Source organism: Ixodes scapularis, unplaced genomic scaffold (assembly GCF_016920785.2).
Source record: "Ixodes scapularis isolate PalLabHiFi unplaced genomic scaffold, ASM1692078v2 ptg000890l_1___fragment_3__unscaffolded, whole genome shotgun sequence".
Lineage (NCBI taxonomy): Eukaryota > Metazoa > Arthropoda > Arachnida > Ixodida > Ixodidae > Ixodes > Ixodes scapularis.
Window position 1 is genome coordinate 501,471 of NW_024610065.1, and position 142,274 is coordinate 643,744.

The 142,274-nt window shown below is 46.2% G+C and overlaps 1 protein-coding gene and 3 pseudogenes across 1 annotated transcript; 3 read left to right on the forward strand and 1 right to left on the reverse strand.

Moving 5' to 3' along the window:
* Positions 1-11,101: 11,101 nt before the first annotated feature.
* On the forward strand, positions 11,102-48,316 carry LOC115309200 (annotated as a pseudogene).
* A 24,748-nt stretch (positions 48,317-73,064) lies between these two features.
* LOC121834266 lies at positions 73,065-92,009 on the forward strand (annotated as a pseudogene).
* A 17,190-nt stretch (positions 92,010-109,199) lies between these two features.
* Positions 109,200-110,178, forward strand: LOC121834267 (annotated as a pseudogene).
* Positions 110,179-123,838: 13,660 nt separating this feature from the next.
* LOC121834265 lies at positions 123,839-125,173 on the reverse strand (the record flags this gene model as incomplete). The annotated part of the gene is made up of 1 exon (XM_042288016.1): positions 123,839-125,173. A coding segment is annotated over one exon (1,212 nt), but the record flags the coding sequence as incomplete, so codon positions are not given.
* Between the last annotated feature and the right edge of the window lie 17,101 nt (positions 125,174-142,274).

The window sequence follows — 142,274 nt, forward strand, 5'->3', positions numbered from 1 at the left end:
CCTCGCAGACTAATAATGTATCGTGTAAAAATGCAGATAAGTGATATAAACAAGTAGTATCGTATCGGCCACTTTTTTTTTTTTTTATTTCAGTACTCGAACATGCTTTAACAGGACGAGTAGGAAATTTCTTAAATTATCAACCCTGCTAAAGTACTCATAAGCAGCATTTAGCGATATCGGCCCTAGGAAATAAATCATTTTTATATAACTGTTTGCTTACTCAGAAAATAATTAAAGTGAAAGACGTGTCAAACTAAGTCTGGCATTTGTCTTCCGTAAAATTGGACAAATAAAATTGAAAGGCGCGGGTGGAAAAATACCTCAGAACGTTTGGCTGAATTCTAGTGCTAGGCACTATTTCACGGACTTTTGACACACAATATTTAGTTGTTTGAAGAAATTCACTTTGCGAATTTCGGCGTCGCCAGCCACCAAACGTCATCGGGGCTTATCCCCGATCTGTTGCTTGCCTTAACCTTTCGATTTTCTCGTTGGAACTGTGACCGTAGATGGGAAAACTTGGATTTGACATCCGCCGCTGCATGAAACAAAGACCATTGTATGTTACGTAGGGGCATGATCGTGAAAAAAGTCATTCAAGGGTGCCATATATGGCTCAAAATGACTATGTGCCCCTCCCTTTACATCAGATTTGAGTGTGGAATATAAATGCTGGCTCATTTCAGGTGTGAGAGTAATTGGAGAAGCAAAGCAAGGTAGGTATGCCGTATAGTCCACGAAGTTACTTCGAAAAAAGGTAACAATAGTCCTTTTCCGAAATTACCCAACCATCAAGGAGCATAAGAGAACGCAGTTATGCACACTCCGTGCGCTCGCCTTTTCTAAAATAGTCGAGGTAAATTGCGACAAAAGGCTTCGACGAATGCAGTGCGAAATGCCGTTCGATTTATATGGTTGCTTCCAAAAAATCACTGCTGCGGACATCGGCACTTGCAGCGCGTGTCGCTCTTTGTGGCATTCGCTCGCTCTTTGTGGCATTGATAATAGACCGATCTCACTAAGCGTTGGGCGCATGCGTAAAGCCGCCTTAACTTTATTTCACAGGAGGCAGACGGTCGTGCACGCGAGGGCTCGTGCCTTCTCGTGCTCTACACGCGAAGAGCTCCAGCGAGGTTGTCGCACGTGCCCAAAGGCTAGAGTTCCCTCGCTGCATTGTGACAGCGGTGGCGTAGTCAAACTGGCCGGTGAGATCGGTCTATTATGTGAAAGCTCTATTAAGCACACATACTTTTGTGTCACCTTAACTTGAACTGAGTGCAAAGGCCTCAAGCGCGAGCTCTTGTTGCTTGATCGTGCTTCCCTTGCACGAGCGCATGGCCGATGGTAGTGTCAATGTTACTCGCTTGCGCAATGCGTCGCAACGAAATATAAAACCCTCGCTCACGAGGGGATCTCGAGGCTTGATACCAAATGCAATCAACAAGGCAGGGCGCAGACATATTTTGCTCAAGTGAAGGCGAAAATATTAGCGAAGTGGTTTGTTTTTTTCACTTCAAGAGCGGACTAAAGCAAATCACGGGCTAGGATCATTCATACATACCTGTAAACTGGGGCCCCAACGCTTCCGCGATGTCGCTGTATCCTTTGTCTTTAAGATCACGTCGGTGATATCGCTCATCTCGCACGTACCACAAAAATCGACGTTCCTCGACCATCGTGATCATTTTCGACTCCTCAGTCGAAGTGAACGGCACAGTTGGAGGGTTCGACGGCATCTCGAGCGAAACACTGAACTGATCGAATAAACTCGACCGCTCCGACAAGCCACACAGTGCAAGAAGGGATGTGGTAATTGCAATAGTGATGGGGCTGCTTAGAAATGGGGATTTGTCAATTATTGAAGTATTCTCGTGCGACTATCTGTACTGGAAAAAAAAAATGTTGCCGTGTTGCTGGGAAAAAATTCGCTCAGCCACGGAAATGGGACACACGTATCGTCCGACACAAGTTGCCGAGGTTTCCGTTGCCAAAAGTTGTCACACCGAGACGACATGGTCGCTGTCGTCACGTTGTGTTGCTGTTTCCTCAATGTGACAGGGTTGTCGGGCAACAGGGCCGACAGCCGACATGTTTTCAGACTGTTGACTAACATGTTTTGTTGATGTTTCCGTCGTGTTTCCTCAATGTGACAGGGCCTTTAGCGCTCTCCCGTTCGTTGCGCCCTGCTTGCTGCTGCGGATTAGCGCGTGCACGGCGATTCCGTTGTTGTTGCTTATCGTTTGGCATTGAAAGAAGAGGAAGTAAAAGAGCCACCCTCTAAGCAAGCGGTCGCGCAGATGATCCAGAGTTATGGACATTGAGCGACTAATTGATTGGGTACGACCTCATCGATTTCCATTCGACATGCGTGACCCTGGTTTCAAAGACACGCAGTTAAAAAATAATCATCTTTGAAAAAAACTTTCGTCCCTCAGCCAGGGAACAAGGCTCGCCAGGTACCCGTGGGGATCTCGGTGGCAAACGATTTCGCGCACCCAAAAGGCTTTTTTGTGCGTTAAGCCGTCTACAAACATATGCACTAATTGCATATGTAACGGCATTTGTCGCGTTGCTATTTCAGCGTCCCACATGTTCGCCATAGTGCTGCTGATGCACCCAACCACAGGAACCGGAACCGCAGTGGAAGTGCGAATCTGCAGCAGTAACCGCGGTACAAGAAGCGATAACAAGGCGCTACCGATGCGCTAAAGAGGCGCTACTGAAGCGCTAACAAAGCACTACAAAAGCACTACAAAAGCACTGATCGCGTGCTATATTAGAACTAAGTCACATGCCAGAAAGCGCCACATGAGCGTTCCTTGGAGCGCTCACGTAGCACTAACTTAGCGCTCAGCTGTATGTGTGAACAGGCCTTAGGATCATGCATTGGCTAGTGTCAAGAGTGTCAACTTCAAGTAGGGTGCCTTCATGTGCGCTTCGCATAGAGTGATGCACCTGCCTGTTTCTCTTTCCCACACCCTCTTCCACCGCCATTTTGTTCCTCTCATTTTTCCGCATGTGCCGGAAAGTGGCGTTTGTGTCCATCAGTCCTCCCATCCGAGGGGGAAAATGCTAATCCTCCCTCCCTGGGTTCCACAACGCTGCTCTGAACTTGTGAGATAAGGTGCTTGTTTCCGGGAGGGTTATAAGCCACACGAATTATCGCCGAGAACAAAAATGGCTGCTAGTTTGTCGGCGAGTGGTATTACAAAGGGTGGCATCACCCTAGCAAAGCGCACATGAAGGCTCCCAGTGTCAAGGGATGACTGCCGGTGTTTGCACTCAACCCCACAGAGACCGCCTCGATCCGCGATCCAGCCCTCTACAATAGAGATCAGTGCTACGGAGAAACGGTTCGACCGCGCCCATGGTATGGGTGTGGCGGGCGCTCTGAGAACTTGCAAAACTGCGAACCCGGAACAATGGCAACGGCGGTGCAAGCCCTTCCTCCTCCAAACCCCACTTAAGACCAGACAAGGATCCCATTCAAGCGCGCCTTCTAAAGTGTTAGGCAATGTGTTATTGCAATCTTGTTTTTCACTAGATTGTTTCCTCTGAAAAAAAAAAACGACACGTGATAAACAATATGAATTCAAAAAACAAGTTACTTCCGGAAGCAATATTGTAGCGGTTAAAGAAGAACTCCGCCGTTTTTTTTCGCTACCTTATCCAAAGGAATCATCGATTCATCGGAATGCTCGTGGCTTTCCGATTCGGAAATGCCATATCGTTCCTCGAAATTCACTCTAGCTAAATAAAAAAAAGGCGATATTTTGTTCTCTGTTCCTCAGATTTCCCCGCCACCCTAACGCGACGTCACCGGCGGGCAGCGAGGCGCGCGGCCGGCAATCTGGAACAACGCTCGCCCCCGCCTTTCTCGCGTCCAACAACGAGAAAATTGGGGCGTTCATGCTATCTCAAGTTTATAATGTTCTCTTCTTGCACAAATTATCACCTCAGCCTACCTGCTGAACTATGAGAAAGTAGAAAGAAACAGATGCAATTTTGAGTGAGACAAATAAAACAAATAAACTCTTCAAACTTTTTCACTTGAATGTTAGATCAGCTGAATCCAAGATATACGAAAACTTGTTTGTTTTTTAGCAAATGTTCGTTTGATGTTATAATGTTCAGGGAAACTTGGTCCAGAGATGAAACAGATTTTTTCATTCTCCCCCAGTGTACACATTTTTATCAAAATCGTGATTGCGTGCGGTGGGGGGGGGGGGGGGGGGGGGTGTTGGGGTTTGGTATGTTTTTTTCTCGCAAATGATGAATTCAAAAATTTTCCTCAATTAATATACATCTGTTGCGGATGACTATAAAATAGTATCTTAAAAAGGAACTCTCATATTTTCGCTTTTATATACCGCCCGCTCAGGCACGATTTTTGACATTTCCAGATAAATAGCTGTGTCACGCAAACGGAAGCAAATATGTTATTTTTGTGTCTGGTGATTTAAATATTAATTTGTTGGAAGATACCCCCGTCAGTGCCGACTTGTTATTGTTGTTAACAACGAACAACTTCGTTAATATAATTACTCATCCCACGCGCACTACACTGTCCACGTGAATGTTAACTGATCTTTTTATTACAAACTATGAGAAGGAAAAGGACAAGGCTGGTGTAATAAGTTCAGGTATTAACGACGACCTGCCCATATTTATGCTATTGGAGAGGAGATCGAACGGTGGCGCTGGCGAGCGGCCGCCGTCGGAACTATCTTAAGGGAATAGCAATCCCGCCGCTAGTATTCATTCAGCCATGGCGGACGAGGACTTGAGGCTCCTGAAAGGTATGTGGAAACAGCATCGTCGCGCAAATCATTATTTTGTTTATCCTTCTTGACACATCGTCTCCTATGACGTTCGTTCTTGGCGTCTTTGTGTTCGCCACGCCACCTGGCATCGATAGTACAAACCTGTATGCAGACGAAGAGCATGCCGGTGTAGGATGGCAAACACACGGCCGCCTCTCATGCTTTATTTTTTTTAAGTTTTACTCTACTCCGCGACAACTTTTCTCGGCAATGCAGTGGAAGGTACGTCCCGCGTCCCCTCTCCTATTTTGAGTGTACGCAGGCTCACCTCCTCTCCCCGGAAATGGGAGAGGAGGGGAGCCTGCGTACACTCAAAATGGGAGAGGCCTCCTCTCCCCGGAAATGGGAGAGGAGGGGAGCCTGCGTACACTCAAAATGGGAGAGGCCTCCTCTCCCCGGAAATGGGGGAGGAGGAGAGCCTGCGTACACTCAAAATGGGAGAGGGGACGCGGGACGTACCTTCCAGTGCATTGCCAAGAAAAGTTGTCGCGGAGTATAGCTCTGAGTTGAACTTGAAAACAGGTAGACATAAACCTTCTTGAGAAACGACGTTAGCCTACATAGTTTTACGTATGTGCGTTTTGAGCTCGAATTTTGCAGGGCGTGCGAAATGTGCTCATCCTTTCAGTCCCACACTCGAATTTATTTAAGTACTTCTTAAGGTCATAAGGGGGCATTGCATAAAAGATGGGATTGTAAAAAAACATTTTAATATTTATATAACATATATCAACGCGAAAAAATTTAACTACTCAGAAGCGATTATCAAAAGATAAATTTACAAGAAATAGCGAGAAGACTCATCGCACACACATTAAAAACTTTCACGTGAAAAAAATCGCAAATGCTGCTGGAAAACAAGCGCTAAACAGGCTTACAAGCGTTGATTCATAGTGGAGAGTCACGCAGCAGTGACATGAAATAATCGTGACTGTTGTCGTCAGAGTTATTTCACTTTTTGTTGTTGCAGCTGTTTTACTTGCTAACTCATTCTAGTCAGTCGTGGTCAGAAAAAAAAATGGGAAAACTTTTAACACGCTAATTCTGGCAAAAGAAGTCTAAACTTTGTTAGGGGAACCATCATAACAAAAAATGTGAGCGGGTGGTAGGATGGTCACCTTGACAAAACTCGGGTGACCCATCGAAGATTTTATGCGAATGGGACAACCTTTAGAGATATCATCTCTGATGAACTCTATAAAAAAGGCCGTCATAGAACACAACCTTTGGAGTAATCAAACTTCATATCATATATTTAAACCCCCCGGGTCAAAATGACGGGCCCACATGTAGTCAAAAAGCCGGTTGACAGAAGTAACTACCTGACAAGATATAACATGCGGGCCGGCAAGCGACAGCCCAGCCCCTTCGAGAAAGGCCTAGCGAACAACTCGATATTTTGGCGGAGTGGGAGAATAGGGCGCATATTCCTATTTGTCGTCTTCCACGTGCCATCGGACAATGTAAACCTCCATTTCCAAACCCTGGTACCTTACCTATATGTACATAGGCGTAGACTAGGTGGGGGGGGAGGGGCATCGGGGCTCGTGCCTGCCTATATCCGGGGGGAGGGGGGGGGGGGGGGGGAGGGCGGAGCCGATTCAGGGTCAAGATGTCCAACGCGTCAAGAGGTCCAACGAGTCAAGAGGTCCAATATTGCACCTCTTGACGCGTCGTCAAGAGGTCCAACGAGTCAAGAGGTCCAATATTGCACCTCTTGACGCGTTGGACTTCCTGACCCGTTGGACCTCATGACTCGCCGTGGATCTCTTGACTCGTTGGATCTCTTGACGCGTTGGAGCTCTTGACCCATATTGGATCTCTTGACTCGTGCCTCGATGTGTTAAGAGGTCCAACGCGTCAAGAGGTCCAATATTGGATAGCTTGACTCGTTGCATCTCTTGTTGTGAAATATGTACAGGCAAGGGGTGTGAAATAAGTACAGGCAAAAAAGAGAAAAAAAACATTATGAGGGCACCTAAGCTTTCTCTTACGATGTGAGAATGCGTGAGCACTATACCCTTTCCCGAGTTGTGTTGCCGCAACGGATAGCGCGCTAGTTGCGCGATCAAGAGGGCCTAGATTCGAAACCAGGGTAGGGTTGGTTTTGTGCTCACGTAACCAGGGAGGTCACGTGACTAGAGTTTTTTTTATTTTTTGTGTGGTCACTTGACCACAGATTCTTTGGGGTTTGGTCACATGACCAGATAGGTCACGTGACCAAAGAGATCATGTGACCAAAGATATAACGTAACCGGAGTTATATATTTTATTATGTTGGATTGTGTTGGACGAGTCACTGATTTTGACGACGGAATTTGCCAACGGCTTTTTCGCTGACTGAGCCAGGTAATGCTCACGCATTAAAAAAGCAGACAACAGAGATGCTAACAATAAAGGCGGAGAAGGAAAATGTCAAAAAAAGGAAAAAGTAGAGCTGTGAAGACTTCCACACGGCAGGGGGGATCTCACGAACACGGCTTTGATACATCGTTTCTGGCCGGTGATGTAATCAGGGTTCGTGCGTATCATCCGTGATTTGCTTGGTTTCTGAAGCGACAGATACGCGCTCGCTGGGATGTGGGGATCGCATGCTGAGCACTGGATTTTTAAACACCGATACTCATTGTTGTTATAAACTGTCAAGCTTAGAGCAACATCCGTTTGTTGGGGACCTGTGTGCCTTCTCTCTTCTACCCCTGACCACGAAGTCGTAAATATGCATCTCCCGTGTTGATCTCCCCCGCGAATATCAAATACGTAGCCGGAAAGGTATTAACATTTCAAGATTTGAGATGCCTTTTTTTTTTTTTTTTTTAGGAAATGACTACTTCGACATCCGGGTTCGAAATAATTGTAAAACTATTTTGAACACATCTTTCGACACATATGAAAGATATGTCCATAGTTACTTGCTATTTCGACGTCTACCAACAAAGTAAAGCACTGCCACGGCGTTTGACATCAGGGTAACTGAACATACTTCTTTTTTTTTTAAATTTCTGTGACATCATTTTCAAAAGTTATAATAACTGTTTAAATTTGTTCACGTCTTGTCAAAATAGCGTCCTTGATATTTTTAAGTGCTTGGTCTTCAAAGAACTTGAAGAGACAGTTTGCCCTGGCGCAGCATGGCATGTAAAGATAGTCATTTTTCCATTCGCCATGGCCTAGCACTGGACACACTAGAGATCTATGGCTTTCAGAGATCGACGTGCTTTCTGGCACGAACAGTTCTTCAATGGACTTCAAACTCTATGACGCAATTTTTTAAAAATGATTCAGCAAGTAACCCAGCATCTTGCAATTCCAACGAATTTAAACATCGCGTAATTTCAACTAAAAATAAATGATATCGACAGACAAGTGTTACGTAATTCATGTCAAGAATGCTTAATCATAAAACGTTCAGTTTCATGGTTTATTTCACAGCATTCTCAAAAATAAAGAGCAGTAAAGGAGTTACATATCGCTAGTATAATTATTTATGGCTGCTCCCTGCTTTTGAGTAAGCCAATGGCCCAAAAAACCCGCTATAGCTTGCACCGGTCATAACGTTTCAAGGAGACAATACCCGCATTCATTTGCAACACTCTATTGAACGCCAAGTGGCATAATTTGGGCTCGTTAGAGACGCCCTCCAATGATATTTGAGCTTCTTCCCATGTTGTGTTATTTACCCCTTTAGTGATTCGGTGAACTAAGAGAATAAAAACTAAAGCATAAAATAGTAGTGCATCATATTTTTAACACAAGGAAGTATTTGCGATTACAAATACTGAGATACATGAAAGGGAAGGATAAACGCGAGATGCTCAGGTGCATTTCTATTTTATATCTTGGGAATTTGAGAGACACTTCCGTGGAAATGGCATAAATCAGTCCTAGAACAGAGAGCGTGGAACGCAGATATTAAGTTCTACAAGTCCAAGATATGTCACCAGGCACTCTCCGATATTTAACAATCAAGTACATATACATTGTGGCAAATAGTATATGTGTACTTGTCTCCAATGGTCATGTAGTACTTGTATTCTCCAAAATAATTCAAATAGGTCAAACAGTCAGCAACCGTCACAAGCAGTCCCCATTAATAGCAATATCATTATAAACAGAGAAGATAAAAATAAGGCTCGATGAACCTCTCAACGCGTTGGACGTCTTGACGCGTTGGACCTCTTGACACAAATCGGACCTTTTGACTCGTTGGACCTCTTGACTCGAATTGGACCTTTTGACTCGTTGGACCTCTTGACTCGGCTGTCACGTGGCTATTGGACCTCCTGACTCGTTGGACCCTTTGACTCGTTGGACCTCTTTACCATAAGCGGGCGGAGCCACGCCGGGCCTGGGCCATGATCCTTACCGAGACGCTGCTTACGCGCCATGTAACCAGCTTCTAGTAGTGGCATGTAGACAAAGTAACGCCCACGTTGCATTTATTGACCAAATACATGGGAAATGGAATTTCAGCGTGCTTTCGTCAGCTTCAATCTCCAGTTCTGGAGAGAAGGTAACGTGCATCACCCGGCCCCCCTACCGCCCGGCGAACTTCTCAGCCTGCCCCCCCCCCTCCCCCCCCCCCCCCCCGGGAAAATGGAATGCCTACGCCGCTGTACACAGTAAGTGGGTACGCCCGAATCACCGTGACTGCCCTCAACGGCGTTTCGCTAGATTCACTGCATTTTGACAGCAGGCGGAGAACGTTCACACAAAAAATCGTCACACACGAGGAATGGGCAGGGTGACTTCGATGAACACAACGTATGCATGTCGTAAATGACAACGAATCGCTGTGTAGACTTCTGGTCAACCTGAGGATTCAAAGCGTTTGGCCCAGGTTGCCCCTCCGACAATCGTCAGTGGTCATCTGCACCGCAAGAAGGCCAAGGACAACTGGCCACGCTAGCGGCGCTCCGTCGCTGATAACGGGCCGTAGCAGCGGATGCGCGGGGGCATTTTGGGATCACGGCGCCGGCGATAACGGTGATTGAAGGTCCTCGTGGTTGTTGAACCGGTGTGCCTTGTCACTCCCCGAGGCCGGTTGCAGCAAGGGAATTCCCACACTCTCTAGGCTCGTTGCTTGCACCGGTGAAGAAAAGTGCAGGGAAGACTACTTCCGGTATGTGTGTTGAGATGCTACCGGAAGTGCATTTCCCTACACTTTTCTGCACTGGTAACGGAGATGCAGGTAAATCTAACGAAGCTTCTGTGTACACCGCCCAAAGGCGTTGCACCTGCACCGACGCTACCACTATTTTATTATTTTCCGAACGCTCCCTGCTTCTGCTTTCCTCCGCCGACGTCAGTTTTCGATTCGCGCGCGTGTATACCTGCACTTCGCTGGCCTTGAACACAAAACGCGGATCCAAGTAGCTGGGTTGCACGATTATTACGATTGTTATCGAACCGATGACGCCAGCTATTTCAGTTGTTTCTATAACACATTAGATACACTTCAGCTTAATTCTCAGCTTCTTCAATTATCCGGCATCATCCAGCGCCTGGTATTTATGCACCATCATCTTAGAGTGAAATTCCTGCAGTTATCGCCCCATGGCTCTAAAGCAAACAAAACAAAATATATAATTTGTGATACGGCAATTGTTCATGAACGTTCATTATAAATGTCATCGATATTTTTTTTTTCTTTTTTTTTGTAACCAATGGTGTTCTGTGCATTGAAGCATATTCAACTCAGTTCCGAAATTTCCATACAAAAATTAACATTTGCGGGGATTTAAGTGACGGCTTTCATATCGGTTAGAAACCAAAGCATTCATTTTATGAACATTACATATATAAGTTGACAAACGGTCAAAATAATTAGGTTCGCATTCAGAGAACACGTCAAAGCGGCATTGCATTTTTTTTTTTTTTATTTCGTTACTGAGACATACCAGTTTTATGGTTAATTAGCAAGAGGCAGTTGAGTTGGCTTCTTGCGTTGCTAAAATTTCGCAACTTGGTAGATGGTGTACGCCGGAAGCTTCTTCACGTGGGAGGATGCGTAGTCTGTCAGCTGACACTCCTTGTTTATTTCTTTCTAATCTTCAGTGTGGCCCTTCCTAAATTTCAATTGTTCATCTCAGCCTTTTATTTTTTTATTTCTTTCCACTCGCCTTGAGTAAACAAACGTCATTTGAAAGGAAAGTGCCTCACGTCACGACATTTAACAATGACAAAACAGACAAACAGTTTTATTTAGAGCTGTTTGCCTAAATAAAAAGGGAAAGCGTGCTTGAAGCCCTGCGCCTTTCGAGAGAAGCCGTAAAATGAAAGCCGACGTATTGATCCTGATTATTTTCTACTTAACACACAACTCCGCATCTTCTCCTCGTTTAACCGGTATGTATATAGCATGCCTTTATGAAATGTAATTGAGATGTAACGCGTTTTCACCGCTAGAATGATGCAAACCATTGTAAAGTTCAAGATTATACAGCTACATTGTGCTTACTATGCTATACTCAATGTATTTCAGCTGGATTTTGTTGTGATCTAGAATGTAGACCCCCAATAGGCCAAGTCGATGTAGTAATTCCCTATAAGTATCTCGCAAGCAAGTTCAACTCAAAATTATTTTTCTTAATTAGGAAAGTGTTCTTGACATACGGGATACGAAGCCGGCACCATCAAACATCAACACTGGAATTTTGTACAGTTTCTAGTTTCACATATAAGTACAATTGTAAGATACTGTCACGGTGTAAGGCGAATAAATGATAAATAATTATCTGAAACGAAATGATTTACCGGCGAACTCTTGCTAAACAAAATAAAAAGTCAGCGCGGAGACAGAAGAAAAGCGGGCGGTGATTTGTCCGTGTAACAGGAAGCGAGAGAAAGCGAATCTTCTAGAAGTCCGTGACCAAGCGTTGCTTTTCGGCTTTGCGCGTTTAATTGTCTCTCCTTTTAAAAGCACATCGTCCCAATTCAACGCGAAAGGAAAACGAAAATGACTAATAAAAAAAATACGGTGAGGCAGAGAGAGAGAGAGAAACGAGTTTACTGAAACACCAGTCAATGAACGTCAGGAGAGAAGTCCATCTCCCCCGTCGTCCCTAGCCGTCGGCCGGAATGCCTCAGGACACAGCAACAGCAAGGGCATGACCGATGATCTCCTGCTGGACTTTGAGGTCTGGCCTGCGGAGCAAAGTCTCTCAGGATTCTAGTGTGCGCGAGCTACTGTACTTAGTCGGACATCTCTATACCATGCGGACCAAATTTGCTGCCTCATCGCGAAAGTAGCACTTTGACACGGATACTTCTGGATGCCACTTGCTGTAGATACTCCGTCTGTCTGTCTGTAATTTCCTCCACGTAACCTCCTCTTTCTCCCTGAGCGTTCTGTCTGCTCTTAGATACATTTTTTCGATTTATTCTGCAGTGCAGTGATTTCTCGATATGCGCGCCTATCCTCTCTGCTGTTGATAGTAGGGAGTTTTCGTAGATCGTTTTCGCCGTCCCGCAATGCTCTCCGCAACACGCTATGGTACCCGGAACTGTACAGTCAAGGCTATCGGCGCGCAGGCGCAGTAGCGGCCTCTTCGTTGCGGAGGGCTTAGCGGAGGGGGAAGCGCGGTCTACGAAAACTCCCTAGTTTTGGGGACTTGGGTGGTTCCGGGGATCAACCGGTAAGTGAAACCTCGGCCGACCGAATGAGCCTCCTCGTTCTGTCAAAGTCCCTGGTGAGCTGGTGGCCGAACGAGCAGAACCAGCTCCCTGGGTCTTCCTTTCCTGTTTAATATACGCATGGCAGACTCCGTCACCCTCCCCGATTCTTAATTTCTCACAGCGTTTTGGAGTCGCCGGTGACCACCTAAACCCCCCTTTGGCTGACAGCCAAGGCTATGGCCACTTCTTCAGCTTCTACCTTCTCAACGCTACTGACTGTGCAGCACGTCACCGGAGTGCCGTATTCTCTAACCGCCACGGCTGCCGTGTGCCGCTTTGTTCTCATAATCTGCAGCGTCCGTATATAGGACGTCCTCTCGACCTGTATACCTGGCTTGCAATGCCTTTGCCCTGTCTTTACGTCTGCCTTCGTGACAGGCAGGGCTTCTGGGTGGCGGAGGGATTTTTATCTTGTCCCTAATCTGTCTCCGTATGTCTCTTCAGCGCACTTGCTCATGTTTGGGCTGGTAGCCATATATCCCTAAAGGTTTCCTCCCCGCTTTAAATCCGAGTATCCTTTGATGCTGCGTGGTAACGGCAGCCTCAATCAGCTCTTTGAGAGTGTTCGATACCCCTAGCCTCAGAAGTCTGTCGGTCGAAGTGTTCGGGGGGAGTCCGCGCGCCACCTTGACACTTTTCCTGATATTGATTTCAAACTAGTTCCGTTCCACTCCGTTCAGTTGGACGTAAGCCGCCACGTACACTATCCTACAGATTACGAAAGGTTGCGTGAGTTTCAAGAGACTCGCCCCCTTCATCCCAGCGTGCCTGTTCGCTATTTGTCTGATGAGACGACCCGTCTGATTTGCACTGGCTTCTAATCAAGCAGGCGTTTTATGATTCTTCCGGTTCGTCTGAATCCTTAGCCCGAGGACGCGCATACAGAAGACAGCGGAGATCTCTCCGCCTCTGACGTACTGGTGGATGTCCGCCTCGCGCTTTTGGTGAAGCCGCCGTTTTCCGGGGGGCATGAGGAACAGCGCTTCTTACTTTTCTGCCGAACATTTGAGTCCTTTGGGTTTCAGGTACGTCCCGATTATATCAATGGCACTTTGCAGGGAGCTTTGAATTTGCCCATTACGGCCCTTGTTTATTCTTAATGTTAAGTCATCCGCGTATAGGTTCTCACTTTCCCCGAACTGTTCGGCGAATCTCCACGTCGCAATCTTGAAGAGGGTCGGTGATAACCACGAGCCCCGCGGCGTCACCCTGTTATTCAGTTTAATGTCCTCAATAGACTCTTCGCCTATTTTGAACGTGGCTTTCCTGTTCGTAAGAAAGTCTGTGATGTAATTTTACACTCTTTTCCCAAAATTGAGTGAGTTCAGATTCTTCAACATCGAGAGGTGTTTCACGTTGTCAAATGCCTTTGCCACATCTAACCCCACGATCGCTTTCGTGTCTCGCGTTTGCTTCTCTGTAATTTGGTATTTCAGCTACAGCCTCACATCGCATACCGACACCTTTGCTCGAAAACAGGTCATAGTGTCCGGATAAAGCCGATTTTCCTCCATGTACCTACTCAGCCACGTCTGAACGACATGCTCCATAAGCTCACCCACGCAGGAGGTGAGTGATATTATCCTGAGGTTGTTGAAGCCCAGTTTCTTCTCCGGCTTGGGAATGAAAATAAGGTTTGCAAGTTTCCACTCTTACGGTATCGTCCTTTTCTACCAGGACTCCTGCATGTAGGTTGCGAGGTTGGCGATGTACCTGTCGTCTAAATTACAGAGCATTTTGTTGCTCCCTCTGTCCGGCCCAGCCGCTGACTTAGACTTCAGCCGATTAATCTCCGCTCTGCCCTCAGCCAGGGTGATTGGAGCGTCTAGTTCCGAATTCTCTCCCCCTCCGTAGTCCGGGTTGGGTTCAGGTCCGGCGGGATTGATGTACCTGTTCCGAACTTTCACGTGTTCATTCTTAGTTCCGTCAGATTGATACGCCAGTGTTTCCACCTGTTGGTTAGACGATGACTTTGTGCTATCCGGATCTAAGAGATTGCAAAGAAGTTGCCAGGTCCCCGCGGTATTTAAAGTCCTCTCCGTCTGATCGTAAACGCTCCCCAAATTTACTTCCTGAGCGCGATTGAGCGCTATTCAATTTCTTGTTTAAAGCCGCTATCTCTTTTCTGATATTCCGACTTCATTTCCTCTGTCGAAGCCGGTCCTCCAACCTTTTCTTTGTGATCCACAGATTTATTAATCTCTTGTCTACCGCATCGTCGACCCTTTCGGTCTCCCCCGCACGCTTACGCGTGAAGTCTCTAAAGTTCCAGTGCCATGCGGCGTTTTTACTGGATCTGTAAGACATGTTTGGCCAATTAGCACATCCGGCCGACTTCCTAATACTTGTCGGGTGAGCTGTCCATATGCCGATCTCTCTGCTCAGCTGCCCAGTTCCTTTTCTGCAAATTCTTCCTAAAGTTTTTCACTGAGTTTATTATCCCCTTAATGCAGTCGCTCTGCGAGATTCTTATCTCGCTGATGCAACTGCTCTGGGAGAGTTTGAAACATTCCCAACATGCGTTCCTCAAAAGCCTTGCGCCATTCATCATCCTGGCTAGATATGGCCTCAAAGTTTGCCTCCGATTTCACTACCGTATTTACTCGAATAATAGCCGCACTGCTTATAAAGAAAACCTGAGGGTTCGCTTTTCTGTGGAGCACGCGGATTGCCAATCACCGCGATCGGCAGCATGATTACAGCGGTTTACATGACAGAGGTAGCGTCTTGGCGCGGTGATACTATCTGTCGAGATTGCATTTGATTGAAGAATCGTCTTCTAGATTTGGTTAGTCGGTTTGTTATTTATGCGAAACACGATGATTGGCTGTATGTGTTCTCTGAGAGGGAGGCTTATTGCGGAGAATGTGCCTTGTAACCGAGCTTTCGGTTGCACGTCAAAAGATCCCCAGGTGGTTGAAATTAATTCTCAGTCCTCCGCTGGGGAGTGCCAGATGCCCGTCGTTGGTTTGGCACGTAAAACCCCCAAATTTGACTTTGGTGTTCTGTGGGAAAGTAGACGCAAGGGCCTTGTTCATTAACAGTGCCGCTATTACTCGAGTACATGAGGTATTTTTAGGACTATCACTGTTTCTGTGTCCTTATCTATTTTGGGTTTGTCCACGTCCTTCGCTCTCTTTGCCGGCGGTGGAGCCGCACTCTGCTCCTTTGGTTTTCCTACATTTGGCTTTTCCGGCACTTGCGATTGTTTCGCAGGTGCTGTATGAGGCTTAAGAGCTATTGGAAGCTCCGCAATCTGCCTACTTATCGGCGCTAGCTGTTCTTTAGGCAAGCGATTTTCTGCCTTAATCTTAAACATTTCTTCATTGCGTTTATTCAATAAGGCCATGTCTACCCAACCCACTTTTCAGCTCGACGATTTGGGCTACGCTGGGTTGTTGAGTACAGCGCCTCCGGAGGTCCCCGCAGACCCGGGTCCGGCCTTCTGTTGCTTCTCTTCTTGCCGTTGCGGCAACCGCGGGAAGGAATCCAATCTCCCTCTCCGCACGCTCCGGTTTGTTGACTCGCTCCTGGATCTCCCTTGATGCTTTTCCCATCGGCTCCTCCCCACTTCGGCCTCCTTTGCCTTCCACTCTTCTCTTCCATGCGCAGCTTGGCTTCCCATTGCCTGTTCTCTATCGCATAACGGGTACTAAAAGCTTCTTTGCATTTTCGGTCTGCTGTCAAATTACCTTTACCGCACAACTTACACTTGGGCTCGCATACGTGAGCGCAAGTGTAAGTTGTCAAACCCTTTCTCCGGGCTGGAACTCCACGTCGCGGCGACGAAGGTTGTACCAGCCAGCGTCTACACGTTGTTGGTCCCTTATCCGATAGCAGGCTAGCTGGCGTACCCCTTCTGCCCGTTGGGTGACCAGCTGGGCATCGTCCGTATACCGCTGTCCGTCGGGCTGTAGGCCAGCATGGCGTTGAGCATTGTCGTCACCTTCCTCCCGTGCACCAGCTGAAAAGTTGGCAACACCTTATCCCATGTCTTGTGTTCCACGTACACGTATATATCAAGATCATGTCGGAGATGGTATTGATTAGTCGCTCCGTCAGCCCGTTGGTCTGCGGCTGGTATGCCGTGATTCGGCGGTGGTCGATGTGGCTCAGGCGGCGTATTCCTTGTGTCAGTTGCGCCTTGAACGACGACCCTCGGTCTGTAATCTTGAATTGGGGAGCGCCGTGTCGGAGGACAATAGACTCAACGAAGAACTCGGCTTCTTTCAAAGAGGATTCCCGACAGGAGTGCATTCGCCTCGTCGTGCAGGATGAGATAATCAGTTGCCACGATTATACAACAATTTCGCTGCCACGACGATGGAAAAGGTCCAAGTATATCCCTTCCAATCTGCTAGAACGGTGTAGTCGGGGGCGCGATCGGCTGCAGGAGGCTTGCCGGCGTCGACGGCGGTTTCTTCCGTCGCTTGTACTCGTGGCACGACCGTGTGTAGAGGCGGGCAGTCATTGGGTGCTTTGGCCAAGAAGCACTTCTCTCGGACACTTGCCAGAGTCCTGCTGTAGCCAAGGTGACCAGATGTCGGGTCATTGCGGCAGGTTTCGAAGATTTCTGCTCGAAGACTTGTAGGGGTTACGTCGAGTAACTCTCCTCGAAGTTCTCTTTGTAGACAATACATTTCCAGACGACAACCTTTGGTAGGGCCCGTGAAAAGGCTCGGACAATCGTTGGCGTGGTATCTTCAAGTGATCAATCAGCGCGCGAGGTACAGGATTGTCTCGTTGGAGCGCTGCCATGCTGTTCACGCTCACTACGTCAAGAAAGCGATCCTCGTCATCGTGGTCTTCGGCGAAGACTGCACCTGACTTGAGGGGGCTGTGGAAGGCACTCGGCGTCGCTGTGTTTTCGCCCTTACTCGTAGACCACGGTCACATCGTACTCTTGCAGTCGTGGACTCCATCGAGCGAAGTGTCCCGATAGGTTCTTGAGGCTCACTAACCAGCATAGCGAGGGGTGGGTAGTGACCACTCCAAAAGGGCCCCCGTATAAGTAAAGGCGGAATTTAATGACGGCCCAGAAACCAGCCAGGCATTTCTTCTCGGTCGTCAAGCATTTTCGTTCCGCGTTCGACAACGTCCGTCCAGTGATGACGGTCACGCTCTCAGTACCGTCTTGTTGTTGCACCAGTACTACGACGAGTCCTGCATTGCTCGCGTCCGTGTGGACTTTTGTTATGACCGATTGGACGAAGTGGACAAGAATCGGTGGCGACTGCAGTCGTTTCTTTAGCTCGTCAGATCCCCGGATGTTGCTCTACTCCCCATTCCAAGTTCACGCCGTCTTTTCTGAGATGCGTGATTGGTGAAATCCAGAACGTACCCCCGGTAAAACGCGCAAAGTCCCAGGAATCATTGGACGGCCTTTTCGTTAGTGGGAAGGGGAGATGCTACTGCAGCGCGAGTCTTCTCAGGGTAAGGAAAAACACCTTCGTTGCTCATAACCTGGCCTGCAAACTTCAGTCCGCCGTAGGCAAACCGGCACTTCGTCGGGTTGAGGGTGAGTCCGGCGGTCCTGATTTCTTGAAGAACGGCTCGAAAGCGCCGGAAGTGCTCGTGGAGATTAACCGAGAATACCACGACGTCGACGAAGCAAAAGAGAGAACTCTCGCTTTTGAGGTCTGCCAGTACGGTGTCCATGACACATTGAAAGGTTGCTGGCGCCGCGCACAGTCCGAAGGGCATCACCTTGAACTCGCAGAGTCCATCGGGCGTGATGAAGGCGGTCTTCTCTCAGTCCCGTTTGTCAACTTCCATCTGCCCGTAGCCACTCTTCAGGTCCGTCGACGAGAGGTATCAGGAGTGGCACAGCCGGTCAAGTGTGTCGTCGATGTGGCGGAGCGGATGCACGCCCTTCGTCACCGAGTTGAGCCGCCTGTTCTCTACGCAGAATCTAAGCGTTCCGTCCTTCTTTTTTCACGAGTACGACTGTTGACGCACACGGGCTGCTTGAAAGCTGCATGATGTCCTCGTTGAGCATCTCTTGTACTTGTTCATGAATGGCTTCTCTTTCCTTTGGGGAGACCCGGTACAGCGGCCAATGCACAAGGAGTGCATCGTCCTTTGTAACGATGCTATGTTTCACAACTGTTTGGCGCTCTTTCGACTGAATCGCAGAGCAGTCGCTAAATTTAGCAAGGAGGTCTCTGCGCTATCGTCGTTCCGTGGCACTGAGCTCGAGATTAACGTCGAGCTGCGGCGGCGGTGTACTGCACGGATGAAGTGGCCAGGGATCATTGGAAGTTGCGGCAATTCGGGCGAAGTTCCGGACGTTGTCGACGTGTCCTACAACGGCACATTTCGTGAGGTGCTGTGCCTCCTGCCGGAGGTACGTCACGGGGACTACAGTGCGTTCATCCTGCAGCTCTCTGACGCCCCTTGCAACGCCTATTCCTCTGCCGAGAAGCAATTGGACGTCTCCTTCTAGAAGAAGTTTTCCACAGTCGACAGCATCGGTCACGACGGTCAGAAGAACACTCGACCGCGGCACCCAGTTCACATGGTGTGCAATGACTCAGACGACCGCTGGCGTCTTCTTGGATCCCCCCGAACGTAGGACGGGCTTTCGCAGCTTCAACTATTTTGCTGCAAGGTCGATCACGGCGCCGTATTCACACAAGAAATCCACGCCAAGAAATACGTCTCTCGCACAGTCCTGAATGACGACGAACTGGACTGGATAGGTCTTCATAAACTTCAACGCGAGCAGTGCGCCTCCCAAGAGGAGTGACGAAGTGTCCTCCGGCGGTGCGTATTTGCCAGCCGACCCACGGTATCGGGACTTTCCGAATGCGACGAGACAGCTTCCCACTGAAAACTGTGTAATCTGCTCCGGTGTCCGCAAGTACCGACGCGTCGTTGCCGTCGATAGCAACGGTGAGGTCAGGGCCTAAAGTCTGGAGGGTCTCAGGGGGTCTCAGACCCCCCACTCATTTTAACCGATGGTCTGAGACCCTCCTCCAAAGCCCCAGCATTAGTGAAAGCAAAATCATATCTTGCTATAAAATAGCTTGTTTTCGGGGATGTCACATTTGGGGATTAGCAATTTGTGCGTTGCAGGTACAGTGTGGGCAGAGTCAGCAGTGGAGCTTGTTTTATGTGCATCTAGTACAACTCGTTGAACCCCCCCCCCCCCCCCCCTTACGGCAGACTTTAAGCGCTGGGTGAGGTTGTTAGGCACCGTTGCAAAATCGTCGTTTCGATGCTTGTCGTCCCTAGAGTAAGGACCCTCCGACGTTCAATGATGATCTTACCGCCGGACGTGTTTGGCAACTCCATCTCAAAGGGCTGCCGCGATTAGTTTCTCCGGCGAGGCATAGTTAAAAGGCTTTCCCGGCGGGACCTAAGAAAAGGAGATGCAGGACTACGCGGTTAACGTGAGCGATATATCCGGCGAGAAGACAGCTCAAGAGCTGTCAAGCGGCGTAGGTAGTTGTCCGATGTCCCGAGGTCTCTCCCCATAACGTGGTCGAAGGTCACTGTGCGCAAACCCTCACAGACCCAGCTGGCGATAGGGGCATGTTCCGTAACATCGTCGGTTCCCACGCTATGGTATTGCGTGGAAGCATTACCATGTGCCCTTCAATTCTGCGCAATCCAAACTCGTTAAAAGGGGAACAGCATCGTACCTAATGAGAGCTCGCTGGGAAAATTTTGCAACGATGTCACGAATGAAAACCCCCTCACGGAGGTGAATCGTCTAAAACGCTGAGGGTATCCCGATCGCTTCTTGGGAGAAGTAGCGAATAACCTTGTTTCCAAGATGAAGAAAAAGATGACGATCATGTTCCTTGCAAACAAGAAACAAAAAACCGGCGGTGATTCCTTGCATTCACAATCTATCTCACATTCTAAAAAACTGGAGGCTCATTTTGAAGTACCGGTGGTGTTTTCAGCGCCACACAAGCTGTCTCATCTATGTTCGAAGATAAACAACGAAAAGGGAGAGGGTAAAGTGTGTCAAAAGAAACACGCTAGACAATACTTGGAGCGTGCAACGTCAGTGGTATCTAACATACCAATGAGTTCCGGGAAATTGTATCTGGGCCAAACGGGTCGTTGCATAACTGAGACGGCCAGGGAACATGCCTGGTCAGTTAAACAGTCCCCATCGGGCAATCTTGGAGTGCACTGTAATAGGCGCCCATGCGGCCCGGAATTCGAAAAGACGACAGTTCTGGGCAGATACCCTAACAAAACAGCGCGAGGAATACATGAGGCATTCCGTATAAGAGAGCAAAGGGAGAGTCTGTGTATTAGTGCGCCGTCACTGCACTTAACATATAAAGAGTTTTGCTTTCTTTTTGAGCCAAAATCCAAATAGACGGTATTAACAGTCAATATTTGTTTCAATAAACTTTCAGTTGAGAGGGTGCTCTTCGTCTCTGTCTCCTTCTTCATCCTTGTTTATTCGGCACTTTCCATTCAGTCACTCATAGACTGGCTTTGAAACGCATAGTCTGAGGTAACTAGCCGCTACAACAAAAATTATTGATTACTACATCTTAGCAGAATCATCTCCTCCCGCGGCTTGCTGCATATGCTCACATTATTCTTGCTTCACTGAATTCCGTCGAAGCGGCCGTTGCAATCGGTGCGTGTTTACAAATATTCCCATTTACACAGGCAAGACATTAGGCAATGCCACGCGCGTAGTTGAGCGAGAACGTGGGTGGCCGAATGGTTACCGCGCTTAACTGTCGCGTGTAAGATCTGGGTTTCATTTCAGGTAGCGGAATGTTCTTTTATTTATTCTTTCTACTATGCGTTCTCGCATGTTCGAGAACTTTCTCGTCTCATCGTGTTTCGAATGTTGTACGCCCCGAACGTTCTAGGCCGAATTTTCCAGAAACCCACGCCGATACAAAAACTGCTCCCCGTGGCGAGCCGGGGTCAGTTTTGCCCCAGCGTTCAATCCTCCTGTTACACCGACTACGACGCCCGCGACGCTGTGCTGTTATCTTCTACTGTTTTTTTTTTTTTCTTTGGGCACAAGTTTTCTCCATTAAACGTTTATTTATTCCTGTTTATTTATTGTTTCTTTTTTTTTTTTTTGTCACCACCCGTGACATTTTGGTGGAGGTGCTGGGTAGCAAACTTCCCAGTTTCGGGGGTTGGCCTGGGGTGCGGCGACTTAATCAGGTCTTGGTAGTGTCTTTGTTGGGTCGTCATGGGCTTGCTGCCGGACTTGCCCTGCGGGCCCTCGGAGAGGTACGCTGCAGGGACATCCGGTACCCCGCCCCTCCACCAGAGTAATGCGGGTGGTGACCAAAAGAACAATAAATAAACAGGAATTAATAAACGTTAAATGGGGTGAACTTGGGGCGAACAATTGTGATCAAACGTTTTTCTCGTCATTCAAATTGTTTTGCAAACACATTATAGTTCTATACTTCACTTAATAAAGTTAAAGCGAGAGTGCAGGCGAGATGTTTAAGAACTGACATTTTAAAACAGGGGAGTGGGAAGAACCGTGTCCCGTCCTGTTTCTGCTCTGGTTAAAAATGTGAATACTTCACTTGCTTTCTATTCTGTTTATGTACTAAGGTTTTGGCTATTAATTGTAGTCACAGCGTACTGACAGCATCTCGTCTATGTTCTGACGCTACAATTCCAAGTAAGTAGTTTGTGCTACTAATTACAGTGAAGCCTGAAGAGTCAAACAGTTTCATCTCAAAAACCACTCTGCTAGCTCTCTGTTTTATATCCCGGATCACAAATAAATGTATCGCTCGGCTATTTTCTTTCTATAGACCATTACCTCCTACTAATTCCACGTAACCATTACCAATAAACCGTTTCGAATCCGTTTCGTTCAGAGAATTGTGGACTTGTTACAACAACGCAAGACTCTGTGATAAGTGAACGCATTTTAAACGGGACAAACGCAACTCCCGGAGCTTGGCCATGGATGGTTGAAATTGTCGATCCATTCGGACACCGCTGCGGTGGAGCCCTGATAAGCTCCCGACATGTGTTGACAAGTGCTCACTGTCTGACGTAAGCAATTTTAGTTATATTATTCTGTAAGGTTCTCATTGAATCAATCCCGAAGCAGTCCAAAATAGTTCCTTTAGATATAAAACTAACAAACAGTTATACGAAACTCAAGAAAAACTAACTGCCAGTGACCCTTCCCTTGAAAGTACCGCCGTATTTTCTGAACTGAGGTGTGCTTTCGAATCATAGTTCGCACCTCGTGCCTAGTAGACGACGTCACTTGCGAGTATAAAGTATAAACTACATGTAAGCGACTTGGCGAGCGACGAGACAAGTAACGGCCACTCCCTTCGCTGTCTATCGGTCAGTTGAACGACGAGGCAAACCACAAGGAAGCAACGGGAGCAAGTCACCAAGGATATGAGCGACTTTTTCTAGCAACCCAGAAACCGAGCGACTCGACGAAAGACAGTGAGAAATCTTCCTCGCTCGTCGCTGACTCCTGGCTATCGCCGTCGCTAGTATCGTCGATCGCTAAATGGCTTACATGCGATTCAGCCCTAAACGTCAGTTGTGAGTTAAAGTCAGTTGTGAGTTAAACCTAAGTTGTGAGTTAAACATCAGTTGTGGGTTAAACGTCAGTTTTGAGTTGAAGGTCAGTTGTGAGCTAAGCTTCAATAGTAAGTACAGCGCTTGGCCTCTTCATCTTTTGCTTGTCCTTGGCGCTTTAGTGTATATTGCCTAGTATACGTAAAAAAAACAGCTCTCCTAACAGCACGCCTCATAAAACGCCTGCTTTATTAGTTCAAAAAGAAGCTTGTATCATGCATAAATCATCACTAACCGACTCCGTCATTCACAAAATCCGTCATGTCTATTCATAATGAACGATCTATAAAAAAACAAAAATCAATCCTTGTATTGTACGGTACGCATCTTGAGATAGTCCGACCCCCATAAACCTTAAAGTCTTGAATGTATATATACCGCGGATTAGTTCGGAGAACACGGCATCGGACATCGGACCCGTTGTTTAATACGCGATCGTTTAAATTCGTTTAAAAATACATAACAAGTCGCTTTCGGGGTAAAGAAAAAAGTGGAAGCCGTTTACAAATCCCTGTAACGCCGAATTGGAGCGCAGCTCTTGAGGAGCTGCGCTCCCCCTTCTCCTCCTCCTCCCCTCATTCTTTAATATGCTCCGGGGGGGGGGGGGGGGTGTCACGTGACTTCGGGGAGGGGGTCACGTGACCTCGGGGAGGCGTGACCTGGGGGTGACCTCAAGGCCACGTGACCCCAAAGGTGACCCCCACGTGACCTTGGGGGTCACGTGACCTGGAGGGGTCACGTGACCTCGGGGGTCACGTGACCTCAGAGGGGTCACGTGACCTCAGAGGGGTCACGTGACCTGGGGGTCACGTGGGGTCACGTGACCTTGAGATGACCTTGGAAGGGGTCACGTGACCTTGGGGGTCACGTGACCTCGGGGGTCACGTGACCTTGGGGAGGCGACCACGTGACCTCGGGGGTCACGTGACCTCAGAGGGGTCACGTGACTTGGGGGTCACGTGACCTTCAAGGGGTCACGTGGGGTCATGTTGGGGTCACGTGACCTTGAGATGACCTTGGAAGGGGTCACGTGACCTTCAGGGGGTCACGTGACCTTGAGATGACCTTGGGAGGGGTCACGTGACCTTGGGATGACCTTGGTTACGCCGACGCCGACGGCGACGGCGACGGCGACGGCGACGCCGACGCCGACGGCGACGCCGCTCAAGCCGGGAACGGGCCCCTAAGAGCTGCGCTCTAAAACAGTGTTTATTAATTTCCCCGTGCTCCCCTACAACACCACCAAACACTACGTAGAACGCAAGCATATCATAAAAGACCCTTTTCCAAAGCCCGCGCCATCGCCTGTCCGCCACTCCTCGCTCACATACTCTGAGCGTGCATTGGACACGAAAACTGCGTCATCGTTCGGTGAGCACTCGGATCCAATCACGCGCTTCGGCTCCCAGCAATGGCGACCGCCAATGTTGTTGGCAGAACTTTTGAAAACAGGCTATTATGGTAGGAGACGTGGGCCAGGCTCCTCAGTCGATACACGTCGAAAGTCGACTCATTGATCCGTAGGTAGAGCATAGGGGGGCGGCCGAAGATGTGTGGGTGCGGTTTCTGGTTGCGATGAGTATATATTTGATTCAATCTCTCCGTTTCTGTACATCCTTTTGCTTCTGGAGTCATGGTAACCAAACCGGTTTTTCTGATAATTCCTGTCACGGGTATGCGTGGTCCGCGTGTAACATATCTATAAAGCCTAGATACCGCGCGCGCCGCAGCTGCAAGATAAAACCCTCTCCTCGTCTGGGTTGTATCCGGCACCGCCAGATGGCTGTTCGATATGCGGCTATATTAAGCTAATGGTAGCTTTAATTACCGGCCGAGTGGGCTAACGCTTTAAGTTGCCGCGTGGGCTAACGCGTCTCAGCTCGGAGCGTGGAACGAAAGCTTGCGCTGGGAACCTCTTGGGTTCGATCCCCACCGCCCCCGCCCCTTTCGATCTGGATGAGTTTCGTACCGGAACGAGCTCGTGGAATCACTACTGCGTGATGCCCGTTAGAACCCCCGGGTTAGCGATTGCGCTGCACTGGCTAAATTTCTCATCGACAGCTAAGAGACAGATCACCCGTTGAGGAGTGTATCGTCAAGGTTGTTTAAACATACAAACGAAGCAAATTGTTTGTTTGTTTTTTCTTTTTTTTTTGCCCTATTTGTTACAGTAGAAGATAACACAAAAAGGGCACGCAGCACGCATAGAACAAAATTAAATAGAAACTCTCAAGAGGGGCAAGAAAACGTCGAATGCGATACCGTAAAACATAGGTAGAGAATCGCGCTGAGGGTGTTTTCAGTCCAAGAAGCGGTAGAAAATTTCTAGCTGATAGAGGGCGCGAGAGTCGCACCAGCCGCGTCAGCATCAGCAACATGGCGACGGCCTAGGAGCGTTTTTCGGAGGAGCGGGAAAAGCGCGCGCCCAGGTGCCATAGGAACGAGACAAATTGTCTCCTTTTCTTTCTTTCTTAGTTGCGCCGTATGGACGGCGGAACCGCTGTCGCCTGAGGTTACTCGGGCGCGCGCCAGCAGAACATTATGTGGTCGATAGCATTGCAGCGGTCGTCGTGATGCGTGCCGTTATATATATATATATATATATATATATGTGTGTGTGTGTGTGTTTGTGTGCGTGCGTGCGTGCGTGCGTGTGTGTGTGTGTGTGTGTGTGTGTGTGTGTGTGTGTGTGTGTGTGTGTGTGTGTGTGTGTGTTTTTAACCTAGTAGATTTGTTTAAAAAAGGCCTTCAATATTAGAGTAATGCGGTTGTTGCAGATCAGTTATACGGCCAGGCTGACAAAGTCTATTTGAGGCTAATCGTAATAATCAGCCAACTAATTAATTAAAAATTGCAAATTAACTTTTTAATCGTGTAAAAATAGGACATATTCTTCCAATCACAAACTTGTTCACCGACATCGAAAACTACTAAATCAACTCCATTTAGAAGCATATAACGCAGGGGCAATATATTACGGCCTTCCGTAAAAACGCTAAATTTGGACGCCATTCTAGGTTTCGATTTCCTATCGGAGCGCATCTCTGCGCCCGCAGTCCTGCTCCCCAGTGGCTGAGAAAAAGTCTAAGATACGTACTGTCGGAGATACTAGTACGAAGTTTATTACGACGTCTCAAGCGGGGACCGCTCTTCATCATATATAAAAAAACAACTAAATATAGGCTGTTCGAAGTTAAAAAAAAGAACTCTTCGAAGGAAAAAAACTGCCGGCCTTAGCGGACGTCAAGAGTTGCAAGAACGTACTAATTAGAAAGATAATAAGCTAAAATGTATTCATTAATGTTTTAGTTCGTGAAAACAAACGCATGGTTCAGCTGAGAAACTTGCCAAGCATCACCCAAAACCACTAAGACAACTATTATGAGAAATATATCAGGCAGGTGCAGGGAGAGCATTTTACGGAGGTCTGAAAAAACGCTCAGTTTGAACGCATTATCGGAGCGCATCTGTATGTATGTATGTATGTATATTTGAGGCACAATCTCTTTGTAACGAGAGTCTTGTAAGACATGCCAATAAAAGCAAAAAATAAAAACTAAATAAAAAAGGACAACAACGAAAGAGAACTGGTTAGCACGTGTGTCCAAAGTTCGCCAACCGTCACTTTCGCACAGTCAAAGTTAATCAGTTCACATGACACCGTCGTTTTAAGTGAACGCTTGCCCCTCCAGCCAAAAGTAAAGCAGCGGCTATTGGCCATCTTGGTCACCTTGGTCGTCTTGGTCACGACCCCGATTTTTCAGTCGAGTCTGCCACCATGCCTCGAGCCTCCGCTTGGAGCATACTACATGGGTCTGTTCGTTGGTGAAACCAAGTGCCTGCTCCAAGCGGGCACCCACGACAGGCCTTGGGTGTAGCGCCCTGCACGCAAGCAGCAAGTGGTCGATTGTCTCTTCGCCCGCTCCACACGCACTACATACCGTGTCAGTCACGCTGCTATCGTACTTGCTTCGGTATAGGCGGGTACGTAGGGCACCACCACGGGCCTCTATAAGTATCTTTGCACCCGCGGTCCTGCCCCCCAGTGGCTGAGACGAGCAACACATGTGCGCCCTAGACGCTGACGTCACACGAAACGCGTAAGTCTTCGGCGGAGTACAATGGAGTCTTTTCCAAACTTTTGTACCGATCAGCTTTCTTTAGCGAATAAATTCAACCAGGAGGACGCACAAGGTCTATGGTGGTGTCCATATGACGTTCATTTAAAGTAGAGAGTAAGCACAGAAATAGTAATGCTATGTATAATCAAATTGCAGCCAAACACCCAAGAAATCATTTACAGTTTCGCTCGGGAGCTATTCCAGGCAGCAAGCGGAAAAAGAAGGACTGGAGGAAGAAATTGATTCCATCTGCATGTACTCTCAATTTGTAGAGAACATATTCCAGGCAAGTGACCGCATGAACGCTCTCATAAAAAGTGTTACTTTACCAAGATGTTGTGAACAAAATGTAATAGTAATCTAACTTCATTAAATTAACTGAATTTCTCACTTACTAATTCTCACTAACAAAACAACATTTAAAAAAAAAACTATCGATGTGACCTGCTGTTGCAGCATATACTATATATTTGTCTAAATCTTACTTTATTTCTCATCGACGCTACATACATAATGTACTTTCGGGAAATTCAACGCGCTGATAGTATATATTACCGTATTTACTGGAGTAATAGCCGCACTGTTTATGAAGAAAACATGAGGGTTCGTTTTTCGGCAGAGCACGCAGATCGCCAACTAGCGCGATCGACAACGCGACTCCAGCTGTTTACAGGACAGAGATAACGTCTTCGTGCGAAGATGCGATCCGTGAAGATTGTATTTGTATGGAGAATCGTTTTATCGATCTGGTTATTCGCTGTGTTATTTATGCGCAACGCAGTGATTGGCTGTATATGTTTTCTGAGGGACAGTAGACGCAAGGTCTTTGTTCATAAATAGTGCGCCTATTACTCGAGTAAATACGGTATTATGAAATGCTTTAGCGATGTTACCGCTAAAGGGAAGACTAAATATTCCAGTTATCTAACAGCTCAAAAAAGGCTAGAACAGAAAAATTGAAGCGTCGATGAACATTCGAATGCTTCATTCCGAGAACCAATGTTTAAGCGAGTTCGGCGGGTCAGATAATTGAGGAGTTTCAGCGACGGTGTCACCGCCCTGGCGGCCGGTCGCCGAAAGAGAACGAGGGGGATAGGTTCGCTGGGCGGTGGCTTTGTGTATATGCGTTGGCCGCGAACGTAGGCTTATAAACTTCGGCAGCAAGAATATTACGCGGCTCTAGTGTTTCGGTACGAGCAGCAGAGGTGACACGATCTGCTACGACCAGCTACGACCACCCGCCGCAGCGATGCAGGCGTCCAAGGAGCGCAACATGTGTACTACGCAGTCAGCCGCCGTCGCCCGACGCAGATCGTTCGGCATTCAGGGCTTTCCGCCCCGGGTTCTTCGCTTGTACTTGGAACCGAGTATTATTTCCTGTGCTTGTGTATGTGCTCAGTGGCTGGATATGGACCTCATAGAGTAGTTTTTCAGACACAACAGCGATTCAAAGTTGACGGCGGAAGGGCTTGCGGCAACGCTTTCGGTTGGTGCACGGCTGCGACGACTACACGGGTAAATTTTAAGATTGGTGCTAGCAAGGTGGGCCATAGTCGCTTTATGTTGACACGATTTTGAGTGCAAGTACTCCGTGCAAAGGCGAATCTATCGCGTTTCTAATCCACCTCTGTTTTTGTTGTTTTTAGCACGCACGACCGACTGCTAAGCAAATGCTTCTGTACCGATCAGGGAGTGAATGTCTTCGGCCTTACATTGCGGAACGCCCAATAAAAAGTCATATTCGTTCAGCAAGAAAACTTCCCTTTCGAGTGACCTTCTGATTGATAATTTCTCCCGTACTTAAGTGCTTTAATCAACAGGATCGATTAAGTTTGCTTCCCTAGTTAGGACATTTTTGTGCTACATGCGGCACTAATGCTTGGCACGATGTTTGCCACTGGTGGTATTGTGAATTGGTTTACTTCCCAAGCTAACAGTGTGACAGGTGGGACCATTCAATTTGCTAAAAATGTGATGATATGGGAATTTCGTTGCATAACTAGCGTTTTACGTTTAAGATTGATAAGAAACATGCTCATGTGATGATGCATGTCTACAGCATAAGCTTTGCAGATCCAGAATAGATGTGCTATAGGCTACAGCCTCAAGGTTTTTAATGGACCAAATTGGTGATTACACGGCAATAAATGTTGTGGTGAAAAACTGCCCATTGACTCGGTGAGTTTTGATTGTGACCATTGGTGTGCTGTTGGCAAATTAGATAATGGCACACCTTTTCCCTGACCATCTGGCTTCAAGGGGTATTGCATCTAGATGTGCTCAAATATCTTTATTTCAAGGTTCAGTGGACCCCTCTGCATCATTACAGGAAGGCAGTCTCAAGCCACAACAAACAGCAGTGAATATACAATGCATAATAACAGGCACCAGTGTCCAGGCGTATAGTCCGCAGTAATCAGTTTGAGCCTAAAAATGTTTCTGTTTTGTTTAGATAGTTTGCATTTGTTGTATAATCCGCAGGGCCCGATTTCCGCGCCCAGTGCATAGTCCGCCAAGCTGGTGCGTTGTGTCTTCGTGTTTTTCCTGGGTGGCATTTTCTTCAGAAGTTCTTCGGTGAACGCTATTGAGCCTGAAGAACTGCTTTTGAGGCCCATATGTAGCCACGGAGCACACACAAGCACAGAAAATAACACTCGGTGCCAAGTACAAACGAAGCACCTGGGCGGAAAGCTGTGAATGCCGAACGAGCTGCGTCGGGTGACGGTAACTGACTGCGTTGCGCCCCTTCGACGCCTGCATCGCTACGGTGGGTGGTCGTAGCTAGTCGTAGCGAGATGATCTTCACTTCAAGCAAGAAATCTTGTTATACCATAGTCAAGATATGTGTGCAAGTGTTCGACGACCTGGGCTGTCTCACGTCGGTGCAGTTGTCATCAAGAAAGGTGCATATCAACAATGTTGCGTGTTTGAGGCTGAAACTATGACGCATACTTATCTAAACCTAAATTTATTGGTCTGCGGCTACAAACATTTTCGTTGACATTGCTTAGATGATGTAACCATTCAGGCCTCGCATTAAATGGTGTTGCGACTCTTCGGTTGTGTATGAAAACCTATTTTTGCCCTAATAAAAGACATTTCCAAAAGGACATGTGTCTTCTGCTTATACATATCTTCCAATTTACAATGCAGAGGCAAACAGAAAATCAACTGCATACATCTACCACTTAGCATAAGCACCTTTGGCATTCATTCTTGAGCACACTCATATATCAGCTTAGTTTGGTCTTGTTTTAGAAGCTTTGCCCTGTTCTGTAAAAATAAAACAGTTAAAAAAGCTTTACCTTCGTTCTTCTTGCATTTAATACAGACTTGTTTGTCAGCAGATATCACCGTGGCACATACAACTCGAATGACCGATGAGACTATTGCTATTACAATAAAGCTTTCCACAAGAGCCAAAACGAGGCTTGTAGGGGTGCAAAAGCACATAGAAATGAGATTGGCACTTCCGGGGATTGTTTACATTACGCGTAAAAACAGGACGACCGGCGACCAGCTGATCGCAAGATAACACCAAGGATACCGATGTTTCGATACGCAGGATAAAGACCTCAATCGTCCCTTGTATGCTGCAGTTGTCATACTTTCTATCCAACCGCTTTTTTGCTCAATTAACTAGAACAACCGAAGAGTTCGCGACACCTTTTAATGCGAGGCCTGAATGGTTACATCATCTAAGCAACGTCAACGAAAATGTTTGTAGCCGCAGACCGATAAGTTTAGTCCTAGATAAAGTACGCGTCATAGTTTCAACGCGCGAACATTGTTGATGTGCACCTTTCTTTGGACCCGCGTACATTCGGTTCAACTTGATGACAGCTGCACCAGAAGTGAGAGCTCACGTCGAACACTTGCACACATATCTTGACTCTGGCAAGATTTCTTGCCTTCAACTGGCTTGAAGACTTCATCTGTAGCATCACGGTAGGTCTTGGTTGAAACGATGATCGTCTCGCACACGGCAACAAACAGAGAACTACACGCTTTGTTTTATTTATACGCTACCGGTCTACGGGCGTCGCAAATCTATCCCCCTCTTGTCCGCCATGTTGGATCGATCGGAGCGCCTCCTATATTCGCTGAAACTCCTCAATAAAACCTCTCATATCTAAGCTGCAACGGGCGACATTGCTAGTTTAATGAACGACCTGCATTAACCAGGTGGCGCTGTAAGCCTTTATTCGAAGTAGCACCTCCCGCCAATATTTTTACGCTCTTCGGTTGGTAGGGAAGTAACCGCCCCACGGCGACACCGCTATCATGAAGCTTTTCGCGTGCCTGGATTTGAGAGCGCTTGAAACTGGTGAATCGGTTTTACGTGCTTTGTATTATGAGTTAAGTTTAACTACACAATTAATGTGCAAGGAGTTAACGAAAGCGTTGGTCGACTACACGCAATTACGCCTTTCCGCCCGCTATCTTGCTCTTGACGCGAAAACGCCGACGTGCAGCCAACCCGCACAAGAATTGGCCGCCACTAAACTGCAAGTACTCTGCATGCTTCAAGTTCTTCCCTCTCTCAAATCTAGGTTTTTTGTAAGATCTTCTGGAAGCATAGACAGGAATTTCCGTTGGTTTTACGGCAGCTTTAGGGCTATGTTTTGAGATTCGTATGCCCTATTGAGGCAGTTACTAAATTCAGGTAACGCTGCGCAGATTCTATAGGCTGGTTTCCAAACTTGCGTTTGACTGCAACCACGTGTGTTAAACAACATTGTGCACCCAATTGTGCTCGCTTATGATAAAAGAACACACTGACCAGTGGCGTCATCAATCTGGTAACCCTGGATCGTTTAAAATGTTCGCACATTTCCTTTACTTGTACATCTTTTTTGAACCTGAGCTTAACATACGTTTAACAGTGTTGCGAAGGACTATTTCCTTATATAGAGCATACAATTAATATCGCAAATATTTCAAAACCTTCACACTAGTTAAATGCAGTTTCAGTGCTATCTCATAGATGGCGCCTGAGTACCAGACAGCGTGTTATCTTGTCACAAGAGAGCGCAAGTCTGCGCAACGCCCTTGGTTGCACAAAAACGCAAAAGTATAAACCGGTTTAAATGGTTAAAAAGCGCAACACAACAAGGACAATAAAGACACAAAGACGACAGGACGGCCGCTAACTCACTACTGATTTTATTAGAAACAACACTGTAACTTTTATACACAAGATCGTATGCCAAACCCACACTGCAACCAATAATCACCACTCTCACAAGCAGCTATCTAGAAACATTACTTCTTTCTGAAGCAAAAAGAGAGAAGGCATGCTAACGCATTTGTCATCTTTCTTTTTGATATAAAACACCTCTATAATCTCTCTCTCGGTCTTATCTTTTGATTTCTTTAAAAACTTTGTTTCAGCCAAAAGAGGCTTACAGTCAGCACATCGCCTGCAGTGGTCTGCCAGGTGTCCCCCCGCGTTGTTCTGCACAGAAAGATTATGCTCACGCGCCCTATAGTTAAGACAGCGCCCGGTTTGTCCAATATAAACTTTTCTACATCTTAATGGAATCTCGTAGACAACATTGGTCACACATTCAGTGTACTGTACAGCGTGCTTTTTAGAACAGAGTGCTTTTGTCTGCCGTGTAAGCATCGAACAGATGTTTGGGAGCTTGCAAAGGCTGAAAAAACACTATTTACATCGTATCTACTAGCTATCTTTTTAATATTGTGAGACACTTTATGCCAATAAGGAATCACATGTACACGTCTTTTAACTTTATTTGTCTGGCCGCCCCCTTGTAAGCTAGTTCTTTTTATTTTTTGAAGTAGGCTCTCACAGCAGCTCGAAATTAGGTTAGGTGCGTACCCTACGTTTTTAGCCTTTTTACTTGCTGAGCAAAACTAATGTCCATCTGATGATTGCAACTTTTTGCAAGAGTTGCCTGAAGATATGCTAACGCGATTCCTCTCTTGACCAGTTTGGAATGTGCACTTTTGTAAGAAACAAGGCTTTTCTTAGAACGCAGGCTATACCTCCAACAAATATGGTCGTTGGAAAACATGACCATAAGGTCCAAAAACCGAATGCAGTTTAGCACGGGCATTTCCCATGTAAACTTAAGTCCACCTGACGCTTCTTTAAAAGCTTTAACGATCCCCGCAACAACCTCATCCAAACCCAAATTTCTGCCTAAAATTACAAGATAATCGTCAACATATCAAAAGACTTTAACTACATGCAATTCAGGTAGGCATTCCAAAATGCGTCTGTCCAATGACGATAAAATATGTTACATAAAACAGGGGTAACCGACGAGCCAATACAAACACCAGATTTCTGTACACAGGAACGCTCATTGTAACTGACGGCAGTGGACTGGAGGTAAAAGAAAAACAACTCTAAAAATGTTCGCTACTAACGCCCGCAAAACTTTGAAAGTTTACCTCTCCCGACTCGTCTATCTTATCCCGAACAGCTCGGAGTAACCCGTCGTGAGGCACAGAATAATAGAGGTCGTCAAGATCTACAGAGAAAGCCGAGAGGGCATTTTTACACCCCTCTCTAAACACGTCCATCACTTCATCCGAGTTTCGTACAAGGAAAGGGTCCCTCAAAGCCAAGGTTGCCAGGCTGCGCTGTAGATAACGGCTAACCATTAACTGCCACGCGTTCCTCTCAGACACAATGGCTCGGAAGGGACAATCAGGCTTATGCGTTTTTCCTGTAAAGAACACTTCCAAAAAATTACTTTCCGCTTTTTCGGCTGCTTTCCTCACACTTTCCCAAATTCAAAACTTTTAGCATCCTAAGAGCCTGAGTTTTTTGCGACTTCGGATGGAGCTTAATTTTCCTGAAATTCTTAGCAATCGCTGTCAACGCCCTCTCTTGGAAAAAACCTTTCGGCAAAACAACGAAACCGCCCTCCTTATGAGCCTGGACTAGGGATAGATCATTTTGTTTTAAAAAACCCAGAACTTTTTCAAAAGGAGGCTTCGTCCTACGAAGGTGACTCACACTGTCTTTGAGGAAGTCCCAATCGCACGCTCTTTGTGCTGTTCACCGGCACGATCGGCGACTCATCGAACCATGGCAAGCAGTTCTGGTCGCGTCGTAGATGGCTCGAATATGAACTTTGGGCCTTTTTGTAGAACTTCCTTGACTTCCGCTGGAAGAGTAGCACCTCCCAAAAGGGTGACGTTGTCAGTTGAACCCTCGGCCTTTCTCTCGCTTCGTGGTAACCTTAGACGCGCCCTTTGCCACAAAAACTCTGCGAATTGTGCCGCCAATTTCTTGTATTCTGCGTACCGGCGTATGGCATTCCGCTCTTCCAATCCCTCCTGCACGGCAACACGGAGCCAGTCTAAGTACAGTCTGACCTGTCTCCAATATTCGGATTTCAAAATTTTGCACAGCCTTCTGCTGTGACCCCAAGAAGGTTCCACAACACCGAAGAGGCTCTGTACTTCCAAGGGCACTATCTTCACCTTCATGCAGTACGACAGGATCCGGGCCTGGCAGGTCTTTCACCTCCAGTCCACTGCCGTCAGTTACAATGAGCGTTTCTTTGTACAAAAATCTGGTGTTTGTATTGTCACGTCGGTTGCCCCTGTTTTATGGAACATATTTTTAACGTCATTGGACAGACGCATTTAGGAATGCCTACCTGAATTACATGTAGTTAAAGTCATTAGATATGTGTACGATTATCTCGTAATTTTAGACAGAAATTTGGGTTTGGATGAAATTGTTGCGGGGATCGTTAAAGCTTTTAAAGAAGCGTCAGGTGGACTTAAGTTTACATGGGAAATGCCCGTGCTGAACTGCATTCGGTTTTTGGGCCTTATGGTCATGTTTTCCAACGACCATGTTTGTTGGAGGTATAGCCCGCGTTCTAAGAAAAGCCTTGTTTCTTACAAAAGTGCACATTCCAAACTGGTCAAGAGAGGAATCGCGTTAACATGTCTTCAGGCAGCTCTTGCAAAAAGTTGCAAACATCAGATGGACATGAGTTTTGCTCAGCAAGTACAAAGGCTAAAAAACGTAAAGTAGCCACTTAACCTAATTTCGAGCTGCTGTGAGAGCATACTTCCAAAAATAAACAGAACTAACTTACAAGAAGGCGGCCAGAGAAATAAAGTTAAAAGACGGGTACATGTGATTCCTTATTGGCATAAAGTGTCTCACAACATTAAAAAGATAGCTAGTAGATACGATGTAAATGTTGTTTTTTCGGCCCCTTGCAAGCTTCCAAACATCTGTTCGATGCTTACACGGCAGAAAAAAGCACTCTGTTCTAAAAAGCACGCCGTACAGTACACTGAATATGTGACCAATGTTGTCTATGAGATTCCATTAAGATGTGGAAAAGTTTATATTGGACAAACCGGGCGCTGTTTTAACGATAGGGCGCTTGAGCATAATCTTTCTGTGCAGAACAACGCGGGGGGACACCTGGCAGACCACTGCAGGCGATGTGCTGACTGTAAGCCTCTTTTGGCTGAAACAAAGTTTTTAAAGAAATCAAAAGATAAGACCGAGAGAGAGATTATAGAGGCGTTTTATATCAAAAAGAAAGATGACAAATGCGTTAGCATGCCTTCTCTCTTTTTGCTTCAAAAATAAGTAATGTTTCAAGATAGCTGCTTGTGAGAGTGGTGATTGGTTGCAGTGTGGGTTTGGCATACGATCTTGTGTATAAAAGTGACAGTGTTGTTTCTAATAAAATCAGTTGTGAGTTAGCGCCCGTCCTGTCGTCTTTGTGTCTTTATTGTCCTTGTTGTGTTGCGCTTTTTAACCTTTTAAATCAGTATGAACCAACTCGCCCAAACACAAGTTTTAATTCAACATAAACGGGCCTTGCGTAGACCACCATGCCTTTACCACCAAAGTTTTACTGCGTCCGTTACCCTTTGAGAATATCGCGCCTTTCAATGAAAGCCAGCAGCCTTTCGGTGTAATGAAAAGCTGATATTACTATAAATTCGTTGTGTAAATATTATGAAATCACTTTCATTAGGACTGTAATATGATGAAATGCGTGACAAAAAAAAAGACAATTAAAACTTATTTAATTGTGTGAGTTCAGAACTTGTTACAATAACTTATCCATTAATTTATCCATCCACTAATTAACAATACCGATCAAACAATTATTCTGTCAAAAGGGGTTTGGAAAAGGGTTTGGCAACAATTCTCTAGGGTTGCCAAACTCAACATCGACAACTTATTTACTAGCGAGAATTCGTGTCCTCCGGAAAGAATGGTGCTTAGCGCACCACGGCTTGTTGCCTAACGTAAAAAAACTATTTTGTTTTCGCAGCTTGCAAAGTGAGAGGCAATCTGGAGTACAGATGAAATTAGTATCATGAGTGTACGTACAGAAATGCATTGGCCTCATGTGGAAAAATCTGCTAAGTACAATGTGTGATGATTGTTTTCATATTTTCTGTAAAACTTTGTTTCCTACTTCACACCTCTCAATTGCTCAAATTGTGTTTCAAATTGACGACACTAAAAAGTGCTTACGTGTTTTGTTTTTGTTTTATCGTCTACATCTGCCATCATAGCGTGGAATTTGAATCAATAGAGCAAAAAAATAATAAATACAGTTATACTTCTTTAGTAAACCGCATACGGTTCTTTCATCCCTGGGCTATAAATTAATTCTGGAAAACATTCAAAATATTAAAGTTTTATCTTTCTCCAGAACAGCCCAATTAAATCTTTTATTATTCTGAATGTCGCCGATTTGTTCATGCACAGGCCTAATGATTAAATTTAATTTTTATGTATCGCAATATACTCTGAAAGTATGCACTATTGTTCTCATTCAATTTGGAATTATATCAAACCACTTGTACCTTTCTTCTTTTAGACTGGCATTGCCATCATAACACTGAAAACACCTGTGGAATGTTCAGAAACCATTAAACCAGTTTGCCTGCCCGACATCAGTGACAATCCAGATTCTAACGTTCCCATGTATGTTGCCGGATGGGGATCCACAGAACGTAAGAGCAACTAATAAAGTTGTCATTCAAAACACCTAAGGCTAATAATATAAAAACAAACGAATATTTTGGAGTTTTTTGTCTGTCCACATCGTGTCAAGCTGCTTGCCTGTACCGCAACGTTCCGAAAGAACGCCCACTCAAAATGAAGAATTAAATGCTGAAAAACATGGAGCGGGCTATCTTTGGGGATGGCACAGAAAAACTTTATAAATAATTAATATTAAACACCCTGTCACCGCCTACAAACCACGTGACGCGGGAACTGGTACCGCAGACCGCGGACACGGCAAATTCGCGTTTAACGATGCGATAAACACGCGGGAATTCACTACGAACTCCTGTGCCAACGGAAAGGATACCGCAGGTTGCGGACGCAGCAGATTTGCCTTTCACGGTGCGAAAAACCCGCATCTCACGGAAACAGATACCGCAAAGTGCGGACGCAGTAGGTGCAATTTTTATGGTGTAACAAACACGCGGTAACCCTCTCCAAATTTGCCTGTCACATTTGTCAGACCTGCCGGTATAGCGAATTCCGCGGTTGGTGCGATTCCTCTCGGATATCGCGTGACGTCCGACAGGAATCGGTGAGTGGGCGATGTTTCGAAATTTTTATGTTACAAATCATTAGCCAGGAAAACCGGATGCCCACTCGGGGGCGTGCGTTCTCCAGGAACTTTACGGTAGTTTTAGTTAACGGAACGAAATCACAAAGAGTTCATGCCACCTCTGGTATTTCAAGGCGTTGCCGTTTTCCTCTTGAAAAAAAGAACCTCTCTAGGACCTCTCTAGTTTTTAATCCTTATTTTTGAACTTCCAAATGACGTATTTTCCATCTTCCGGCTGTATACTGATGACTGTATGGTTTACCGAAATATTGACATTTATTCAGAAAACACCATTACACAAGGTGACCTCCATCGCATACTCACCTGGAGTAATAACAGGAAAATGGCGGTTGGGGTTTCGACGTGCTAACATGTGCAGTGAGATAACACTTCCCATTCCTTTGCCCTTAATCTATAAATAATTAACTTGTAGCGTTAGGCGAACAAGTGCAGTCCTTCGGCGTACATTCCACTGAAAATATTTCTAGAGGAACATACCTAGGATTTACAAAGTGCTCAAAAAACCTCCACGACTTTTTTTAACATACTGCTACAACGAGAGCATGAGTACATTTCAATTAGGTCAGGGTATTTCTGTCAAAACTGCCTTTGGATAATACTGATGTATAATATATACTCAAACAAAACTAAAATAGAAAAGAGTAAGTTTTGTACTAAACTCCATCTCCCCCTGCGATGAATTGAGGCCCGAAGGCCAAGGGGGGGAGCACTACCCCGGGAAAGCGCGCATTCGAATTTCAAAAGAGTGCGCGAGTAAACTTTCGATACGCAGAGTACAAAGAGCACTAATTTTTCGCACATGGTTTTCTGTTTTGAAAGGGTGCTATTTTATATTGGGGAAGGAAAGGTACACGGTATTCAGTCTCATAAACCTTCATGCCATATTTCGTAAACATGTCAACTGTTTGGAGAAGCTGAAGGGCGCAAGTCATTTAGTCAATCCAATCCAATCTTTGTGAACGCACCTGGACCCGTATCCCCCGTCCACACGCAGTCCGTTCATACGCTCCCTTGCCAAACACTCGAACTGACTCATTTATTTTTTTATTTATTTATTTATTTATTCAGGTTAAATGCACATACATGAGCAAATGTACAAAATCACAGGGCACGATAACATGAGCGCGCAAAACAGATTTGTAGTATTTACATGGTATACTCAGTTGAACAGTGGCATGGGCATGAGAACGCACAAATCAGTTGAGGAAGTCAGCATTTACAATATTATCGAAGAACAAAGTTGTACATGTGATGTTGATTGTATCTTCCGGTAGAGAGTTCCAGTCGGTTGTTGTAGGGGGAAAAAAATAAGTTTTAAATACATCCGTCCTACAGTGGTACTCTCTCACTTTTTTTTAGTGATCTCTTCTTCCTGATGTGAAGTGGCGAGGCAGCATGTAGTTAGCTTTATTTATGCCGAGTTAATTATGAAATATGCTATGATACAACTTTAAGCGCATACACCTCCTTCTGTGGGTCAATGAGACTAAATGCAGTTCTCTTTTTAGCTGACTAATGCTCGATCTAAAGCTGTCATTACTTGCTGTAAACCTAACTGCTCTATTTTGTACTTTCTCCAGTTGGTTCACAAGGTAGGCCTGGCTGGGGTTCCAAGACTTGCGTATTCTAAGATAGGTCTAATATATGTAAGATATAATGTGCTTTTAATGTTCATAGGGCAGTCTCTGAAGTTTCTTTTAATAAAGTTAAGCATCCGAGTGGCTTTTGCGGTTATGTAGTCCACGTGTTTTATCCAGGTAAGGTTTGCTGAAAAATATACACCAAGGTATTTTACATCTGATACTGTCACCAAAGAGTTTCCGCTGATGTCATATGAAAATAAGATAGGCTTGCGCTTACGCCTAAAATGTACGTGATTACATTTATGTATGTTTAACTTCATGCCCGATGTGTCGCACCAGGCTGAGATACAGCGGATATCATCTTGTAGTGCCCAACAGTCGGCAGTTTCCCGAACTTCAGAATAGACTACACAGTCATCCGCATAGAGCCTTATCTTTGATTTCAGTGACTGGGTAATATCATTGATAAAAATCAAAAATAAAAGCGGTCCCAATACCGACCCTTGTGGGATTCCGGATGTGACTGGTACCTGGGCTGAGTGCTTGCCTTTGATTAAAACTGATTGTTTTCTCTGGTGTAGATAGTCGGTCAGCCATGTGATAATGTTAGTCGGTAAGTTAAATGTTAAAGGTTTATGGGTGATAAGGACATAAGGAACTGTATCAAACGCTTTTTGAAAATCAAGAAATATGCAATCTACTTGAAGCTTGTTGTCAAATGAATATGCAAGATCGTGATAAAACTCAATCAGCTGCGTTTCACAAGAAAATCCCTTTCTGAAGCCGTGTTGCGAAGGAGTGAGATAGCTACTTGTAGTTAGATGACTGAAAACATTGCTGTAGATTATTTGTTCCATTAGTTTACCGGTGTAAGAAATTTCAATTTCATCCATTCTGTTTAGGGAGATATCATAAGAGAGCGGATACTCATTTGAAACTGCGGGCGAAAATACCGATTGAAAGTAATTATTAAAGAGTGTCGCTTTCTCTCCTTCTTCTGTAACAGCTCGACCACTGTCACTAATCGGGGGAATTCCAAGTGCTACTTTGTTTTTTGACTTTACATATTTCCAAAACTCCTTTGGATTACTTTTCAGTTTATCATTTAAAGACGCATGAAATCTGAGTTTGCATTCAGCCGACTTAGATTTGAATTGTTTACTTACAATGTTTAACTGTGAAAGAGAACAATTATCGTTGTTTTTGCGGTATCTCAAATATGCTCGCCTTTTTCTTTTGTGCAAAGAGCGTAGTTCCGCGGTCATCCACGGTTTGTCTCTGCGTCGCCTGGAGCTTCGTACTTTGGAGGGGATGAATGCAGTAACTAAAGAATTTAATTTATTCCTAAAGAGATTCCACAGAGTTTCAACATCTAGTAGGTGGGGAAGCTTTATAAACTCGGGGAAGTAGTCACAAAGATTACTTGAGATGCCTGGTAGTTACCGCGATTATAGAAGAAAACTTTTCTAGGTGGATTTGGCCCACTGGTTTTGGACGCGCTGGTTATGTCCCAATTATTATTTCATGATCGCTAATACCAGGAATACTGGACAGAGATGTTATGAGGCCCCTTTTACTACTAAAAAGCAGATCCAACGTACTCGCCCTCGTTTTGCCTAGCCTCGTCGGGAATGAGACATGCTGATAAAGCTCAAAGCTAGAAATAAAATTAAGGAAAGTCCTGTAAGCGGAAGAAGTATTCGACGTTATGGGTTGACCGTCTGCCCACTCCACATCAGGAAAATTAAAATCACCAAGCACAAGGTCGCCATAGTTTATAGATGACAGTATATCAAAAAGGGGAAGCATTATAGTTTCGTTTGAACCAGGAGGCATATAAAAAGAGCCTACAGCAATACATTCCGCATTTTCTAATTCAATCTTACACCATACAGATTCGCAATTCAAACCAGCAAACGTGATCTCAGAAGTTTGTAAACTGTCGTCAACTAACACAAAGACACCACCGCCATGCTTGTTACTGTCTCGGCGGTACGCAACATAATCGGGAGGAAACACTTCAGTGTCGCTAATAGAATCGTCCAGCCAGGACTCAGTGCCAATGACGATACTTGGTTTAGTTAGAGCAATGACGTCAGCCAAGTCATCCACTTTATTTTTCATACTGCGACAGTTCATAATCGCGACAAGTTCACGCGCAGTTCTTATCTCGCGCCCAGCCGGCGACGGTGAATGCTAGGCATTCATTTCTTTTACACGCCTTTCAGTGTTATCAAAGTAGTAGCGCTTTTCATCAATAATAATTTTATCAAAACGTAACTTAAACGGCTTTTGCTGTGATTTAGCAAACTCTACCAACTGCTTGCGTTCGCACCTAACTTTTTTTGAAAAATCTTTGCCGACAGAGAAGTTACTATTTTTGAGTTTGAATCCACGGGACAGAACATGCTGTTTAACCTTAAAAGATTGGAAGTTCACAATTATCGGCCTTATTCGTTCTCGATTAGGGCGGCCAAGCCTGTGCGCACGTTCGATGTCACTTGCGGCCACAGTCACCTCAAGTTTGTCGTTACAGAACTGAAGTACTTTTGATTCTGATTGGGAACATGTTTCGTTAGGTTCATCTATAATGCCATAAAAAAGTAGATTATTTCTTCTCGACCTGTTTTTCAGGTTGTCTTGTTTAGAGCAGACCGAGGCAAGCTGAGTGGCTAGCCTGGTTGACTGTGCGCCGACATCCTGCATTTCATCCTTAAAGCTTTTTAGCAAGGCGATATCCGTTTCCATTGCTTGCAACTTCACGTTTAGTGCTCCTACCTTCTTATCCAGTAGAACTTGGTTTTTATTTATTTCTGCCACTTGACATAGAAGCGCTTCTTGTCCCTTATCTACTTTTGGTAATAAATCAACAGCTTTCAGCAATTTTTGAATTTGATCGTCGGTGAGGGGTCCAGGGTTAAGCTCAACGTCACCAGAGATTAGCAACATCAACTCCACAACCGTAGCCCAGGATTGGATAGCACTTTACGGCACCAAAAGCACAAGTTCTCAAGGAGACTGGGGAACGATGCCGGCTGTCGTTTCTGCGAGTAACGACCAACTTCGTAATAAACAGGACTAACCTGAAGTAGAAGAAGGCGTAAGCGTACTGCGCACGTCATGCCGGCACCGAACCCCTCTATTCTTAATGGCCACTGGTTCTTATCGCGGGTTCTCTTCGTCACATCGCATACAGATGATATTTAGTCCCTTCAGCAGTCTTCAGTAGTAGAAAGCGTACGCAGTCAGCAAACAAATCACGTGACTTTATTGGGTTCCTTATTGGACCCAGCGGCCTGTAGCACTGGGCTTTAGTCCATCGTACGATGAGACGGAGTATAGTCATACACTAAATCACAAATGTACGATAAAGATAGCGAAGTTAAAAATGTAAACGTTGTACGTAAATGACGTTTCATATAATCCTTCTGTCCAACAATAGTTCAAGAATGAGATCGGATACACATTAGCATAGCGTCAATGATTTGGAATAATTTGTTAGCTTTCCGGTGATAATCACTTTGGGCGCCGCAGTACACCCCTGTAAAAACAGATTAGGTTATACCTAGCTAACAATTATAGTTAGTTTATTACACAAAATTACGACACTGTTTTTTATTTGTAATACAACAGCGTATTAAACTTTTCAGGCATTACTAAACGCGCTTTTCCAGTACACTGTTACTTTGCCACCAAGAGCCTATCAAATTATAATTTCATAACATACATAAAATCTGCATTTTCACCATTTTATTGCTTGGAAGGGACTCTTTAAACCATTAGAAGTTCAATGTGCGCTTGATCAGCACCTATATTAAATTTTCTATAATTTTGAAATCAGCGGTTCGTCGTAAAACAATTCACAATTTAATACTCGCTCCTAAGAAAATGTTTGAAATGATACATAAACCATTAACACTTTCTTTCCCTTTTTTTTCTTCTTGTGATATGCTTTTTTTAAACGTGTTTTCTTGTCATCACGTAAGCTTAATTGCTGTTCTGTCTAAGAAAGACTGTTCGGAACGGCAAAGTTCGTAAGAAACTACCTCATGAATGCACTTTTTTTTAGGAATGATACCAGATAGCAGATATTTATATAGTAAATATGAACGCGTCCGCGTCAGCTACATTTATTATAGCGTGGAAAAACAAAATCAAGGGTTTTGGCAGTAAATCAAAGTGGAGGCTGCCAAATTCCAGACAAAGTGATTTATGGTTCACTTATTTATATAAGCAGATAAATAAAAAGACTATTTCTTCAGAAAGCCCAAGGCAGTTGTTTTGGGATCATAATTTCGGCATACGCGTAAAACGCGTAAAATTTATCCCCTTTTATAAAAAATAATAAAAGAAACGTAATGTAGGTGTTCTTTGCTAACTGGTAAAATCGGCATGCCATTATGAAGCGCAGTGGTGATGCGAACGCATTAAATTCGTAGCAAAACCCAGCTCTCGTTTGCTGGTCTCACTGACTTTTCTTTGTATATCTCAATATTGGAGAACGCCTCGATGCGAGACCCAAATATGCAAAAACGGTTCTAAAGACTGTCCGTATTGGTTTACAGAACGTATAAATACATTGTGGTTATAATGTGTATTCTAAAGTCCTCACCGCGTGTATCGACCCTTCAGATAGCAATTGGGATGCAAGATGCCAAACAACAACAAAATAGTCTTCGCGCCGCTTGTGTCCACGGCACACTGATTTACCAATCCTTTGATGACGTCTTTAACATTCTAATTAATAATTATAAATATATATTACTGAGCACAAGACTCGCAACAATTTGTTGTAATCATTTAACGATATTGATGCACTCCATAATGTTAGCACCTACAGAATACAACTACATTGATTAATCTCTCTTTTCTACTCCTTTTTCCAGCGGTCATGTGGAATAACCAGTTTTTGTCTGAAGATATGGACGGGTCCTATGCCAAAGACGATTTCATGAGAGCAAACTCCGGCTCCGAGAAAAAATCCCAAGAAGTAACCGAAGGTGGGGTATACCGATGCACTTAGGTGTGCGTAAAAGGCGATAACAGGTCCAAAAAAAAGATTTTCTTCATAATCCAAAACGATTGAAAACAATGCCTGGACATTATCCTCAAACTTCGATACTTGGGAACTTAGTATTTGTGAAGTAAAAAAACAATTACCCAAAGCCCAATTTCAAGTTCCCGCGCAAGCCGAGCCAGTGCCGCGACGTCAAAGATTGAGCCGTCCTGCACCTCGAGTTTCTCTCACGCCTCAAAACCATCCCGACCCAAACTTTCGTATTAGCCCGCGTCCCACGATCAAACGCTCTCCTCCGTGACCGCCGCCTGCTGCTGTGAGCAGCCGACGCTTCACTTTTGAGTTTGAAGTTATTTTAGGGCCCTTTCAGCAATCTCAAAATCTTTAAAATGGTGTGAGGTCGAAGAGGAAGCGCAGTGGACTTTTGTCAGCGACGTGAGGGGCCACGTCGCACCGGATTTGCGTGTAATGCCACCCCCGCGAAGTCACAACCGAAACTAGAGTAAACAGGTACCAAAACTAGTTGTTTTGACCGTTCGACGATTTCCTTTTCAAAGTCTGAGAGGTCATAGGGTACCTAAAAAAGGGAACTTCGTCAGATTCCCCGACTCACCGATCATCCTCAGTGCTATATGCGCCGTCCGCCGCCAGCGCCGCTATGTTTTCCCAAGGGAGGATAAAAAGCCACGAGTCGACGTCACTTTGGGCTCCGATTTTCGGTATTTCAAAAAGGAGGGCCGTATAGTGTGTTCGCGATTGCATTAAGAAAACATGTTTTACGGCTGTCGTTACTAAATATTATAGAAATGTCGCTTACAATGCTCCTTAATTTCAACTTTTTGGGCGTCAGAAAGAAAAGGATGCGAGGAGGCGAGAGGAGCGAGAGAAGGACGAAAAAACTGAGAAGGCGTGCGCGCATTGGGAGTCAGTTTCTTTTTATTTTTTTTTTCGCGTTATGGTTTTTTTTTTGTGTGTGTGTGTGTTTCTATAACTACAATTTGCATCGTTTTATACAACAATAAAAAATACGACCTATGGGGTGTCAGTGCCCGTAGAATGTTACTGCGGTTTAAGCTTCCTATACAAGCGCCTAACAGCTTAGGTTCCCGTATCCATTTGGTTCAATTCTTCTGGGGCACAAACACTTCAAATATCTAATACGAATATAATTTTATCCTTCACTAGCTATTCCCTTCTCACTATATTGGCATTTTTAGCGTCATTGCGAGCCTGACTCCCCGATACACTCGATGCTGAAAAATAACTATAGGCATAGAGATACACTGCCAGTAGCAATATAATACTTACAATAAAGCTCACTACTAGAAACTTAATTTGAAAAATCAAAGCCATAGTTTTAGTGGTGAAACCTAGCTTAAACACGTTGAGAAATAATTGCTACACTCATCACCTCCTCATTTCATTTCCAGAGTTCCTAACTAGGCACCCAGTTTTCAGCCAAGCCCAAGTATATTCTTAAACATAGCTAACAAGATTCCTTTTAATGATAATGTAATGGATGCAAAGGTGTAAGCGAGGTGGATAAGAATAACGATAATAATCGATCCCTGGGAAGTGGAACAAAGGAAAAACACAAGTCTCCAAACACAACTAGGTTGCTCGTTCGCTACCGAAAAAAATCCTCCTGGTCTTGGTACCGAACCAGGGACGTCTCCATTTCCAGTGGAGCGTTCTACCAACCATGACCAGGCCGATTTTTCAGTCGCTTACAAGTCACTGATCTGTGTTTGGAGATTTCTGTTTTTCCTTTGCATTACTTGCCTTCCCTTCTCCAGGGTATTCATACCGTTAAGATTCCTTCAAACCACAATCGTTAAACAATTTTAGCTGGCGAGAAAATACAGGTATACTCGAGCCAATTTCGCGTTAAAAATCGTTCTGTACTTTTTATTTTATTTTTCTTAATCCTACTCAAATAACAAAGATCAATCTACCAAGATTGAGCTTCTTTACAAACTTTTTCACGGTTTCCAAACTCAGTTCGAATTATGAAAAAATGTTTCATGGTCAGCTTAATTCCTCGGCCTCTATCTGATTTTATATTTCAGACACAACCGAGTACTACGACTACTATGATCCTGATACGGCGCCAGTGCATGTCCCCGGCCAAAAATACGTTTCCTGATATGCTCCAAGAAGCCCGGGTGCGGTTGATCCCAAATGAGGACTGCGATAAGCTGTATAACGAGACGTCCCTTCATGGAAACATCGTTTGCGCTATGCACGACTTTGGATCTATATGCTTGGTGAGGACGAACATTTTGTTAGTGACATATGCACCATTAAGTTGTAATAATACAAGTCTGAATAACTAAAAAGAACGATCTCCTTCCTCGAGGCATGTAAAAACATTCCGATTCAAAATCTCCGCAGTCAATCTTTATATCTCACGTAAATATTCGCATGCGCTGAACGGCCCTAGAAACATCTGGCAGCCCAGGGAAGACCGGGGCAGCCAGTCCCGGTAATATTACATGTGAAAAAACTCAGAATGCAGAATTTTTTAGCGACAGCAATCAAGAACGCTGTCAACTGTGAGAATGAAAACAACAGGGCGTGTCTTCAGAACGCCCATTCGCCAGCAAACGCTCTATGCCTTCCACCGTACTTTGGAAGCGCACGCGCCCTCGAGTGCACGAGTCGCCAAAGCGTCGTCAAAGGTAGGAAGCTCGTGCTGGAGGAGAGAGAGTAAAGCTACTCCCCGCCGTCATTCTGCACCTTCATCAGTACAACCACTCCTTCCCTAGATATATTTCTTTTTGAATGGAAAGTGACGTGGCTTCTCTGTTTCTTTGCTTTTTTTCTATTTTTTTCGTCATGATAGACTGCCTCCGCGACTATTATCTAGGCATACCAACAAACCCCAAATGCTCAGCATTCTGCCTATACTTCGTTCACCCCTAAGCTGGCAGTGCGATGGAGCTACGCGCTCGCCGGATCAATCAACCGCCTGCCTCTCAGCTACTGACTCCGCTCTCGTGGCGCTAGTATGGGCGGGAGCACGATTGTGTGGAAATATATAAGTGGTCCAACAAGCACGTTGATTTCCCCGCACAGTCAGTTTATGAATGAACTCGGTATAAAAACAAGCTCCGAGAAATAGGAGCCCAGGTGTATTCAAACTTTCTCTCTGACCATCAGTAGAGCTCTCAGATGTAGCGCACTCTGAGGTGATCGCGGACGTTTGATCGGCAATTTTAGAACTGATTGTTGTTACTTTTAAAGCCTGTAGAGTAGCGGAGAGAAAAGTGTTAATCAAACAGTACAGACAGCCATAAACATCACTCGGCAGTTTGGTGCTTGTATAGTTTCGCCTATACTGCTTTCACTGACATTAGGCATTGTAAACTAAACCCGTTCCACCACTCAAATATTTGTTAATGTCTAGTGGCTCCTGTTTTGAGTTACAACACAAATTAAAATTGCGTGGTCGTACAGGCGCGTTTCTTTCCGAGTAGCTTTCAATGAGAGTACGCTTATAAGTAAATACAAGACACAGGTTTCTTTGACAGGAAAATGGAAGGCGTCAAGGTAGCGCGATGGCTTCCCCACAATGCGCTATGTCCAAATTAGACGTGAACGAATGTTAATTAGCTTCCCCGTGGGTTCCCGTTATTTAATCCCGTTAATTTGTTCTATTCGCCTTTTGATTCTTAAACAGGGCGACAGTGGAGGCCCCCTGGTGTACAAGACAAAAGATGGCCGCTGGACCTTGATAGGACTAATAACCGCTGCCGAGATGCCATGCAACGTCACCGATCTCCCGATGTATTTTGTTAGAATTAAGCCCTTCATGGACAACTTCATCCTTCCGTGCGTTCAAGATCCTAGTAATTGCACGTGCAAGCCAGCATTGAATACAAACCTCGGCATTTATTATTAGTGTGTTTTAGGAAAATCTAAAAATCGGTCAAATCTGCATGTTATTAAAACAATTACTGAGACCATCTGTGCAACCTTCGGGCGAAATCACTTGTGTTGCATGGGTGTTTAGAGTTTTACAAAAAAAAATGTATCTGCTTTGTTGCATCTAGTTACCGAGTGTGTCCGCGTTAAAGCCACATATTAAGCGGACGCTCAATATACCAAATTCATTAGAACAGCAACAGCAGAAATATGCTTCTTCTGCATGAGGTTCAAAGCGGCAAAACTAGCTAATGCTGGACGTGCGGCAACGCTGACAGTGATGATGGTCGAACACGACGACGACGGAGTGGTGTGGAGTGCTGATGTCGCTGGTCTCTAATAAGGCGGCTGCTGTCATTCTGTTCCTGACTTCTCTGGCTCCTGCTAAACTCCTGGCCGTCCCGAAACCTGACCGGGACGGCGAGGGGTTAAGGATCTTCCTGAGACAATAAGCCAGAGGCTTTCAAACTGGCCATGCGAAGCGCGATGTGTCCAAAAGTTTATACTTTTCGCGTAATTTCAGCAAACGCCCATATGATACCGGAAGTCAAAAATTTAATTAATCAGTTACAGCTTATTAATTCGCAACAAGTATGGGTTGCTTTCGGTAAATCCCTTCCTATTTTCCTTCACTTCTAAAGCCGCAGTTCGCTGCCGTGGTTGTTGCGCCAATAAGCAAGTCACAGAAAGATTGGTAGTTTCTTCGAAGGACTGGGTAATTTTATATCCCGTAAAATGTTATTTCTCGACGCACTGGACCAATATTTAGGCTGGCGATGCGTGCTAGTTGGTTCATGCTTAGTAGGTTCGATATAGGGCATAATAAATGCAGAAAAGTAGAAGGTGAGCACAGGACAAGCGTTTATACTCAAGTGAAGTTTTTATATAAAATTAAAACCGAAATGGACAACAGCATTCACAGCCAGCATGGCCATTTCATCACGTGTCCGGATATTATATCTGTTCGCTATGTAGAGAAGCCGATGTTTGGCCTACACGCTGCCCAGACCCTTTCTTGATTTTGTGGGCCTCTAAACTTTCGCTAGCTGTCTGAGCTCTGCCCCCTCCCCCCCCCCCCCCCCCCCCCTTTCCAGCAATCGTGACGTGATGGAAGTCGGGCTGGCATCCACGATTTGCCCAATGAAGCGCGAAGTGCCCCCATCTGTCGAGCGTAGAGACCAAGCATGCTCACCCAATATTTCAATTACACATCGGCCCGTTTGGCCGACGAATACCTCGCCGCACGTCAGCGGAATCCTTCCTATACACGACGCCCATCGCACATTCCACATGTTTCTTCCTATATTTGACTGAGCAAATGCGCTTGGATACAATTTCGTTGGCAACCCTTGGGAAGAACTGCGCGAGTTTGTAAGTTGCAGAATACACCATAAGCGTGTTTTATCTCTCGGTCACTCCTAGATTGAGGGATATTTGAGGAAGGTAGGGAATGAATATCGCTCTCTTATTTGACCTGTCTTTTTGCACTGCAGCCCCCCCCCCCCCCTCACTTTCTTAAGTAGCGACTCTGAAACAGGTACAAACATCGATGTGGGGAATCCAGCCGCAACCAGTTGCTCCAGCTGCTGGCCGAAAGGGGCATGCATTACATGGTGGCATGATTTCTCCAAAACCGCATGTAGGCAAGATGAAGCAATACCAATTTTTATGAGTTTAGAATACGAAGTGTCGAAAGGAAGGAGAACCTTCTTCGACCTTGGGTTGTACGACCAGCACACATAACTACTTGGGCGCCACTTATCCCCGTGCGAGTGAAGCGCTCTGAGCGCCGAACATAATTCGGTCGCCGCGTCGGGCAGAGAGTCATCACCTAAATGTATCTTGCACTGTGCGTCCGGGTCACCATTTTTCGGTTGCTTCAAAGAGTAAGAAGTCGTAAAAACTCAATTCTACATATATTTGAGTACTTCTGAAAAACCACAGCTAAAAATCCCCGACATATTTTGAAAGGATACCACACCGAAATTCTCAATGCACTGAGTTGTAGCCTTTCAAAATAAAATGGGTATTTGTAGAAGTGGCTCTTTAGAATTCCTCAGTCTGTTATCTTCCGAAAATTTTATTCACTATGATGGCAAGCATTACTCGAAAAAACAGGGCATATGTATCCAGCCTGTACTCAGCGGTATATTTTTGGCACAAATTGATAGCACTCTTAGCAACCGGTTTCAAGGGTCCAAAGTAAAGGAAGTTTTAGATACGTGGATGATTCCATATATTTTACTGCTTAAAATACCAACGCTTTTGAAGCAGAGACTGCGAAAACCATGACCACTTTAAGTAATGCCTGTGCACTCTCGACGCCACGCATGAGATGCCCGTAGACAACTCTATGCGTTTTCTTTACCTCAGGTTTTTATTTATCGACGATCACATCCGCCTGCGCATAAGCCGTTCCTTCCTCTTCATTCAGCCAACTCCAAGCTGATCAAAATAAGTATTGTTAGCCTCTGTCTTAACAATTCATTCCAACATTCCACTGAGCATTTGACCTCTGCTGGTTTTGAGTAGCACGCAATGCGGTTGACCGCAGCTGGGTACTCCAAGCACATTCTTGTTGCGGTTGCTGCAAGGCTTCTAGGGAATTACTGCCTCAAAGGAAAACAGTGGAAACCAAAAGGCGATACAGAAAAAAAAAAGTTTTTATATCGTATATTTACTACGTGTCGCACAATTGGAAAAAAATTGCTTTACAGTCAAGAGTACAGGTAGTGTTTTCCGCGGCCAATACGCTCATGAAATTGTGCAAACCAACAAAGCTTGACGTGCCTGCAAAACACGGATGCGAAAGGAAACACTGAACAAAAATTCTCGAATGCCACGCATTTCATGGTATATCGCAATTCGCTGTCTTCTGGCATGCAGTACGTCGGGCAGACGGGGCGATGCCTAAATGATGGGCTTCGCAAGCACTCTAACAATGTGCAAAAACAGAAGGATGGGTTTCTTGAGATGCACTGCAAGGAATGCGGTTATGTTCCACTGTTTGATGGATGCGTTAGAATTTAAAAAAAAAAGACTAGGCTAGGATAACACGTGAAATGGTAGAAGCTCATAATCACTTAGGCAAAACGTGTATCGCTAAGCCTTCGACAGCTCTATCTGAAGAGGAACTTGCTTACCTGGGACCAAGATAATGCTGTACCCTGAACATGCTCTGTGATGGTTGTTTGTTTTGTTTTGTGACAAAGTTTGACTTCAAATACCGCAACGCGTTTCGATAAAAATCAGTTGGAAGTTGTGCCTCGTGTGCGTCCTGCCCCCCTTCGTCCTCGTTTTTGCTGCTCACTCCGTGGACTCCCTCAGAGAGAGCCACTGAACCCACGAAGCCATTCAGTCGTCTGTTAGCCAGGCAACATCATTTGTGAATCTTTATTGTCAGATTTTCTTATCACTTATGGCACAGAGAAAATACAAAAAGTCTTCGTGATTAGATATTTAAAATATCAATGCTTACAAAAATATATCTACTTTTTTATCGGAGAATTCCTAACCTGGCGTCGAGCCCCTCTGTATCTGTTGGTAACAACGGCGCTAGAGCGGAGCACCATGTTGTGACGTCATCACTTATGGGGTCGATTAGGCCGATTTAGACCGAATTAGATTTCCTGTATCGGCTTCCTACGGGAGCCAGAGTTGGGCGTCTGCTTTCCACGTGTCGCCGCGCCGATATTCGCCCAGATCGGATCACGTGAGGAGCCGGATCAAATGCCGTGCAGGAAAGTAGACGTTGCACACGCCTCGGCGTATATTCCCCTGCTTTTGAGCCTGCTCGCGCCTCGAACGCGCGGCGCCTCTATTCACCGAATTCAGTCACATGAGGAGCTGGATCAACAGGCTGCACATTTGGGCTGCACATTTGCCTTTACAGGACTACAGTTACTACGAGCCACGGGCATTTGTTTCTTGCGCCCTCGACATCGTCATGCGGGAAGAGCCCGTGCACGTTTGTTCTGCTGCGGCCGTACAATCTTCAAAAAAAGTTAGTAAAAGGTTAGTAACTACAGCAGTTACTACCTCCGCTCTGAGCGCTATTAACAATTTACTACCTCAAAAATCTAGGAGGTTGTAAATTCGTCGTTACTAGCCAGAGTGGCAAAGCAAGTGTACTTTACTAGCTCAAATTATCTCGACATCGCTTGAGCCCGACCAGAATTAGCCTTTGGAGAAGTTAATTATTAAGCTTTGTATTGAATGTTATTTTTATAGCTGAACAAATTTATCTAAAAATGTGATATGATTCTTAAATTTATGTCGCTGTCAATACCCGTTCAGTGCGCTAGGAGGACACGAAGTGACGGCTTCTGTACCACAGCAATTATATGGTTATTTAGCTAAAATATTGTAACTAATATCATAAGTAATATTGCCTTACCACTAATGGAGTGGAGACAGTTCTTAATGAAGATAAATACTTTTATTTAAACCTGTTCAATGACGCGTAGATGTCATGTCTACTGAGTCATCACTAGTGAGTACTGTCACTTCACTCAGCAATCATTATTTCAGGCCTTAGCACCAGCTCGGATTCAAAAGAGATGTCAAGAACCTGGGGTGATGCGAGGTTCATGGGTCTTTCAAGTTTCTGCTCTTCTCTCTTGCTGACAACATATGACCAACGGTGTCGGTTAAACGTCACAGTTCTTAACACATTTACAAGTAAAAGCAGGCTACCGCAATATACATACAGCTTTGCAATTTGGCCAGAAATGGGGAACTGGAGTTTCTCTAGGATGACAACGTCCATTTATTTGTATGTTGAGTGTTCCATAGTGGCAGAAGCAACTTCCCACTCAGGCACACCAACTGAAAAGGCTCCATGCTCACATGGGGTCAAGTCGTCTTGCTTCACAGGCCTGGACTTTGTTGTCTGAATAACACCGTCCAACTCAAAGTTGGAGAGCTCAAAGCTCTGTAGCAACTGGTGTCGTTCTGCAATTGACTTGCATTTGTTCTTAAAGTTCTGATTGCGTGAAACATACTGGTGCTTGCCTTCGTAGCGCATGCACCAGTACTGCTTCAATGAACCAAATTCGTCAATTAGCCTTGGATAATCCACCAAAAAATGGAGCTTTGGGATCATTTTGCCCGGGTAAAGTTTCGCAAAGGCAGTAAAGAAATACCGAATTTCATATTGCAGACACGCAAGGTGGTCACGTGGAATCTCGTCAGCAGATGTCATGTCTACAATCCTCCTCAGCAGCAGGTACACTTCCAGTGCTCATTCTTCATTGGAACAATGTCTCCGAACATGAGCGAACAAAACCTGAAGAGACACCACTTCTGAGACGCAGTACCCTTGTAGGCACTTTCCCCATTTAGAAAGCGTTCGCCCATTGCCTCAGGCTTGTTCTATTTATCCTGTGCACCGAAATTGAATGTCGCGATGCTATCGAAATCCGAGTACTTGATCACATTACTGCTGATGAGGCCGCGCAACACCTCTATGAGCACGTAAGGTATGGGTCCTTCAAGTAAGTCACATCAAGTCGGGGGAGAAGCTGGAGTGTCACATCAAAGTACCAATACCTAATAGTAGAGACACACTTTTTACCCCATAAAGTGCTGTACTTAGAGGCTGATTCACCTTTGCACTTTCGACGTGGATTTTGTGAAAAGTCCTACTTCGTACTTGCACGTCGATTTCATGGAAAATAGTGCTAAGCTTTGAGTACGGTACAGTGCAAAATCGACACGGATGTCCTCTGTTGAAACAACAGGTGAATCCGCCCAGACTATTCATAGAAAGGTAATTGCCACAGAAAGCAACAAGAATTGATGTGACTCTTAGAGTCGCTGCACCCTTCTGCACAGTGAAACCAGTCGTACTCAAAGCTGACACATCAGCAACAAGTGGTTTCAAAATTGCATTGATTCTATGCTTGTCAACAAGCTTGTACAGCACAACAAGTGCTACATGGATAGCGCGAAGCTGCGACCTGTATTGGTAGTAAATGTTTATCATAATGAAGTACACAACGAGGATTTTGTGAACTCCACGTTTCGACCCTAAAGGGTTAACAATCTCAACCTCATCACTATACGGCACAAGAAACAGCGTGTACTTGGACCCATCCTGCAAAAGTGCAGACACTGTTTCCTTGTATACAAAGCCATCACGAAAGCTTCGCAGAAGCGTGTGATGACTTCCCAGCTGTCAGGTCGTGATCAAGGTGGTTGCAGAAGCTCTCGGACAGCATTAGGTTCCGCAATACACCATGCAGTTATGGGCACGTACAGGAATGTGTCGCCGACATCAAGCGCGTGTTCCTCGAGCCTTACGTACGGAAGGTGTTGCTTGGCGAACTGCTCTCTCTGGTACTTGGTCCCTGCAGCTTGAAAACTCTCATCCTTGAAGTCATAAGCTAGCAACTCGTTTCCTTCCGACTCAAGGGTGATTTTTTGTTGAATCTGGGCTGCGAACGCGCGAATCATGTCAAGAAAGGTCACCCTGAAGTCGTTGAAGATGCTTTCCGTTATAGAGTGCGGCACCTTGTGCACCTCAGCTACACGAAATAAAAAGCAAACACAACTGCTTCTTCATTTTCAGAGTGAGATCGTGCACCCTACTAGCAACATAAACGCCAGGACTACAAGTCGCATCGTGTCCGGCGCCGGTGCCATTCAGAGGGGGGCCTAAAGAAAACAATTCAGTGTCGTTGCAAGCACTGTCTTTCATCGCAGTGGCGCACGCGTGACGCCCGCTGGTAGTTCTTCAAGGTCACCTTGTTCGATGTCGTGTGTCTCCTCAGGCATACTTAGATCCATATAGCTTATGTGTGCTCAATAAATATGCCTCCGGTACGATTCGAACTCCTTATACGTCCTTGCACACCCTTCCAAACCGCACATAATTGAGAAATTATTATCGTGGCGATGGTCCCTGAGGTGCCAAACGACCCTGCAAAACTTTGTGTACGAAAACGAACAGCGTCGGCACGTATGCACCATGTTTGACCACGCTACTTGCGGCAACCAGCTCCTACCAAGACCATACATGCCAGGCAATGAACGGCGCGTCGCCGTCGCAGCAACGTGGGGCGGGCAACGCAGCAGCCTACATCCGTAGGCGAAGAATAACAATGTCGCATTTGTGCTTATAGAACGATACCTACAACTGGTCTAACTTCAAACACTACAAAAAGTTGTTGAATCGCATCGAAATAGTTTTCCTCCTGGTACTATTTTCAAGAAATTATGCAGTGCTCTTTTATTTTCCTGCAAAAAGCTGTAACAAAAAAGCGCAGACTACTTTGCTTTTCGGGGCACTCCACATTCCAGATGCCGTGGTCTGCGTGGTCAAACCCTCTCTCCCAAAGAGAAGGAGAGATATTCGCAGTGCGGGGGCGCGGCCGGGATTTGCTTCGGCATCCCGAAGACACGCTTGGAAGCCGCGATCTTCTGCCGGCTAAAATGCCGGCAACTTCTCAATAAATCGCATTTTCAACGCTCCGTTTCTGAAGCAACAACCAAGCGCTGGTGGGCCTTGAATTCGTAAATATTGAAACGCTGTATACACGCAGACGACGCTAGGAAGTGTTAGTAAAAATAGGCAATAGGTATACGTCCGTCTGCTGTCCGTCGCATATGTCACACATTTCGGACCGGCTTGGCTTACTTTTGTTGGGCGGGCGGCTGGGCCGCAGGGTGGCCAACTCGCACCGGCGAATTCTTGGGGCGAGATCGGACGATAAAGCTAGTTCGATAGACTTCTATCTGTTCTCAATGGGTGGCAATATGTGTGCATTGTTTGCCCTCAAATAGGTTCGATCAAAGCAACATTCGCTTGCAACTGCATCTACATAATGAACCAATATAAAGAGCGAGACAACATGTTTACGCACTCGCGTCACCGAAGCGGTCTGCCGATGAACACAGCACGTCTACGCACTACCGTCTTCGGATGAATTCTACAAGGTCTTCCCGATAATGTCTGGTGAGTTTCACAGACCCTTTAGAATGGCCCTGAAAGGCCACACAGACCTTTTAGGACGATCCTGAAGGAACGCACACCTCTCAGAAAGATACCTTGATGGGCCCCACAGACCTACTAGAGGAGTCTGGTGGGCCCATCAGACCTTTCAGAATATCTTAAAAGGCCTCTCAGATCCTCACAGAAAATCCTAGTGGGCCTCACAGACATTTTTTCAATAGGGCTTTGCTCTTTTTTTTTTTTTTTTTTGCCCAATTTCAAAATTTCCTCAAGGTAGTTACTCCACCTGCCCGTTCATAGCTTCAAGGATGTAGAGGCAGTTAACGAATTGTGTAGTATCTTGTTTAGTTTCCTTGCCGGGGAGGGGGGGGGGGGCGAAGTAATCGTAGGCTAGGTGGCGCAAAGTACCACCCGTTATAAAGGGTAGCGTCAGCATTTATCTATCCATCCATCCTAATTCTCTTATTCTCCAGGGCCGTGTTCGAAATTTACTCGATCCCACGCCGGAATAAACGTTTTGTACCCTGGCGTTCGAAAATATACTCGCGTCGAACCTTGCTATAGCTGCGTTGTCACGTGACATGACCAGTCGGAGCTGGCCGGAGTAACTCAAATCCGCTCGCGCCGCGCGTAGCTCGTGGCGTCAAAAGCGGCCCCCCGTCCTCCGCGCTGTGGAGCTCTCACACGGTTTTCTTTAGTTCTCTGCGGGCGCACGTGTTCGGTAGCCATGTCGTCGCCGCCAATCCAATGCTTAGTGGCGTGGAAAGACCGTAAGAAGATTATTTATGTCAACGGTCAAACAAAGCGGAAGTGGTATGCACCTTGATGCCGACAAATCTTTGCGGTGCTGTGCTGTCCGGCTATTCCGAGTCAAGAGGTCCAACGAGTCAAAAGATCCAACGCGTCAAAAGATCCATTATGGACCTTCTGACTCGTTTGACCTTTTGACTCGTTGGACCTCTTGACTCGCCGTGGATCTTTTGACTCGTTGGATCTCTTGACTCGTTGGACCTCTTGACCCACATTGGATCTCTTGACTCGTGTTTGGCGAGTCAAAAGACCCAACGAGTCAAAGGTCCATTATTGGACCTTTTGACTTGTTGGGCCTCTTGACTGCCTGCCCAATCACCGAGAAAGGGGAGGAAGGACTTTGAAGAAGAGCAGGAAAGAAAGAAAACAAAACTACGATGAATGACGACTTTCGAATGGCAAAGACGGGCATGACGGTCACTGTACTGCAGCGGGGTCAAATCCCGCGACTAATAACAAAGCAACAAAAAAGAGGGAGTTAAGAGAGGAGGATACAGTGGCCTCGGGGATGAAAAGTTTCGGGATCCCGAATGGCTGGCTGTGTCACGGCGTTGTGCATTTTCCATTTCAATCGGCTGGTGACCGACACCAGCCATTAATTCGTGCAGTATGCTTGACTAACGCAGGAATTTCTCGATAGTTATGCATGCTACACGGTCGTAGGGACGTAGATAGTTTCTCGAATTTAGAAATCAACGAACTGTTAATCGGTGACTGAATGACGAGGCACGTATAGACCAACACGCGGTGCTGACGTCCCGCCCCTGCGGTGGTGCTGCTATCGGCATTGCACGCACACAAACGGTCCACTTGACGCGCTTCCTGCGCACGTGCAGTACCGACACCTCGTGCAGAAACTGTGCCTTTCCCCACAGCTCGTGAGAGCTTGTATGGAAACAGCGCGTTGGTTTTATACGCAGCGTGAGCTCAACTAGGAGGAAGAGTTATGTGAATCATTTGAACAGCATAATCTTAGGCAGCCATCCAAAGGGTCAACATGTAGCAGTATCTTGCCGGTCAGTGCAGCATGACTGCTGACTGGCAACATGCTGTTCGGAAAACTACCATTGGCGTGCGTTCGTATAACCACTACTGCATGGTGCACCTAAAGACCCCAGGCTATACTCCGTTTCACCTAAGGATTCACCGCAACCTATGCTAAAGCCGAGAGCGTCACGGGACATCTCGCTCCGCCCGACGCCTTGAACACCTTTGTGTTCGAGGCATTTGAGAGCAGAAGAAAAATCCTAGTACCCCTTGTCTTGCTGCGCATGCACACGCTTGACCGGCTCGTGTGTGGGTTGAGCAGCATTGATCAAAAGAAATGCACACTTTTATTCGTCTTTCGATCTATCGTGATAGTACGTGTATATATATTATTTTATTTTTTGGTTTGCATAGACACGTAAATCATATATTACTTCTCCTTTTCATATACGGCACCTAGTCAATTTTGTACGTGCAAACTGAATTATTTTATTCGCACGTAATAAAGCCGACAAAAAACAGCATAGCACCTTCCATATGTCCCTTACCAGGAAGAAGGGGAGCATAGTCTTCGACTACACTATATTTGAAGAGCAAGTGCTGCAGGTTGTCTATGTACGGAATCTTGGTGTCTTTGTGGACTCGAGATTGGATTTTCACCTCCACGTCTCTCGCATTGTTGGTCAAGCCTCTTCGCCAACTGGGTATAATTTTGCGGCTGACAAAAAAATTTCGTCACTCTGAGTGTCTTTTATGTCTGTGTTGTGCATTGGTTAGATGACGCCTCGAGTTCGCGTCTGTGGTTTGGAACTCTGTAACGATGCTACATAGTAATCTTATCGAAAACGTTCAGCATAAGCTTATAAGAATCTTATACGACCGATATATCGGCCGCCGCCGTTTGTACAATTACCATTTCCTGCTCACTGACCTCGGTCTAGTGCCTCTGCACGATAGACGAATTGCAAAATACATGCTCTTCCTGCGTCAAATTGCGCATGGTTCTCTTGATTGTGCCCAGCTGCTGATGTCGCTGAGGTTCCGGGTACCGTCAGGGAGGACATCAAAATGCAGAGACACGTTTTGCCCTGATGTGCGGGCCACTTGCCCAATGACACGTCTGCAACAGACTCACGACGCCTTTTTTGGTGAAACAGACATTTTCGCCTGACTGTGTTTTTTTCTCATACTTTTATGTATCTGTGTACAGGACAGTGCACTGATGCTCAGGCCACTTGGCTGTTTGCAGGCACGCAAATAAACCCCATCTATCATTAATCTATCTATCATATTTTCGCGACATATTTGAAAAATTGCATCCCATGATCCATTACTGCAACCGCTTATCAAATGCTAATTTAAATTTTGATATATCTTAGATCGAACCCGAAAGTTTATTAGAAAGGAAAAGTTTACCACAATATCAACCCGTCTTAAAAGAACAAAAAAAAAACATATATATATTTTTTTAATTATTATTTTAAATTATTTTTCGTCATATTGCCTTCCCATTGGCCAAGTTCGATACCTTACCTGCACGAAAAGAACCGGTGAATTATCGGAAGATACTCTCTTCGAAGTGGCCATCTAAGGGCACTTTGAAGAGATGTTTCTCTTCGAAGTAGAAAAATCTAACAATTTTTCTACTTTTGCTTAATACTACTTAGAATCGCTCCCTAACGTTAATAACTGAATAAACTTGCCTTAGTTGTTTGTTTTTTCTTGGCAATGGAGTCCCCAATAAAATTCGAGAAATATGAGCATCGTTTATCCCCTCAACTCTGAGCCAGAACAAGCGGCCAGGTGGCATGGTGCCTATCCTATACCTTCAACGTTAATCATGCCCACCTGCTGGCGTTGATAAAGTAGAGAATGTGTGCTGGGAGCTCCGGGCATTGTCAGAGTTCAGCTATCCTCATCACTGCAGTGGTTGGACACGAGCCACTACCCGAGTGTCCGCCCAGGCATTCATTGTTACGAGCTGAAGTCGAGTGCTTACGCAGTTCTCGTGTCCAATCCATGCATGAGCCGCGCTCGAGGGTCGTCAGTCAAGTGGTTTCGATTCCACAATTACGTCATCCAGCTTTGCAAAGGCAAGACTGAAAGAAGTAGTGCTTTTTATCTTCGCAATTTCACAATTTCCCCGCGACAAAGAAGTTTCTGAAGCAGTGGCGGTCTGTGCGAGCATACTTGTGCCAGGATGGCACCAGTACGAACCGGCAAGGTCAGGAACGTTCCAACCCGATAATGTTTCGTGACCCCTTTAAAGGGATACTTCAACGAAATTTAAAATAGTCCCGTCGTGTTCAAAAATTGATTGAATATGATCCACAATATCCTTAAATGACAATCGCACGTTTGTATTTTGAGCCTGGGGGCTGTATTTTTTGTTATAAACGGCCCACTCTGGCAAGCGCTCGGAGAAGGCCAAGCGGAGACCACGTGACATCCAACGCAATCGTGACGCAGGTCGTCTCGGGACGAGCAAAGGTACGGCGAGGCTGACGTCGAGAGGATGGCCTAGTTGTTCCAGCCACCAAAGCGGCTGCTTTTGCACGAATTTTGAGTGACAGGTTAATCTTCTATAATCTTGTAGGGGGACAATAGCGACTTCTGCGACACACAAAAGGCATTCTCGGCAAGAGGGGAGTTCATCCTTCCCCTCTTCTCTCGTCGTGGCCGGAGGCGAGACACTAACCGTCACTAGCTGTCGATGTTCCTAGACGGGCATTACAAGCGAGGCGTTAGCGACATCCACCAGGTGCTCTTTGCTAATCGTGTAATCCGTTTTAAAATTCCTTGTCGCGACTTTTATAACAAGATATTGGTATGTTCGATATGATACTGCTCCTTTGAACACATATAGACCAAAAAATGAGCGTCGAAATTTCGTTGTAGTATCCCTTTAAAGGGGCCGTGGAATGATTTTAATGTTCAAAGAATCTGGTGCTTGTCACTTTCGCTTAACTTTCGGTTAGTAAAACAAAAAAGAAAAAAAGGAAAGAAAGAAAGAAAAAGTTTTCTAAATGTCGCGAGTGTGCGGAGAAATCGCGAAGAGAAAAGGCGATTATTTTCCATCCGGCCGAGAAAACAACGCGCGTTACGTGAACTGGTTGAAAGTGTATTGAGTTAGCAAGCTCGGTAAGTGTCTGCTCGATTTGAGGCAAATTTTTTCAAATGTTGTCGTCAAAACATGAACAGACGCGTCAGAAGCCTGATAGTCTTGATTTTTTTTACGCAGTGTTTTATGGCGCCATCTACCCGAAGCGAAGAAAAGCTCCATCCCCAGTTCCCATAGCCAGCGACACGAAACTGGATGTCTCCCTGGGTGCCCCCCTTCAGTCGGTTTCCGTCCGCAAACCGGTAAACGGTGCGTATTTGAGCGGTGCATCAAACTTAATTCTGTTCCGTTTTTTTTTTTTTTTTTGTTTGTTTTTGTTTTAGCTGAAACTAAAATTAAAGCGCCAAGTCAAAAATCGTTTACGGATCTTTATTGGGCAACGCCCGCTACTAGGGGATGTGTGATGAGGGGCTTTTTGTGACCCCTTTGCAATATTAAGCGGCAGTTCTCGAGTAATTGTAGCCCTCGACTGACAATGGATCTCTTGACTCGTGACTGCCGAGTTAAAGGGATTGTCCGGTCAAATTTTGTATTCGAGAAAACAAATGAATATCATTGTTATTGCCTCGAGACGGATCGTACGTGCAATATCTAAATTTTATATGTCCCGCTGTGTGAGTAATTGAGTTTATGCTGCTTCAATCGCATTCTAGCGTAAACGCTGTTTTTGTTGGCAACATTGAAGCTCTGACATCACAAAACACAAAGCGAGCATTTTCGTCTGCCTCAGCGTGCTTCGTTTTTGTTGTGCTCGACTTGTTTCGTAGTTGGGTGAGATTACTGTTGCGTAGTTTCGTAGTTGGGTGAGATTACGGTTGGGCGCCACAACCACCCGGCAGCACATACAAGCCAAGACATGACGACACTTTTCCGCGAGACGTGCAGTGTCGAGCGAAGTGGATCGTCGCCGTGCGTAGGGACTAGGTTCTCGTCAAGATCGACATCCCGCTTATGCAGCAATCATCTCACAGAAGAGAGCAACGAGCTGAGCTCTAAGCGGAAAGAAGGCTCATAAGCTGAGGTATACGTGTGATGCTGTCCCAACGATATTAAACTACGTCCATCCACTCCTCACCCAAATCGGATCAATCAATTTGATTATGCAGCGAAACCGAAACCAAACATCTGTAAACGATACGAGAAGTTGTATTTAGCACGCGTGCAGCCCGATTCTGTTTGACCCGCGTGTGAAAGTGGAGCGTGACTACGATTCACCGAGCTTGTCCAAGTCAAGTGACGACATGCATTTGAACGATTCGCCATTTGTGTCCGACCCGCGGACATCGCCCCTGAGGGAACGATCCGCAGCCTCATCACCGATTCAGTGGATCCACTGACATGTGTACCCAGAGGCCGCTTCGTGTGACGACATGCATTTGAACGATTCGCCATTTGTGTCCGACCCGCGGACATCGCCCCTGAGGGAACGATCCGCAGCCTCATCACCGATTCAGTGGATCCACTGACATGTGTACCCAGAGGCCGCTTCGTGTACTTAGGTGCCGCTTCAGAGGCGAAATCTGCATCCTTTGCTTTGCAAGCGCCCCTAGTTCGATCGGTGGCCGTCGCAGTTGTGTTTGCTCGAAACGGCATATACGTTTGCTCGAAGCTTGTGGCTGTCTGCGAGTAATTTCCTGCTAAAAGGCGTGACTTTTTTTGCACATGCTTGGGAACTGCATTAAAAGAACCGTATTTAAGTAGGGTACAGCCTTGGAGACTATATAATTCGAAACAAAATACAAGACATCCATCGACCAACGCTTGTTATCCCGACCATCCGACAAACCTTTGCGTTTTGTAACGTCACGCAGCACCTACGGATGTCAGCCATGGACACTGGCGAAATTCGGGGTGCAGTTTCGTACATAGGCTCATGAAAGGATTAATTAATAACGGGAGGTCATATATCAAAATAAGAATGACGTTTGCCTACATGAAGGCTCCCTCGACGTAACGAGCGCAAGAACTTAAGTACTTCCGGTTTCGACCGGACAATCCCTTTAAGGAATCCAACGTGTAAAGATTCATTATTGCACCTTCGGACTCGCTGGACCTTTTGACTCGTTGGACCTCTTGACTCGCCGTGGATCTTTTGACTCGTTGATCTCTTGGCTCGTTGGATCTCTTGACCCACATTGGATCTTTTGACTCTGGTCTGGCGAGTCAAAAGATCCAACGAGTCAAGAGATCCATTATCGGACCTTTTGACTCGTTGGATCTTTTGACTCGTTGGATCTCTTGACCAGAAGTGCTGTCCGGCCGGATGGAGGTAAGTTTTTCCTTTTTTTTTTTCAAATTAGCTTGAATAAACAAGTTTTAGTGTTAAACGTTTTGCGCACTAAGCTTGTTGCGAAAACGGAGAGCACTGTGATCAAAAGTTTCGACGTCGTCGGTTCATACATCAAAAAGTGCCTGACGGGTTTTGTGCACCAACAGTCATGAAAATACGCGAATCACCCGTGTACACGAGGGACTCGCTCCTTTGGAGCGCGCGAATGAGTGTTTTGAAAGCGTGGGGGAGCGTCTTTCGGCTCGAGCTCGTAGCAATTTACCTGCGCTATGGGGGAATTTTGTTTCCTACTATTTCTTTGTATTTTCCCCTGAGCGCGTGCTCTCGGCATCTTCGTTTCATGTCATGTGCGAGCAAAGGCGAAGATATAAGCGCAAGCTTGTAGCTTCAAGAAACGCACGAACTGCACGAGCGCGCGTGCAAAAAAGGAACGCACAGAGCGCAGGGCTCACGCCTCTAGCATTGCCTTCGATCGCACATAAGATGAAACTATACGTCTGGAGTGCTGACGAAGGCACGGGTGCGAATGCGTTGCTTTAGAAAGCGTCTTCTATGCTCGGGTGCCTGTACAAACAATGCATCTTACAGAACTATACGCTCTCGCGCCAGTGGTTTCACCAGTACCGCAGACGTTCGTGAGGTGGAGTATAGGACCCTACGTTTTATGGACCTTGCAGTGGGTTACAGGTACGAGCCCTTGGCTAAAATAGCTAGTTATATCACGTGTAGTGTATTGTTTAAGAGGCTCTATTGCTAATCACGTTAAATATACCAGGTCCTAACATCTCAATTCCTTTCAGGTCTAGAATGCCCGATTTGATGCATATGTTGACACGGCAGATGACCACATTTTTTTCTGATGGGGACAGAATTAGGCTCGTTGGGGATGAGAGTTCCGGCGACGAAGGAAACTTGCCACTCAAACGCAGGTAAGTGGGTGAGTTGCAAACATGGGGCACAGTCAAATCTGGTGTGGCACCGGGTCCTGCATCTATTCTGTTTTCAGCACGAATGAAGGAGAGATGTTAGAATAGTTCCTGGGCCGGTTTGCTCATCTTGCGGCCGCGGCCGCGGCTGCGGCCAAGAGGGATTTTTATGTCACGTGAGCAGCCATGGGGACAAGGAAGTACCTAGCATCCCTGTCTCATGGCGGAGAAATCCGTGCTTACTGATTACCAGCTGAACGTTGGGAAAAGCGACGAAGAGAGGAAAGTGCGACAAAATCCTGAGAAGAATCAAACAACGCAAAAGAAGCACCCAAAGCCTTTCGCAGTGGTCCCATATGTTCACGGCATTACTCATCGGTTAAAAAAGATCACCGGCCGACAACGCCTCCACGTTGTGTGCTCCGCCCCCAACAAGGCGTACGCCATGTGCCGTAGGGTGAACCGGAAAACCGCCCAGAATGGGACGACGACCTGAAGCACTGCGCATCGAACACCCTACGCCCCATGCGTAAAAGGAGTTGTTTACAAGATCCCTATGTCATGTGGCAAAAGCTACATAGGGCAAACAGGGAAGTGCATCAACGATTGCACCAGAGAACATATGCAGCCTCTGTGACCGCACTAACGTCGGCGGGCCACCTTTCGGCACATTGTCGAGCCTGCAAATGAGCTCCTGATTTCACAAGCGTTACCGTCTTAGGAAAACACCGAAAGCAGCCTGGAAGGGAGCTCCTTCAGGCGTTAGCCATTGAGGAGGGGGAGGGAGAATGTGTGAGTGGTGCCTCCATTGCGCTCTTGCCCAAAGAAACAATGTATCTGAGGAGAGTGGCACCTCGGATGAACCAAGTTGGGACTTTGTGACTCCAAGATCCGACCGAGTAAAACGAAAGTGACACCACCGGAAGTATAAAAGACAAAAAGAAGGAAGTTTTTCAAGATCCGAAAGTCGAAGAAGACGAAAACTCCACGGATCGTGAAGAAAAAAAGGAAGTTTCTATCTAAGCTCTGACTGAAGAAGAAGCTACCCGTTTAGGATGGGGAAGGTCGAAGAAGAGGAGAACTGTACGGTTCGTGAGGAGAAAAAGGAAGTTTCTGTCTAAGCTCTGACTGAAGAAGAAGAAGCTACCCTTTTAGGATGGGGTTGAGGAAAAGGAAGTTTATTAAAAGGGTTGATGGTCCAGCAGTGTGCTTCTTTCTCTCTTCGTCGCTTTTCCCAACGTTCAGCTGGTAATCAGTAAGCATGGATAACCAACCGGCTCAGCTACAGGCCATCACGAGAAATCCGTATCGCTTCAAGAACAAAAACCTAACTTCACTCGCAGAAACTGACTGCAGAGACTTTCAACTGGAGTCCGATTGACCGCCCCTTTATACTGTAGGAGCGGCAGGTAAAGTTACGGTCAGGGAGGGTAAATATGACCCAAAATAAAGAAAAAACCACGCGAGATAAAAGCGGTGGTAGTATATTTATATACCTCCGCCAACGACGGCGGCTCGCGCCTTCTGCTGTGGTCCAGAGGTTAGAGCGCCGGTACAAATTTAGAAGGGTCTCTACACGGAAGTCTATGGGAGAAGCCCACATAAGTAGGAATATTGAAGCTTGTACGCGGTGCTCGAAGGCGAGTATTTTATGTTGCGCTGCTAATATTATATTGGATCTTTGGAGATCGATTCCGTATCTGTCAAGTGGGTTAACGCCGAATAAAAAATCAAATGTGCCGGAGCACCATCCACTGCGCCGGCATCGCACGCTCCAGTTGCTAAATAAATGACACTTTCAACACATGAACGACACGCTCTAAGCTTTAGTTCCTGACAAAAGCCCTCACTGTAGTTCGAAGCAACAAATTGCACCAGAAGTACTTTGTACAAGCGCTAGAAACGATGCGAATGCCCCGAGTAAAGGTCTTCTACCTTATCGTTTGCTAAGCTCTGATGACTTCGCGATCACGATTGACTGCACATTGACTCTCGGCAATTTCTGTTTAAATGAACCGTTTCGCAGTTTACGCCCAGCAAAGTCGCAACCCTTGACTGTCAACCACGAAATATTGCTCTGAAAATGATTGTTATTCTGGGCTTTTGATATTTGCACCCAGAATATTAACGGTTATCCCCGGAAAACACGATTAAAGTTACATTGTCACAAAAAGGTGCTAAGGTGAGAAGATGCAAATTTCACTGTTTGTACCTAAAGGCCGCTTCACACATATAGAGGAGCGCTAAGTTAGCGCTACGTGAGAGCTCGAAGGAGCGCTCATGTAGCGCTTCCTAGCGCGGGATGTAGCGCTCGGTTAGCGCTTCAGCAGCGCTCTATTAGCGCTCTCCCGCTCCTTGTGCCGCGCCTGCTGCTGCGGATTAGCGCGTGCATGGCGATTCCGTTGTTGTTGTTTTTCGTTTGGCATTGAAAGAACAGAAAGTAAAAGAGCCGCCCTCCAAGCAAACGGTCTGGCAGATGATGCAGAGTCATAGACTTTGAGCGACTAATCGATTGGGTACGACCTCATCGATTTTTATTCCACACGCGTGACCCTCGTTTCAAATAAACTCAGTTAAAAAATAATCATCTTTGAAAAAGCTCTCGTCCCTCAACCTGGGAACAAGACTCGCCAGGTACCTGTGGGGATCTCGGTGGCAAAAGATTTCGCGCACCCAAAAAGCTTTTCTGTGCGTTAAGCCGTCTACACACAGATGCACTAATTGCGTATGTAACGGCATTTGTCGCGTTGCTATTTCAGCGTCCCACACGTTACCCATAGTGCTGCTGATGCACACAACCACAGGAATCGGAGCCGCAGTGCACCCGCGAATCTGGAGCAGTAACCCCGGTACAAGAAGCGCTAACAAGGCGCTACCGATGCGCTAAAGAGGCGCTACTGAAGCGCTAACAAAGCACTACAAAAGCACTAATCGCGCGCTATATTAGAACTAAGTAACATGGCACAAAGCGACACATGAGCGTTCCTTATTGGAGCGCTCACGTAACACTAAATTAGCGCTCAGCTGTATGTGTGAAGAGGCCTTAAGAGTATCATGTATTTGCTAGAGTCAAGTAGGCTGCCTTCATGTGCGCTTCGCATAGAGTGCCTGCCGACTGCCTGTTTCCCTTCCCACACCCTCTTCCACCGCCATTTTGTTCCTCTCATTGTTTCCCCGTGTGCCGGAAAGTGGCCTTTGTGTCCATCGGTCCTCCCATCCGAAGGGTAAAATCCTAATCCTCCCTCTTTGGGTTCAACAACGCTGCTCCGAACTTGTGAGATAATGTCCTTTTTTTCCGGGAGGGTTGTAAGCCCCACAGATTATCGCCGAGAACCAAAATGGCTGCTGGTTTGTCGGCGACTGGTATTACAAAGGGTGGCATCATCCTAGCAAAGCGCACATGAAGGCTCCCAGTGTCAAGGGATGACTACCGGTGTTTGCACTCGACCCCACAGAGACCGCCTCGATCCGCGATCCAGGCCACGACAATAGAGATCAGTGCTACCGAGAGACGGTTCGACAACGCCCATGGTGTGGGTCTGGCGGGCGCTCTGGGAGCTTGTAAAACTACGCACCCAGAACAATGGCAACGGCGATGCAAGCCTTCCTCCTCCAAACCCCACACAAGACAAGACAAGGATCCCACTCAAGCGCGCCTTCTAAAGTGTTAGGCAATGTGTTTTTGCATTCCTAAGTCTCACTGGATTGTTTCCTCTAAAAAAAACGACACGTGATAAACAATATGAATTCAACAAACAAGTCACTTCTGGAAGCTTGCTTCGTCGTGTATGGGAGGTTTCTCAATATTGTAGAGGTTAAAGAAGAACTCCGCCGATTTTTTTTAGCTACCTTATCCAAAGGAATCATCAGAATGCTCATGGCTTTCCGATTCGGAAATGCAGTCTCGTTCCTCAAAATTCACTCTAGTTGAATAAGAAAAAAAATTGATATTTTGTTTTCTGTTCCTCGGATTTCCCCGCCACCCCAACGTGACGTCACCGGCGGGCAGCAAGGCGCGCGGCCGGCAATCTGGAACGTTTGCGCCCGGCTTTCTCGCGTCTAGCATCGAGAAAATAGACGCGTTCGTGCTATCTCAAGTTGATAATGTTCTCTTCTTGCACGAAGTATGACTTTCAGCCTACCTGCTGAACTATGAGACAGTAGAAAGGAACGGATGGCAATTGGGATTAAGACAAATAAAACAAATAAACTCTTCAAACTTTTTCACTTGAATGCTAGATCAGCTTAATCCAAGATATACGAAAACTTGTTTGAAACTTGTTTGTTTTTTAGTAAATGTTCGTTTGCAGTTAAAATGTTCACGGAAACATGGTCCAGAGATGAAAGAGATTTTTTCATTCTCCCCCACTATACTTATTTTTATCAAAATCGTGATTTCGTGCGGTGGGGGGTTTGCTATGCTTCCTTCTCGCGAGTGATGAATTCAAAAATGTTCCTGAATATACATATGTTGCGGATAAGTATAAAATAGTGTCTTAAAAAGGAACTCATATTTTTGCTTTTATATATCGTCCGCCTAGCGGAAATGTGCCACGATTTTTCACATTTCCAGATAAATAGTAGTGTCCCGCTAACGTAAGGAAATATGTTCCCTTTGTCACTGGTGATTTAATAATTAATTTGTTGGGAATTCCCCCATCAGTGCCGACTTGTTATTATTGTTAACTGCGAAGAACTTCGTTAATATAATTACTCATCCCACGCGCACTACACCGTCCACATCAATGTTAACTGATCGTTTTATTAAAAACTATGAAAAGGAAAAAAATCAAGGCTAATGTAATAAGTTCAGATATTAACGACGACCTGCCCGTATTTCTGCTATTGGGGAGGAAATCGAACGGTGGTGCTGGCTAGCGGCCGCCGTCGGAACTATTCTGCGGGAATAACAATCCCGCCGCTAGTATTCGTTCAGCCATGGCGGACGAGGACCTGAGTCTCGTGAGAGGTATGTGGAAACAGCATCATCGCGAAAATCATTATTATGTTTACCCTTCTCGTCACATCGTCTCCTATGACGTTCCTGGCGCCTTTGTGATCGCCACGCCACCTGGCATCGATGTTGCAAACGTGTATGCAGACAAAGAGCAGGCCGGTGTAGGATAGCAAACACACGGCTGCCATTCATGCTTTATTTATTTTTTCAGACGGGCTCCTTCCCGAGCCCCTCCCTACTCAATAAATGGTACCCCGACAAGTACAAGCCAAACTGCAAGCTCAGCGGCGGCTACGCCAACCTCCGACACATGGTGTGGGAGTGCAGCAAGATCGACCGTAAGTCACACCCCCTACTGGAGAAGATCGACAACCAGGAGAGCTGGGAAACCCTACTCCTCTGCTCCGACCCCTCGGTGCAGAACCAACTAGTCCAGCTGGCCGAAGACGCCGCCAAAACCCAGAGGGTTCAGGCCGCCGTCTGAGGGGTGGCTGGCGGAGCGACCCTAGGGGTCTCCCGTTCAGTCATTAACACATGCTTGCGCAAATAAATATTGTTTACAACTACTATTAAGTTTTACTAGCTCTGAGTTGAACTTCAAAACAGGTAGACATAAACCTTCTTGAGAAACGACGTTACCTTACCAAGACTTACGTATGTGCGTTTTGAGCTGGAATTTTGCAAGGCATGCGAAATGTGCTCATCCTTACGGACTCACACTCGTGCGTTTATTTAAGTACTTCTTAAGGTCATAATGGGGCATTAGATAAAGATGGAATATATAAAAACATTTCAATATTTATATAACATATATCAACCCGAAAAAAATTGAACTAATCCGAAGCGGTTATCAACCAATAAATTTACAAGAAATAGCGAGAGGACTCATCGCGCACACATTGAAAACTTTCACAAGAAAAAAAATCGCAACTGGTGCTGGAAAACAAGCGCTAAACGGGCTTACAAGCGTTGAGTCATAGTAAAGAGTCACGCAGCAGGGGCATAATATAATCGTGGCTGTTGTCGTTGGGGCTATTTCAGTTGCAGCTGTTTCACTTGCCAACTCATTCTAGTCAGTTGGGGTCAGAAAAAAATGGAAAAACTTTTAACAGGCCAATTCTGGCAAAAGAAGTCTAAAATTTGTTAGGAAGTACAACAAAAAATGTGAGCGGGGGTTAGGATGTCACCTTGACAAAACTCGGGTGACCCATCAAAGATTTTATGCGAATAGGACAACCTTTAGAGATATCATCTCTGATGAACTCTATGAAAGGGCCGTCACAGAACCTTTGGGGTGATCAAACTTCAAATCATATATTTAAATCCCCCGGTTCAAAATGACGAGCCCACATGTAGTCAAAAAGCCGGTTGAGAGAAGTAACTACCTGACGATATAGAACATGCGGGCCGGCAAGCGACAACCCAGCCCCTTCGAGAAAGGCCTAGCGAACAGCTCAACATTTTGGCGGAGTGGGAGAATAGGGCGCATATTGCTATTTGTCGTCTTCCACGTGCCATCGGAAAATGCAAACCTCCATTTCCAAACTGAGGTACCGTACCTATGTGTACATAGGCGTAGAGTACGGGGAGGGCGGGGGGGGGGGGGGGGGGGGCATCGCGCTTGTGCCCCCCTAATGAGATGCAGGAGGGGGGGGGGGCAGGGGGAGAGCCCCTCCTTCCCCCCCCCCCCCCCCCGGGCCTGGGCCACGATCCTTACCGATACGCTGTTCACGCGCCATGTAACCAGCTTCTAGTAGTGGCATGTAAACAAAATACCTCCCACGTTGCGTTTATTGACCAAATACATGGGAAATGGAATCCCAGCGTGTTTTCGTTAGCTTCAATCTCCAGTTCTGGCGAGGAGATAACGCGCAAAATGGGAAAATGAAATGGCTACGCCGCTGTATGTGTTCAGTAAGAACGACAGCGGGAGCGCCCGAATCACCGTGACTGCCCTCAACGTCGTTTCGCTAGATTCACTGTATTTTCACATCAGACGGAGAACGCTCACACAAAAAATCGTCATACACGAGGAATGGGCAGGATGACTTCGGTGAACACAACGTATGCATGTCGTAAATGACGATGAGTCGCTGCGTACACTTGTCGTCAACCTGGGGATTCAAAGCGTTTGGCCCAGGTTTCCCCCCCCGGCAATCGTCAGTGGTCATCTGCACCGCGAGGGGGCCAAGGGCAACTGGCAACACGAGCGGCGCTTCGCCGCTGATAAAGGGCCGTAGCAGCGGATGCGCGAGGGCTTTTTGGGATCACGGCGCGGGCGATAACGGTGATTGAAGGTCCTCGTGTTGTTGAACCCGTATGCCTTGTCACTCCCCGAGGCGGGTGGCAGCAAGAGAATTCCCACATTCACTAGGCTCGTTCGATTTGCCCGCACTGCCTGCACTGGTGAAGAAAAGTGTAGGGAAGTGTACAGTCGCCGGCTGATAACAAAATGGTTTGGTCCCAATAGCCTGGCTCCCAGAACGCGGCAACGCTCGACGCGCTGCATGCGGGATTTTCGCGGCGACTGTACTTCCGGTATGTGTATTGAGATACGACCGGAAGTAAATCTCCCTACACTTTTCTGCGCCGGTGCCAGAGATGCAGGTAAATCTAACGAAGCTTCTGTGGACACCCCCCAAACGCGTTGCACCTGCGCAGAAGCTACCACTATGTTATTATTTTCCGAACACTCCCTGCTTCTGCTTTCCTTCGCCGACGTAAGTTATCGATTCGCGCGCGTGTATTCCTGCACTTCGCAGGCCCTGGACACAGAACGCGGATCCGGGTAGCTGGGTTGCACGATTATTACGATTGTTATCGAACCGATGACGCCAGCTCTTTCAGTTGCTTCCGTAACACATTAAATACACGTCAGCTTAATGCTTAGCTTCTTCAATTATCCCGCAGCATGCGCCGCCTGGTATTTATGCACCATCATCTTAGACTGAAATTATTGCAGTAATCGCTCCATGGCCCTAAAGCAAAAAAAAAACAAAACAAATTATATAATTTGTGATACGATCATTGTTCATGAAACGTTCATTAAAAATGTCATCAATTTTGTTTTGTAAATATTGTTTCTTTTTGTGCATAAAAACATATTCAAATCAGTTTCGAAATTTCCATACGAAAGTTCACATTTCCGTGGATCTAAGTTACGGTTTTCATATCGGCTAGAAACCAAAGCGTTCATCTTATAAACATCACATATATAAATTGACAAACAATCAAAATAATTAGGTTCGCATTCAGAGCACACGTCAAAGCGGTATTGTATTTTTTTATTTTTATTTCGTTACTGAGACCTGCCAATTTCGTGCTTAATTAGCAAGAGGCAGTTGAGTTGGTTTCTTGCGTTGTTAAAATTTCGCAACCTGTAGATGGGTGTACGCCGGAAGCTTCTTCACGTGGTAGGTTGCGTAGTCTGTCAGCTGCAACTCCTTGTTTATTTCCTTCCAATATTCAGTGTGGCTTTTCCTAAATGTCAATAGTTCATCTCAGCCTTTTCTTTTTATTTTTTTTGCACTCGCCTTGAGTAAACAAACGTCATTTAAAAGGCAAGTGCCTCACGTCACGACATTTAACGAGGAAAAAACAGACAAACAGTTTCATTTAGAGCTCTTTGCTTAAATAAAAGGGCAAAGCTTGCTTGAAGCCCCGCGCCTTTCGAGAGAAGCTGTAAAATGAAAGCCGACGTATTGATCCTGATTATTTTCTACTTAAAACACAACTCCGCATCTTCTCCTCGTTTAACCGGTATGTATATAGCATGCGTTAATGAAATGTAATTGAGACGTAGCGCGTTTTCATCACTACAATTATGCAAACCATTGTAAAGTTCAAGTTTATACAGCTACATTGTGCTTAATATGCTATACTCAACGTAGTTCAGCTGGATTTTGTTGTGATCTAGAATGAAGACCCCCAATAGGCGAAGTCGATGTGGTGATTTCCTATAAGTATCTTGTAAGCAAGTTCAACTCAAAATTATTTTCCCTAATTACGAAAATGTTATTGACATACAAACATCAACTCTAATTCCAGTGTTGATGTTTGACATCAAACATCAACACTGGAATTTCGTACCGTTTCTAGTTTCACATATAAGTACTATTGTAACATATTGTCAAGCTGTGAGGCGAATACATGATAAATAATTAACTGAAATGAAAGGTTTTATCGGCAAACTCTTCCTAAACAAAATAAAAAGGCAGCGCCGAGGCAGAAGAAAAACCGGGCGGTGATTTGTCCGCGTAACTCAACGAAGAACTTGGCTTCCTTCAAAGCGGTTCCCGACAGGAGTGCATTCGCCTCGTCGTGCCGGATGAGATAATCAGTTGCGACGATTATCCAACAGTTTCGCTGCGGCGACGGTGGAAAAGGTCCAAATATATCCCTTCCAATATCCTAGAACGCTGTAGTGGGGGGCGCGATCGGCCGCAGGAGGCCTGCCGGCTGCGACGGAGTTTCTTCCGTCGCTGGTACTCGTGGCGCGATCGTGTGTGGAGGCGGGCAGTCATTGGGAGCTTTGGCCAAAAGTACTCCTCTCGGATACTTGCGAGGGTCCTGCTGTAGCCAAGGTGACCAGATGTCGAATCATTGTGGCAGGCTTGAAAGATTTCTGCTCGAAAACTTGTAGGGGTTACGTCGAGTTACTCTCCTCGAAGTTCTCCTTGTAGAGAACACCTTTCCAGTCGACAAATGTTGGTAGGGCACGTGAAAAGGCTTGGACAATCGTTCGCCTGGTTTCTTCAAGTGATTGATCAGTGCGCGAGGTACAGGATTGTCCCGTTGGAGCGCTGCCATGCCGTTAACGCCCACTACGTCAAGAAAGCGATCCTCGTCATCGTCGTCTTTGGCGCAGACTTTGGCTGACTCGACGGGGGCTCTGGAAGATAGACCACGTCGCTGTGTTTTCGCCCTTGTAATCCACGGTCACGTCGTACTATTGCAGTCGTGGGCTCCATCGAGCGAGGTGTCTCGATAGGTCCTTTTGGCTCACTAACCAGCACAGCGAGTGGTGGACGGTGACTACTCCAAAAGGGCTCCCGTATAAGTAGGGGCGGAATTTTACGATGGCCCCGACGCAGGCCAGGCATTCCTTCTCAGTCGTCGAGTAATTTCGTTCCGTGTTGGACAACGTCCGTCCAGTGATGACGATCACACTCTCGGTACCCTCTCATCTTTGTACCAGTACTGCGCCGAGTCCTGCATTGCTGGCGTCCGTGTGGACTTTTGTTTTGACCGATTGGACGAAGTGGCCAAGAATTGGTGGCCACTCCAGTCGTTTCTTTAGCTCGTCAAATGCCTGGTGTTGCTCTCCTCCCCATTAAAAGTTCACGCCATCTTTTCTGAGGTGCGTGAGTGGTGCAGAAATCTTGGCGAAATACCGAACGAACCACCGGTAAAACGCGCAACGTCCCAGAAATCTTTGGACGGCCTTTCCATTGATGGAAAGTGGAGATGTCAATACGGCGCGAGTCTTCTCAGGGTAAGGAAAAACATCTACTTTCCTCATAACCTGGCCTAGAAACTTCAGTTCGCCATAGGCAAACCGGTACTTCGTCGGGTTGAGGGTGAGTCCGGCGGTCCAGGCCTCTTGAAGAACAGCTCGAAGGCGCCGGAAGTGCTCCTGGAAGTTAACCGAGAATACCACAACGTCGACGAGGTAAACGAGAGAACTCTCGCCTTTGAGGTCTGCGAGTACGGTGTCCATGACGCGCTGTAAGGTCGCTGGCGCCGTGCACAGTCCGAAGGGCATCACCTTGAACTCGCAGAATCTATTGGGCGTGATGAAGGCAGTCTTCTCTCGGTCCCGTTCGTCGACTTCGATCTGCCAGTAGTCACTCTTCAGGTCCGTTCACGAGACGTATCACGAGTGGCGCAGCCGGCCAAGTGTGTCGTCGATGTGACGGAGCGGATACACGTACTTCTTCGTCACCGCGTTGAGCCGCCTTTATTCTACGCAGAATCTAAGCGTTCCGTTCTTCTTTTTCTCGGGTACGACTGGTGAGGCCCACGGGGTGCTTGAAGGCTGCATGATGTCCTCGTTGAGCATCTTTTGTACTTGTTCATGAATGCTCTTTCCTTTGGGGAGACAGGGTGCAGTGGCCAATGCACAAGGAGCGCATCGTCGTACGTAACGATGCTATGTTTCGCAACTGTTTTGCGCACTTTCGACTGGATTGCAGAGCAGTCGCTGAATTCGACAAGGAGGTCTCTGAGGTATCGTCGTTCCGCGGCACTGAGCTTGAGATTACTGTCGAGCTGCGGCGGCAGTGTACTGCACGGATGAGATGGCGACGGCTCATTATAGGTCGCGGCGGTTTCGGCGACGTTCCGGACATTGTCGACGTGTCCTACAACGGCACATTTCGTGAGGTGCTCTGCCTCCTGTCGGAGGTACGTCACGAGGACTACAGTACGTTCATCCTGCAGCTCTGTTACGCCCCTTGCAACGCCTATTCCTCTGCGGAGAAGTACTTGGATGTCTCCGTCCAGATGAAGCTTTCCGCAGTCGACAGCATCGGTCACGACGGGTACTAGCACACTCGACCGCGGCACCCGGTTCACGTGGTCCGCAATGACTCAGACGGCGGCTGGCGTCGTTTTGGATCCCCCGGAACGTAGAACGGGTTTCAGCAGCTTCAACTTGTTTGCTACGAGGTCGATCACGGCACCGTACTCACACAAGAAATCCACGACAAGAAATATGTCTCTCGCACAGTCCTGAAGGACGACGAACTTGACTGGACAAGTTTTTATTAATTTCGACGCTAGCTGTGTACCTCCCAACAAGAGTGATGAGGTGTCCTTTGGCGTTGCGTATTTGCCGGCCGACCCACGGTATCGTGACTTTCCGAAGGCGACGAGAGAGCTTCCCACTGAAAACTGTGTAACCTGCTCTGGTGTCCACGACTGCCGACCCGTCGTTGCCGTCGATACCAATGGTGAGGTTGTTAAGCACCGTTGCAGAATCGTCGTTTCGATGCTTGTCGTCCCTAGAGTAAGGACCCTCCGACGTTCATTGATGATCTTACCACCGGAGATTTTTGGCAACTCCATTTCAAGGGGTTGCCGCGATTCGCTTCCCCGGCGAGGCATAGTTGGCAGGCTTTCCCGGCGGGACCTAAGAAAAGGCGATGCAGGGCTTCGCGGTGAAGGCGAGCGATATATTCGGCGAGGAGACAGCTTGAGATGTCAAGCGGCGTAGGTAGTTGTCGACGTCCCGAGGTCTCTCCCCACAGCGTGGCCGAAGGTCACCCTGCGCAAACCCTCACAGACCCAGCTGGCAGTAGGGGCATCTTCCGTAGCATCGTCGGCTTCCAAGCAATGGTAACAAAGCGGGCGTCGGTCGGCCGTTCGCCACACCTCGGCTTTTCTCGGCGAGGGTTGCTATGGGCAGACACGCTGGACTTGTTTTTGGCGTCGAGGTTACTGCGGCGTTGGATTGTCCCGTCGAGATGGCACCTGGTTTTAACGGGGAGAAGGAGGCGGCCATCGGGTCACGGCGACGTAGGTCAGCGTCGGCTCCTCTTGCGCCACCATGGTGATGGGAACCTCTGGTCGGAGCGACCGGTGAATTTCTTCGCGAAAAACCTCAGCAATGGAGAGGGATGCCGGAGGACTGGCCGCAGGCAGCAACTTTCGAAGCTGCTTCCGGACGACGTCGAGGATAACCTCACGGATGCCCCGGGTACTACCACCGATGTCGTCGCCAAGCAGCGTGGAGGCAATGACGCCTGCATGTCGTTGAGTAGTAGGAGGCGCGTGCTTGGAGGGCGCGCTCCGTGTTCGTTGCCTCCGTGACAAAAGCTACGACTGTTGCCGGCGGGTTCGCGGACGAGGCCTCTAAAGATGTCGTCCCTCACCCCGCACGTAAGGACACGCAGATTCTTGTTGTCTGTGGCTTTTCGGTCGGCACGTGCGCTCAGTCGCAGGCCATCTCGAACGAAGCTGGTGACGCCTTCTTTGGGGCCTTTTGTCCTCGTTCGAAGGAGGTCCTAGGCGCTCTCCCATCGCTGTTGACTCACGAAGGTCGGTCCGAGCTCTCCTTTCACCTAGTCCCATGACGTAATCGAGGTTTTATAATTCTCAAACCAGTGTTGCGCCGTACCCTCCATGGTAAACTAGACGTTCTGCAGGCATTGCTGAGGCGTCCACTTATTATGCCGGGCCACTCGCTCGTACTGGTTGATCCAGTCCTTTATGTCTTCGTAGAGGTTGAAGTGGAAGGGCGTCGGAGTACAAGGGGCGTCGGAGTACAAGGGACGTCGGCGTACGAGGGGCGTCGGCGTACCAGGGGGGACGGGCAGGTAAACAACGCCGTAGGCAATAGCGGGAGTCTTCGCTTGCAGGACCAGTGGGCTCATTGATGGTTTCGTCGACTTATTCTTCTGTAATAAGTTCACGAATCCGTTAGACGTCCAAATTCTGGGCTGGTTGACCTTTGGTGTGGCTGCTTGCTCAGGACTCGGTAGTCTGCACGGACGGTCTTCTTGAGCCCGGGATTCGGCTTCCGCAGCGAGACCTCGGAGAGGCGTCCTTCATTGGTTTCGTACCCCCCCCCCCCCCCCACACCTCCACCAGAAATGTCACGAGGTAATGCGAAGGATCAATAATTATTATGTTCCTCGCGTCTTATTTTGTTTAGAGCGCAGCTCTTAGGCGCCCGTTTCCGGCTTGAGCGGCGTCGCCGTCGGCGTCGGCGTCGCCGTTGCCATCGGCGTAACCACGCGGTGCATTATGGGAAATGTCCCATAATGCACCGCGCGAGCCCGCCCCCCCCCCCCCCCCGGGGTTACGTGACCTGGGGGAGATCACATCGTCATCAGTGACGGATGCCCATAACGTCACCATAACGTGACGTTATCGGCCGTTATCGGCATCCGATAACGTGACGGATGCCAATAACGGCAATGCAGATGCCGATAACGTCACCAGTGACGTCACTGATGACGTCATCAGTGACGATGACGATGGCAATGCGGATGCCGATAACGTCACCAGTGACGTCACTGATGATGTAATCAGTCACTTTTTTTTACAAAACAAGTTTCTCATCAGCTGCAATTTTTTAGTGATCAATGCAGAATATCAGTGACTAACTATAGTACTCGCTACAGATCCCAAAGAGTTTCCAAAGTTCAGTTTCTAAAAGCAGGAAAAAAGCGTTCTACTTTAAAAGTCGCTCATAGACTGCAGCAGAATAAGCTCCCCGACGCAGGAGAATCGTCTAAAACCCGGAGGGTACCCCGATCGCTTCTTGGGGGAAGTAGCGGATGACCTTTTTCCAAGATGACGAAAAAAGATGACGATCATATTCCTTTCGGACAACTAACAAGACCCGGCGGTGATTCCTTACATTCACGATATATCAATCTAAAAAAAGTGGCGGCTTATCTTGAAGTACCAGTGGTGATTTCAGCGCCACACAAGCTATCTCATCTATGTTCAAAAATAAACAACGAAAAGGGAGAGGGTAAATTGTGTTAAAAGAAACACGCTAAGCAATACGTGGAGTGCGGAACGTCAGAGGTATATAACATACCAATGAGTTTCGGGAAATCGTATGTGGGCCAAACGGGGAGTTGCAAAGATGAGAGGGCCTGGGAACATGCTTGGTCAGTGAAACAGTCCCAGTCGGGCAATCTTGCGGTGAACTGTATGAGGCACCCATGTGGCCCGGAATTGTAAAAAAAAAGAAACAGTTCTGGCCAGATACGCTAACAAAGCAGCGCGAGAAATACATGAGGCATTCCGCATAAGAGAGTAAGGGGAGAGTCTGTGTATTAGTGCGCCGTCACTGCACTTAACAAATAACGAGTTTTTTTTTTTTTTTGAGCCAACATTTTCATAGACGGTATTGATAGTCAATGTTTGTTTCAATAAACCTACAGTTGAGAATGCGCTTCGTCTCTGTCCCCCTCCTAATCCTTGTTTATTCGACGCTTTCCATTCAGTCACTCATAGACTGGCTTTGAAACGCATAGTCTGAGGTAACTAGCCCCTGGAACGAAATTTAGTGATTACTGCATTTTAGCAGAATCATCTCCTCCTCCGCCTTGCTGCATATGCTCGCATTATTCTTGGTTCACTGAATTCCGTTGAAGCGGCGGTTGCAATCGGTGTGTAATTACAAACATCCCCATTTGCACAGGCAAGACATTAGACATTGCCACGCGCGCAGTTGAGCGAGAACGTGCGTTGCCGAATGGTCGCGTGTAAGATCTGGGGTTCATTCCAGGTAGCGGAAAGTTCTTTTATTTATTCTTCCTACTTTTCGTTATCGCATGTTTGAGAACTTTCTCGTCTCATCGTGTTACGAATGTTCTACGCGCCGAACGTTCTAGGCCGAATGTTCCAGAAACCCACGCCGATAAATAAGGTGCTCCTCGTGGCGAGTCGGGGTCAGTCATGCCCAGCGTTCGATCCTGCTGTTCGGCCGACTTCGACGCCCGCGACCCTTTGTTGTTATCATCTACTCTCTTTTTGTTTTGGGCACAAGTTCGCCCCATTAAACGTTTATTTATTCCTGTTTATCTATTGGTCTTTTTGACACCACCCGTGACGTTCTGGTGGAGGTGCTGGGTAGCAAACTTCCCCATTCCGGGTGTTGGCCTTGGGCGCGGCGACTTAATCGGGTCTTGGTAGTGTCTTCGTTGGGTCATCGTGGGCTTGTTGTCGGACTTGCCCTGCGGGCCCTCGGAGGGGTACGCTGCAGGGGCAACCGGTGCCCGGCTCCTTCACCAGAATAATACAGGTGGTGACTAAAAAAACAATAAATGAACAGGAATTAATAAACTTTTAATGTGGTGAACTTGGGGCGAACAATTGCGATCAAACGTTTTTCTCGTCATTGAAAGTGTTTTGCAAAGACATTATAGTTCTATACTTCATTTAATAAAGTTAAAGCAAGAGTGCAGACGAGCTGTTTAAAAACTGACATTTTAAAACAGGGGAGTGGGAAGAATCTTGTCCCGTCCTGTTTTCCTGCTCTGGTTAAAAAGTGAATACTTCACTTGCTTTCTATTCTGTTTATGTGCTAAGGTTTCGGCTAATAATTGTAGTCACAGCGTACTGACAGCATCTCGTTTATGTTCTGACGCTACGATTCCAAGTAAGTAGTTCGTGCTCCTAATTATAGTTAACCATGGAGAGTCAAACACTTTCATCTAAAAAACACTCTGCTAGCACTCTGTTTTATATCCCGGATCTCAATCAAATGTATCGCTCGGCTTTTTCGTTTTTTTATAAAGCATTACCTCCTACTAACTCCACGTAATCATTGCCTATAAAACGTTTCGAATCCGTTTCGTTCAGAGAATTGTGGACTTGCTACAACAACGCCAGACTCTGCGATAGGTGAACGCATTTTGAACGGCACTAACGCGACTCCCGGAGCATGGCCATGGATGGTTGAAATTAGAGATGTATACGGACACCGCTGCGGTGGAGCCCTGATAACCTCCCGACATGTGTTGACAAGTGCTCACTGTCTGACGTAAGCAATTTTAGATCTACTATTCTGTAAGGTTCTCATTTAATCAATGCCAAAGCAGTCTAAAATAGCTTCTTTAAATCAACAATAATCAACAGTTTTACGAAACTCAAGAAAAGCAAAATGCTAGTGACACTTCCCTTGAAAGTACTGCCGTATTTTCCGGACCGTTGTGTGCACACGGCTCATAGTTCGCACCTCGTGCCTCGAAAACGACGTCAGTTGCAAGTATAAAGTATAAACGACATGTAAGCGATTTGTTGAGCGACGAGGCAAGCGACGGCGACCCGCTTCGCTGCCACTCGGTCAGTCGAGCGACGAGGCAAACCGCAAGAAAGCAACGGGAGCATGTAACTAAGGATATCAGCGACTTTTTCTAGCAATCCAGAAACCGAGCGACGCGGCAAAAGACAGTGAGAAACTTCGTCGCTCGTCGCTGACTCTCGACGCTATCGCTGTCGCTAGTCTCGACGATCGCCAAATGGCTTACATGCGATTCAGACCTAAAAGTCAGTTGTGAGTTAAAGTCAGTTGTGAGTTAAACGTAAGTTATGAGTTAAACATCAGTTGTGAGTTAAACTTCAGTTGTGAGTTGACGGTCAGTTGTGAGCTAAGCTTCAATAGTAAGTACAGCGCTTGGCCTCTACATCTTTTGCTTGTCCTTGGCGCTTTAGTGTATATTGCCTCGTATACGTAAAAAATACAGCTCTCCTAACAGCACGCCTTATAAAACGCCTGCTTTATTAGTTCAAAAAAAAAAAAGCTTGTATCAATGCGTCATCGGAGCGCATCCTTGCACCCGCGGTCCTGCCCCCCAGTGGCTGAGACGAGCAACACATGTGCACCCTAGACGCTGACGTCACGTGAAACGCGTAAGTCTTCGGCGGAGTACAATGGAGTCTTTTCGAAACTTTTGTACTGATCAGCTTTCTTTAGTGAATAAATTCAATCAGGAGGGCGCACTAGGTCTCACGTGGTGTTTATATGACGTTCCTTTAAAGTCGAGAGTAAGCACAGAAATAATAATGCTATGTGTAATCAATTTACAGCCACATATTCAAGAAATTCCTTAGCGTTATGCTCGGGAGCTATTCCAGAAAGCAAGCAGAGAAAGAAGGACTGAAGGAAGAAATTGAAACCATCTGCATACACCCTCAATTTGTAAAGGGCGTTTTCGAGGCAAGTGACCGCATGAACGCTCTCATAAAAATGGTTACCTTAACAAGATGTGAATAAAATTTAGCAGCAATCAAACTTAATTAAATTAACTGAGCTACTCAATTACTAATTCTTATAAAACACAAAATTTAAAAAATAACTATCGACATGACCTGCTCCTGCAGCATATACTATATGTTTGTGAAAACCTCACTTTATTTCTCGTCAACGCTACATACATTATGCACTTTCGGGAAAGTCGATGCGCTGATTGCATATATTATTATGAAATGCTTTTGTGACGTTACCGCTAAAAGGAACACTAAAAATGACAGTTATCTAACAGCTCAAAAAATGTTCAAAAGGCTAGAACAGAAAAATTGACACGTGTGTGGACATTCGAATCCTTTATTTCGAGATGCAATGTTTAAGCGAGTTCGGTGGGTCACATAATAAAACCTCTCATATCTGTGCTGCAACGGGCGACGTTGCCAGTTTAATGAGCGACCTGCATTAGCCACGTGGCACTGTAAGTCTTTGTTCGAAGTAGCACCTCCCGCCGAAATGTTCACGCTCTTCGGGTGGTAGGGAATTAACCGCCCGACGGCGACACCGGTATCATGAAGCTTTTCGCGTGCCTGAATTCCAGAGCGCTTGAAACTGGTGACTCGGTATTACGTGACTTGTATTATGAGTTAAGTTTAATTGTCCAATTAATGTGCAAGGAGTTAAGGAAAGCGTTGGTCGACTGCAAGCAATTCCGCCTTTCCGCCCGCTATCTTGCTCTTGACGCGAAAACGCCGACGTGCAGCCAACCCACTCAAGAAGTGGCCGCCACTAAACTGCAAACGCTGCGCATGCTTCAAGTTCCTCCCTCTCTCAAATCTAGGTTTTTTGTAAGATCTTCTGGAAGCATAGAGAGGAATTTTCGTTGGTTTTACGGCAGCTTTAGGGCTATGTTTTGAGATTCGTATGCCCTATTGAGGCAGTTACTAAATTCAGGTAACGCTGCGCAGATTCGATAGGCTGGTTTCCGAACTTGCGTTTGACTGCAGCCAAGTGTGTTAAACAACATTGTGCGCCCAATTGTGCTCGCTTATGACGAAAGAACACACTGACCAGTTTAACAGCACTTTAACCGTTTTTTCATTAACTGACCAGTGACGTCAACAAACCGGGAACCCTGGATCGCTTAAAATGTTCCCATATTCCCTTTACTTGTACATCTTTTTTTCAACTTGAGCTTAACATACGTTTAATAATGTTGTGAAGGACAATTTCTTGTATATAGAGCATACAATTAATATCGCAAATATTGCGAAACCTTCACACTAGTTAAATGCAGTTTCAGTGCTATCTCATAAATGGCGCCTGAGTTCCAGGCACCGTGTTGTCTTGTCACAAGAGAGCGCAAGTCTGCACAACGCCCATGGTTCCAGAAAAACGCAAGGGTGTGAACCGGTTTTGCGTAAACCACCATGCCTTTACCACCAAAGTTTTACTTTGTTCGTTACCCTTTGAGAATATCGCGCCTTCCAATGAAAGCCAGCAGCCTTCCGGTGTAATAAAAAGCTAATATTACTATAAATTCCTTGTGTAAATATTATAAAAACATTTTCATGAGGACTATAATATGATAAAATGCTTGACAAAAAAACAATTCAAACTTATTTAATTATGTGAGTTGAGAACTTGTTAGAATAGCCTAACCATTAATCCATCCATCCTCTAATCAACAATAACGATCAAACAACTATTCTGTCAAAAGGGGTTTGGAAATGGGCTTGGAAAAAATTCTCCAGGGTTGCCAAACTCAAAATCAACAACTTATTTACTGGCGAGAATTCGTGTCGTCCGGAAAGAATGGTGCTTAGCGCACCACGGCTTGTTGCCGAACGTAAATAATTTATTTTGTTTTCCGAGCTTGCAAAGTGAGTGGCAATCTGGAGTACAGCTGAAATTAGTATCACGAGTGTACACATAAATGCATTGCCTTCATGTGGAAAAATCTGCTAAGTACAATGTGCAATGATTGTTTCAATATTTTCTGTAAAACTTTGTTTCCTACTTCACACTTCTCTATTGCTCAAATAGTGCTTGGTAGCTGTCTAATTGACGACACTAAAAAGTACGTACGTGTTTTGTTCTGGCTTTATCCTCTTCTTCTGCATCATCTCGTGGAATTTGAATCAATAGAGCAAAAAATAGTTAGTATAAATTATGCCTCTTTAATAAACCGCATACGGTTCTTTCATCCCTAGGGCTATAAACGAATTCTGGAAAACATTCAAAATATTGAAGTTTTATCCTCCTCCAGAATTGCCCAATTAAAACTTTTATTATTCTGAATGTCGCCGAATTTTTCATGCACAGGGCTAATATTAAATTAAATTTTTATGTATCGCAATATCCTAATCTGAAAGTATGTAACATTGTTCTCATTATATTTAGAATTATATCAAATCACTTGTACCTTTCTCTTTTTTAGACTGACATTGCCATCATAACACTGAAAAGACATGTGAATTGTTCAGAGACACTTAAAACAGTTTGTCTGCCCGACATCAATGACAATCCAGATAGTGAGGTTCCCATGTATGTTGCTGGATGGGGACACACTGAACGTAAGAGCGACTAGTAAAGTTGCCATTCAAAACACCTAAGGCTAATATTATAAAAGAATACGACCATTTTAGAGGTTTCTGTCTATCCACATCGTGTCAAGCTGCTTGCGTGTACCGTAACGTTCCGAAAGAACGCCCGCTCAAAATGAAGAATTAAATGGTGAAAACATGGAGTGGGCTATCTTTAACGGTGGCACAGCAAAACTTCATAAAGAATTAATGTTAAATACCCTGGCACTGGCTACAAACCACGTGACGCGGGAACTGATACCGCAGATCGCGGACACGGCAAATTCGCGTTTCACGATGCGATAAACACGCGGGAATTTACTACGAACACCTGTGCCACGGGAAAGGATACCGCAGGTTGCGGACGCAGCAGGTGCAATTTTATGGTGCAATAAACGCGCGGTAACCTTCTACAAATTCGCCTGCCACATTTGTCAGACCTGCCGGTACAGCGAATTCTGCGTTTGGTGCGATTCCTCTCGGATATTGTTCCCACTCGGGGGCGTGAGTTCTCTTGGAACTTTACGGCAATTTTAGTTAAAGGAAAGGAATCATAAAGAGTTGATGCCACCGCTGGTATTTCCCGGCGTTGGCGTTTTCTTCTTGAAAAACCAAAACCTTTCTTTTTGGGACCTCTCTAGTTTTTAATCCCTATTATTGAACTCCCAAATGATGTATTTTTCAATCTTCCGGCTGTACACTGATGACTTTATGGTTTACCGAAATATTGACATTTATTCAGAATACACCATTACACAATGTGACCTTAATCGAATTCTCAGCTGGAGTAATAGCAGGAAAATGGCAGTGGGCGTTTGGACGTGCTACCATGTGCAGTTTACGAGATAACACATTCCATTCCTTTGCGCTTAATCTATAAATATTTAACTTGTAGCGTTAGGTGATGAAATCTAGTTCTTCGGCGTACATTCCACTGAAAATATTTCTGGGGGAACGTACCTAGGATTTACAAAGTACTCAAAAAACATCCACGACTTTTTTTTTTAACATCCTGCTACTACGAAAGCATGAGTACATTTCAATTAGGCCAGGGTATTTCTGTCAAAAGTGCCTTTGGTTAATACTGATGTATAATATATACTCAAACAAAACTAAAATAGAAAAGAGTAAGTTTTGTACTAAACTCCATCTTAACCTGCGATGAATTGGTGCTCGAAGGCCAAGGCACGACCTCAGCAAAGCGCGCATCCGGATTTCAAAAGAGTGCGCGAGAGAACTTTCGATACGCATAGTACAAAAAGCACTAATTTTTCGCAAATGGCTCTCTGTTTTGAAAGGACGCTATTTGATATTCGTGAAGGAAAGGTACACGGTATTCAGTCTCATAGACATCCATGCAATATTTCGTAAAGATGTCAACTGTTTGGAGCAGCTGGAGGGCGGAAGTCGTTTAGTCAATCCAATCCAATCTTTGTGAACGCACCTGGACCCGTATCCCCCGTCCACACGTAGTCCGAACATAGGCTCCCTTGTCGAACACTCGCTCCGACTCATCTTCATTTCTTAATGGCCACTGGTTCTTATCCCGGGTTCTCTTCGTCACATCGCATAGAGATGATATTTAGTCCCTTCAGTAGTCTTCAGTAGTAGCAAGCGTACGCAGTCAGAAAACAAATCACGTGGCTTTATCTGGTTCCTTATTGGACCCAGCAGCCTGTAGCACTGTTCCATCGTACGATGAGACGGAGTATAGTCATACATTAATTCGCAAATGTCCGATCAAGATAGCGAAGTTAAAAGTGTAAACGTTGTACGTAATTGACGTTTCATATAATCCTTCTGTGCAACAATACTTCAAGAATGAAATCGGATACACAGTTACATAACGTCAATGATTTGGAATAATTTGTTAGCTTTCCGGTGATAATCTCTTTGGGCGCTGCAGTATACCCCTGTAAAAACAGATTAGGTTATAGCTAGCTAACAGTTAGGACCCGTTCACTCGCTTTTACTTGGTCGCAAGAGTGTGAACGGCGCTTAAAGTGCCGTTCACACTCTTGCGGCTGAGTAAGACTGAGAGAGACCAGACCGGATTTTAAGCTTTTTGCGACTTCTTAGGACCGGATGCGATGCAGCGGAGAAGTACGTTTATTACACGAAATTACGACACTGCTTCTTATTTGTGGCACAACAGTGTATTAAACTTTTCAGGTATTACTAAAACCGCTTTTCCAGTACACTGTTACGCTTCCACGAAGAGCCCATTAAATTATAATCTTATAGTATACATAAAATCTGCATTTAAACTATTGTATTGCTTTGAAGGGACTCTTTAAAACATTAGAAATTCAATGTGAGGTTGAGCAGCACCTATATTAATTTTACTACAGTTTTGAAATTAGCGGTTCATCATGAAAAAAAAATTACAATTTAATACTCGCTCCTAAGAAAATGTTTCAAATGTTACATAAACCATTAACACTTTATTTTCCTTTTTTTTCTTGCAACATGCTCTTTTTAAGCGTGTTTTTTTGTCATCACGTAAGCTTACTTGCTGTTTTGTATGAGAGTGACGGTTCGGAACGGCAAAGTTCGTAAGAAACTACCTCATGAAAGCATTTTTTTTAGGAAGGATACCCGATAAAAGATATTTATATAGTAAATATGAACGCGTTCGCATTAGCTACAGTGATTATAGCGTCAAAAAACAAAATCAAAGGGTTTGGCAGCAAATCAATGTTGAGACTGCTAAATTCCTGTCAAAGTAATTTATGGTTCACTTATTTATGCAGATAAATAAAAATACTGTATTTCTTCAGAAACTCCAAGGCAGTTGTTTTGGGATAATGATTTCGGCATACGCGTAGATCGAGTAGAATTCATCCTTTTTTATAAAAAAATAAATAAAATAAAAAAGCAAACAAAACGTAATTTAGGTGTTATTTGCTAACTGGTAAAATGGCATGGCATTATGAATAGCAGTGGTGATGCGAACCCATTAAATCCGTAACAAAACTGAGCCGTCGCTTGCTGGTCTCACTGACTTTTTTTCGTGTAACACAATGCTGGCCAACGCCTCGATGCAAAACCCAAATCTCCGAAAACTGTTCTAAAAATTGTCGGCATTGGTTTACAGAACGTCTAAATACATTGTGGTTATAATCTGTATTCTAGAGTGCTCACCGTGTGTATCAAACGTGCAGAGGGCAATTGTGATGTACGGTGCCAAACAACAATAAAATCGCCTTCGCTCCGCATACGTCCCCGGCACACTGATTTTTGAATGCTTTGATGAATACTATTAAAAATATAGTTTATAATTATACATGTATATTACCTGGGACTACACTCGCAACAATATGTTGTAATCATTTAACGATGTTGATGCACTCTTAAAGGCTAGCACCCACCGAATCCAGCTACATTAATCAATATCTTTTTTCCACACCTTTCTGCAGCGCTCATGTGGAATAATCAGTCTTCGTCTGAAGATGTAGACGGGTCTCATGCCATAGAAGATTTGACGACAGTAAACCCCGGCTCCGAGAAAAAATCCCAAGAAGTAACTGAAGGTAAGGTATACCGATGTACTCAGATGTGCTTAAAGGGGCGCTAACATGCCAAAATAAGACATTCTTCATAATCCGGAATGATTGAAAACGATGCCTGGACATCATCCTCAATCCTCGATACTTGGGAACTCAGCTTTTGTGAAGTAAAAAAGCAATTTCCCAAAGTCGAACTTGAGCTTCCCACGCGATCCGCGCTAGTGCAGTGACGTCAGAGATGGAATTATCCTGCAACTCAAGTTTCTTTCACGCCTCCAAACCATCCCGTCCCGAAGTGTCGTGTTCGCCCGCGTTCCGCGATCAGACTCTCTTCTTCGTGCCCGCCGCCTGCTGCTGTGAGCAGACGACGCTTCACTTTCGAGTTTGAGGTTATTTTAGGTCCCTTTCAGCGATCTCAATTTCTTTGAAACGGTGCGAGGTCGAAGAGGACGCGCAGTGGACTTTGTCAGCGACGTGAGAGGCCACGTCGCGCCGGTTATGCGTGAAAGGCTGCCCCGGCGGAGTTACCACCGAAACTACGGTAAAACAGATACCGAACGCGGTTGTTGTGACCGCTTGAAGATTTACTTTTCGAAGTCTGAGAGGTCATCGGGCATTTAAAAAAGAGAACTACGTCCGATTCCACGACTCACCGATCATTCTCACTGCCATATATGCCGTGCGCCGCCAGCTCCGCCATGCTTACTGAGGGATGATACAAACCCAGCAGGCGACGCTACCTCAGACTCCGATTTTCGGTATTTCCAAAACAAAGGCCGTAGTGCGTTCGCAATTGCGTTAAAAAGACATGTTTTACGATTATCCTTATTAAATATTTAAGAAATGTTGCTTACAAATCGTCTAAATTTCATATTGTGCCGCCACAAATAAAAAGATACGAGGAAGTGAGACGAGGGAGAGAAGGGCGCCAAAAAAAAAAAGGCGCGCTCGCTTGTAGGCTTTTTTTTTTTCGCGTCGTGGTTTTTTTTTTGCGTTTCTAGGACTACAACTTGCATCGTTTTCAACAACAAATTATACGACCTTTGGGGTGTCAGTGCCCCTTTAAGAATGTTCCTGCGGTATTGGCTTGCTATAAAAGCGTCTAACAGCTTAGGTTCACGTATCCATTTGGTTCAATGCTTCTGGGGCAGAAACGTTCCAAATATCTAGTACAAAAATAATTTTACCTTCACTACGTATTTCTCTCATCCTATACTGGCATTCTAGTGTCATGGAGAGCCTGATTCCGTGATACCCTCCATGCTAAAAACAATAACTGTAGATATAGGGATACACTACCTGTAACCATATAATACTTATAGTATAGCTCACTAAAAGAAACTTAATTTGAAAACTCAAAATCAGGGTTCTAATGATGAAACTCGCCTTGAACACGTAGCGAAAGGTGTTCCAGAATTCAAACTCTCATGATCTCCTCATTTAATATCCGGGGGGTTAAATCCAGGTACCCTACTTTTTAGCGACGTTTAAGAAGTATATTCTTATTCATAACTAACAAGATTCCTTTTGATAATAATGTAATTAGTGCAAAGGTGCAAGCGAGCTGAACAATAATAACGCTAATAATCCCTGCGAAGGGGAACCTAGGAAAAACACAAATCTCCAAACACAGCTAGGTAACTCTTGCGCTACTTCAAGAATTCTTCTGGTCCTGGTATCGAACCAGGGACGTCTCTATTTGCAGTGGAGCGCTCTACCAACCATGACCAGGCGGATTTTCCAGTCGCGCACAGGTCACTGAGCTCTGTTGAAAATTTGTGCTTCTCCTTTGTACTACTTGCTTCTATTCTCCAGGGAATTAATATCTTTAAGATTCCTTCGTAAAACAGACGTTAAGCAATTTTACCTGGAGAGAAAATACAGATATACTAAAGTCAATCTCGCAGTAACAAACGCTCTTGAGTTCTTTATTTTTTAAACTCCTGCACAAATCGTGAAGACCGATCTCGCAAGATAGAGTTCATTTAGAAACATTTTCACGGTTTCCAAATTCAGTTCGAATTACAAAGAATGTATTATGGTCAGCTTAACCGTTCGGCCTCCACCTGATTTTATATTTCAGACACAACAGAGTATTATTACGAGTACTATGATGAGAATAATACACTTCCTGATATGCTCCAAGAAGCCCGGGTTCAGTTAATCCCAAATGAGGAATGCGAAGGGATGTACAACGAGACGTCCCTTCATGGAAGCATCGTGTGCGCTATGCACGACTTTGGATCTATATGCTCGGTGAGGATAACCATTTCTTAGTGAGATATGCACCATTAAGTTAAAATAAGGCAAGTCTTAAAAAGCTAAATATACCGATTGTCTTTTCGAAGGCATTTAAAAACATCTGCAGTGAATATAAATATCGTACGTAGGTGCTCACATGAGCTCAACGGCCCTAAAAACATCTGGCAGAAGACGGGGTGCAGCCAGTCCCGGTAATATTAATACTGAAAAACTCAGAATGCAACATTTTCTAGCGTCAGCAATCAAGAACGCTGTCGATTGTGCTCACTGACAGAATGAGAATGATAGGGAGTGTCTTCAGAACGCCCATTTGCCGGCAAACTCTCAGCGCCTTCCACTGCGCTTCGGCAGCGCACGCGCCCTTGATGTGCACGAAACGTCAAAGGGTCGCCTAATGTCGGAAGCTCGCGCTGGGGGCGGAACAACTGAAGCTCCTCCCCGCAGTCATTCCGCACATTTATCCCTACAACCACTACTTTCCTCGATATATTTCTTTTTTGGACCGGAAGTCCCGTGACTTGTCTGTTTTCTGTTGTTGTTCTTTTTCTCTTATTACTTTCGTCCTGATATACTGCGTCCACGACTATCATCTAGGCATCCGAACAAACTCCGAATATTCAGCATTCTGCCTATACTTCGTTCACCGATAAGCTGACAACAGAATGGAAGCTACGCTCTCGCCGGGTCAATTAATTGCCTCCCTCTCATCATCTGACTCCGCTCTCGTGGCGCTAGAAATAGACGTATAACTGGTCAAGCAAGCACGTTGTTTCCACTACACTGGCCGTTTAGAAATGAGCTTGGTATAGAAACAAGCTCCGACAAAGAGGAGTCCAGGTGTACTCAAGCTTTCTTCATGACCCCCAGCGTAGCTCTTCCATGCAGTGCTCTTTGCGGTGAGCACGAATTTTTGATTAGTAATTTTAGAACAGATTGTTAGAACTTCTAAAGATTTAAGAGTATCGTACAAAAAAGTGTTGGCCAAACAAGACAGAACACAATAAGCATATCCGTTAGAATTTTGGTGTTTATACGGGTTCGCCTATACTGCTTTCAGTAATATTGGGAATGGTAAATTAAACCCATGCCACCACTCAATTATTCGTTAATGTCAATTTTGAGTTACAACTCAAATTAGACGTGTGTCGCCATGCCGACACGGTGCATTCCAAGTACCTTTCAATGAGGGTACATTGATTAGTAAATACGAGCAACAGGTTTCTTCGACACAAAAATGGAGGACGCCAAACTAGCGCAATGGCTGCCCCACTTTGCGCTACCTCTTAAGCGTGAACGAACGTAAATTAGCTTTTGCGTGGATTCCCGTGATTTAACCCTTCAATTTATTATGTTCCCCTTTCATTTCTTAAACAGGGCGACAGTGGAGGCCCGTTGGTGTACAAGAAAGCAGATGGCCGCTGGACCTTGATGGGACTAATAACCGCTACCGAGTTGCCATGCAACGTCACCCATCTCCCGATGTACTTCGTTAGAGTTAAGCCCTTCATGGACAACTTCATCCTTCCCTGCGTTCAAGATCCTAGTAATTGCACATGCAAGCCAGCAAATGATACGAAATTCGGCATTTATATTTAGTGTGTTTTAGAAAAATTTTCAAACCGGTCCTATCTGTATGTTATTAAAACAATTATTGAGATCATCAGTGCAACCTTCGGGCGGAATCACTGGTGTTGCATGGGTGTTTAGAGTTTTACATAAAATAAAACAAAATGTATCTGCTTTTTTGCATCTAGTTACCGAGTGTGTCCGCATTAAGACCAGATATTAGGCAGACGCTCAATATACCAAATTCATTAGAATAGCAACAGCAGAAACGTGCTTCTTCTGCATGAGGTTCAAAGCGGCAAAGCTAACTAAAGCCGGACGTGCCGCAAAGCTGACAGTGATGGAGGTCGACCACGACGACGACGGAGTGGTGTGGAGTGCTGATTTCGCTGGTCTTTAATAAGGCGGCTGCTGTCATGCTGTTCCCGACTTCCTGCGACATGGTAGCCCTCTTGCTCCTGCTGAACTTCTGGCCGTCCCGAAAACTGGTCGGGACGGCGAGGGGTTAAGAATGTTCCTGAGACAATAATCCAGAGGCTTCTAAACTGGCCATGCGAAGCGCGATGTGTCCAATAGTTTGTACTTTTCGCGTAATTTCAGCGAACGCCCATATGATACCGAAAGTCAAAAATTTAATTAATCACTTACAGCTTATCAATTCCCAACAATTATGGGTTGCTTTTGGTAAATCCTTTCCCATTTTCCTTCACTTCTAAAGTCGCAGTTCGCTGTCGTGGTTGTTGCGCAGATAAGCAATTGCAAAAAGATTGGCAGTTTCTTCGCAGGACTGGGTAATTTTATATCCCGTAAAATGTTATTTCTCGACGCACTGGACCAATATTTAGGCTGGCGATGCGTGCTAGTTGGTTCCTGCTTAGTAGATTCGACATAGGGCATAACAAATGCAGAAAAGTAGAAGGTGAGCACAGGACAAGCGTTTATACTCAAGTGAAGTTTTTATTGATAATTAACACCGAAGTAAACAACAGCATTCACCTCCAGCGTGGCCAATACAGCACGTGTCCGGATATCATATCTCTTCGCTATGTAGAAGGACCGATGTTTGGCCTACACGCTGCCCAGACACCTTCTTGATTGTGTTGGCCTCTAAACTTTCGGTAGCCGTCTGATCCCCCCCCCCCCCCCCCCCCACAAACACTTCCAGCAATCGTGACGTGATGAAAGTCGCGCTGACATCCACGATTTGCGCAATAAAGCGCCAAGTGCCCCCCAGCTGTCGACCGTACAGACCGAGCATGCTCACCCAATATTTCATTTACACATCGGCCCGTTCGGCCGACGAATACCTCGCAGCACGTCAGCGGAATCCTTCCTTTACACAGCGCCCATCGTACATTCCATATATTTGTTCCTGTATTTGACTGAGCAAATGCGCTTGGGTACAATTTTGTTGGCAACCCTTGGGCACAATTGCGCGAGTTTGTTAGGTGCAAAAAAAACACCCTAAGCGTGTCGTATCACTGGGCCCCTCTTAGATTGTGGGATATTTGATGAAGGCACGGAATGAATATCGCCCTCTCATTTGGCCTGTCTTTTTTTGCACTGCAGCCCCCCCCCCCCCCCCCCCCCGCAATTTCTTAGGTAGCGACTCTGGAGCAGGTACAAACAACGAAGTGGGGAATCCAGCCGCAACCAGTTGCTCCAGCTGCTGGCCGAAACTGGCATGCATTACATGGTGGCATGATTTCTCCAAAACCGCATGTAGGCAAGATGAAGCAATACCTATTTTTACGAGTTTAGAGTACGAAGAGTCGAAAAAAAGGAGAACCTTCTTCGACCTTGGGTTTTACGACCAGCAGACATAACTACTTGGGCGCCACTTATCCCCGTGCGAGTGAAGCGCTCTGAGCGCCGAACATAATTCGGTCGCCGCGTCGGGCAGAGAGTCATCACCTAAATGTATCTTACACCGTGCGTCCGGGTCACCATTTCGTGGTTACTTCAAAGAGTAAGAAGTCGTAAAAACTCAATTCTACAATATATTTGAGTACTTCTGAAAAACCACTGCTAAAAATCCCTGACATATTTTGAAAGGCACCACACCAAACTTCTCAGTGCACTGAGTTGTAGCCTTTTAATATAAATCGGGGATATGTAGAAGTGGCTCTTTAGAATTCCTCAATTTGTTATCATTGGAAAATTTTATTCACTATGATGGCAAGCATTACTTGCAAAACAAGGGCATATGTATCGGGTAGTGCATAGAGCCAGTCCTCAGCAGTATATTTTTGGCACAAATTGATAGCACTTTAAGTAGCCGGTTTCAAGTGTCCAAAGTAAAGTAAGTTTTAGATACGTGGATGATTCCATAGATTTTACTGCTTAAAATACCAACGCTTTTGAAGCAGAGACTGCGAAAACCATGACCACTTTTAAGTAATGCCTCTGCACTCTCAACGCCACGCATGAGATGCCCGTAGAAAACTCTATACGTTTTGTTTACCTCAGGTTTTTATTTCTCGACGATCACATCCACGTGCGCATAGGCCGCTGCTTCCTCTTCATTCAGCCAACTCCAAGCAGATCAAAATAAGTATTGTTAGCCTCTGTCTTAACAACGCATTCAAACATTCCACTGAGCATTTCACCTCTGCTGGTTTTGAGCAGCACGCAATGCGGTTGGCCGCAGCTGGGAACTCTAAGCACATTCTTGTTGCGGTTGCTGCAGTCCTTCTAGCAAATCGCTGTCTCAAAGAAAAACAGTGGAAGCCAGCATGCGATACAGAAAGAAAAAGTTGTTATATCGTATATTCACCACGTGTCGCACAATTCGAAGAAAACCGCTTTACAGCCAAGTGTAAAGGTAGTGTTTTCCGCGCCCAATACGCTCATGAAATTGTGCTAACTAACAAAGCTTGACGTGCCTGCCATACACGGATGCGAAAAGAAGCACTGAACAAAAATTGTCGTCTGCCGCGCATTTCATGGTAAATGAAAACTCGCTGTCTTGTGGCGTGCAGTACGTCGGGCAGACGGGGCGATGCCTAAATGATGGGCTTCGCGAGCACTGTAACAATGTGCAAAAACACAAGAATGAGTTTCTTGAGATGCACTGCAAGGCATGCGGTCATGCTCCACTATTTGATGGATGCGTTAGAATTAAAAAAAGCGAGGCTACCATAACACCTGCAATTGGAGAAGCTGAACGCAATAATTACTTAGCCGAAACGTGAACCGCCTTCGATAGCTCTATCTGAAAAGGAACTTGCTTACCTCGGAGCAAGATAATGCTGTACCCTGAACATACTCTGTGATGGTTGTTTGTTTTGTTTTGTGACAAAGTTTGACTACAAATACCGCAACGCGTTTCAATAAAAATCAGTTTGAAGTTCTGCCTCGTTTGCGTCCTGTCCCCCTTCGTCCTCGTTTTTGCTGCGCACTCCGTGGAGTTCCTCGGAGAGAGCCACTGAACCCACGAAGCCATTCAGTCGTCTGTTAGCAAGACAAAATCTTTTGTGAAACTTTATTGCGGCATTTGGTCATCCCTTTATGACACCGAGACGATACAAAAAGTCTTCATGATTAGATATTGAAAATATCAATGCTTACAAAAAAAATATCTACTTTTTTATGGGACATTTCCTAGCCTCACTTCGAGCCCCTCTGTATCTGTTAGTAACAACGGCCCTAGCAACGCTTTGCTTGGAGCGCAGCGCCATCTTGTGACGCCATCACTTATGGGGTCCATTAGGCCGATTTATACCAAATTAGGTATCCTGTATCGGCTTCCTGCGGGAGCCAGAGTTGCGTGTCTGCTTTCCACGTGTCGCCGCGCCGCTATTCGTCGAGATCGGATCACGTGAGGAGCCGGTTCAAATGCCGTGCAGGAAAGTAGACGTTGCACACGCCTCTGCGTATATTCCCCTGCTTTTGAGCGTGCGCGTGCCTCGAACGCGCGGCGCCTCTATTCGCCCAATTCAGTCACGTGAGGAGCAGGATCAACAGGCCGTGCAGGAAACACTGCTCTAGGGGAATGAACGCGCAACTCTTGCTCCCGTAGGGCGGCCTATGGACCTTTCCTGCGGCAGTCTTGAACGAAGCGGTTTACAACGCGCGTCCCTGGTTTTGAGAGGGTGCGTCAGTGTTGCCCGACTGCGCTGGGCTGTGGGTTTTCTCGTCAGTGGGTTGTGGCAGCCTGCGTAGCTACACTTCCGGACGCTGGTTTAAGCTAGATTGCCGTGTTCTATTTTTTATTATGTGTTCTATGACTAACAGAATTTCTCGGGGTTTTTAAGAATCAATTGTACTATTTTTGAGAACAAAAACAAAGAAATGAAGTTGTTTTCGTGAGTCCGTGCACGACAGAACAAATCCAAATGGATTATTTTTATAAGATGTTGATCTTTTTACGCCACCATACACTCAGCCGTGTCAATCTACAAAGGACTTAACCATCGAAAATATTTGACCACACAGGATATCCGAACCGCATGGGTAATCCCCGCTCAAAACATGAAATTCAACGAGTCTCATCAATTCAACAACATATATTGTACGTACCCCACGGTGCCGCGTTATCCGAACAGGATTAGAAAAAGGTCTCAAATAACACAGCATATCCAATATACAGTTTCGACGATAGTCACTTCACGACGATCGGACCGAATCCGGAGTGTTTCGTTGCATATGCAGGAGACAGCTGCTTTTTTGGACAGCTTTAAAGCAAATGAACAAACGTGTCTATTGCGTTCCCACACTCCGGACCCGACCCTATCAATTATTTTTTGCGAAGACCCGGAACATAGCCGGGAAGGCTTTTTGGAGATTTTTTCAACGAAAATAACCCCCCAAGAACGTCGAACTGCCCGCGTCGCGGGCTGCTTGACGTTCGCTCTCTTCGTTCGTTTCCTTCAAGGCCGGGCAGGCTAGGAGCCCTGGTATTCCCTGGTTCTCACAGTGGAAGGTAACACACAAAGGGTAAGCACCCTAAACAGGCAAGTAAAGTAAAAACTTCCAAGAAAAACCGGCGAGCTCCGAATGCAGAATGCAGGTGGGGAGTCGCGCTGACCGGGTTTCACAGCTCAGGTGGGTCGCAGGAATTTCTGGCTGATAGGGGTCGCTCGAGTCGCAAAATGGCGGCGGCCAGAGAGCTCTTTTTGCAAAGGTCTATAGACCAATTCGTTTTAGTATTCGCCCCACCGGCGGATAAAGGGCGCTGACGCACTCGGCGCCATTAGGTTGCTTCACTTTGGTTGATTTCGTTTTCAACGTGAACGCTGCTATGTTGCTGTTTTACGTTGCTTTTGCTCAATTTTGTGCTACGATATTTTGCGTGTTGTACACAACCAATGAAACAATGGTATTAAGCCACTTTGAGGATTACGAGGTGTAACCCTAAATTGCGTGCTTTTTTTTTACCAGCTCCTTTAATGCATCTGATTATGGGAAGTCGCGAAAAGCCTGGCTAATGTACACGGAAGATTACCTTCGTCTACGGCCGTACCCGAAGACGCCAGTCTCCAGAAAAACAAACTAATGAAGAGACTAACACGTGAATGTAAAAAAGCCTATCGACAGCTTGATTAGCAGTGTTCTGAATCGGCTAGAACAGATGGGGTCGGGAGTTAACTACTCACTGCTTGGTTTTCGTGGGCACCCAAACTTTAGTGAACTTCGCAGACTAAAAACGCATGGGGTAAGGATACAGATAATTGATAAAAACTAGTATCGTATGGACCTCTTTTTAGAGCGCAGCTCTTCGGCGCCCGTTTCCGGCTTGAGCGGCGTCGCCGTCGGCGTCGCCGTCGGCGTAACCGCGCGGTGCATTATGGGTAAATTTCCCCGCTAAATCTAGCGGAAAAATTTCCCCGCTAAATCTAGCGGAAAATTTTCCCCGCTAAATCTAGCGGAAAATTTCGCCGCTGAATCTAGCGGACAAATTTCCCCGCTAAATCTAGCGGAAAAATTCCCGCTAAATCTACCGGGAAAATTCCCCGCTAAATCTAGCGGGAAAATCTAGCGGAAAATTTTCCCCGCTAAATCTAGCAGAACAATTTCCCCGCTAAATCTAGCGGAAAAATTTCCCCGCTATATCTAGCGAAAAAACTTTCCCGCTAAATCTAGCGGATAAATTTCCCCGCTAAATCTAGCGGAAAACTTTCCCCGCTAAATTTAGCGGAAAACTTTCCCCGCTATATCTAGCGGAAACATTTCTCTGGGAGTCACGTGACCAGGGGGTAATGTGACCCCCACCCCCGAGGTCATGTGACCTCGGGAGGGAGGGGGGGGGTCAGGTGACCCCTCCCCAAGGTCACGTGATTCCCTCTGAGAACACGTGAGCCTCACTACCCTCTCCTCCTCCTCCTCAAGAGCTGCGCTCTAATTCGGCGTTACAGGAAGCTGTAAACGGCTTTCATTTTTTTAATTCAGTACTCGGGCATGTTTTCACAGGCCGAGTAGGAAATTTCTTATAGTATCAACCCTGCGAAAGTGCTCATAAGCAGCATTTAGCGATATTGGCCCTAGGAAATAAATTATTTTTTATGAACGTTTGCTTACTCAAGAAATAGTAAAAGTGGCAGGGGCGTCAAATTAAGTCTGCCCTTTGTCTTCCGTAAAATTGGACAAATAAAATTGAAAGGCGCAGGAGGAGAAATACCTCAAAACGTTTGGCTGAATTTAGTGCTAGACACTATTTCACTGACCTGTGACAAACATTTTCAGGTTGTTTGAAGAAATTCGCTTACTAAATTTCGGCGTCGCCAGCCACCAAATGTAAATCCTTATTCCCCATCGACAATCCTAGACAATCCAATTGCCCATAAAAATCCAATTGTCATGCGAACAACTCTTTTTTTGCGGGGGGTGGTGAAGGGGGCGTCAAATATAGCGGACTTCAGATACTGCAGCAAAAGGTAAAACAGCGTACGCAAAAAAAAAAAAAAGAAACAAAGGCGTTGTTATTATTGCGCATGCGCCAAACCCAAATCCCGTTTTAGAGTGGCAAATAGAAAAGTATGTTATTTCTTTGTGCACGCTACTCTAAAACTCGGTAGTGTTAAGTGTCTGTGGCAGTTTCTTACGCGGGAAGACCCAACCTTTGTCTTAAAATAAAGGAAGTGGATGGCAATGGTAAATGTTTACGTTGCGAAAAAAAAAAAAAAAAGATTGAGAATTTTAAACACATATGTAGGCGTGATATTATGAGCAAACATATCGCCCCCTGTTGACGTACTTCTAGCCTCAGATAAAATACTAGCGAACCGTTCGTTGTCTGTCTCCTCCGCTGTTTTTTTACATAATCATAGAAAACTGTTTTCGATATATTATGAATAGAAAGAACGATGTTTTCCGGAAATATGGATAGTCTCTTGGGCGCTGACTATTCTTGACGCCTTCCGATCCTACATGCGCGATATAAATATACGCGCTACTTACTGAGAATGTTCCGCGACTATTAGTAAACAAATCTCAGTTGTCATGAAGACATTTGAACCCTCGTGATGTCTTAGTCGTCGAGTAGACGTATCGGACTACCGTTTCCGAAGTAAAGCAGGAAAGCGCGGTGAAACGCGACGAAAAACACGAATACAACGCATCCACTAAAGCGCGGAGGGTAGAGTGGAGCAGCAAGTTGACGTAACCTAATGGCTGCCGCGTCACGTGATCCCAAGATGGCAGCGCCCATGCGGAGGAGGATAAAAAGGTCTAAACAGGAACTCTAGACCGAATTGCACCGCGGCGCTCCCTGACCGCGTGCCGCCTGCTGCAGATAACCGCGCATTGCGCAGGATAGTCTTTTTTTTTTTTTTCTTATCTGCTGGCTTTCTTGTTTGCTCGCATTGCTCGCTGACTGAATTCCGGCGATAGACGCCGCTTTCGAAGTCGTAATTCCACAACCTTCGCTCATCGCTCTGGACAGTGGCCGAACAGCAGAGCTCCCGTGCTGTGCTGCACGGGCAGTTCACGCAACTCTATTGCTCGACTAGCAGAAGCGTTCAAAACAATCGCACGCAACTCAGCATATGCGCCTCGGACATTGCGGCGCGGGGTGGCTGCACACTTGCCTCTGCAGGACTGCAGTTACTCCGAGCCATGGGCATTCGCTTCTTGCGCCCCCGACATCATCATGCGGGAAGAGCCCGTGTACGTTTCTTCTGCTGCGGCCGCTATAAAAACGTACGCACCATAATAAACCTTTTCACCGAATCATTTTTTTTGCATGGTTTTTGTGCAAGGGGTGTCCGTGCAGCAGAGGGAGGGCCGTCCGCTCTCCGCAGCCATCTTTCACGCCAACCTGGACGACCACCGGCAGGCGTGTGTTAACTACGCCTTCTACAACTCGCCGATGATTCTCGCCTGATGCGTTGCCTTCGCTACACTAGACCCGCATACAACGAGTCATCCTCAACGAAGACTTCCGCGCGTCTTTAAGAGCCTAGATTTTGACTTGGGAGTAATATCGTCGTCAAAGACGTCTAAAAGGTATGCACCCTAAGACATATGGCGTGTCGGCTTTCCTGACTTTTGTGTTGCCACAGAGTCTAAGACTCGCTCCCATACTCCAAGGCAACAGAACATTACGTGATGTCGTTTAGGAAGAAATGTGACGATTTATCGTTGAATTAGTTCCAAGATGATAATCTGTTTGAGCTTGAATGTGCTCGGCATATTTTATGTACATGACTCGAGTCAATCAAGGCCACCTCTCATCTTGTTCTTAATTGCTCGATTGTTTTTCGAATCCAAGGTTTCCTATGTATTGTGCTCTTGATTTTTTCTTTCCAAGTCCTCGCTCATGTAATACGACCGAAAGGATTTCTTTGAGCAACAATAAATGAAAGGAAAGGAAATTAAAGCAATTGAAAGAGTCAATTACTGCAATTTAGGGAGGCCGCTCGTCGATTAATGAGGCGAATAATGCGTTTAGAACCACAAAAAAACGGTCTGCGCTATGGAACTGAACAGGTTGAAACGTACGTCATGTTCAGTGCCAAAGCGCGGATAGTTTCTTTTTTATGTTAAACATGTTACCAGTTCCGTCATTCACCAAGCCCCCTCTGGATTGCAGCGATTGGCTAATGCCAGTTGACTTGCGAGAGAGAAGACGCTCCAGTTGTGTTAGATCGATGTATACTACTTATGACACTTGTCCATAACGCGAAACGCGAGCGCTCAACCGGCCAGCGATCGACTGGTGGCATAAGCGGCAACTATATTTAACCACGGGGGGAAACACGGAACGTCCCGCTCGAGGGGTGACCTGCCTGCTCCATCGGGGTCGTCGTCTAGAATCACTAAATAAGCTGTGCTTTCAGAGTACCGCATTCCTTTTCTTTGGGATCTTGCCGACAATGCAGTCGCTCTATCCAACAATATTCTCGTTCGCTGCGGCATCATTGGACAGCGGCAGTCACGTGGGTCGCTAACATCATCATCGCGTTTTTTCAACGCCACCATCTTGGGTCCAGCGAACCGCTGCCTGCTGCTGTTTTACTGTTTACTGCGCGCGCACGCTGAAGTCCGTCGCTCAGCATGTAGTTTTTTCCTTCTGACGTCGAGATACGAACAACACTACGTTGATTCGCTGCTACAGTTGCGGCTACGGCAGCGGGCGCAGGCGACGACTACAGCTCGGCTTGGCTCAGCTACACTCACTCCTCCATCTGTGTGTGGACCCAAGATGGCGGCGCCTGACGCCCTTCAGACGCGTAGCTTGGGAGTTTCGGAACTCTGAAAGCGTAGCTTTATTTAGTGACTCTAGGGTCGTCGAGCCCTGCTATCACGCTCTTCGCAAACGCCGTGAAACCCTGTGCTTAGAACACAAAAATAAAACCCGATGGCTTAGTAACAATGTGATTACAAATGAAAAAAAAACTTTTTTTTTCTCCCGTGCTGTGTTTTAAAAGTATTTACCCAATCTCTTAACAAGCAGGCGTAGTGTTTGTCGACGACACCCAATAGAGCGGGCAGGAAACCCCTCGATCGGGTTGTTCCATGTTTCCCCACGTACCTAGATTAGTTCCCACTAACGCTACCAGAGAGCGCTCACCGGAGAAAGGCGCGCGCTACCGTGTTATGAACAAGTGTGATTAGCACTCTGTGTATATAGAGCAACGATTTATATTAAGAGGAGTCGCCCGAGCAATGATTCGAAACAAGGTATTCAGTAAAATGCCAGGTTAAGTGTATAAAGAGTATACCGGCTCATAAACAAAACAAACGGTGTTGCGTTTTTTTTTTTTTTGTTTTTTTGTTTTTTTTTTAATAAAAGTAAAGTTTTTTTTTTCTTTTTTCCGCCCGGTTAAAGAGGCTTCCCGCGTTCTAGCCAGAGATTTCGAAATTGTGAATAAACTAAAACTAAAAGTTCTCAAAACAATATATTTTTTTTCTGGTTCATTTTTTTAGTTTTGATCTTCTTTGTTGAATCTATTTCTGCAACTACCAATATGTGCAAAAGATTTTCTTACAGAAACTGATTTGTGGGTATTTTTTTATTTATTTCTTCCGCCTTACTTCTCTCTGAATTTTTAAACCGGGTGCTTGACTGTTGTCTTTCTAATGTTAGGTTCTATATTTATTAAAGTGAGTGTGTTCTTCCTTGGTTTTAAAGATGAAGTTTTTTATGTTTGTGATTAAAGAAATAAAAACAGAATAAACCTAATGAGGGTCGAAAGGGTTTTCAAATAAAGGAATAAAAAATATTAGAAAGTGCGCTTAGGACAGTAAACGTGAATTGAAAATATAAACTGACCGTATCTCCACCTGGTGAACGATGTTGATTGGGGCGAAGCTTTGGTGGTGCTGATGATACTGATTTTGTTCACAGGTAGTGCTGATGGCGCTGATTTTTTTTTCTTTATTGCTCATAGGTAGTGCTGACTTCCGGGTTGCGTTTCGACTTCATTATTACAACTTTATGGTCGGTAAAATGCAGAGCCAGTGGTTCTAGCGGATCAACTTGGATCCGCTAGAAGCCGTGGGAGCGCATCTCCACCGCTTAAGTCAACGGTCCATGTCAGAAAGAGAATGCGTGGTATGGAACGTGGTTATATACGCATTTGAGAATTTGACCGCAGCGCCCTCTCGTCTATAAACGTTGAGCCAATGCACGCAAAGTTTAAAGCGATTATATAAGTATTTTACCGCAGCGCCCTCTCCTGTATGGACGTTGAGGGGCTACATGCAACGTTTCATCCATTTCATTCCCAGCTCTTGAGTTACTACCACATATCAGAGACCCCTACTCGTCCCGCAGTCGTGGCAGAGTGCCTAAGGCGATGGACTAGAAATCCATTGGGGTCTCCCAGCACAGGTTCGAATCCTGTCAACTGCATAAACATTTTTTATTCTTTTAAGAATACATATGGGGTGACAATCGATGTGAGCACGGACAGCGGACGGACAAGGCTAGTCCCTAAGGAGCTTCACCCCTAAAAATGTACTCCAAACTGAGCGCGTGGGTGTCGCTCATTACTTTCAAGCATCCACGCAACATATATATGGCCCCTGTGGACATGTTGAAAAACAACTAAGCAACTGCCAATCATTGATTTATATTGTAGTAAACTCAATCGCGGATGGGGAGCCCGGCGGAGGCACCACTGGCGGTCATTGCTTGACACCAGACAATAGACCCTTTCCAATATTCAGCCTATCCACTTCTATAACTATCATCATCTAAATGTACATCATCCGTACATGCTAATGGCGGCATTCGATGGCTGGACAGGCAAGACTTTGAGGATGGGCACCTGAACATTCCAGACGTTAGTTCGTGTGGTTCGATGTCACAAAGACGAGACGTATAAAATTCTATGCACTCTGCTTTTGAAGGCGTCATGTAAATCCTTGAAATGCTCAGCTTTGGCACGCCCAGGCAGCTCAAGGCAATTAAATGTAAAGAAATTTATCCAAGGTTTTACTCAACTAAACACCTCCAAACCGAGTAGCAGTTTCTTCACTTCATCGGAACTGAAACAAATCGACAAATATCTACAGCGAAGAACACCGTAACTTCCGTAAGTCTACCCTTGACTAATAGGTACTAGATTTTGAGCGCCATTAGCATACACAAATTTAGACAGGTAGTGGAGTCACTTGATGGCAATGAATTTGTGACGAGGTCTATTGGCGACGTGCGCGATCGAAAGCGTCGCTGTGGTCGGCTTGCCAGGATTGGCCGAATGCTGACTATGACGTCAGCAAAGGATTCATTATCGACGGAAATAAGAGGAATGCGAGAGCTTTAATTCTGACGGTGCTGGCAGTGCTGCTTTGAGAGCGCAGTGATTTCATGCTTCCACCATGCAAGTTACAAACACCATCAAGCTTGTTCTTTGGAAGGTAATGACCTCACGAGACGGAACCATATGAGGGCGCCACCAAAACATCTCGCCGCTAATACACGGAAGTCTATGGGAGAAACAGACTCAAGTAGGAATATTGAAACTTGCACGCGGTGCTCGAAGGCGAGTATTTTATGTTATGCTGCTAATATTATATTGGATGTTTGGAGATCGACTCTGTATCTGTCAAGTGGGTCAACGCCGAATAAAAAATCAAATGGGCCGGAGCACCATCGACTGCGCCGGCATCGCACGCTCCAGTTGCTAAATAAATGACACGTTCAACAAAGGAACGACACGCTCTAAGCTTTAGTTCCTGACAAAGGTCCTCGCTAAAGTTCGATGCAAAAACTTGCACCAGCAGTACTCCGTACAAGCGCTTGAAACGATGCGAATGCCCCGAGTAAAGGTCGTCTAACTTATCGTTTGCTATGCTCTGATGACTTCGCGATCACAAATGACTGCACATTGACTCTCGGCAACACTTGTTTCAATGAACCGTGTCACAGTTTACGCCCAGCAAAGTCGCAACCCTCGACTCTCAACCACGAAATATTGCTCTGAAAAAGATTGTTATTCTGGGCTTTTGATATATGCACATAGAATATTAACGGTTATTCCCGGAAAACACGATTAAAGTTACATTGTCACAAAAAGCTGCTAAGGTAAGAAATTGCAGATTTCACCGTTTCTACCTAAAGGCCGGTTCACACATACAGCGGAGCGCTAAGTTAGCGCTACGTGAGCGGTCGAAGGAGCGCTCATGTGACGCTTTCTAGCGCGTGACGTAGCGCTCTGTTAGCGCTCTGCCGCTCCTTGTTCCGTGCTTGCTGCTGCGGATTAGCGCGTGCACGGCGATTCCGTTGTCGTTGTTTTTCGTTTGGCATTGAAAGACAAGGAAGTAAAAGAGCCGCCTTCCAAGCAAACCGTCGGGCAGATGATCCAGAGTCATGGACTTTGAGCGACTAATCGATTGGGTACGACCTCATCGATTTCTATTCGACACGCGTGACCCTGGTTTCAAAGGCGCGCAGGTAAAAAATAATCACATTTGAAGAAACTCATGTCCCTCATCCCGGGAACAAGGCTCGCCAGGTACCCGTGGGGATCTCGGTGGCAAAAGATTTCGCGCACCCAGAAGGCTTTTATGTGCGTTAAGCCGTCTACACACATATGCACCAAGTGCGTATCTAACAGCATTTGTGGCGTTGCTATTTCAGCGTCCCACATGTTCGCCATAGTGCTGCTGATGCACCCGACCACAGGAACCGGAAGCGCAATGCACGCGCGAATCCGCAGCAGTAACCGCGGTACAAGAAGCGCTAACAAGGCGCTACCGATGCGTTAACAAAGCGCTACACTCTCGAGAGATCTCGGACCGAACGAGAGCGCCAATTTCAAGATGGCGGTTGCTTCGACTGGCGCAGCAAGGGCGACGTGGCGTTTTCGAAGTTCTGTGTTACGTGAAATTGCGTGGTGCTCAGCTCGGTGATTCTTTCTGGGACCTACCGCGGTCGAATCAAATCGCCGTACAGCTGAAGGAGTGCACAGTGAAAATGTTCGCCGCTCGGAATGTGCGTCGACGCTGCGATGTGCTCAACGCTAAGCCTATTATTCCCGCAGTTGATCGCCGACGGACGAACGACTCTAAAAGAAATCGCCGAAGTTCTCGCTATGCACTGGACATCAGGGTCATGAATTTCATTCCGCGATAGCATTGATAAAAGGTGCCGTCTCCACGGGACGAGTGACGGAGGCTCCGTGATCGAATTTGGCTACGCACTCGTACTCGTAGCCTCTGTACTCCGCAGAAAAGCGCGCTTGACGAGGCAGCTGTGGCTTGGTTTAATTTGAAATAAAATGATTGGACACGTTTTCATTTTCAATATTTCTTTCCAGGAGCATGGTTGCGCTATAAGCACGTGGAATTCTACGGCTCTAGCAAATTTAACCAAGATCATGCGCGGTGTTCACTCGAAAACGTGACGCACAACTAAATTCGGTCCGAGCAGGTCATTTTTAGCGTACGCTATACTATTGCGTATTGCGTACGTAAGATCCAGCAACGCTATACTAAAACTGTCTAGTGTCAAGGGATGACTGCCGGTGTTTGCACTCGAACCCAGAGAGACCGCCTCGATCCGCGATCCAGGCCACTACAATAGAGATCAGTGCTACTGAGAAACGGTTCGACCGCGCCCATGGTGCGGGTGTGGCGGGCGAAATGCGAGCTTGCAAAACTGCCAACCCAGAACAATGGCAACGGTGGTGCAAGCCTTCCTCCTCCAAGCCCCACTCAAGACAAGACAGTGATCCCGCTCAAGCGCGCCTTCTAAAGTGTTAGGCAATGTGTTATTACATTCTTGCTTCTCACTAGATTGCTTCCTCTGAAAAAAACGACACGTGATAAACAATATGAGTTGAACAAACAAGTCTCTTTCTCAAGCTTGCTTCGTCGTCCACAGGAGGTTTCTCAATATTGTAGCGGTTAGAGGGGAACTCCGACGATTTGTTTAGCTACCTCATCCAAAGGCATCATCTAAATGCGCATGGCTTTCCGATTCCTAAATGCAGTCTCGTTCCTCGAAATTCACTCTAGTTAAATAAAATAAAAATATATTTTGTTCTCTGTTCGTCAGATTTCCCCGCCACCCTAACGCGACGTCACCGGCTGGCAGCGAGGCGAGCGGCCGGCAACACTCGCGCCGGCCTTTCTCGCTTCTAACAGCGAGAAATTAGAGGCGTTCGTGCTATCTGAAGGTGATAATGTTCTCTTCTTGCACAAATCATGACCTCGGCCTACCTGCTGAACTATGAGAAAGTAGGAAAAAAAGAAAACGAATGCAATGGATTAAGAAAAATATAACAAATAAACTCTTCAAATTTTTTCACCTGAATGTTAGATCAGCTGAATCCAAGATAGATGAAAACTTGTTCGTTTTTTAGGCATGGAAATGTTCGTTTGATGTTATAATGTTAACGGAAACTTGCGACAGAGGTTTTTTCATTAATTGTACCTGAGGCAGGCTTAGTCCCCTTTATTTTTTGAGACGTCGTCGTGTTTCTTCCACCCAGTCTCAGTTGGTCTAAAAAATGGTAAACTTACACCAGCTCGCCTGCGCCCTAACTGTTTTTTCATATTTTTGCTTTTATATATCATCCGCCCAGCGGAAATATGGCACGATTTCTGACATTTCCAGATAAATAGCTGTGTCACGCAAACGAAAGAAGATATGTTATTTTCGCCCCTGGTGATTTAACTATTAACCTGTTGGAAGATACCGCCATCAGTGCCGACTTGTCATTATTGTTAACAGCGAACAACATCGTTAATATTATTACTCATCCCACGCACACTCCACTGTCCACATCAATGTTAACCGATCGTTTTATTACAAACTATGCAAAGGAAAAGGTAAAGGCTGGTGTAATAAGTTCAGATATTAGCGACGATTTGCCCATATTTATGCTATAGCTGACACAACACGAGAGGAACATAAGCGTGACACAAATTCTCTGACTATCCACTTTTGTTTCTAAAGAAGTCTATGGGGACCGTAGAGCAAGTCGTTACTTGTGATTCGGGCCGTTTTGTATTGTGTGATTTTTTATTGCTTGTTACAAGTTTCACGTGTTGTGCATGTATGCCCCTAATAAGGCAGAGGAGCGTTTAATGTTTTTCCAACATATTGAAAACTGTGTTCAAACTGATAGGTTAGTTATTTTTTGGGCGATTTTAACTCTGTGTGCGCGCCCCAGGATAGCTCCAATAGCGCGCGATATAGACACTCAAGTACTGTATTTTTGAGCGATATGGTTGAGCGTCATGAATTAGAAGATGTGGCTCACTGCGCGTCACGCGGCATGGGTGTGCGGTTCACGCACTTTCAAGGCGCAAGTCATGCGCGGTTAGATAGAGCGTACGTTTCCCCCGAGATTATTGGAGCGTGTCAGCAATATTCAGTAGATCACGTGTCGTTTAGTGATCATTCTCTTGTTTCTTTTAAAATTTGTTCTTCCAAAAAGACGCCTAAGAAGTTCTGTTGGGAGTTGTGGAAATTTAATGCAAAACTTCTCGAATATGAATTGTTCGTAAAGGCGGTTCGTAAAAATCTTGAAAATTTATCTACCGCGAAAAGTCAAGATTTTGGGGCTCAATGGGAATTATTTAAACAGGAAACAAAAATGTTATCAATCGAGCGCGCTGGTGTATTGAAGCATGAACAACAGAGAGAAACACGCGAGTTAAACGGCCTGCTTCAGAAGCTGATGCAGGAAGAATGTAAATCGCCCGGGTTTTTTGCCGACGACATTATCAGCATAAAAAATCGTCTTGAATATCTAGATACAGAACAATATAAGGGGGCGTCGGTGCGTGCACGGTGGAGACGATTGTCACGCGGCGAGATACCCACGAAAAAAGCTATAGGAACAGAAAGAAAATACGAAAGTCAGCGAAAGAAAGTCAGCGAAAGAAAGTCAGCGAAATTGTGTACTGGGGGGTTCTGTCGAACGATGACCAGATAATAGAACGCGCGTGTGTAGACTACTATAGAGAACTTTTTAGTTATCGTGCGCCCAAAAAAGAGGGGTTTCAAAAATTGTATTTGCCACTAATGCCGAAGCTAGGAAAGGACGACGAAGTGGCATGAGGAGCAGCAGCGTTCGCTTCAGCTCCGCTAACACCACTAAATTCCTGCCACGAACTGGGTCCGCCGACCCAAATTTTTTACCTAAGGACGGCGACCCATCGAAAGACTTCCAGCAGAACCAAATGTAGGCGAGTCTTTCTTTTAATTCTCACCTCGAGAGGCCGCCGTAGGCCCGTAACCCGGGTAGGCAGAACTAGGCCTGCCCATCACCCCGCATTCTGAACATGGCGAGTACTGAAACAACGCCGATCGAAAGGTGCACCGAGAACGACGAAAACAATTGCATGGAGCTAGAAACCAACAAGAACAACGCAAGAAAGGTGATAATTCAGGCGAAAAGATTCCGTAGTCAGGACCGGGACGATAATTTCGAGATCAGCGACGACGAGATTAACAGGATAGCTAACATCAACGATAGTTCTCCTCCTGAAACGACAAACAGTTGGACGCGAGTCACATACAAAAAACAAAAACCACGATGGGGAACCCACCTTGAGCGTTTTGACGAACCAAAGATTGTGATTGTGGTGAAACCCACGACGCAAACCAGAATATCGAACATCTCATCGCGGATCCTCATGGACCAACTGAAACAGCTTTTTTACAATTCCTTGCAACAGAGACCGACTTATCTACGATCCCAATCACAGGAACAACACCATAGCCATTACTGTTTACAGTGAGGCGCACGCAGGAGACATCCTCCAGATGAGCACTCTGACGCTGGGTGACGGCACGGAGGTAGGGGTCCAAACATACAGATCCACCACGGGCCTCATGCCCAGAGGAGTAATACACGACGTGGATGCAGAGTTCACAGCACAAGACATTGTCGACTACTCAGACTCTGACTACTGCAATGTCCTACATGCAAGACTCATTGGGAGGAGAGGCACATTTCTTCTTACGTTTGATGGAAATAGAGTTCCTAGGAAGATCACGCATCGCGGAAGACTGTTCAGAGTATACACGTACAAACCAACAGCCGTCCTGTGCCTCAAATGCCACGGCATCGGGCATAAGGCAGCTGTCTGCACGAGAGAGCAGAGATGTAGGCGTTGTGGTGAACCTCACCCAGAAGGAGAACAATGTGAAGATACGTATTGCCCTAACTGCCATGTGTCGGGACATACAGCCTTCGACCCCAACTGCGAGACCAAAAAAGCACGGACGCAAAGCTACAAAGAAGAGCACAGGCAATGACACAGACAAAAAGCAAAGCAACAAATGTGGCAAGTGCGTCTCCATGGAAGAGGATGGCTACTGCCCTGCACGACCAAGGCACAGTTAGAGGAAGAACATCCTTTTACCAAAACCGCTTCTCCACCCTACAAGCCTTCGAAGAGTTCCCGCCGCTGGAAAACACCGGCAGTACCAAGAAGGGCCCCACCGGCACCAACTGCACGACATACAAACAGGATCTACCAAACGCCAATGCCAACATGGCCAAGAGAACGTCTTCAACGAACAAGACATCGATCGAAGCCAAAGAAAATCAATTAAAGGAACTTGAAAGACGTGTGGCCCAGCTCAAAGTGGAAATTGAAAAAGACAAACAAGAAGAAGAACGTGCCAAGCAACGCAGACAAACAGAACTGGAAAAAAAGAAGCAAGATGCAATCGAGAAGAGTGTTGAACAAACGATGGTGCTAATTCCCTCCTTCACAAAGAACCCAACACCGTCAGAAAACACGCCGATCTGTGCGGTTACCCAAGCTACCCAAAGCGGGAATTGGGAAGAGAAAGTGCTGCGCTTCGTAGAAACACAAGCTCAGCAAACGCAACAAACACAGCAAATGCTACACCAACAAATTCAGCAACAAATACAGCAGCAGCAACAGATGCAGCAGATGATGCAGCGATTTCAAACCATGTTTATGCAGTTCCAGAAATCGCAAGTACAACAATGCAGCATAGGGGATACCTCCACCCCCACCCACAATGCAGAACAAACCATCTATAGGGATTCCCGGAAGACTAAGACACTCGATTTTCTCCAATGGAACTGCCGGGGCCTCCGAGTTCGCAGGGCGAAACTTAATTTACGACTGCAACAAGAACCTAAAGATGCACTACTATTACAAGAAATAAATGGGGACAACATCGGTCTTAGAGGATACAGAAGCTTCACATCACCCTCAATCATCCACAAAAAGGCAAGAAAGAAACGGTCCGAGCCCAAGTAGCGGTGTACCTAAGAAAACCACTGACATAGGAGCAATTAGACACTACTCAATGGTGCAACCAAACCCAAGAAATAGTAGCAGTCCGCACAACAGATAACGACATCAAAATCATCCTCATATCGGTATACTACAGACCAGCACTTTTCACGAACGACGAGCACAGCTGGCTAACACACTTTGTTAACACGTATCCGAAGCACCACATCGTAATTGGGGGAGATTTCAACGCCTGGCACGCGGACTGGGGACAAGACCAACCCAATGAGAGAAGCGTCAAAATTCAAGAAGAATATGAAAAAGCAGGGCTCAACCTACTGAATGACCCCGAAATTAAAACCAGGCTCGGACAAGGGCCCAAACAGAAAGACACTACACCCGATTTAACCCTTGCATCACAAAAGTCTATAATAACCTGGAAATGCGATAATAATGACCCATGGGGAAGCGATCATTTCCCAATACATACAACACTAGAACTGGGAAGCAAACTTAAACTGAAAAGAAACAGCAAGACCATCCTCTGGGATGATTTCAGAACAATCTTGAATCAAGAATACCACATAACTAACATAGACGAACTAACCCACGCTATAAAAGAAGCATCTGTAAAAGCGACAATTCAGAAAGCAGTAAACGCGGATGGCCCAAATCCTGACACACACCTTCTCTCACTCTGGCAACACAGACAGGAATTCATTGACAAATACAGAACATCCAGAAATCGCAAAGACTTAACAGAGGCAAACAAGCTTGCAAAGGAAGCACGTATTTGTAACTCTATGCTCGGAAAAAATACAGAGTGGGGTATCACATCCAATATAGCCCTACGAAGCAACAAAACGCTAGAAGAAGTACTTGAAGAAACGGGCCCACTTTTCTTCCCTCAACCTGCAACCAAGCCGAACGCAATAATCTACACCCCAACAGTAGTAGAAGACCAACACCACTACAACTGCGACTTTACCGTCTGGGAGCTTGAAGCAGCAATTGCAAACGGCAGGACTAGAAGTGCACCAGGCCCTGATCAAATAACCAACAGTATGTTAAAGAAGCTACCCGAATGTGCGAGAGCTGCGCTATTGGAGCAGATCAACATCATCTGGAAGTTAGGTGAAATGCCAGAGGACTGGAAGATGTCGTGGGTCACACCCTAACCAAAACCCGGAAAAGTCCCAGACAAACCTCAAAACACAAGACCAATATCCCTGACGTCGATACTGTGCAAGCTCGTCGAAAGGATGACACTTGCTAGAATCGATTGGTTTACGGATAAGAATGGTACATACCACCCGGCCCAAACGGGATTCAGAAAGAACTTGGGAACGCACGACAGTCTAATACTACTTAGTGAAACAGTATTGAAATTCACCCCCGAAGCCCACAGTACGAGAATGTTGGTGGCTGTAGACATCAAGAAAGCGTTTGATTCGCTACCACACGACGTAATAATCAAGACCATGGAGACGCAAGGAATCCTAGGAAGACCCCTTAACTTAATCAAGACATTTCTCAAAAATAGGAGATACGTAATCAAAGTGGGCAAAGATCAAAGTAGCACAAAGAGCAATGACATTGGAGTGCCGCAGGGTTCTGTCCTTTCCCCCACGCTCTTTAATCTAGCGATGGCACCGCTAGCTTGGAGGTTGGACGAGGTAGAGACACTCCATTTTACTATATACGCAGATTACATCACAATCTGGACGACACAAGGCACAAAGAGGAACAGGTCGAAACACTGCAGGCAGCACTTCACATCATAGAGAGCTTCCTAAAAGAAGTAGGCATGAAACCATCAGCAGAGAAGACTAAACTCCTGATATTTGGTAGAGAAAGAGACAACACCAACCCCACTCTAAAATTCGACGAGCAGACAATAGAAAAGAGTGACGAACACACCATCCTCGGAATCCACGTCAACACCAAACTCAATCCCGACAAATGGATCAAAAGAATGCGCGACACATGGAGACACGGCACCTCGATCATCAGAAGAATAGCGAATAAACACGGCGGAGCAGGTGAGGGAATTGCCAGAACGATAGTTCAAGCGGCACTCATACCGAAAGTCATGTATGGCTGTCGCTTTTACAGATTGGCACTGCATCATTGGGCCCGTCTCGAAACCCTGATGAACGACGCTAGAAGATGTATTTCGGGCCTTCCGAGAAAAACAAGACTGATAGAACTTCACAAATGCGTGCCATTTCCGTCGCTGAAAGAATTGGCCTCCACGCAAGAACAAGCACAAAGAGTCAAGATGTAACACACCAAGCAAGGCAGAGAAATCGCCAAACTACTTGGTTGGAAACTCGAGAACAATACACCGATACCAGACCAACTACCACCATGGGAGAGAATCGACATAGCCCAATCGGCCCCTATACCACGAAAAATGAACGGCGAAAAAAACAAAGAAAGACGGCGACACAAGGCAATGAAGCACGCCAAGGAAGTAAAAGCCATCATCGAATGTAACGACTCACATACCATCGTCTGCTACACCGACGCAGCCTTCAGTGAACGAGGAAATGCTGCTCTTGCGTGGTACGTTGAAAACAGGAAAACTACTTGCACAAAACATGCACCGTACTGCAGAACAGCGCAAGAGGCTGAGATCACGGCCATTGAAGAGGCCCTGAATGCACTAGGACAAGAAGCCCAATGCGGCACGAGCATCATCATGTTCACAGACTCCCAAGACGCCATCCGTTCACTGAAGACGCACCAAGAAACGTGCAAGGCGATTCGAAATATTACGACTACGGCCATCAAGCTAAGGATGCGCGACATCCGAGCCTCGGTACGCTGGATCCCGGGTCACGAAGGGATCGAGGGCAACGAGATAGCCAACGAGGCAGCAGGAGAGTTAACTCGTTCCTTCCTCCGCTGCCTCCAATGCCACTCCGAAGCCCCCGCGCCCTCTCGAACCCATCGAAATCCACCACAAATGTCACAACCAATCGAGTCTCCAAAGAGCGAACCTGACGGCTTTTACGACCCTTTTTGGGAAATTAAAGCAGCCAGGATCGCTCTGAAGAAACATATCGACAAGCACAAAGACGTGGCACGGGAAAGCCTTCCCAAGGGATTCCGAAGACACGAATCCGTCCTGCTAAGAAGACTCCAAGCAGGAGCTGCAGTCACTCCATCAATAACGAAGAAATGGGCGGACGCTAAAAAGAAGAAAAAGAATCCGGACTTTGTACCAAAACCAGACCAGTGCAAGTACTGCCTAGAGAATCTCAGGGCAGACACTCAACACTTGGTCTGGGGATGTTCAAAGCTCGACCAAGAACGCAATGACGCCCAGGGAGCGCTCAACCATGAAGACAAACCTTCAACACTCGACGAATGGGTAAACCCGGCAGGAGACTCAGAACGACGCAGCCTCATACTCTGATCGCTGGTCGACTTCCTGAAGACGGCCAACCTCGGCAGAGATTTGTAGCTGCCACAATTACAACCCTACGCGCTTCCATCATCCTTATAACCCCCTCCCCTCTGGCCCTACCGTAGTGTAAACCGCCAGCTGAATTTCATTCTTAATAAACGTTGTCTGACCTGACCTGACCTGACCGAAGCTAGCAGACGACGTAAGAAAAATTAGAGCAGCCAATATCGTTGTGGGAGATTGAAGAGGCCATAGACAACTTGCGACCGGGAAAGTCACCCGGCCCTGATGGTTTGGCAGCAGAGTTCTATAAAGCATTTAAGGACCAGCTAGGCCCCGTTTTTACACGGAGTTTTTGCCGAAGCTTATCGCGTAAATGTTTTTCCCCCGTCGTTTTTGTGCACACACACGATTTTCATCCCCAAAAGTGACGACCGCTTGAAGTGACGACTTGTTGGTTCTTACCGCCCTATCACATTGACTAATCTGGATTACAAGATTTTGATGAACGTACTAGCGGAAAGATTGCAAAGTGTCAGAAGCCGTATTGTCGGACACCACCAGACATGTGGTATAAAAGGCAGAAGCATTTTAACAAACGTGCATGTTGCCCGAAGTATCCTCGAGTGTTGTGACACTATGGAAGGAAGAGTCGCCATGTTACAGGTCGACCTGGAAAAAGCCTTAGACCGTGTGTCGCATCAAATTCTTCTTTGCCATTTTAGAACATGTGAATGTAGGTTCAGTTTTGTGCCAAGGTATACGTATGGCGTACCAAACCTGCGCCACCCGTCTCGTGGTTAACAAACACGTCACTGAACGTATAAGTCTTTTTTCTTCCGTGAGACAAGGATGTCCCCTTTCACCTTGGCTTTTTTTGTATTTTTCCCGAACCTTTTTGTTTGAGCATTATTCGGAGTAGTTATATTAGAGGGTTCAAGTTACAATCTGCAGAAGTTCGTATTTTGTCCTACGCAGATGACGTGGCGATTTTTTGTATTGACAAAGACAGTGTAAAAATAGCCGTAGAGTTAGCAGAAACGTTTTGCCAACATACATGTAGTTCTTTTAACTTTGAAAAATTAATCGGGTTTTGGCACGGTGATTTGTCTTCCACGCCGGCTGTGTTTGAGCGTGTTGTATGGGCTGACTCCCCGTCTCGTTATCTTGGGGTACCTTTAAGTCACTACCGCAGTAATGATGAATATTGGCGTGGTGAGGCTGACGCTTTGCGCGCAAAGGCGAACAAGCGGGGGGGGGGGGGGGGGGGGGGGGGGGCAGTGGGTTGTCTATTTTTGCTCGCGCTGCTGTTTGCAATGCGTTTCTTGCGGCAAAAGTGTGGTATCTTTTGCAAGTCTTGCATTACTCGCGTGTAAATATTCAGCGTATACACCGAGTTTTTGCTGTTTTTATTTGGAGCTCGGTTTGGGAGCGAACGAGCAGAACAAACCTTTTTCGTCGCGTTATGGTTGGGGGTCTAGGCCTTTCTCATTTGTTTGTCAGACAGCTTGTCAACAAATTAATTTTTTTACGAGACCAGAAAGATCTATTTTTGCGCACGGTTATTCAAGTGAGGCTACGCAACGCCCTGCCTGAGTTTATCATTTCGTCAAGCGACGAAGTACGTACTTGTGTACGCAGGTATTTGAAGGAAGTCGTCAAAGCCTACCGCTTTTTAGCCACGCGGTTTTCGCACGAGTATTTGTCTAGCGTTTCGCGTAAAAGGTTGTCTCACGACTTGATCAAATTAGTTTTTCCGATACCGTTAATTGTACCGTACGCTGTACTGCGAAGGCCCAGGGCAGGATGTCCTGACGCGATTTTAAAAAATGCCTGCTTGCGCGAAAACGTGTTTCTTTAAATTGCATACTCAAACGCTGCCCGTTAAAACCTGGTTAGCCGAAAAGGGCTTGCCCGTAGCGTGGTCAGATAATTGTTTATTGTGCAAAAAGCCCGAAACAATCGAACACGTTTTCCTGGACTGCTGGGATGCGGTGTTCCTTTGGAACGTCTTGCAAGGAACCCTCAAGAAAGACCTCTCCCTAACACCACACGGGATACGTTTTTTACCTGTGGAAGGGGATTGCAATGTGCTCCTGGACATGATCATGCTGGTGGGCCTTCACAGTTTGTGGAAGTGTCGTATGGCCGAGCGCCACGCAGACATTGATGTACGTCCTGCACATAAGTATTTTGTTGAGCATATGTGTTTCCTAAAAGAATTGTACAGGGTCCAACAGCCCCAACCCGAGTGGTGGCCACTTCTTGAGACGCTCGCTCCCCTCAAAGATTTTTAGTATTTGTGACGTTAGTGAGTCAGCTGATGTGGTTTAGTCTTTAACTTGTGTCAATGTGAAACGCCCGGCAATAAAGAAAAGAAAAATCGCGCGCGTGGCCTAACGGTTATCGTGCCTGCCTTTCACGCGAAAAGCCAGGGTTCGATTCCCGTGAGCGACGCACCTTTTGTTATTCCTGCATTTTAGTTTTCTGGTAAATTCGAGAATCCTGTTGGGCGTGTTCGATGTCCGAATGTTCTACGTGTCGAACATTCTACGCCCATTATTGCAGAAGCTTACGCATGTATATAAGGGGCTCCGCGTGGCGAACCGGAGTCAGTTTTGCCCCAGCGCTCGACTGTGCTCTTTCGCCGACTTCGACACCCGCGACGCTCTGCTGTTATCTTTTGTTTCCTTTTTATTTTTGGGCACAAGTTTTCTCCCAGTAAACGTTTCAGTTTCCCCAGTTATTCTTTGTATCATCGCCTGTTCATTCATGACATTTTGGTGGAGGTGCTGGGTAACGCATGTCCCTGCAGCGTACCCCTCCGAGGCCCCGTAGTGGAAGTCTGACAGCGAGCCCACGACGATCCGACGAAGACAATACCAAAGCCCGATTAAGTCGCTGCATTCAAAACCTACACCCGGAATTTGGACTTTTGCCACCCAGGACGGAGCAGTCAAACAGGCCGACGATGAACAACCTTTGTCGCCGCAGACCTCGACCGCTCCATCCGTCGTCTTCATGCCTGTCGCCCCCACGCAATCCGAAGCCATTCCATGGTGAGGCCCATGAGGATGTGGAGGACTGGCTTCAACATTATGAACGCATATCCCGTCATAACGGTTGGACTACGGAACAGCGCCTACAAAATCTCTACTTCTCTTTGGAGAAAACTGTAAGGAACTGGTTCGAGAACCATGAAGATTCGCTAACGTCGTGGAACACCTGCGTCACCGAGCTGAAGCGGACATTCATGAATCAGCATCGTAGGCAGCGCGCCGAAGATCTTCTCCAGTCGAGGTTTCAAGCACCCAACGAAAGCGCGACGAGCCTTGTGTGTTCTGCGGCTGAGTACCCGTGCAGACCCTCAAGCCACCGAGGAGAAAATACTGCGCGTCCTCATGCGGGGCGTAAGGGAAAACATCTTCGGCGGTCTTGTCCGGAGCCCTCCGACAACAGTCGAAGGTTTCGTCACCGAGGCGACGAACATCGAACGTGCCCTTCAATCACGGACCTCCCACTACCAGTGACTTCCCGGCGTCGCTGCACTCTCGCCTTCTAGCTGCACAAGCCCGGGTCTCCGCGAGATGATCCGGGACGTCGTGCGGGAGGAAATTCAGAAGCTTGTACCTGCCGCCTCAAGCCCACCTTCGCCCTCAATCGCCGAGATTGTCCGGGAAGAAGTTCATCAGGCGCTGCAGCCAGACGTTCTTGTCGGCGCCACTCCCGAACCGCCCACGCTGAGTTACGCCGCAGCTGCCCGACGACCACCGCCCCCAGCTCACCAGTCTACGGCGCCACCCCGACGTGAGCCTCCAGCGCCGCAGTATTCCCGACGCCAAGAAGATCGGGCGCACGTCCGCCCAGAACAAGCAGCGCCGCGAAAGGCTGAAGTGTGGAGGACGGCCGATCGACGCCCGTTGTGTTTTCTCTGCGGGGAAGCCGCCCACATCTACCGATGATTCCCCCACCGCCAGCTGGGCCTACGAGGGTTTGCGCCCAACGACCCTCGATCACGTCTCAGAGAGCGACCTTGGGACATCGAGGACTACCTCAGCCGCTCTTCATCTCCTGAGTCGTCTCCCCGCCGAGGATTCCGCTCACCGTCTCCCAGAGGCTCGCCATTGCCCTTCCGCCGGTCTCGCCGAGACAGCCTGTCACCTATCGCTTCCCGTCGCGAAAACTAGGCGCGGCAATGCCGGGAGGTGGTGTTGCAGAAGGCGAACGATGCCAAGATCCTCCAAGATCGTCGGAGCACTCCCACTCTAACGCGCCCCGAAGCGACGTTTCTGCAACGGTGTCGAATAACCTCGACGTTATCATCGACGGCCACGACGCGACGGCACTCGTCGACACCGGAGCAGACTACTCAGTCTTGAGTGGGAGGCTCTCCCGCCGCCTTCGAAAAATTATGACGCCGTGGGATGTACCCCAAATACGAACCGCCGGAGGACATCTCATCACGCCAGTAGGGAGATGCACTGCTCGCGTCGAGATCCAAGGTGAAACGTGCCCTGTGAACTTCGTCGTTCTGCAAGACTGTTCAAGGGACGTTATCCTCGAAATGGACTTTCTCTGCGAGTATGGCGCCGTCAGCGACCTCGGGGCAAACCAGCTGACGCTGCGAAAGCCTGCTTTACCGCCGGTGAAAACCAACACGACGTCAACCGCGATCCGAGTTATCGCCGACCATGTGAACTTACCGCCGCGGTTGAGTGTTTTCGTCACCGTCATAACCGACGCAGCCATGCACGGGGAAGCTCTTTTGGAAGGCAGCGTCCAACTGCTCCTTGAGAAAGGAATCGGCGCCGCACGAGGCGTAACAGATCTCCAAGGAGGACGTACAACTGTTATTGTGACAAACTTCAGAGAGGAACCGCAACACCTAACGAAGGGTACCACCGTGGGCCACATCAAGGAGCTTCAGGCGTAGGCCGTGGTCACCGCAATCTCTGAGGAAACTTCGTCATCACAGCAGAAGAGCACATCGCCGCCGCCGCTCGACATCGACCCCGAGCTCCCAGCTCCTAAGTGCCGGCAACTGGACGACCTCCTCGCTGAATACAGTGAGTGTTTCGCCACGTCGTCGAAAGTTCGCCAAACACCAATGGCGAAACATCGCATTATAACCGACGTCGACGCGAACCCTGTCCACCAGTGTTGCGGAATGGGCACCCCCCCCCCCCCCCCCCATTCCATTCCAATTCAATTCCGGGGATGAGAGTTTTTGATAATTCAGTTCCTTTCAACTTCTAGGAATGGGGACACTGTGCCCATTCTCCCTACTGGAACGGCTGAATCGTTCCATTCCATTCCTCTAATTCCTAAACGTAAAAATTGGCACTTGACAGCTACATTGTGCAATGTTTTCGGCATAAGCAGCATAAAGCTGACATTATCAAACGCATAAACGCAAATGCCTAAAAAAAAAAACACTGATCTTACTAAGCTCACGCTGCTGGATTGCCTGGGGTGACTCGAAGCATCTGCAGCGGTCCATCCCAAGGTGAAACAAAGTATGCAGATACTAACGTCTAAGGAAATGATCGGACATCCGCTAGCTTGCTTGTAACCCTAAGCCACTTGAATGTAAAACATATAACACAGAAAACAAGCATGGGAACAAAGACAAAGTAAAAGGAGGACTTACACGTAAAAATACAGTATACAAAAACAAGCGTCGGAGCAAAGCGCAAGAGGAGAAGTGAGAAGTGAATCCCGCTTTGTTTTAATGCCGAAGCAAATCCAGATTTCGCACTTCAGAGAAGTGCACGCGAATGAACGTAGCAGGCAGCAGGTTTGACCACCTGTTAAACAACGCTCCTCGAACTTTAAGAAAACAATAACTGATCATTTTTCGGCGGCGTGCGAGATAATGAGTTATCAGAGCTCTGCGAGTTATGAGTCACACCCCACTCCCAAATCTCAGTCTGAGCGCGTGCGTGCTTTCTCCATGCCGTCGCAAAAAGAAAAAAAAACAAGGTAGACAAGAAGGACGATGAGGAGCCGTGTATGGCGGTTCCTTGCTTTGCCGCTTACCTTCGTTTTTTTTTCGTTTTTTTTTTTCTGTAGCTTGAGTTACACTGGCCGAGGTTGAGCAGTTTCGCGTGGCTCGCATAATAAGCCGTGCTTCGTGCTGCGCAAGCGCGAGGAGCAGTGGCGTCACACGGCGCACAGCTGGCGCGGCGGAGCAACACCGGAGCCACCGCCGTCGTGGGCTCCGCCGCCACCACGCGCGCCTCGCCGGTCTGCGCAATCCAGAGGAGTGACATCATAGCCGCGGCAAACGCACTGACGCTGCCGCGTGACCAGCTGTGCGCCTCCGTTGCGCAGCAGCCAAGTCTGACGCTGCACCGGAGCCGCTTAATTGATAGCTCCTCTCATTTTCTGCGCATAAGCCAACGTTAGCATAAGCTCCTTGGAGAATAGAAGGGTAGGAGAGGGCATGACGTCAGCCGCGTAGCCTCTTCACTTCACTTCACTTCACTTTATTACCTTAAAGACCCCCCATCAGGGGGTATTACATAAGGGGTGCGTACACATAGATCAGTTCTTGGGTGCCATAAATATTCAGAGGGAGATATGAGATGCTACATTGTCCATGAAAGTTGATGGGCAGGTGACGGCAGCGATGCTGTGGGAAAGGCCGTTCCAGTCTGAGGCCGCTCGGGGAAAAAATGAGGAAAGAAATGTGACAGTACGGGCGCGTGGGCGTGCCACTTGGAGCGGATGACCAGTGCGTTGAGAGATGCGTGCCGGCGGTATGATGTAAGGCATGGAACCAAGCGGAGAATAATAGAACTTGTGAAACAAGGAAAGCGTGGTGACGCGACGACGAGAGAGGCTAGGCAAGCCTGATTCTGCTTTCAGGGAGGATATGCTGACGTTACATGAATACGAGGAATGAATGAATCTAGTAGCGCGATTCTTAACTGCTTCAAGTGCGTTGATGAGATATACTTGGTGCGGGCTCTAGATTGCGAACGCACATTCCAGCTTTGACCTGATAAGTGATTTGTGGGCGAGTAATTTCACATATTGGGGGGTGTGACGGAGGTGACGTTTTAAGAATCCCAATGTTTTGTTTGCAGATGAGATAACATTAGTAACATGCGTGCGCCAGGATAGATCGTTGCACAGAGTGACGCCGAGGTATTTATATGACTCTACGGTTTCTCGGGTATGTTAGCGATAGCGTAAGGGAAGAGAATTGGATTACGGCGGCGATGAAAGGACACGAGTTTGCATTTATCAATGTTTAGCTTCATAAGCCAGTCGTCACATCATTCTTGTACGTGGTTAAGGTGATCTTGGAGAGATTGTTGATCAAAAATGTTACTCACAGAGCAATAGATAACACAATCGTCAGCAAACATACGGATATGACCAGACACATGAAGCGGTAGGTCGTTAATGTATATTAGGAACAAGAGGGGACCAAGGACGGATCCTTGGGGGACGCCTGATGTAACTGGAAGTGAATGAGAGGACTGGTTGTTAACAAGAACAGACTGAGAGTGATTGTTCAGGAATTTTTAATCCAATGTAAGATGTCAGAGTTTAAATTTAACTGAGATAGTTTTAGAAGCAAACGTTTATGCGGTACTTTATCTAATGCTTTTGCGAAGTCCAGGAAAATCACGTCAGTCTGTAGGTTAGAATCAAGATTAGCATGCAGATCATGAAGGAAAATAGCCAGCTGGGTTTCACAAGAAAAGCCTTTGCGAAACCCGTGTTGCGACGGGTGAAAAAAATTAATAGAGTCTAGGAAATGTATTACTTGGGAGTAGATGACGTGTTCCATGATTTTGCAAGGCACACTCGTTAAGGAGATGGGACGGTAATTTAGTGGATAATCTTTGTTACCTGATTTGTAGATTGGAACGACCTTTTCATTTTTCCAGTCCTCGGGTATGATGCCTGTGGTGAGGGACTGAGTGAACAGTAAGCACAAATACGCTGCGCTGCATACTCAGTGTTTTTTAGGAATTTAGAGGTCATTTCATCTACGCCGGCTGATTATGACAGTTTGATATTTTCGATTACAGAAGAAATGCCACCTGCGAAAAACGTGACGGGGGTCATTGCTGTCACTATGTTAGTAACAAACATGGGAAATGACGTGTACGGTTCTTCGGTGAAAACTGGTGAAAAAGCAGTGTTAAACATGTTCGCGCACTCCGGATCATTAGCAACTTCCCCCGATTCTTTTCTAAGGGAAGCAGTGTGCGTCTGCTGAGGGTTTACAATTTGCCAGAACTTCCTGGTGTTTTTGAGTAGGATATTTGGTAGGTAGGTGTGAAATAAAGAGCGCTTAGCGCATTGGATAGCAGACAGATACGCGTCTTCAGCTGCATAGTATTTGTCCCACGCACAAGGGGTTGTCCTTTGCTTGGCTGCACGGAATAGTATTTTTTTCTTATTTTCCAGTCTTTTCAGAGTTTTGGTGAACCATGGTTTTTGGCGATTGGCGCGAAAACTGACTTTCGCAATGAATTTATTCACCAGTTCTTTTATCTTACTTTTGAAAATCAACCAATTTTCGTTTATGGATCGGCCGTGAAAAGATGACTCAAAGGATCTGAAAGACGTGGTCAATTCATTATTTATGGCGTCGTAATTTTCTTTATCATAGAGACGGATCGTTTCCTTGTATGTTTGGCGTGCTATCGGAAGAAAATCGAAAACAGCGTGAATAACTCTGTGGTCACTGATTTCGCGGAGGAAAGTAGTAGATGATAAGCTGTCCGGATGACTTGTTAGTATTAGGTCTAGAACGTTTTCAGATTGGTTTGATATGCGTGTTGGTTCTGATACCAATTGAGTGAGATTAAAGTTGAGACATACTTCCATAAATTCCCTCGTTTCTGCGTTACCCACGGTTAGATTTGACGAGCTAATCCAATCAGCGCTCGGGTAGTTAGTCTCCAAAAAGGACGATATGTGCGTTAGGGTGTTCTGCGGTAAGTTGACTTAAGATGTTATTGGGCTGAAGGGGAAAGTCGGGACTGTTATGCGAGGGTCTATAGCATACGCCGAGTAGAACCGTTTGAGGAGCTACTTGGCAGATAAGCCATAATATTTCTAGGTCAGACATAATGTTGAGAACAGAACATGACAAATGTTGGCTAACGGCAATAAGGACGCCTCCCCCTCGAGTGCCCTTACGATCGTTACGAAAGAGGTTGAAATTCGGTAGATCAGCCAACACCTCAAAGTCTGTGACGTCATTAGTCAGCCATGTTTCAGTTAATATCAGTAGATTGCTGGCAGATGATGACACAAGATTGGACGCGAGTTCGCACTTCTGAAGGAAACTACGTATGTTAGTAAAGATTGCAGAAAAAGAAAGATTTGTTGGGGCAGTAGTCTGAAGGTGTTCTTTTACTCGCTGATAGCGGGGTGATCGCTATGCTATTTCTTTTACAGTTTTTGTTGCCTCATAAAAAATATAGCGTTTAGAACCGATGAACAGGGTTTTGTAGCGGAGAGAAAACGCGGCAGATTTGGTTTTAGCAAAAGCAACAAGGTGCCTTCGAGCGTTACGAACAGGACGAGAGAAGTCCTCGCCAATGCTGTAATTTGTGCCCTTCAACTTTGGGCCATTTGAAAGGATGAACTCTTTGGTTTTGAAGAAGGCGAACTTTACAATTATTGGGCGGCACTGGTTAGCTGTATAACGCCCGAGGCGATGTGTACGTTCTATTTCTTTAGGGTCCAAAGTGACGTTGAAGAGATCAAAACAGAGGCGAATGACTCTCTGTTCCGACTGGGCAAACGTTTCTGAGGCAGTGGGATCAGGAAGACCATAGAAAATCATGTTGTTTCGGCGGGAGCGATTCTCGGCATCGTCCACACAAGCCTCCAGGTCACAGACCTGGCGAGCCGTCTGGGCGGTGTCGGCTCGGGTTGTCTCTAGTTCAGTTCGCACAGTTGCAAGGCTTTGGTAATGGCCTTCTAGTTCGGCCATTCGCTTGCTGAGTTCAGACATTGTTTTGTCGGTTGTTTGGAGTTGGAATTTGAGGCCTTGTACCTCAGCAAGTAATTGAGACTGACCGGTAGACAGTTTTTGCAGTTCAACAAGCACGGCATTGTCAGGCCCTGGGTTTGTCTCTACGTCGCCTGACAGCAGCAGTAAAAAACGGACAACATGAACGCATTCAGCACAGATGGCAAGGCAACACTGCGGGCTCGGCAGCTGCACCAAAAAGTAGTTGCTAGATTTCTTAGCAAAAAGACCATACGGTTTACCAACCTGCATGGCGAAGACAAGCGGATTAGTGGCCTGTGTTCTAGCACAGCCACCGAGGCCACAGAGCGCCGCCGGTGGTCGTCGCTGCTTTATAGGTGCGGCGTCTAGACGTGTCGGTGTCGATTGTGCCTTCCATGCTTGGTCGAGGATCCAGTGCTCCAGTGGCGGCGCAGCCAGACGTGATGACTCACTGACGGACGGCAGATAGTAGCCATTCACGCTGTGTCTATGCGAGAGGAGTGCACATCCCGGACTGTCGTCCGAGAGAGCCGTCAGCAGTGTAGGGAACAGCACGTGGGAGATGAACGAAGCAAAAACCTGCATGGCGAAGACAAGCGGATTAGTGGCCTGTGTTGTAGCACAGCCACCGAGCCCACCTGGTCTTTGCTGTGACGCTTGTTTTTAGTATTGCATTTCTTTTTTTTTTTTCTTTTTTTCTTTTTTTTTTTTTTGTTGTTTTGGGTATACGTCTACGGCTCCAGCATGCTGGCAGGTTCCCGCTCATTCTATTTCAGAGCAACTCACTCGCTGACTGGCTCGGTTTAGCAAAAAGTAACCACCAAAAAAAATAACAAGAATAATTGGGATCATTTCATTCGCCTTCCATTCCGGGCAAAAGGCATCGAATTCCTTTTTCATTCCACTCCCATCAACGTTGCCGCCATTCCACTCGCATTCCATTCCGGGGTCGCGAAAATGCGGAGTGATTCCGGAATCATTCCAACTCCGGAGTGGCAACTCCGCAACACTGCTGTCCACCAGTCGCCCCAGTCGCCGTATCGAGTCTCCTTAAAGGAACGGAAGGTGATTCAGTATCAAGTCCAGGAAATGCTCGATGACAACATCATTCAACCCTCAAGAAGTCTATGGGCGTCCCCAGTCGTCCTTATAAAGAAAAAGGACGGAACCCTGCGGTTCTGCATGGACTATCGTCGACTGAACGCTGTGACGAAGAAGGACGTCTGTCCGCTACCCCGCATCGACGATACGTTAGACCGACTGCGCCATTCCCGATATTTTTCGTCGATGGACCTGAAGAGTGGTTACCGGCAGATTGAAGTCGACGAACGCGAACGGGAGAAAACTGGCTTCGTCACTCCCGACGGACTGTACGAATTCAAAGTGATGCCGTTCGGGCTTTGCACAGCGCCAGCCACCTTCCAGCGTGTCATGGACACTGTACTGGCAGGTCTGAAATGGCAGAGCTGCCTCGTCTACCTCTCGACGTCGTGGTATTTTCACGAGATTGCGACGAGCACCTGAAACGACTTCGAGCCGTGCTTCAAGTCATCAATACCGCCGGCCTGTCACTCAAGCCAACGAAGTGTCGAATCGCCTATGGAGAACTTAAGTTCCTCGGCCACGTCGTGAACAACAAAGGTGTTCTACCTGACCCCGAGAAGACCCCCGCCGTAGCTGCATTTACGCAGCCGTCTGAAAAGAAGGCCGTGAGAGGATTCCTCGGCCTACTACAGACGAGAAAAGAGCAACACTGAGTTGCTTTTTTCTCTGCCTCCCCTCTCCAAACGGAGAGAAAATAGAGACTTTTGACTTGACTTGATTTGTTCGGGACTTCGCCCAGCTGTCCGCACCGCTGAAGGACCTCACGAAGGACGCCGTAAAGTTTGAATAGAGAGAAGAACACCAGCGGTCATTCGATGAGCTCAAATGAAGACTCCAGACGCCCCCGACCGTTGGCCATTTCGACCAATTCGCTGAAACAGAGATACACACGGACGCCAGTAACACCAGACTTGGCGCGGTACTTGTCCAAATGGAAGACGGGGCGGAGCGAGTCATTGCATACGCGAGTCGGACGCTGTCTAAGGCGGAGAAGAACTACTCAACGACTGAAAAGGAGTGTCTGGCTGCCGTCTGGGCAATAACAAAGTTTCGCTAATATTTGTATGGAAGTCCTTTTCGCATGGTCACGAACCTCCACTCTATCTGCTGGCTTGCGAATCTGAAGGACCCCTCCGGACGCCTCGTCCGGTGGAGCTTACGACTGCAGGAGTTCGACATGACCGTGGTGTACAAGTCCGGCCGGAAGCACAATGACGCTGACTGCCTGTCAAGGGCCCCAGTCGAGGCCGCTCCTGCCTGCACCAAAAAGGACGACGATGAGGGCTTTCTCGGTGCTCTGGATGTCAGCGACATGGCAGCACTCCGAGACGACCCTGAACTACGAGCGCTCATTGAGCACCTAGAGTGACAAGCGAGTACGGTTCCCCGTGCTCTCTTACGAATCCTGCCTACCTTTTCCATACGGCAAGGGGTGCTGTACAAAGAGAACTTCGTCAACAACAGCACAGCGTGACTGTTGGTTATTCCTTCTAGCCTTCAAGAAGAAATCGTCCAAGAATGCCATGACGACCCAACGGCTGGACACCTTGGCTACAGCAAGACGCTCGCCAGGATTCGAGAAAAGCACTACTGGCTGAGGCAACCGAAGACCGTTCACCTCTACACTCGATCATGCGACGAGTGCCAGCGACGCAAGAAGCCGCCGACGAAGCCGGCAGGTCTCCTGCAGCCGATTGCTTCCGCAACCGCGCCGTTCCAGCAGATCGGAATGGATATACTTGGTCCTTTCCCACCATCGACGCAAGGAAACAGATGGATAATCGTCGTCACAGATTATCTCACGCGGTACGCCGAAACGAAAGCCCTTCCTTCAGGGACTGCTGTAGAGGTCGCACAGTTTTTCATCGAACCCATCGTCCTCCGGCACGGCGCTCTCGATGTTCTGATCTCAGACCGTGGTTCATGGTTCATGGCCCAGCTGACGGAAAAAATCCTTCGTCTCAGCCACACCAGCCACCGGCGCACCACGGCGTACCACCCGCAGACCAACGGGCTGACAGAGACTCAACAAAACCATCGCCGACATGATCTCCAAGTACGTCGACGTGGAGCACAAGACACGGAATGAGGTGCTGCCGTACGTTACATTTGCATACAACACCGCCGTGCAAGAGACCATCAGGGTGACACCCTTTCAGTTGGTGCATGGCAGGAAAGTAACGACCATGCTCGACGCGATGCTACCCCACGAACCAGCTGACGATGGAAGCCCCGACGCCCAAGTGGTTGCTCAACGAGCTGAAGAAGTTCGCCAGCTCGCCCGACTCCGAATCCGAACGTTGTTGAAGATCAACAACGTGTCAACGTTACCCGGTACAACCTTCGTCGTCGGGACGTCCACTTCCAGGCCGGGAACCGGGTATGGGTCTGGACACCGATTCGCCGCCGTGGTCTTAGCGAGAAACTCCTGAAACGGTATTTCGGGCCCTACAAGGTACTTCGTCCACTTAGAGATCTGAACTACGAGGGGATGCCCGACGGAGCAAGAACATCATCACGCCGCCCACCACGACCTGAAGTTGTCCCCGTCGTGCTCCTGAAGCCGTACTACGCTTGATAGGACTGTGGACCTTATGTGTTCCAAATGACTCTTTAGTTTACCGTTCTTTTTATTTGCTTTGTTTTGTTCTGTGTTGCATCGCATCTTGCATCGGTGCGATGCACTTTTAAAAGGGCGGAGTAATGCCGCGCGCGCAGCTGGCCAAGGAGTCAGCGCACACGTGACCTTACAGTTATCGTGCCTGCCTTTCACGCGAAAAGCCAGGGTTCGATTCCTGGAAGCGACGCACCTTTTGTTATTCCTGCAATTTAGTTTTCTGGTAAATTCGAGAATCCTGTTGGGCGTGTTCGAGGTCCGAATGTTCTACGCGTCGAACATTCTACGCCGATTATTCCAGAAGCTTACGCATGTGCACCCCCCGGCAATATGAAAGACCCACTGGGAGCGCGTGGCAGAGGCGGTGGCTGAGGGGGCGCTGCGCGCACTTTGGGCAATTCCATCTCGCTCGGAGGGGAGGCCTCACTCGGTGCTCAGCTGCGCCAGCCGCGCCGAGACGTGCTTAACAGATTTTGATTTCGGTTTGGCGGGAGAGCGCTTCTTATGCGGCACGCCTAGGAGCATTGTAAAAAAGGCTCGAATGAAGTCTTGTTATCACGGGCACTTTTATCAATTTTTTTTCTGCAAATTATCAAATGAAGCACTGCGAAAAAAATGAAAGCCGTTTACAACTCCCTGTAACGCCGAATTAGAGCGCAGCTCTTGAGGATGAGGAGGGAAGGATAGTGAGGTTCACGTGTTTTCGGGGAGGGGGCGGGGGGTCACGTGACCTCGGGGGCACGGGAGGGGAGTGGCCACGTGACCTGAGGTCGCGTGACCTTGGTGGGGTCACATGACCCCCTCCCCAATGTCATGTGACTTCGGGGGGTCACGTGACCCCCCAGAGAAATGTTTCCGCTAGATTTAGCGGGGAAATTTTTCCGTTAAATTTAGCGGGGAAATTTTTCCGCTGGATTTAGCGGGGGAATTTTTCCGTTAAATTTAGCGGGGAAATTTTTTAGCTAGATTTAGCGGGGAATTTGCTCCGCTAGATTTAGCGGAGAAATTTTTTCCGCTAGATTTATGGAGAAAATTTTTCCGGTAGATTTAGCGGGGAAACGTTTTCGCTAAATTTAGCGGAAAAATTTCTCCGCTAGACTTAACGGAGAAAATTTTCCGCTAGATTTAGCGGGGAAATTTTTCCGCTAGATTTAGCGGGGAAATTTTCTCGCTAGAGATAGCGGGGAAATTTTCTGCTAGATTTAGCGGGGAAATTTTTCCGCTAGATTTAGCGGGGAAAATTTCCCGCTAGATTTAGCGGGGAAATTTTTCCGCTAGATTTAGCGGGAAAATTTCTCCGCTAGATTTAGCGGGGAAATTTTTCCGCTAGATTTAGCGGGAAATTTTACCCATAAGGCACCGCGCGGTTACGCCGACGGCGACGGCGACGCCGACGCCGCTCAAGCCGGAAACGGGCGCCTAAGAGCTGCGCTTTAAAACAGATTACAGTTGTGCTGATGCCCTGTTCTGCACAAATAAAATGTGTTGAAGAGCGCGTTTGTTCCTTAGTTTGTTAAAAAAATGCCGCGGGTATCGCAGTTTGACCGAGCACGAACCGAAATCGAAATTTAAGCACGTCTCGACGCGGCTCGCCAGCTGGCGCGGCTGAGCACCGAGTGAGGCCTCCCCTTTGAATGACATGGAATTGCCCAAAGCGCGCGCAGCGCCCCCCTCAGCCACCGCCTCTGCCACGCGCTCCGAGTGGGTCTTTCATATCGCCGGAGAGTGTACATGGGGCTCCGCGTGGCGAACTGGAGTCACTTTCGCCCCAGCGTTCGACTCTGCTTTTTCCCGACTTCGACGCCCGCGACGCTCTGCTGTTATCTTCAGTTTCCTTTTGATTTTAGGGCAGAAGTTCGCCCCAATTCAATGTTTCAGTTTCCCCAGTTATTCTTTGTTTCCTCGCCTGTTCATTCGTGACAATATATATATATATATATATATATATATATACGAGGGGGGACCCAAAAGAAACCGAACTAATTCTTTTTTAAGCAGAGCTTTTGCAGTACCGCGTTTTGCCGCCAGGAGTTGATAGAGCGAACATTGCTGAGTCATTAGGCCTAATTCCGTCCTCGAAGAAGGTTAGGACTAGTTGCGGCTGGGTTTATAGTGACAAGTGTTTCGTGTGGGCGTCGTTTTTGCAATGTCTGATTTCTGTGAACAGCGTGCGGCGGTTAAATTCTTTTTTTTGCTCGGAAAAACTGGAACAGAAACTATTGAAATGTTAAAAACGGCGTACAAGGACGATTCCATGGGGAAAACTCAAGTGTTTGAGTGGTTTTCCCGTTTCAAGAATGGCGACATGTCAATTGATGACAAACCTCGTTCCGGTCGTCCTTCCACGGCACGAACACATGAAAACGTTGAAAAATTTGTGCAATCATCAACGAATATCGACGACGGACCATTGACGAAATTGTGGAGCTGTCGGGAGTGAGTTGGAGTTCATTGCAGCGAATTCTGACAGAAGATTTGGGAATGAAAAGGGTGGCTGCCAAATTCGTGCCACGACTGCTGACTGCTGAACAAAAGCAAGGTCGCGTGGAAGCATGCTGTGCTTTGAAAGAAGAGTCCCGAAGTGACCCAAACTTTTTTTCAAAAGTTATTACAGGTGACGAAACTTGGTGCTATGGTTACGATCCTGAATCAAAGCAACAATCAAGCCAGTGGAAGACTTCAGGTTCGCCTCGCCCCAAGAAAGCTCGTCAGGTGAAATCAAACATCAAAACAATGCTGATTAGTTTTTTCGATGTGAAAAAAGCCGTCCATTCAGAGTTTGTTCCGCAGGGTCAGACAGTTAACCAGGCTTTTTACTTGGAGGTTTTGAAAAGATTGCGCAACAGTGTGCGGCGGAAGCGGCCCGATTTGTGGAAGTCGGGTGACTGGTTTTTCCATCACGACAATGCCCCGGCTCACACTGCCTTGTCTGTACGACAATTCTTGACCAAAAATGGTATGACCCCTGTTCCTCAACCCCCATACTTACCCGACCTTGCCCCGTGCGACTTTTCTTTGTTTCCTAGAATGAAAAGAGAAATGAAAGGAAAGCGTTTTGCTGACGTTGCTGAGGTGAAGAAAAAAACGACGGAGGCGCTGTCAAGCATAGGGTGTTTTTTTTAAGCTTAACAGATTTGTTTAAAAAAAGCCGTGAAGGTTAGACTTATGCCGCTTCTAGAGATGAGTTATACGGCCAGGAGGACATATTATAAAGGGCTAATCGCAACGATCAGCCGACTAATGAATTAAAATTTGTTAATTAACTTTTTAATTAATGAAAATAGACATATGGTTCCAATTAGAAACTTGCTCAGCGTCATTGAAAACCACTAAATCAGTCATTTTCAGAAAGACTTTGAGCGCGTGAGAAGCCTACTGGTGCAATAAAGTTACCACTCCTGGAGCAGGTACAAAGCTAGTGATTGCGATAAGGCGCCCGCGCGATTTTTCCGTCTCTTATCTAGCCCCAGCCTTGTACCTGCTCAACGAGTGGTAACTTTAGTGCACTACTGTGCTCCTCACGCGCCGAAAGTCCTTCTGAAAATGACTGACTTAGTGGTTTTTGATGACGCTATGCAAGTTTCTAATTGGAACCATATGTCTATTTTCATTAATTAGAAAGTTAATTAACAAATTTTAATTAATTAGACAACTCATCGTAATGATTAGTTTCCTATAGTACGTCCCCCTGGCCGCATAACTTACCTCCACAAGCGGCATAAGTGTAACTTTCACGGCTTTTTTTAGACAAATCTGTTAAGCTTTAAAAAAAAAAAAACATCCGGTATATATATATATATATACAGGGTGTTACAGAAAACGCAGGCCAAATCGTTCCTGCGAAAACTACTCATCGCAACGAAAAAAGGCTTGTGGCGTTGTGGTCCTGGGCCATTGCCCATTTAAGAAAATTATTAATGTCCGGGATAATTAACTTGTTAATTTTTTTGCCTAATTAACTTTTTTAATATTGTGTTTAAGGGCATGGTTTAAATTAGAAAATTGCTCAGCATCATCGAAAACCACTAAACCAACAAATTGCAGAATGATAGAAGGCACGCGAAGCATTTTACGGCCTTCTGAAAAACCGCACGAATTCGACGGGTTTTTAAGTTTTGGTCTGTTATCGGAGCGCATCTGGGCCCCGACGGCACCGCGCCCCGTAGAGGGATAGTGCAACCAGCCTCTGCTGCGTCGCGGGATGACAGCGCGTCAGAGGTTAGTTGCACTATCTCTCCACGGGGCGCGGTGCCGTCGGGGCCGAGATGCGCTCCGATAACAAACCGAAACTTAAAAACCCGTCGAATTCGTGCGGTTTTTCAGAAGGCCGTAAAATGCTTCGCGTGCCTTCTATCATTCTGCAATTTGTTGGTTTAGTGGTTTTCGATGATGCTGAGCAATTTTCTAATTTAAACCATGCCCTTAAACACAATACTTAAAAAGTAATTAGGCAAAAATAATTAACAAGTTAATTATCCCGGACATTAATAATTTTCTTAAATGGGCCCCTGGCCCAGGACCACAACGCCACAAGCCTTTTTTCGTTGCGATGAGTAGTTTTCCCAGGAACGATTTGGCCTGCGTTTTCTGAAACGCACTGTATATATATGGGTGATTTCATCTCAAATCGTACAGGCAGAAAGGGTCGAATTTTTAATTTCGCTGAAAAAATAAATGTTATGGCGTCGTCTCTAAAAACGCAGTGGCCACAAACCACAAGTTCGTCTGATTTTTTGTTCTCGACTTGCGAGTTTTAAAAGAGGCCGCGGTGGAAAGCAGTGTTTTTCAGACCCGTCGTGGGTCGGATGTTTCGCTCGATCTCCCGCCGAGGATTTTCAGTCCACACTATATTAACTTTTTTCAAGCACTCAGTGAGCATATTTAAAACGCTCAAATAGCATAAAATTATTTTAGGCGCTTTGCTTTTTTTCAGTAAAAATGTCAAAACGCCCCCTCGGTCAATTGTTGACTAAATTTGACAATTAATTACTGCGAACTACTTGGGTTATATCAATATTTTTTATGTACACGGAGAGCCCAAAACATGCTCTTTGCATATATTATAAAATAACTCGCCTGTATGAAATATCCTTTGCGAGACGTTTCCGTTAATATTATGCGAAAACCAACTTGAAAGTACCATTTTCCAAATCGATTTTCTAAAAAAACATCATTTCTTTATTTTTTTATTTTTGTTAAATTGTAGATATGATAGTTGTCTACAGGAAAAGCAAGTCGTGAAAGTGTGTATTTTGTTTGTATGTTGTATATTTAAGCATCAATATCATACAAAAACGTGTTTTTACCGCTCGAAATGCACTTGCGAATTGCGCGCCTTCACAAACGGTGAAATATTTTTGCCTTTTTTCAACGTTCCCACATAAAAATGAAAGACAGTATTTTCACCCTGTTATATTTGTTGATTATTTAAAATTTATTATAGGCGGCAAGCTACATTGGAGGAGTTCAAAAGAGAAAGCAACACTTCTAAACAGACCAGCAGGCGTTGTAAATTTTTAATATGTAGAAATCGGCAGACGTCGGTATTGATTCGGGGCCTTCATTGGTCTATATGAACGTCCCGCCCTTTCGCAACGAGCAGATGACCACGACCTTTCGCGCTCGTTGTATTAGATAGGACGGCCCGTGACAGTAAAGCGAGCAGCGCACCCTGTGTCACGAGGAGTGAAACGGTACGGATGTGTCGTTGACGCGGCGAACATCTCTCGCCGCGGAGATCCGATAGCACCGAAGGGTTATCTCTTTTGGAAACAGGAAAGCCCGGAGGCTGACATTAAAAACGAGCGTGTTGGTAAATACACTTGTGTTTATTCTGCCCGGAGACTAGTTGGGTCGAAGTCAGCCTCCTTGTCAACTATAACCGTTTGTGAAGAGTGGCCTTCTCTCGAGATGAAAAGTTAGCGCCGGCTGAGGTGCTCTTAAGAAAAAGGGAAGGGGACAGAGAAAGTTTGAGTAACTGCAGAAACTACCTCGAAGGTCCTCTCTCGATATGAAGCTCTAGGCATGTTACGTCTCGGTTACCTTCTCGCGCATCGCTGCTCGAATTTATTCTTCACTTTGTTACCCACAGCCGTCGTGGATGTGCGTCATAGAGTGAAGAACAGATTTGAGCATCACCTGGACACCGTCATCCTGCCAGGCTTCAGTGTCGTGGGGCTGGACACGGCGTCGGTTTTTTTTTTTATTACTCTTTTTTTATTATTTCGTGTGTGTTTCTTCGCCCCGCTGAACTTTGTTTCTCGGGTGCTTTTTTTTAAATATTTTATGACTAACTGTATGATATCATTGTTTAGTTGTTGGGTTTATTTCGTCATGGCGTAGTGGCCTGACGGTGCTGTAGAGAGCGTGTTCGCACGCATTCGGTTGTGTCCCGCTTAGGGAATGCCTGGAGCTCGTTGGTTTTTCTTCTTGCCATGTGCGGCTGAGTTTTTCCGTCTTTATTCAACTTTTTTTTTTTTACCTTTACGTGTCGTCGACTTCTTTGTCTGACTCCACCAGGCGTGGCCTTGCCACCGCTCGAACCTAAATATTTTTATATTTTTTTTACGCAATTTTCATTAGGATCGGAGTTGGGTAATTTTATTCTTATTTGTTTATTTTTATTCCCTACCCCTCTCCGTGACAATCTTTCCATGTGTTTCGGATCGTTTCTGTCATCACTTTTGTGTATTACGGAAGTGAAAGAATATTCCCTGGTGATCTGTGCGATGTGCGGTGAACAAACCCTAGCGTTTGGTTTCGGAAAGAATTCTATGTAATATATCAATGATGTGGGGACTTTTTAGGCCTTAGTAATATTATAGCTAATAACTAGTCATGCTAGTTTACAGTCAAACGTTTATAAATCGAAACAATACGACGTCTGTGCCTCTCGGATATTGAAGGTCTACTAGGCCTGCTGATTTGGTTAGGTATGTTTCTCATGGTTTCCCGCTCTTATCAAAACATAAATAACTATTCAACACCACAAAATACGTTTATAATTTATTACAAAACGCAGACAAAAATTCAATAAAACGTTTTTACAATTCATAGAAACGCACGGGCCGCTATGTCTGACTTAGGTCTTGCAAAACGAAGACGGCTTTTTCCGATATTGTGGCTAAAATATAAAAGATACAAACAAATTACAGACTTTCTCGACTTGATTATCGAGTAGATAACTATCATATGTAAATTTTAACAAAAATTTAAAAAAAAAAAGATGGGTTTTTTGAGAAAATCGATTTTAAAATTGGTACTTTTAGGTTTTCGCATAACATTAACGTAAACGTCCCGCAAAGGATAATTCATACAGCTGACTCATAATATAATATATATAAAGAGCGTGTTTTGGGCTTTCCATAGACATAAGAATATCGAGGTAACCCAAGAAGATCGCCAGTATTTAATTGTCAAAGTTCATCAACAATTGACCGAGGAGGCGTTTTTGACATTTTTACAGAAAAAAAGCAAAACGCCTAAAACTATTTCATGGTATTTGAGCGTTTTAAATGTTCTCACAGAGTGCTTGCGAAATGTTAATATAATGTGGACTGAAAATCCACGGCGGGAGATCGAGCGAAACCTCCGATTCACGACGGATGTGAAAAACACCGATTTCCGCCACGGCCTCTTTTAAAATTCGTAAGTCGAGAACAAAAATTCCGACGAACTTGCGATTTGCGGCTACTGAGTTTTCAGAGACGACGCCACAACATGTATTTGTTTCAGCGAAATTAAAAATTCGACGCTTTTTGCCTGCACGATTTGAGATGAATATATTGTGAATGAAGAGGGGAGAAGGTGATTATTGAATATATTGTGAACGAAGAGGGGAGACGGTGAATATTGAATTTATTGCATTAAAGTAAAGGAAAGGGACTTTCCTTGACTTTGAAGGCGAGTCCACATACCCGACGGAAGAAAAGGTTAGTGAATCGTAGAGGTCACAGTTTGTACCCGGAATTCACTATTGTCCTCCGCCCTTGAGATAAGACCTGCGCGCCTGAAGGTGGTCTTTTTTCGTTTTTTTGTTTTTTTGTTTCTTGTCTTTCAAGCTCAAACGTATGCCATCTCCTTCCGGGTTGGCATACGTGATGAATCACATTCGTTGTGCATAAGAGGCAAGAGGCAAGGCTGGACGCTTCTCCGGTCATTTCGGAGGTGGAGACGATGACAGGTGTTAAACGTAAACAGACAGAGCTTTCTGCTCAGCTGAAAAAGGAGATATGCAAATTCAAAATTGAAACGCCTTCAGCGTCTGTTCAGTACGTGAAAGAGTGGAGTGGAAAAAACCTTAGCGTTGATCTCGGAAAATCGACAGTCCACGCAATTCTAAAAGAATCAAAGAAATGGATGAGCGTTCCCACAGCCAGCTCCAGTTCCTGCCGGCAGTGACCCCCAAAGTTTGAGAAGTTGGAGGAGGCCGTCAAAATCTGGTTTGCGGAAATGCGCTCTAGAGGGGCCGCCGTCACCGACGAGATGCTGCAAGAAAAGGCGAAGGAGTTCGGCACAACGATGGGTAAGTGAGTTCTGAGCGTATCTTTTTAAGCACTGAGTTTGAAAATGTTTTCTCAAAATGTTACGCATTCCTCCCCAAAAAATGTTGTTTCCTCTAATGATTTTCCTAGTTCCTCGTTCTTGTGCAATTGACCTTTTTCAGAGTTCGATGAAGCGACCGTGGCGCACCCTTGTGGAGATAATTCAAAACGTTTGCGGGCTCAGTCCGTCCTGCCGTCAACCTGTCACCACTGTCACTCCGTTCGCTTCCTCGACACGATCGTTTTGGTGCGTTCGTTGTGGAAAGATTTCCTCGCTGTTTTCCGGTTGTCATTCTCTACAAATGGCTGACGACGATCCCGGAGGATCGAGTAAAGTAACCGTCTTCGACACTGCGGACTTTATCCGTCTGTACGCTTTTCAAGACAGATGGAGTGCCGATGCTGCATCGGTACTGGTCGTCAACACAGTGTGCGTCGATCGGTACTTTGCGAAGGACAGCAGACAACTCCGAGAAGGATGCACCTTCAAAGGAGAAGCCTACGTCAAGAAGTTCATGGTGAACAACTTTGATCCCGATCACACCGTTCACCTTGTAAGGAGCACGTGTGCATCGTCTGTGAAGCCGGCACATTACAAGCAATTGATATCGCTTTCCAAGAGCGCCGATATCGTTCAAGCGTATTGCGACTGCGTCGCAGGGAGAGTTTATATCTTCGGTAAAACCCGTGACGATGTAATAATGTGTCTTAAGGATTACAAGATGTGTCAATATTTGTAAGACGTGAGCTCCATAGTCACTATCGTTTCGGCGCATTTGTATCGAGATCCGTGTGTGCCAGTCCTTTGATCATATTTTATGCATGACGCTATAAGTTATCCAAAAAAAAAGATTTGTCGTCTTCGTCTTTTCGTGGTACTTCAGCATGCAACTAAAAATGGCCAAGCTATGTCATCGATCTACTTATCGAACTAGATGGCGTGCTGATATAAAATTTTGTAGTAGGACATTTTTTATTCAATATTTTAATGAGTTCCAAGCGTAACTATAAATTTTGCAGGTTGAGCGGAACATGCTAGCACATAGCTGGCCTGCTCTTTACACTATGCGACAGTGTAAAGATCTGTTTTTCGTGGCAACGGCTTGGCGTCCCGCCTCTTCGCTGCCCTGCTCTACCGCGCAAGCAAACTCGGTGCGCGGAGGCAGGTGTCGGCTTGTATGCAAACAAGGAGGAAGCGAAGTCTGGGTGATTCTGGTCTCGTGAAGATACCCCTGCATCGTAAAAAGCAGGAACAAAAACCTTGCTATGAATGACTGGCCCGCACGGAGTATAACAGGTATCTCCATAGTTCAAACAAATATGATTGAACTAACCTTCAATGAAGTGGACACTGTAAACACGCGAGTTCGCAGATGGCTGCCAAGGCGTCCCGTCGGAGTTCTGGCGTCGCAGCGCTTGAACCCATTCTCTTGAGCTGCGCGGTAGCTTTCGGGAATCTAAAGAAGCTCACGTTCGGCATGTTTTTCTTGCTGTTTGCACACCCAACAACCGAGCAGCGGTGAGGCATCGCGAAAGTGCCGAACAGACACGCCTAGCAATGCGAGCGAAGCCGGGCAGCGTAAGACGAGAGCCCACAAAGATGGCGCCTTTCTCTTTCCTACCCTCTCCTCAAGTTCGGGCATGCGCACAAAATTCTCTGAAAAAGGTCAATTACGCATCTACGTTAAAATAACTGTTCTCTCTTCAGTGGTTTTATTTTAATGTCTGCAATCTTCACGTCTTTATGCAGACATTCATGACCTGAACTATACTCAAGGGGTTGGCTCAGCAGGTTTAATAGAAGGCATGGAATTTCAAGCCACCGTATTCATGGAGAGAGTGGAAGCGTGGATACAGCCGCCGTTGCCAGTGCTCGGAAACAGCTTGCGGAATTTCTTGCTCAGTATTCTCCAGATGATATTTACAACTTCGACGAGACTGGCTTTTTTTACAAGTTGGGCCCATCTTCGACTCTGGCATGCGAACATGTGGCTGGAAACAAGCGAAGCAAAGAGAGAATCACGGTGGGATTCTTGTGCAACGCGAGCGGCACCCACAAGTGGAAGCTCATTGTCGTGGCAAAAGCGGAGCGACCACGATGTTTTGGAAAGACATTTGACCCGAACATGTATTGCTCTTACAATTGCAACAAGAAAGCATGGATGACAGGAAAGATATTTGAAATCTTCTTGGCAAAATTCGACCGCTTCTTGAAGGCTGAGAAGAGGAGGGCTGTTTTGTTGGTTGATAACGCATCATGCCATTCTGTTCGTGCGGACTATGAAGACCTTACCTTGAAGTTCTTTCCACCCAACATGACTGCCAAAATACAGCCCTTGGACGCAGGAATTATTCGCGCGGTTAAGGCACACTACAGAGGCGAACTTGTGCGGCACTACATCGCTTGCGCGGAAGACAACGAACCGCAAACTGTTGACTTGAGGTGGTGCCTTCAAAAGCTGAAGAGGGCGTGGGACGCGGTGAGGCCTCAAACCATTGTGAACTGCTGGCGTCACGCAGGTATTCTTGTTAACAGCTCTGCTATGGAGGTGGAGGATCCGATGGATAAACTTCCGCTCGCGGCCCTTCGTGAAGCTTTTCGACAACTCGGTGAGAAAAACCCAGATGAAGAGGCATCGGCATTCTTGGATATAGACGAAGAGACGAACAGCCGGGAGCCTATGAGCGACGAGCAGATCATGGAGCTTGTCGGTGAATCCGCTCAACAGGGCCTTCAACTTGTCGAAAACTTTGCGCCGACAGAAAGAGACGATGAAAAAGAGAGACCAACCGTTACTCGATGTGAAGCTCGCCGTGGCTTGGAGACAGCGATCGCCTACCTTGAGCAGGAGGGGGACGGAGAACGTGCACTTCAAGTGGCCGAAGTGTTGCGCTTTTTGGACACTAAAGTGGGATCGAAAGCGTCAGTGCAAACTCATATCTCCTCGTTCTTTGCGAAATAAACAATGCTTTTTTTTAACAATTATTACCTAATGTTTGTGTTTTTGACCTTGATTCGTTATTATGGACGATTCACATTATGGACGATTTTTCTGGGGAACGGAGGTGTCCATATTAACGAGACATGTCTGTATATGTTATGGCTTCGTCTCTAAAAACGCAGTAGCCACAAACCGCAAGTTCGTCGGATTTTTTGTTCTCGACTTACGAATTTCAATAGAGGCCGCGGTGGAAAGCAGTGTTTTTCACATCCGTCGTGAATCGGAGGTTTCGCTCGATCTTCCGCCGTGGATTTTCAGTCCACATTATATTTACTTTTTGCAAGCACTCTGTGAGCACAGGTAACAGTTTCTAATACCATGAAATAATTTTAGGCGTTTTGCTTTTTTCTCTGAAAATGTCAAAAGCGCTCCCTCGGTTAATTGTTGACAAACTTTGACAATTAAATACTGGCGATCTACTTGGGTTACATCAATATTTTTATGTCTACGGCCTCGAACCGAACCTTTCTGACTGCTTGGATGACAGCCTTGTTCCCACGGGCTACTCGTGAGGCCCTCGGGGCCCATGGAAAAAGTCATCGGAGGAGAAAATAGTGTTTTCCACGTAAAACTTCAGTGTAGGAAGTGTTCACATTACAACACAAAAGTTTCTCACCATTTCTAGTCAACTTCATCGAAGTTTGATCGTCCAGAATAGAGACAAAAGAAAGAAATCTCACTTTTTCACGTTATTTCGAAAGGGTTCAATGGCACTGCTGGTGTCAAGCGATGGTCGCGGTAGTGCCAATCAACTCCAGAAAAGCAAGACTCGATCCGTGATTCAGCCGACTACAAGCAACATCAGTGATGGAGGAGCGGAAAAAATAACAGACGAGAAACTCAAACAAACATTCTTCACAACTACTTTTTTATTAAAGAATATGTTTGTTTTTTTATCAAACAGAAAAGTTAGTTTGTTTCTAAATGCGAACGGAAACAGCATCTTTGCGCAAATCAATAATCTGGTTATCCTCCTTGTCACAGCCTCTCCTATGACGTTTCTAGCGTATTTGTGTTCGCCACGCCACCTGGCATCAATAAAACAAGCATGTATGAGAACGAAGAGCAGGCCGGGTGTAGGATAGTAAACACACGGCCGCCGTTCAGGCTTTATCTTTTTAAAGTTTTACTAGCTCTGAGTTGAACTTCAAAACAGGTAGACATAAACCTTCTTGAGAAACGACGTTAGCTTACCCAGTTTTAGGTATGTACGTTTTGAGCTGGAATTTTGCAAGGCGTGCGAAATGTGCTCATCCTTACGGACTCACAGTCATGCATTTATTTAAGTACTTCTTAAGGTCATAATGGGGCATTACATAAAGATGGGATTGCGAAAAAACATTTCAATATTTTTATATAACATATATCAACGCGAAAAAATTGAACTACTCAGAAGCGATTGTCAAAAAATAAATTTACAAGAAATACCGAAAAGAATCATCGCACGCACGCTGAAAACTTTCACAAGACAAAAAATCGCAACTGCTGCTGGAAAACAAGCGCTAAACAGGCTTACAAGGTTTGAGTCATAGTGGAGAGTCACGCAGCAGTGGCATGAAATAATCGTGTCTGTTGACGTTGGGGCTATTTCACTTGCAGCTGTTTCACTTGCCAACTCATTCTAGTAAGTTGGGGTCAGAACAAAATGGGAAAACTTTTAACACACTTATTCTGGCAAAAGAAATTTAAAATTTGTTGGGAGTCATCACAACAGAAATTTTGAGCGGGTGGTAGGATGGTCACCTTGAAAAAACTTGGGTGACCCATTGAAGATTTTATGCGAATGGGACAACCTTTAGAGATATCATCTCTGTTGGACTCTATATAAAAAGGTCGTCATAGAACACTACCTTTGGGGTGATCGAACTTTATATCATATACGTAAAACCCCCCGGTTCAAAATGACGAGCGCACATGTAGTCAAAAAGCCGGTTCACCGAAGTAACTACTTGACACGATATAACATGCGGGCCGGCAAGCGACAGCCAGCCCCTTCGAGAAAGGCCTAGCGAACAGCTCGACATTTTGGCAGAGTGAAAGAATAGGGCACATAATCCTATTTGTCGTCTTCCACGTGCCATCGGACAATGCAAACCTCCATTTCCAAACTCTGGTACCGTATTTAAGTGTACATAGGCGTGGACGAAGGGGGGGGGGGGGGGGGGGGGGGGGGGGGGGAGGGCAGAGCCTTTCCCTTTCGGGCCCGGTTCATCATCCTTAACGAGACGCTGTTTACGCGCCATGTAACCAGCTTGTAGTAGTGGCATGTAAACAAAATAACGCCCACGTTGCCTTTATTGTCAAAATACATGGGAAATGGAAACCCAGCGTGCTTTTGTTAGCTTCAATCTCCAGTTCTGGCGAGAACGTACCCCGCACCACCACCCCCCCCCCCCCCCCCCCCCGGGAAAGTGGAAAGTCTACGCCGCTGTATGTGTATGTTCAGTAAGTACGACAGTGGTGTG